Below are 138,191 nucleotides of genomic sequence, written 5' to 3' on the forward strand. Positions count from 1 at the left end.
CAGTTGGACAGGCCGAGGCTAATTACGAAGACCCTAATGAAAAATCCAACACTCATGGCCAACAAACTTTGCCTTTTGCATGCGTGCTGCATGGGGCATGAGGCATGCGGCAAGTTTTTAATTAAATAAAGTCGCTTTCAATTTTTATGGGATGTTCCCTTGTCAGTTCCAGAAGTTGGGCTCGGCAGCGCGTTTGCGTTTGTGCAACCGAAAACTTCAACGGCAACTTCAAATCAAGTTTGGGCTGAACTTTAAGTTCCATGCTGCTGCTGCACTCTGCTGCGCATCCACTCTCATGGAACGATTCGAAATGTCCTTTAGCTGGATCTGGATTAACTTTGTCTTACTTCATCAGAATGCACACATTCCTAGGCCAGGAATGTAGTGGAGTAGAGCGGGAGGAGGAGGTGGAGGGGCCAACTAATAACAAAATATAAACAATTTGCGGCCACATGAAAACTTCCTTTTTGGCGTGGGAGGAAAGTGGAACTCGGAATATGAAGAGCTGCAGGTGGAGGGAGCATGGAGCCTCAGCCGGCCACGCAGTTGGGACCATGAAAAGATAGGTAAACAAAATCACGTTGGGCAAATATTATTCCGTTTGCACGACTCATGAGTCCTGACTCTCCTGGCGTTCGCCTTTCCCGGCTTTTCTGGCTTTTCCGCCTTTTCTGCCTAGGGGGGATTTACTCGGGTTTTCCGTTTTCGTTTTTGTATTAGAAAACAAATTTAAATTTTGATATTTCCAGTTTGCATCTGTTTGCTGACGCCATTGTCAGACAGATAATGATGAAAAACACCGAAAACCTGTGGGTTTGTATACCAAAAACCAGGGTTTTGGTGTTGCCAGGTTTGCTTCACCCGAAAGTGAAAAACAATTAAAAGCCGAGGGAAGCACTCACAAGCCCATAGAGAGTGTAGATATTTGTACATATTCTCGAGTCTCAAAAAGGAACCAAAGGAGCTCTGTGTAGATTTTTGGATTTCTGCCACTCTTTTGGCCTTTTTCCATGATTTTAGAGATAATATCTAATATTTATGCATTTTAGTTCCCCATCTGGTAGTGAGTACTTTATGGTGGAAATATCAAAATAGAAAGCGTTTCGTTTCAGCTGGTTTAAAATTGGAAATTTGCTCGTCAAATTGGACAAATTATTGGGAATTTCAGCAATCGGATTCCGTGTGCATAAGTCACAAATCATACAAGAGCATTTTTATGCCATGTCAATAACTTACTCGAGCACGTTCCACCAACACCCGGCTCACTCTTTTTCTCTCTCCTTCTCGCGACCCACCAACACAACCTCTCCAACAATTGACAATGCGTTCAACGTACAATATTTTGTCGTATTGTCGATTTTTGTACACAGTGCTCCGTGCTCGCACAAATATGTTTCTCTGTGGATGTTTGTGCATGTGCAGGAAGGACGGATCTTACGGTCCGGCCATGAGTTATATTTTGGGTATGCCAACTCGAAAATCCTGTCAAGCAGCTGTCAGAACGGGTTGGCATTGGCTGCTCAAGCTGCTGCTGCCGCTGCTGCAGGTCCTGCCTTGATGCTGTCCCTTCTCGAAGTTATACTTTTGTGCTGCATTCAACTGTCACTTGGATTTGCAGGCAGAGGCACACGTGTGCACTGCTCGTTTCATCTTCAGTTTTATCATGCAGCAGAGCCATAAAGCAGAGGCAAATACGTTCAAATATGGCAAAAGAGAATAGGGCAGAGCTCGTTGTCCCGTTGGCCAAGACAGATGACAGATTGCTACAGCTTTAAGCGCCATCTCGTGATGCATTGAGTTCGGAAATGTCCGGCGTGGATGATTATCAACTGCTGTCAGGCACAATGCAAACAAAACAACAACATTTTTGTGTGTGCTACAAATTTTACGTGTAAAGGATTCCTGTATTCCCATTACCCGCAATGGGTAATGCTTTTCCTCCTATTTCAGTTTAATTTTCTCACAATCTAATATCAATATTCCACAGAGAGTGCGAAGAGGTAAACTTGCCGATAGGTAAGCAAAGCATTTGGCCACCCAGTGGTCTTCTCTTCCTTCTCCTACGCATTGAAAAGAGCATTGATACTCGTACTGCTCAAAACACACATTCTTTTCAATTGCTTTCTATATATTTCTCTCTCAAACATTCACTTAAATGGGGTTTTACTCCCCAAAGTACTGTCATACAGACCTAATGCCATGTAAAATGGTTTGAAACTGTACATTTCCTTGCAGCTGCAACAACATGCAAGGGTCTGTGGTGGTTGTTCGCCAAGAGAAAGGACCAATGCCAGTGGCAGTGTCAGAAGCGTCTTCTACTTGTAAGCTGTGGAAAATCCTTGGTGCTTTATTTTCATTTTGATTGCCGTTCAAAATGCCGTTCGCCGAATGGAGTGCAAAAGTGTGAAAGCGCAACCCAAAATGTTCCTTCAATTAAGAAAGCCAGACAAATAGAGAGAGAGAGGAGAGAGAGTCGGAGAAAGCGTTAGAGATAGAGTTTGTGAAAAGAGGAAGAGGGGAAAGAACAGGCTATTGGTTAGCTTTCGGTTTGTAAGCTGCATTTAGCCCTATTCGAAGTCTCTTCCCTGCCTTTTACTTTTGGTTTGAGTAATTTAAAACTCCATGGCAGTTGACTGTTAATTTTAGTTTTCCCTGAAGTTTTTCCTTAAATATTTTATATCCTTGGTCTACCACGGTGGCAGTCTGAAGGTTGGTGGGAGAGAGGAGGCGGCCCGCCGGCGGCCGTCATAAATCAGCCGCTGTCTGTCTGTCTAGCAGACACGATGTTGTAGTACACGATGGGCAACAAATTGTCGGTTTCTGCGGCAAGTTGATAAATATGCTCGACAAACTGCAGGGAGATCCTCACCCGTCTTGGCCACGACCACTGGTACATCAGCCGCCTTAATTATGGCCAACTTTCCGGCATTTGTAAACTCAACTCCATTGTGGTTTTTCCAAGAATTGTCTTAGACGCATGGAGAACATCTCTAGACTTGCACCTGAGAGAAGGCCATCTAAAGTCGCGAGCATAGCCCACAGTCGAGCGGAATTGATACTCTTTTTCGCTCACCCATCTGCAAGCTAATACTAATGCCAGCGGAAGTGAGCAAGACAGACGGAAACATAAATTCGGTCAGGTTCGCCATGAAAAAGCACTCCAAAAGGCGGACAGAAACTTTGAATTAGTGCGAAAATTGTTGAGGGGCATTTCGAGCGCAGTCCGGCAGCACGGGAAATAAGGAAAGTGGAAAGCAGACTCCAAGTGCCACAGTGGCATTAAAAATTATGCAGTAAAGATGAACGAAAAAATGCATTTTTTTTATCATTTTGTGGCGATGGAGCTGTTGGGTAGCAAAAGCCAGGGGGGGGGGGGGGAAGGTTTTGGTTGGGAATGAGAGAAGTGATCTTCTTGTGCCCTCTCGATTCGAGTGCTAATTGCCGGAAATAAAAATGAAAATCGCATCCTGTGCTTCAGCTGGCGGAAACGACGACAGCCGCCGCGCCATCCACATCATCATTATCCTCGTCCTCATCGCTGTCGGAGCAGTCCTTTCTGCGAATGAATTTTCAATGCGTTGCGAATGAATTTTCCTTTCTTTTTCCATTTGTTCTTGTTGCTGGCTTGCTGGGTGCAGGCTTCCATCCATTTGTTGTGCAGTTTTCCGCTACGTTTGCGACGGCATTCGCAGTGCATAATACAAATAAAAATAATAATAATAATAGTCGGTCTGCCGCAATGGGGTTGAGTGGTCGGGTAAAGCCCTTTAGTTATGTATTTCTCGTTCTCGCATTTGTGACTGCTGCCTCTCATTGCTGTCGCCTAATTTATTTCGCTTGTGCTGACTGCCATCTGCCCATAGCCAAGTGCTTTTCGTCTATCCTGCAGGATTTCGTTCCATTTTCCAATGTAAAAGCAAAGCCTGCCACTCTCATTTGCCTATGCATGGCATACAATATTTTCAGCCATTATTGCCGCACGCATAAATGAATCCCGAAAAGCAGTGAAGTAAAGAAGTTTTGCTCGTAGATCGAAGCATGAAATACCTTAGGATGAATGAATTCTGAAAGTTTTACAAGTGTTGAAAGCTAATTGTAATCAAAAATAAGTGTTGGGTTCTACGTTATTTATTTTATTCAATGATTTCTAATTTGTTCTATCGAGTTTCAAATTATTCCAAATTGGTTTAAGTCTAAAATGAGTTATCGAATGAGCGTAGTTTTATGACCGAATAAACTTCTTGCTACCCTGTCTTCGTTACATCCACAGCTCCAACCCAACCCCACACCTAGCTCAAAATTGCGTACACGCCGTGTTGCCCGATCCATTTGGCAATCGACTCTTCATTTGCGATTGCCGGCTGGGTTCTGTTTTGTGTTTACTCATTGCCTAATTGCATGAATATTTTTGTGCATGGGCGCCATTCGTGTATTATTATTATTATTATTATTTGTGGCGTTGCTGTTGTTGTTGACTTTTGTCCAAAAATACTATTCACAGACCGAATACCAACATATAAATTGTGCGTCAATTTGAAATTGCAATTCAGTTAAATATTTACACTTCATTTGGCCCACTGTTTGTTGTTAATTAAATACACATAGCGCCATCAGCCGTTAGCCGTCTGCCGGCTAATGATGAGAATGATAAAATTGTGCCACTGGTTCCGAGATCTTAAATTGTAAGTTGATGGCATGTCCCTTTGTGCCTATCTGGGCCAATCATTTTAATACCAGCTCCTGTTATTACGGCAGAGTAGGAGTAGAAAGAGACACTGGGTAAAGATGAACCCCGGCTTGTTGACAGCCTTTGAGCTCAAGTAGAGCGGACACCTAAGTGGCCTTTGCCTCTGCCTCCCTCTGTTAGTTACCAGCTCTGCCATCGACAGCTGGAGAGTGTCACTCTCGACCGCCGGCTGTGCATTCCCCTGTCCATCTCCCTTTACGATTCCATCTATTTTATATTTCCTTGTGGACTGGAAAGTGCACTTTCCTCATAGAAACACTGAACCGCATGGACTTTGCTTAACTCACTCGTGGCTCCTGTTGGCTGGGGGCAACAAATTACTTCTGATTTCTTATTTGGCTCCTCTTTCACTTGTATTTTGTATTTTAATGCGGACAACAATCTTCTGGCTGTCAGTAGGTGCGTCTGTATGTGTGTGTGGCATTTTATTTAAATTAATGCCATTATAGTGTTAAAAGCATTTGAAAATTGTTGGCACGTGCACTGGCTAAAATTTGTTATAGAATTAACAGTGCATGAGATGATTTCTGCTTCCCAGCCAAAAAGTAAAAAAATAAATAAAATGCCTCACGTATTTAAGCTAATTTATAATCGTTTTTGTGGCATATAACCTCATTAGAGCGTGCATGTGTTCCATAAAATTCAGTTTTCGGGTCGGGTCGGCACTTTTAATGACCTTTTTTTGTGTGCGTGTGCGCGTGTGTGAGCAAATAACAGAAAAAATTAAATGATGATGCTGGAAATGAGGCTGAAAAGTGATGTTCCCAGTCCTTGGCTCAGTTCCAGCCCCAGCCTCAGGGTCCATGGCAATGTCATTTAATTGTTTTTTTATACTTTTCTTTTTCATTCCGCATCTGATCAGCATTCTCACTTAATTTAACCTCGAGTTGAACATTTTTATGGCATACTTTTCAGGGCGAATTTAAGCAGCAATGAAAAGACAGAGTATAAAGAATTTCTTTGTGCAAATGTGTGCGTATGTGTGTGGCAACATGATGTGCAGCTGTCTCCGTGGCAAGAAACGTGTCAGCTATTATGTATATATGTATACTTTTATGTGTACGTGCATACATACATTTTTATATATAGTCTGCTCGAAGACGTCCTCGTGTCTGTGTCAAGACAAAGCCATGCATAAAATAAATACTGTAGAAAAAAACTTCCAACGGGATGGACTGCTTGGACGCTTAAAATACCCTTTAAAACAGAGGATACATGAAATGATTTTCGAAGCATATGCTCAGAAATGTATAGAGATGAGATGAAGAGAAAGAGGGATCATAAAAATTGCTTCGTATTAATTGTCAGCAAAGGATGGTGGAGCCCTCCAAGGAGATCGAGTGGGTCCCTACATTTCGAAACCGATATGCATCAAGTTTCAGATATATTTTCAGTGGATAAAAATATATAAATCAACACACTGACAGAGTTCGATTTACTCGTTATATTTTCAACTTTTTCGTGTTCTGCAAGCCACTAGCTAAATTTAGAATACACCCCAAATGGGCCACGATATGTAAATATGTACATACATGCATGCCTGGGAAAATTTCAAGTACTTGTCTACATAAGTACTCATATAATTCATTACCTGATGCTTTTGTCTACGAAGCATTTTCCCTCGCGCTTTCACTCTCCAAATTCTCCTCTGAGTGGCTTCATATTATATATATGCATATCATATTATTTCATATTATAACTCCCACACATTTAGATGGTATGTGATTTTTACCTCTTCAAAATTTGCTTCTACTCGTCCTTCTTCATTTGTAGCTGTTTAATCTGAAAAATATTAAATGGTTGACTGTTTACCTTTCCTTTTTATTTTTTGTGTTTGTTTTTCTTTTTTTTGCAACATTTCACGGCCCAGTGTTGAGTTGAGGCTTTAAGTCCGGGAGCAAACAAAAAAGCAAGTCGAAAAAGTTTCTCGCTGCTCAATGTCAGGGACTAATTGGGCATCTTACGAGTGGGTTGGGTTCCTGTTTACGAGTTGGCTACATTTGTTGGACTCATTACGAACGTTAATTCAACAGCAGTGACTACATTCTGTTCCGCCCAAAACCGACGCTGCCTGTCGACTAATTAAGCTTCGATTAACTTTGCCACGAGAACAATAGAGCACTCTGACACCAGAATGGTTCCCATTCCTCGTCACAATCCTTGCTCCAGCAGATCCCACTCATTCCCAGGCAGCTGTTATGACCTAAGGAACATTTCTAGCCAGGCAGAGTACGTAAGGAATCCCAATTGGAATCGCTTTGTATACATCTAATATAATCGAAATAAGTATGAGAAACATTTCAAGTGCTTTTGGCCAGAAGTTTCCCCTCAACATCAGCCACACGATGCGGTATCATTTCAGTTGAAACTATGGATCTATGGAGTAATGGTTATAGCCCCGAGTGTTCAAAAGTTCAAGATTGTGCACAATTGCAACAATGGAATACAAGTTTTCATGTTGAATGGGAATTAGAGTAGCGTAGAAGCCTCAACAATGTTTACGCCGTGGGCCAAGTCAATGAAAACTTCAGTATAGATCAAATATTGAAGCAAGGTATTTGTATGGCTGAAACCAAATAAGTGTAGGGTACGGTACAGTTGGCTTCATTTAGGGTGGGGCGGAGATGGGTATTAAATTGCATGCATTTTCACTTAAATTATTTGGGAAATTATTCTATAAGTTTCTCAAAACCACAAAAATCTCGATAAAGTTTCAACGAAAATTAAAGGCATTCACCAATATCGAGTGCTGACTGTACCATATCAGTTTGTTTAAAAAATCATGACCCATTTATATGTTGTTGGTTGAGGCAGGATGAGGCAGACGAGGCATCGCTGCGGGGGATTTCCGATCGTTTTGTCAGCGACACCGATGCCAATTTCAATCAATTCAATTAATGCCTCAATTCATGGTTTTATCCCCAGCTCTCTGTCTGTGTAGTGCCAGAGAAACCAACAAAAAAAATATAAAGCAGAGCAGAGCAAAAGAATACTGAACGGAAATCCCGAAACAAACCGCACTGGCCGTCAGCAGACAATGCAAATTGTTTGAGTGCTGCTCTGCCCCTCTCCTTCACTCTCACTCTCACTCTTCGGCATCCGTATCTGTTTTGTAGCTGGTATATCTGTGCTATATCTGTGTATCTGTGTTGTATCTGTAACTGCGGTTTTCGTTTTGGCCTTCTTTTTGTGTTTGCGATTTTATTTGCATGTGAAGTATTTGGAGTATTTGCGTACTACGCTCGAGTGTATTCATTCTCTTTGGGTCGGTTTTTGGGTCGAAGTGCACAAAAGAGGGGAAGGTGAATTTAATGTACTTGCAGTTCATTCCGTATTCATGCACTTTACAATTTCTTGTTTCCGGAGCAACGGCTGGCCACACTGGGCGACCAGGGGATGCAGAAGGACGTCCCTCATTCATTCGGTGTCGTGTGGGGCAATCATCTGCTCTTGAGTGCCTGAGTATTCTTTAAGCTATCCTGCATGCAGTTGATGGAGTGAGCCTTGAGTGGGTGGAGGGAAGACTCCCTCCTCGGGTAGCTGCAGCTGTAAGCTTGATTTATGTGCGCATCTTCTCATGTGGCCAACGAAGCAAAGAATTGGTTTTCGTCTGATCCAAATTTAAGCACAGCTTTAAGCGAAAGTATACGCAAGCTCAACACCCACCCGATGTATATGGAACAATGCATCCACCCATCGAAGCGGAAACACGTGCAGCCTGGCGACAATCATTACAAGGACGATGAGCATAGGCGACACAACAGAAACATCATGGCGGACGGAAGCGCAAGCACAGCACACAGCAATGAACTGTCATCGGTGTTGTGTCTCTCTGTGTGTGTGTGTGTGTGTGTGTGTGTGCGTTATTTGCATACCACAGTACGTGTCACGTGTATATGTGCCACAATTTATGAAGAGGTCGGACACATACGACAGAAAAGTCTCTCCCATTATGTCAAACATTTTGTTTATCTTTTATGGAACATGTTCCCCCCCGCCGAATGACTACTCACTGCTGCAACTACGAGGACATACGTGCCTGTTGAATTGCCAGCGCCACGACTCCGATTTAGTTCACATTTTTACGGGGCAATCGAGCACAAATTAAACCCGGATCAAAGGCTTGAGAGTTCCACAAAGCCACTCCACTCCATTCCCCAAGCACTTTGGTCGATTTTTTTCCTCTCGAACTTCATTCTTTTTCTCTCTCTCTCTGGCTGAACTTGCAGCCAAAGTTTTTGCTTTGTCCGTCCGGAGAGTAGTGGGAGCCAAGTAAGTAAAAGAAGTGAGCACAATTAGGTCAATACTCTGCCAAATTGTTTGTGCACGAGCAGGGTCGATGGTGCTGGAACCAAAAGGCAGCCAGCTAATCCGAGTCAGCTCGGAGCTCTTAAAGCTGTTCAACTTGAACATTAAGTCTTGTCTTTGTCTTGGGCCATAATTAATACACGGAAAATAGTTATTGGTCATCCATAGAGCTGGTCCACACTCGCCATCGCGGCCGCTCCATTGTTCGGGAGTGTAATAAGCCTATTATTATGGGAAGCCCCTCTGCGCTGCCATCAATTATACTCGAACTAATAATGTTATCTCAATAGTACTCATACGCAGTGTTTGCTGCAGCAAATCGGACTATACAGGCGTACCACGGGGTTGCAAATATCTGCAGAAGCGGATTGGGGTCTCCTTTAAATAGTAAAGACATCCAAGCGAAGTCTTCAAAACAGAGCTTGTTCCTCTTAGGCCCTTTTGTACAAGCGACAAATATATTTTTAAGCGAATTTTTAAGGCCACAAACTTCTGCCAGACAGACCTGTCCCCGAAGCAGCAGCCCTGTTGATGGCAATAAATCCTGAAGTTCATTAAAAAGTCTATTTAGACTTTCACCTGCTGCGCGGCAAGTGTTATGAAAATGAGAGCTCAGGATTGCGGACATATCTTTGTTTGGCTTGACCTTGACGTATGACAGCTCATAAGAAGGCAATTGGAGAAAGTTCTCCCTAAGGAAGGTTAACGTTTCGGCAGAGTGGAACTTGCCTTGCAGCTTCAAGATAAGATAATTGAGCAGGAAAACAGCAGACGAGAGGTCGATTGGGTGGAGAGATTTGTGCGAGTAGCCAACATTATCATGCAGCTGTTGGCAAACAACCTTCGATGAAATCTCCTGAAAAACAAACTCCAGGCAAAGGTACACAGCTTCTGCACTTGGTTAATTAATACAGGAATAAGAGAGGACAACAACAAAACAACATCGAGAGCGTCAACTGTGACCAAATATGTAGGAAAATGTACACACATATCCATCCATTCACTGACTTCATCCAACTAAAAAGTGTATCCCCATTGAAGAGTCAGCCAGAGCGACATCAAAAGGAAGCGCTCCAATAAATGTGAATAGCGTCACGATGAACAAGAACCATACCCAGCACATACCCATGTATGTAGGTGTGTGTGTGTGTGTGTTTTCTTTATTGTATATTTTATTTGCATGTATAGCCACCCGACTGTGCCTGTGTTAAACTTTTAGCCACAACATGCTGCAGTCAGCTCGGGCTTTGATTGATGTTCTGCAGGAACATGAGAGTGCAAATTGACTGATAACAACATAAAAATGCAAATGGTTAAAGCCTCAATGGTAATGGTCCCCAATGGTCAATTGCAAAATGATAATTTAATGAAAATATTTTCTTGTTGTCAAGCAATTCATCGCAGCTCATGCATGCCTCATTCATGCCCCACTCATGCCTCACTCGTGCAGCTGAGAGGCACAGAAGACTCGAGTCAATTAAACATCAATGGACAAGTATCTGGGCACTCACCCAATACTGATTGGCTCCATTAGCTCTGTAGATTATGTAGAGAACCATCAAGGAACTATAGATGATGAGAATGAGCAGCAGCAGAATGATATAAACGATTTTCCAGCGTTGATCGATCTTGTGGCGCTCCAAGCTGATATTGCGGCGCGGAAACATCAGAACTGCATTCGAGTTGACACACAATATATACACTCTAAGTATAGGAAACTTCTTTAGCTGATGGATATTAATCTTTGGCTTCCCCTTGAACTTTGTGGCCAAAATCTTGCTTTGGAATCTGTTCTTTAATTGATTAGATTGTCTCGGCCAACCCGGACGAACAGGCAAAACAACAGAATGTTAACATTTTATTGAAATTACTAAACCATTCTTCGTTTCGCAGCCAGATTCAACTCAACGGCAAAAGTTTTGGCTAATTATTTAAGTTAATTGGCCTTTGTCCGCAAAGAGCCGCCAGCTGGGGTTGGAATTTGGAGTTGGGGGTCAGGCCTAAAATATTTGCTAAGAGCCCACAAAATGTCTCGCAAATTTGTTCAAATTACTTCAAACACACAACAAGAGTTGCCACAACTCAACGACATCCTTACGGGCGGGCCAGGAGTCGGCAGCAAGCCGGCAGCAGCAGCATCAGAATTCCATGCATAAATAAAGACATCTCCATGGCCCACTCGGAGAGTGATGATGGCAGAGGAGATTGCTGTGGAGTGTGAAGTGAAGTCCATAGAATGGACTTTTGTTTGCGGTTAAGAGATGAAAAGTCATTTCTCTCCATTATTTGGCAACTAATTGGTTGTAGGAGTGTTCTGAAATGGACAGCCTGCCCAAAGAATCCGGTATTTCCTGGAGGTGCTAAATTGGTCGGCACTCTTGTCTGTGGTCTGGCTATCCTGCTGCTCCTGCCGCTGCGTCAATTATATGCAAATGGTCGAAATGAAGAATGCAACTTATTAAGGCAGCTGCCAGTGACTGCCACATTAAGTGATACTCGAAGTTCACAACACAACTGACTGGCTGACTGGCTGCCTCTTTCCGTGGAGTGGGTGGAATTTTGATTGAACGAAAGATTGGGGTTTTGGGGCTTGTATGTATCCCTTGTGGCTTGGCGCTTCTCTTTCTGTTGCCGCTTCAATTTCAGTTTCTGTTTGATGTTAATGAAAGTTTCCGTCATGCAAATAAGGCCAAAAGCATGGAAATCAGTGAAACAAATTGCAATCTGCTTTTTATCGCCTTTCGCTGCATGACAAGGAGCGAAAGGCTGCCGCCTACCGACTGCCGCCAGCCGACTGCTTCCTTGGGCCATCATCGATTGCCCTTACTCTGGAACTCTGGCACGAGTTTTTTGTATCCTGCGTTCATTGCTTCCTTTCGCTGGGCAGGCTATTGACTTGCTCATTATGGCCCAGGCCTGATGCTGACTGCTCTTCCTCCAGCTCCTGACTGCCTGTCCTGCGTCTCGCTGCCTCTCTGTTCGGTTCGCCTCGCTTCGGTTCGCTTCACATAGCTTCGTTTCATTTTCAATTTGCTGTAAAGCATAGCACTATCCACTCCGCATACGTATCGTGGCAATCAGAATCAGAGACCATAAATTGTTAAAATATCTTAACGGATATTCAATTTCCCGTGGCTCGGCGTAGTGGCCCAAAATGCATTAAAATCATAACAAAAGCTAAGCCGATCCCACTAAAGATGCCAGAGAACTGCTCAGCTCGAGCATTCTATTATTAAAAATTCAAAGTCGTTATAGAATGGCAAACTTTTTCAGACGATGGCCCTCCGCACATAATAATAATACAGTAAAGGCCAAAAAAAGAAGAAATAATAGAGCGAGAAAAGTCAAGGCAGGGACAGCAAGGAGACAGCTTCTGCACAACTATCTCCTCGTACTATGAGCCATAGCTATGAAGGACTGAAGAAGAGCTGGCAGCAGAGCTCGGGAACTCATGGGGAAACTAAGAAACTGCAAAACTGAGAAGTTGAGCGACTGCGAGAGAGAGAGAGAGACTCAACTATGCCCAAGTTGGCTGTCCAACTGTTTATTTTCTGTAGAGTTCGCCTTCCACTGGCTTCAGACCTATTACGCTTGGTGGCGCAACCCATTATCTGCATGGCTAGCGGGTGGATGGGTGGATGGATGGGCTCGGGGGCACCCGTAGGAGGCAAGTTGTCAACCAACTTTGCAACAATAATCGCCAACGCCAGAGAGGCAGCAACAGTGGCAGAAGGAGCAGCTGAAGGAGCATCACAGCAATGACAGAACTGAAAAAGCAAGTCCATAGATAAAAACAATAGCTCTACCAATCTACATTCACGACCAGAGAATACCCTGGTATAACCTGTATACCCTGTACCCTATTCTCGTTCAGTAAATTATAATTTATATGGAAATTGTCACATCTGCTAAACGCACACGCACACCAAGTGCAGTGGCTATTGAGATTAGATCTGAGCCCACGAAAATAATATACACCTGTTGTACCCTATGTGTAAAGTGGGCATGGCCAGGAAACAATAGGACTTTAGGCTGAAATTCATTCTGGCCTAGACTGCGACTTTTAGCATCGTTGCACCAAAATAAAAAATAAAACAAAAAAACAAAAGCAGAAAGGTCCTCCTGAAAGGAGCAAAAGGCTGAGCATATTGGCTGAGCCGAAGCCAAGGATCTCTTCAGAATTTCAAGTGGGCCTGCACAAAGGCGTGTGATTACTTTCCTTTGTGTTTGGCCAGAGAGAAAGCCAAGTGGTGGCAAAGGAGGGGATGTGCAGACGGGCAGGCTGAGTGCATATGACATAGTTGGGATACCAGGAAAAGAGAGCGCAGGAACCAAGTTCCGGGATGAGATTACTTATGAAACTTAATCGTATTTGAAGATTATTATCAACCGACAACTTTTAGGTTTAATGAACTCTTCGATTGGCACTTCAAATGTCAGCCTTTGTCTTTGTGTTTGCCCTTTCCCCACCACCTCCACGACACATATGTAAGTTTCATGCTAATTAAAATTAGCATATTTCCCCTACGTATTTTCCCTAACTGTGCACAGCCAGATCAGGGTCTGGTGTGGTTGGGTTGTGCTCCACAGTCACATTATCTGGCTCCAGCCACACGAAGACGGGGCAAAACTACGCGCCGAAAGCTGATTAAAAGAGAAGGCTAACAAGCGTTCCACTGCCACAATCCCCATATGTCGCCTGGTTCCATTTGTTCGGGTTAGCTGCTGTGCCATTCTGGGCACTGCCTTAAAGCCGTAAAAAATTATTAGACCTTTTTTGTTGCTGAACTGGAGAGCTCAAAAGGCATTATGCCTTTTAATTAAATCGTTGAGACGTGTGTCAGACATTAAATAAAATGGAATAAGCTATGTATGTATTTAAATATATATTTAAATTGAACATATCTGCCCTGAAGGGGAAGGTTTGATTACATGATTTTATATTAAACATGATAATTATGTGCCAGCCTTTGCAGCTGACGCTGCAATTGATCTTACGACGCGCTGCGCATTTATTATGAAAAATGGAAGGGACGTGTGAGACGCTTCCTACGCGTCACATCTTTTATACCCGGCACTCGGTACTACATCTGCTTCTAAGCAATGTTTTGTCAAATTTTTAATTTTTTTTCATCTGTCATCTACATCTACAACACTTCTCACACCAACACGCTCCTTTAGCTCTCTCCCCTTCCCTAGACCCACACACTGCAGACTCGCGGCAGAGGCAGAGGCAGCACCCGCACACAAAAAAATCAAATACATGCTGCGGGACGGGGTGGGTTAAAAGTCGGCAGAAGCAGAGGGACGGCAGAGGCAGAGGCCGAGTAAAGCAGAGTTTGAATGAGAGAATGTAAAAAAAACAACAAAAGCTGCGGGACAGGGTGGGTTTAGCCACTGCAAATTAATTTCTTCATTTTGGCCATAATAATGATCCAATCGGATCCCAATTCGGCAATCTGATAGATATAGTTAATCCCTACAGAATGGCAGAATTTTAAGTTTTCTTGACGATCTGATAGATATGGCCATTTCCTACGGAATGGCGTTTTTAGTTTTCTTTTATCTTCAAAATTGTAGATTTGGGAGTCTTTCGCGGTTTTGAGGGGGCGGATGGGGGCGTGGGCCATTTTTGAAATACACTTGTAACAGTGTGAGCATACAGAAGTCTGGATGCCAAGTTTGGTGGCTCTAGCTTTTATGGTCTCTGAGATCCAGGCGCTCAACAAGACGGACGGACGGACGGACAGACAGACATGGCTCAATCGACTCGGCTATTTATGCTGGTCAAGAATATATATACTTTATGGGGTCGGAAACGTTTCCTTCTGTGTGTTACATACTTTGTGCACAAATACAATATACCCTCTATTTACTCTTCGAGTCCAGGGTATAAAAAACAATTAAATATTATACAAGTTACAATAAAAGCGCAAACCTTTTCCATTAAGAATCAGCCAGGGTTTACATCATTTCGGAGCTTCCATTCCGCTTGGCTTGTTTTTGGAGGATGCATTGTCCTTGACCAAGTCAAGGGGAGTCCGAGTCCGAATCAGAGTCCAAGTACTGCCTCGAGCCCTTTCTTAATTGCCGGAAATGCAAATGGTAGTGGTGGGGCAGCCATTTCGACCATAAATGATTTCCATTTTAAATGCGTGGGAAACGCTTTTCCTTTCTCCATTTATTTACTTTTGGAGGTGAGCGGTCTTCTTTTTTGGTCCCACTTTGTACGCAATTTCCTTTCCATTCTCTTTGCCACTTTTCACCTCCTTAAAGAGGGTATTATGATTTCGAGCAGATGTTTGTAACGATTTAAATTTTGAATTTCAGATTATTACCTGGCTGTTTCTGCATTATAGGTATTATAAAAATTAGCTGCCATGGCATCAATCGGATGAGAAATTGCTGAAGCAACTATAAGATAGAGAGGATGGAGAGAATGTCTCTGGAAATGATCCAATAAATTAAAGAGATAATGGCTCTGCAAGTGTATCTAGAGCTTCGGTACTTAGGACAGCTTTAGATTATTTTTCTGTGGGTTCGTGGTGGAGAGTTCTCACTCCAAATTGGATTTTATTTGCAAGACGCTCTTAGGTTAAATGGACCAGAGACTGTCTTAAAACCCGCCGACCCCAAGTGAGATCTCGAAATGAATTTAAAAGCCACTTCTCGGGGCACCACTCACCCAAGGAGCAGACCCAGAGACTCATTCGTTTGTTGTCTGTCTATAAATAAATGTCGCAAATCTAACATTTCAATTCAAATGCCCAACGTACACTGCGTATCCTGTCAATTTGTGAGCTCTCTGGCACATTTGCATAACAAAATTGCCATGCACTTTTCTTCCGGCTACGATTTTTTCGAATATATACGCTTTGAACTTTACCGGATTCCGGAGTCGAAAGCCTAGATGGAGTCGCCATCACAGTCACAGTTATCCATTTGCAGATTTTGCGAGTTTTGACTGCAGAGTGTCAACAAAATAAATGCATAAATAAGATCAGCGTGTCAGGCCATGGCCCCAGGCTCCATGTTCCCTCAAAGCGGATTCAATATAACGAGAAGATGAAAAATGTCAGAGCTTTGCATTATTAAAGTTCAGCTTGGCTGGTGAAAGTTGGCTGGCAACTTTTCCCGTGCTGATAAATGGCCCAAAGCTGTACTAAAGAAAACTATTCCATCTTACTCCTTGCGTGAACATCCTTCAATTGAAATATATCTTTCACTTTACGTATATACATACATAATGGGGATGTGTATGTGTGCGAGTGCATGACTAGGCGAAGCTCTCCAGCGTAGTATAAGAATAGTGATTGAAAGTCGATGGTCGGGGGAAATGGAATGCCATGCCTCAGAGTCGATTACTTAGACTCTGCTCGGGTTGAGTTCCTTCTGCCAGTTTAATTAATTACATGCTCACGAAGTCTCTCCATCCGCTTGCTCCCCGCTCTACTCTTAAATTAAAACTCCCAAAATATTTATTCTGTTCTTTTTTTGTGTGTTTTTTTTCTGCGAGTTTTTTTTGTTCACATCAATTCATTTATTTGTAAAATAGGTCCGTGCCTTGAGTGTGTTTTTGTTTCGAATTTAAGTTTCCTAATGTACACGACATAAAGTTAAGGTATACAATTATTGTATTCATACATACATATATGTATATGTATACATAATATAGTTCATAACTTATAATCTAAATGCATGTTTTTAGCTCGTATGTTTCGCCCTTCCATCCATCCTTCCTTCCTTCCGTTCACTTCATTTGTTCTGTTTTTGGTATATGCAAAACTGCAGAAAATAGTGTTTATTTTTTACGTTTTCGTTCTTTTGTTTTTTGTTTTGTTTTGTGTGTATAAATTTGCATACTTTTGTAGGTGTTTTCGGTAACTATTTCTGACTTGATCTCTTTGGCATGCGACTCCGTTGGTTGGTTGGTTTGCTTAGGGGCGGGAGCTTGGTTTGGTTGTTCGATTGGGGGGGATTACAACTCTGAAGCAGACACTTAGTAAGCATTAATGGGGGGACCCAACATTATACATATGTTACAACAATTACAATTACAATTACAATTACAATTACCAACGTTATATCTAGATATCTTTACTGTTTATGACTGATATGGGGGGGCCCTAAGCTAGATCCTTAAACTGACGCTGAAAGTACATGTTTTCCATGTCCATTTCCAGTATATTTCAGTATATTTATTATTTGTCTGAGATGAGCCTTAGCCTAGAATAGGTCGATAGCTGCTGCTCTTAAAGGTAAGAACTAAGTTACGTGGGATGGGGCAGGGGAGGATTATGTCTAGACATTCACTCCACTCGGCTTCTTCTCATATGATATTCCCACTCTCATTCTCTCTCGAGAGCTGTGTGGGACTTAAGCCTCTATGAGATCTGCTTGAAAGACCAAAGAATTGAATATTTATACGATTTGCTTGGGTTTACGGCGACACAACTGATGGATCGACTTTTGACTACGCGCACACACGTCTCTAGGGTAAGCTCCATTTGACAGATTAATGCTACAACTTAGGGCTGTTTAGACTATGTACAAGGACTATTCGTCCACTTTACACTAACATAATTAGGATTAGGATTGGGGATCTTTTAGAGCTCCACTTCCATTTCCGCCAGCACTCCCACAAACGATCAGTGCACTCCCAACTATAGTAGGCCTGGCTCTGGTGGTTCACTGTAGCCGTTCCCTGTGCCCGTTACCCGCTTCACGGGTCTGGGGGTGGGTGTTTACAGCTCACTTACGCCTGTCCGGCGGCAATGAACTGCACCACAGTACTGGGCGTACTGGTGGATGCCGCCAATGCCACCGACACCGCCTCTGGGTTTGTGGTTGAGGTTGCACTTGTCGCAAACGGCGCAGCGCCCGCAGCGCTTGTGGCTGCCGCCTGACACTCGGCGGCAGGTACGCGCTTCACCAGCATCCGACTGGACTTGACCGCTATCCATTCGTTGCGAGCGGCATCGAACCAAGTCAGCCCCAGGTTGTAGCGCCCATTCAGATTGGCGTGCTGGCAATGAGAGAACCACCAGCCCCCCTCATAATTGGCAGCGCAGTGCGTCTGTGAGATGTCGCGGTCGTCGTCGATGGCCGAGAACTGCATACCCTGCTGGTAGTTAAGTGCATCGGATGCATTCCCGCTATACTCCCCGATCTGCAGGCGGAAGCCATCGGCACGCGACGAGATGTAGAATCGGGCATACTCGGCCACCCACACGTTGTCGTAGATGTCCTGCATCTGCACCCTCAGGCGGCTGCAATTGTCCAGCGTGAGGTGATGCAGCTGCTCGTTGCCGATCCAGAATTCGCCGCCGGGCTTGCCGAAGCCATGGGCATAGTCCGCCCAAGTGCGATTGAAGTCGGCACTGCCGTCGAAACGTCGCTGCACCGTGGTCCATCCATCCGCGGTGCAGTGCGACATCAGGGGGTGGTGCTGGCCGGCGGGCGCAATCAGATGCAGGCCATCCGCCTGTGTGTGCACCTCGCTGCAGTCGTGTGGCAGCTTGTTGATGATGGCCTCGTACTGTGCCTCGACATTCTCCAGTTCGCTCACGAGGGTCTCCGCCAGGGCCGAGTCGATGCTGGCCTCCTGTTGCAGCTGCTGGTGTTGCTGCTGCAGCTGGTGGTGCGGACGCTTGTGGGGCTTGTTCAGGTGGGAGAGCTGCAGGAGAGGAAAGAACAGAAAGAACAGAGAAAGAAATATATAGAATGTGTGCAAGGAATTTCGATCAATCTGCATCGAAGAGATCAGTAGGAGGAGCAGGACCTACCTTGTTCTTCAGTTCATCGTTCACCAACGACTGCAGCCTGTCCACGTTCGTCTGCAGGCTCTCCACTGTGCTCACGAGCTTCCGGATGCCATTGCGCTCGTCCTGCAGCACGCTCACGCTGACGGCCATGGCCTGGAGAGAGCGAGCCGCGTTCTTGCCCTCCTCCCGCACCAGGCTCTGCTCCGAGGTGATCTGGGCGTTGGCAAACTCCAGCTTGGAGATCTCATGCCGCAGCTCCGGTATGCTCTTGTCCATCTTCGTCTGCAGCCCCTCCACGTCCTCGAGCAGCTCCAGCATGGACGTGTGCAGCTTGTCCAGCGACGCGATTTGGCTGCTCAGATTGAAGTTGGCATTGGCAATGCGATGCTGCTCCACCTCCAGGCCGCGTACCCGCTCATCAATGTGATGGAATCGTAGCTCATTCACCTGCCGCCGAAGTCCACGATGGGCCTGCTGCAGTGCGTGGATCTGTTGGCTCTGGAAGCGGCAGTGACGGCGTTTGTGGTCGGCCAGCGCGACGTTGGAGCTGGAACTGGAGCCAGAGAGCTGTAAAGAAAGGAGAAAAGGGGTTACATATGGATAATAGGAGGAGCTTGCAAGAACCAAATGCTTTTTAGAGTATCTAAAGAGTACTCCAAAGCTCCACGAGATTCTTTTGTTGTATGTGTCGTGCGCTGGGATTATGTGCTGGGAATTGAATGCTAAATCCATTTATTATAAATGCATTTCATAACCAGGCAAAAGCCGCGGCAGTGTGACATGAGGTTTGTGTAGGTGTGGATAGGAGGTTGCAAGATGGAGACTGAAAAGCTTGCAACAATAATGTCAGCACCAGCCACAGCCACGCCAAAAGCGTGTAAGTCCCCGAAGCTTCAGCTGCTGCTGCTGCTGCTCTCAACCCTCTGCGGGAAAAAAGAAGCTGCATACATTTCCACACACCCACAATATGCCTAGAAATAATTTCGCAGAGTGACAGCCGCGCAAGCAGCTGTAAGCTAAAGGTAATGCCATTTGGGTCACATTCATCTACCGTCTCCGAGCAACTATCTGCGGAGTGCAGTGAATGGATTTGCATGGCCGTGATATCTATGTGTGTACGAGTATCTACGCCCTCTCACTCGTTTCGTTATATTTTCCTTTCATTAGATGGTTACTTCTGCTCCGCTCAATGGGCTGCCATCATTCATAGAAAAGTCTCTCGTAATTGACTAATAAAGGACGACGCTGCTGGGGACAAAACTCGACTGAAAATGTGCTGCTAATGAATGCAATGAATGTGTCAACCCAGAAGGAGGTCCTGCCTGTGGCAAAATTATGATATACTTGTCTTGGAGTATCTGCTTTAAGAAGGGTCGAAATAAAAAGAAAAACGAACATCATTTCGTGTTCCATTTAAGGATTTTCTCTGCTTTCACTTTGATGATTATTTCTCTGCATTGGCAACTTTTTTATGTTATTCAAGGGGGTTATCTCTGGGACACCAATACGTACAGAAAATAAATATAATTTCCCTCGTCTTTACATTTCATACGCAAAAAATGTGAAAGCCAAAAAAGATGAGTTTTTTCTGACTCCATTGAAAGCTTTTATTCAACCAGAGAACAGAGATTTGCACTTTGGAAATCACTAAAATACATATAATTCAAATAAAATACAGAAAGTTCTTTATGCGAAGTCCCTTTGCATCGAAGAATATAACTGGAGATCATTTTACCTTCTCTTTTTATTAAATTATTCCAAACAAAATACGAAAACATATTGGTCCACTGGCTTCATAGTTTTCTTGTTTTAAATAACAATAAATCTGTGCAAAAACATTCAGTAAATATTGGGCCTTCCCTTTAAATTAACAAAAAGTGTTTGACTTTTTCCCGAAAGATATACAAAGTCGGACTTTTAACAATTAATTTATTTTCCGTCATTTGAAGGAATTTCTCTCCTCGAATTCAATTAGTCGCCGGGAAGTAAAAACAAACAGAAAGCCAACTGTAAAAAAAATATGGAAAATATGTACGAATTCATGAATATTTATGCCAAAGTTGCGTTTGTGCCTCATTGAGGTTCGAATAATACGGAGCGGGCCCATTGCTGCCACTCTGGGGCTCCCTTCCTCTCTCTCCCGCGCGCTCTTGCGCTGTTTGCTTTGCCCTCACGCACGTGCCGCAGTGTGGTGCGGCAGTGGTGCTGCACTCGCTGCTGTGAGTTGTGGGTGGCATCGACGTTGTTTTATGCGAAAGGTCACGAACGCGGCTAATACGACACGTTCGCGTTTTATATGAACTCTGGACGAGACGGGGAAGCGCCCATCAAAAAAGGAGAATTTCCTCAATATTTATTTGTCCGTGTCGGGGAGGGAGTTGGCATATAAATTCCGGCCATCAGCGCAATAATTAAATGTGATTTATGCAGCTAAAATATCTCGCAGGACGACAGGTTGTCTGTCCCGAAATGACAATTATTTCTTTACGGGGATGGCTTGTCGATGGTCGCGTTAATTGAAATCGAAATTAAAGCATAAATATTTGAAATGGATAGCGGATCCCGGGAAGAGTGGCAGAGCAGGGGGAGTCAACTAATTAATTTCCAGACATACACAGACACCGCGCAGGGTGAGTAGAGCGAGAGGCTGCACCATTCCATATCCCCAGCTTCTTTCGTGGGTTTGTTCAAGGATTAAAAGTGAACATTTTACATGCTGTACTTAAGTGAAAGCTAACAAGGATTTGCTATTAGCGTGACAGCTATTCTAGAGAGACAGGGGGGTGAGCATTGTTGCATTGCAATAGGAAAAAGAGCAAAAGTCTGCTCCTGCTGCCACTCCATCAGGACCTGCTTCAGCTTGTGCTTTTGCTCTACAGCGAATTGTCGTAAAAATTTAATAGGACTTTTGTGCGATGCTTGAAAAAGTTACGCTCAGTGGGGGCGGAACAACAGTCGGAGGGGGAGGCGGATTGGTGGAAGACTCCTAGGGAAGCGGGCGCCACAAAATGCCATTAACTTAATGCGCATTTGGGGGCCCGGCCCGGTGCTGGGGCGACCTCAACCTCCAGCCTGTACCCAAGCGGAGAGCCCGACCTCAAAGGCTACGTCAACGTCAACCTTATCCTTGGCGAACAAAATATATAAAACTGGCAGACGTGTGCATAATTTCCTACTAGAATTATTCCCACAAATATTTCGCCGAAAAGCACATTTAATTTTCTTGTGTATGGCACAAAGAGCAAAGCTACGGCATTTTCAATGCATAAAAACTCTTTTCGAAATTGAAAAGCAATTCGAGTCATGCAGATCCGCTCTCCCCCACTCCCCCAGCTGGTATCATATATCCATTCAAGCAGAACCGATTCCGATCCCAGCCCCAGCCCCAATCGTGTCTCAAGTGCACGCCAAAAGTTTCAATAAAGATAATTCGACTCATGAAATAAATATCAAGTATGTACACTTGTAGGTATTACTCTTACAAACATACACATAAATATGTACAGGAGTAGGAGGTGGTGTGGGGCACCTTAGGAGCAGCAGCAGCCGTAACAACAACCTCTAGAACAATCAAACAAATTGCCAGCAACAACAGCAGCAGCAGCAGCAGAAGAAACAACAGCAGAAACAGAAACAATAGGGGGCCAAGCAGTGAGAGGACGGCTACACTGAGAGAAACCAGCGATAAAAGTTTCCGTGCCATAAGAGAGACCGTAAAATATTAGTGGATATTATTGGGATTAAATTGGATTGGAAGATTTCAGTATTCTCAGATTGAAGAGTGGATTGGAACACTTTACTGTAGAATAGTGAATATTTGCTCGCAGTGTAGCGACCAGGGAGCGAATGGAACGTAACATGAAACAAAAGCAAAACAAATATCAACATAAATGAGGTAAAAATGCCTGAGAACGGAGTGTGGTGTATGTGTGGGGAGCCGGGGGAGCAAACGCCGAAATGCCTGCCGTGTCTCAGGCCTGCTCATGGGGCTCGTTCCTTTCGTCTCGTTCTGCTCCTTCCTGTTTCTGCTTTAGGATGATGCTGCTGCTGCTGCCTCTATATATACACACACACTTGTACATATGTATGTATATCTGCCTATCTGTCGTGTTTGTCTGTTAGTCTGTCTGTCTGACGGCCGCGCATTTGTTTGCTTTGCTAATTTAACAGCAAGTCCCTCATATGAGCCTGAGCATGTCCCAGATTCTATTCTTTCCCACTCCTTGTGGCAGTTATGGTAGCATCAATAACCAATGATAAACATTTGCCTTTTCCTTTCTTTTTTTGTGTCTTCTTTTGGGCACACGCTCTCTCTCTCTCTCTCTCTCTCTCTCTCTCTCTCTCTCGACAACTGTTGCCAGTGACAGCTTTCATCAACGCGTTTTCTTGTATAACATATGTACATACACATGTACATATGCATATGCATTTGGGCATGTTCTGGTGCCTGTGTTTAGACATATCTTTGGCAGAAATTTGCAATTAGAGTTGTCAGATTATAGCCAATGCCATGCTGTCACAGGCAGATGTGTCCTTTGTTCGGAACACAACGACCCCTGACCAGGGGAATCGATTAGAGCTCAAACGACATCACCTCTGATGGGTAAGTGGGTATACGGTTACGAGAACGAGAACGAAAGCGAGAACGAGAACGAGGTCAAGGAGTAGTATGTATGTACAAAGTCTTAGGATTAGGGTCAATAAGGGTACCTATGCCCTGGTACATACCCATCAAAGGAGTTGACTGCCATCGAAAGAGCAACCACAACCAATTTAAGAGGAAATTTATTTAATTAATTATTTACCCGAACGGAACGAACCCTTGGGTTAAGAGTTTAGGTTCGCTTTAATCTGCAGAGCTTTAGCTTTTATCTTTTGATATGCTAAGTACACAGTTCCTGTAAATAATTTTCACATATTTATGTTATTTATTGCGCATTTCTGTTTATGGATTTTCTTCTTAGCATTTGACTCTGTCCTTGACCAACATTTTTGCTACAATTTGCCTTCCAATCCAAAAAGGTTCTCTCCGGTTATTTTTCTGCATATTTTTTTGTATTTTCCTAATTTTTTCTACTTTTTTCCCACACATTTCCCTTAATTTCTCTCTCTTTCTTTGCCACATTTTCCATTTAATCAAATAAAGAAAAGTTGATTAAATTTATCCAGACACACAACGAATTTTGAGCTTTTTTTTCAGCCACCTTTACAATTTTATTGTTGTTGTTTTATATTATTTTTATTTATTTTGCTGGTGGTTCTACTTGAGCTGCTTTCGGTTCCCAAGCTGCCATCCCATCCCATCCCATCCTCTTCTCTGTTCTCCCTGTGTGCTGTTGCCTGCTCTTTGTTCTAATTTAACCTAATTTCTGCTTTGTTGCGCTTTTATAATAACAGTTTCCAAAAAATTGCTCGTGGTTCTTGTCTGTGTCTTATGGGAAAGTTCCAGGAACAGGTTTCGATGTTCGTGTCCGTCCTGCTCACCTCCAACGATTCCCCGTCTGTCTGTCAGTCGGTGGGAAGCAGATAATGTTGGCAAACATCGCAAGCCGAAGCTATTGATACACTTCATTCATTATTCATTATTTTAAAGGCAGATCAATAAAGTGCAATCGAGCTCTAGCTTGTGTTCTAGCTTTATATAAATCGGAACGTAATATTCCTCATAGGTGCTGCGTGGTTGTCTCAAGCATTTCTTCTTAATCAAAGAACCCTTTGCTGTGCATTAGTGTAATTTCGTCATAATGGAAAGGATCAAATCAACAGAGAATGAAAGGGAGTGGGCACAAAAGGAAGCCAGGCAGCAAGGGAGAGAACTGATTATCGAGACACTTGAGAGCATCTGCCGCTCCTGCTAGCCCTCCTCTCTCTCTCTCTCTCTCTCTTTCAGCTGTCTGACTCTTTTTTTTTTGCTACTCCCTGTCCCTCTCCCACTCCATCGGTTGACTCTGCCAAAAGTTGGTAAGACAAAAGGCGGCAACGACAAGAGTCCGTCCCTCAGAAGCCAGTTTCTGAAGCAGCTGGCCGCTGGACCACTTGCCACTGACCAGCAGGAGGGGAGAGAACCTTCGACTCTGTGTTCCCCCTCTGTGTTGCTCCCTGCCCATCCCCATTGAAGGCGATTAAAAGGTGATTTCCTGCTTTTTGTTTTGCAATTTTCAGCAATTTCGTTATATATTTTTGGCAAAGAGCACCCCTGCTCCCATCCCATTAATAATATGGACACACACACACACATGCACACACATAACATTAACACACACACACACACACACACACTTAGATGGAGGCCTCATTGATGCTTGCGTGTGCGTTGAAGGTCCGGCGAAAGCCGCTTAAGCTGCCTGGCTGAACATTTAATCCCCCATTTGATATACCCCGTGCACGAGGAGATCCAGGGTATATGGGCTTATGAAACGATGTGAAAGGATAGACGAATATGACTTGCCGTGCCTTCTTTTGTACCAGACGATCATCCTTCATCAATTTATCTAGGGTTCTTGCTAGCTTCGGATCCAGTTTCCATTGGATATGGATTATTTTCATTGGAGTTAACGTTTGGGAGTGCACCAAAAGTATTCCATTTTGTTGTTTCCTTATTATTTAGCTTACAAATTCTATTTCGCCTTTCATTCACGGGTAATTGCTTTGGCTCAATGAAATTTCTTGGCTTTTGTGTGTGGCGGACACAAAGCAAGACAAAGTATTCGTCTAAGCAAACAAATTTCGTTCAAGCTAAACTTCAAAGTGGGGCAGGCTAAGAGCAAGGGAATGGTTGGGGCCAGCACCAGCAACAGCAGCAGCAGCAGCGATGGCTACAGAACAGGTGGTGGCAGATAAACCAGTTTTAAGCTTGCCCCCCCAAGGGAAAAGGGCCCCACTGACATATTTTGCTGACGGTCGTTTGACGCAGCGGCATCCTCATATTGGGGCAGACCGACGCGCATAATCCTTTTAATGAAGCAACTTGGGGAGCTTGTTGCCCCGTTGCCCCGCAACCGGTGCACACCAACAGCAACAGCAACAGCAGCCGTGCAGCCCTGCTTTTCGGTTGCCTCTTTACCTGTTAGCAGCTGCTTTTGTTTTTTGCCATTATTGTTGCCTCCTTCACTGTCCGGTCTGTGGGCGATGCTACTGCTGCTCCTGATGTTGCCCCTTTGTTGACATTAATTATAATTAACAAGGTGCAAGGAAATCGACTGTTTGAAAACTCCAGCTTCATGGAGCCTAGATTTTCAGTTGCAACGAATCCCCCCATATAGCGATCCCAACTGAAAGATCTTCAATTTCAGTCATCTCTTCAAATGATTCACATGGCCAATAAGGGCTTCATTGGCTTAGAGGGGCCGCTGAGTGCCACGCATTAAATATTAAATACGACTTCATACGTCCTGCGTATGAGTAATTTGGGCAACGCATGTGGCACTGCCACACTGCCACAGCCAGGCCATTAAAACAAGAGGCAGAGGGCTGGGCCTCGGCTCTCGACCCGTCTCAACGCGACTCGTTAGCACATCGTGCCGCATGATGATGGGACACGCCACAGGCCACCCGCTGCACCCCATCCGAGCTGGCTTCGAGTATAAAATAAGGCATAAAACGGCCAGATAATGCCCCACCAGGTTGGTGGCTGCTTTATGGGGCCCGCACTTAAAGCGAGGCCCTAAACCAGGGTCCTCCACCTGGACGGGCCCTGCGTGCTTATCTGATCATTAGCATAAAGTGTACACCCACCTCCTGGCTGCTGGTGCTGCTGCTGCTGCTACTCTCCTCCTCGATGCTGGCTGAGTTCGGCTGGGGGTTTAACTTCTGGTGGCGGGAAAGGGCGTGCTGGTAGTCCTCTTCCTGCTGGAGCATCTCCTCGCGCAGCTCTTGGACGAGCACCTCCGTCTGTTGCTGTCGCTCGTGCTGGGCGGCCAGCTCTAGCTTGATCTGCTGGAAATCGTTGCGGATGGTGGCCAGATCCTCGTAGCCGGCGCTGCGCTGCTGCACGTCCTTGGCCACGTTGCCGGCAGTATGCTGCAGCTCTGCCAGCTGCTTGCGTATCTCGGATATGGCCTGCTGCAGCCACTCGACGGTGAGGCGCTCCTTGTTGCTGCCCTGGGAGCCGCGCAGGCTAGCCACCTCTTCTCTGTGGAGTGCACAAAATCGAAAATCAAGTATTAAAAGTAGTTTAATTAGCAGCGTAGGGAGCGGCAGGAGCAGGATGCCTGTGCGTAACATTATAATTGCGGCTCTGTCTGGCCCCACACCCGGGAATCTAATTTAAATTGACAATTTCAAGCGGACAGGCGACCTAATTGCCTGTGGTCCGCTAATGGGATTTTAGCCGCCATAGAATGAAGCTCCACCGCCCCGCTAAAACCACTCCGAACTCCCCCCGATCATTGCGCATTTTCTATTTTCAATTTTCGGAATAAATCCAGTCATAGCCAGACGGCGCCCGACATCCGTTGCAAATGGAAATCACAGAAGTCATATAACAGAAAAAATTGCTAGCAAACACAAAACAAAACAAAACAAAACAAACTTTAACCAAAAATCCAAAACACGAGATGAGAGTGGCAGCCACAAACAGCAGCAATTTGGTGGGTAAAACGATGTTTAAATGTTGAAAGCGAAAATGTTGTAGCACTTGTGGCAGCTATTGGCAAAGAAAGAAGAGCTTGAGCGCATTTTTGTGGCATTTCAGACAATTAAAGAAGTCAGCTGGAAGGAAGCGGAAGTGGAAGTGGAGGCAGAAGCAGAAGCAGCAGCAGCACCAGGAGTCGCCACAAAACAAGGGAGCGGCAGGAACAGAACAATTCTAGAGTGTAGGTAAAAAGTTTTGTTTTTGGTGGCTTTGCTGCAGCTGCCTTTCCGGCCTGTTCTGTCTTTCCCGCTGCTATTGCTCCTTCTCCTTTTCCTGTTCCTGGTTTCCTCTGTCAAAGGAGCAAACCACATGAAATTTTCATCAAGAAAGTCACGACACAAAAAGAAAATTTGGGTAGCACTGCTCTTCGCTTCTTTTCTCTGGCTTGTGCATACATTAAATGTGGTTCAGTTTTTATTTCCGCCTGCGTATACGCAATATTTAAAATTGTTTCCAAGCGTGTGTGTGTGTGTGACTTTTTTTTGTTGTTATTTTTATAACTTTGAAAACTTTTGCTGCCCATGTGGTAAAAGTTCTGCTGCCACCGCTGTTGCTGCTGGCGACGCTTTGACAATACAATTTTTATCATAATTATTTAAATATTTAATTAAAAAAGCGGGGGAGGGCTGTTGCTGAGCATAGTCGAGTATTGGGTGTCCGAAAGTTTTTTAGGAGTTTTCCAATGGATTTCCCAATGTTTATCAAAGTAAACCAGAAAAAAAGAATTGCTTTTTAGTCCTCTCAGTATTTGAAAACAAAGGATGGAAGGGTGGAGGGGCGGAAGCACCCTTACAACTGGAAACTGTTGTAATGTCAAACAAATTGGAACATGAATTGGGTTTTTCGGTTGACTGCCACACGGATTTTCCATCAGCCATGAGACGATGTAGAAAAAAACACAGCCAAACAGGGCACGCCATTCAGGTGAAAATTGAAAATGCTGTCAACGACAAGCGAGAAAATTGAAAACGCAACATGCACTGCTTGGCTGACTGCAGCTGCAGTTGGGAATGATTTGACGATGGCTGATGGTATCGACCGCCACATCCACAGCCACACTGGATTTCGCATCAGCGAAATTACTGGTCACAATTTAATTACCAAAATTGGGGGCCCAACTCCGCTGCAGGTCTCCAATCGGGCAACTGCGAAAGCTATCAAATGTAACCAAATCTACTCCTCAGAAGAGCACAGGACAGGGCACAGGGCGCACAGCATAAAGGACGCACCACACAGTCTCATCAGATAATGATGTGGGGCTGTGGCACTGGACAACAGCTACTGGGAACTGGCTTAGTGTGTGGCCAGTGTATCACATAAACCACAGTTGACATGACGTTTGACTGGCGGTTGTCCAGGGAGCTCCTTCCCTGCCTCTACGTGGCACATACGAGTGCGTTCCGTGTGTGTGCGCGTGTCCTGAATTATTTACGGTGTCACTGACAAAGTTTACGATGTCCACGACAGCAACAACCACGGACTAACCTTGGCTATTTGTACAGTAAATTAAGAGTGTGCCATCTTTCGTATTTTTTACTCCGGATACGGACACGGATACGGTACGGCCAAGGGAACAGAGGCAGCCCAAGGAGAGATGGGGCACTGATGTATGTGTGTTCTGCTCGATGAGACAATCATTATTAGTCAGCCTCAGTCCCCGGACAACAAAACAAATCACGAATACTACGCAAACTTGGGCAGGGCAGGGCAGCGCTGACCTGGGCTGGGCTGGGCTCATGGACAGAGGAATGGACTCCTGGCTCGTTGTGGCTCAGCTCTGATTAGATTTCTCAGCTCCTTCCTCCCTGCCAAGATTTGTTTGCATTAGAAGGAGACATTCCTGGCATTCCTTTCGCATTTTGCACACAAAAACTTGGGCAACTGGAAAAATTTTAAGTCAGCGTAACGTGAAAACTGTTGCCTACTTTGGAGGGTACTAATTTCCCAACTAGACTAGGTAAAAGTTGCACGACAAAGTTATACGTGACTCGGGGCAAGTTTGTTTAGAGTTCTCCCTGTGGGGCCACAAATTAACGGCAAATACATTGAGCAACTGCACGGACTACTAATTAAAAATTCAAATGCAACTCGGAGTTATCCTGATTAATGGCTTGGCTAGACATAATGATATTGTATGTACCTGAGTTTGTTCAGTTCAGTCCGCATATCGGCATCAGCGCTGGCCGCATCCGTTGTGAGCCTTAGGGACTTGCGTAGATTGTGCTCGAGCATCTCGTAATCCTCGCGGCGGCGCATTATCAGGGCATTCAGCTGCTTGGAGAGCAGGCGCACCTGATCGTCCAGCTTGAAGGAGGCGGTGGTGTGCTGGGCAGTCTGGGGCAGGGTCTGTCCGCTCGAGAGCATTTCCAGGGAGCTGAGGCTCTCGTCCTCGCTTTCTACGCCCTCCTCGGCATCCTCCACAAAGCGCAGCAGTTCCACACTGGAGGGCACTGTCTGCTCCTTCCTGTCCTTTGCTTTCTGCGGGTTCTCCGAAGTGGTACGGGCGGCATCACGCAACATGTTGTTCACATCGCTGAGCACCACGCCGGCAGTGGCAGCTGCAACAACGGGACGGCTCAATGCCGCCGCCAATAGAATTAGCCGCAAAATGTTGGTGGCAGGCATTGTTGCAGGGGCAATTTAAATGCTTATTTATGCGAAACTTTCTCTTGCTTTTTTCCTGGTTTCTGAAATGTCTGGCAATTTCTCATTCACACCGCGGAAAAAAACTCGAAGTCAGACGTGGAATTTATGCAAATGGCTCTCACGCATGCCGACACAAACGACTTTCGGTTGGGGTAGGAGGGTAGAAGGCGATGGGGGAAGGGCGTGAAAGTTAAACACCCTATAAAGGCGCTGGCAAACAATGTTACAATTATTTCTGCCGCCAAACACCGCACTTGTTTCCTTCTGTTTCCCTCTTTTTCGCTCTGCTGTGCACTGTTTGGCCACCCGAATCGAGGCACAACGAAGTCCACTAAAAACCAAATAAATGTACTCTTCACTCGCTTCACTCTTAATACGTTTGGTTTATGGTATGTGGAGTCGATTAGCTCCAAGGCAAACGAACTAGTCAGCGCGGCGGTCGTCGAAGGACTTGAACGCCGCGTCGTTGGATCTTCCTTTTATACGCGGCTGGTTCGTGCCCGAAGCCAGGCTTCGGCTGGTGTGCTAAGAGAGCCGCACACGAGAGAGAAGCTATGGCTGAAGAGCATGCAACAAGCAGCAGCAGCAGCAGCCGTTCGTTTCGTGCCAAGGTGTATTTAATCAAGGGCTGGCCTTTGCAGAGAGCTCTCATCGCAGCTCATTGACAATGGGCGATTGGAAGAGCGGAAATACACCTTTTAGGCTTGCGTTCCTGGGCAAGCGTGGGCGAAAAGAGCCAGCTGCTGGCACACTTAAGAGAGCGAGCCCAACAAAACAAAAAGAGCAAAGCAATCCAACTGCGAAATAAAGGCTAGAGCTCGCCTCCTCAACTCTATGAAGATCTGTAGAGTATGTTTCGTTCCGAATTTAGCTTGAAGACTTTCCTTCAGTCAGAGACCCAGCGAAAGTAAGCAAAAATGGCGTATGCATATGGTCGTGACTGGTCGTCCTGCTGCTGCTGCTGCTGCTCCTGCTTCTGACACATGGCGCGCTTGCGGTGAATCAACATTCAGACAGGACAACAACTCCAGCCGCAGCAACGAACGGCAGATGTTAGGCCACGGCTGCTGCCCTATAGGCAGACGTAAAAGTGCGAAAACATGTTGAAGTGCTGCGTTGGAGTACGAGGGGGACACAGGGGAAGCAGGAATGCTCTGGCTGGAAATACAATGTGAAATGATGCCAAGTTGTGGCTGGAATGGAATTAAGATTTGCTTGGATGGAGGAAGAACATTTAGAACAGAGCATCCTGGATGTGTCTATGGTTCCTCTACCTGAATCTAGTTTTCTCTGTTGGTGCTGTTAAAGAATCTACTTATACTTTAGAAGTTTTTTCATTGCAACCCCGGAATCGAAAGGTATCTCAATAATCCTCTATTAATTTCCATCCCACAACTTTTTCTTCAGTTTGGACAGGGAACACTTCGGATATGCCCCAGGTTATCTTTCATTCTTTCTGTTTTTTTTTTTTTTAGTTTTCAGAATGCATTTCTATCCTCGCAAGGATTATTTGATGGCCAGATGTTCCCTTTTCGTAGCCAATAGTCTAATATTTTGTAGCCGTAAAAGCCGGAAAAGCTTTAAAGAGGAAAATGGGAGTGCAGCTGAAGTCATTCGAAAAAAACACCAAAATGATAGGCCCGTGGCTGCAGAATTTTGGTTGCAATGGAGCTGTATTGGAGTGGAATGTGGAGTGGAATGTGGAGTTTGGAGTTTGGATTGTTGCAAAAACTATGACAGAAATGGCGCCTTACGCACTGTAAAAACGTTGCAGGCTATGCATTCTTTTAATGCTCGTACCTATGCATAAATGTTGCAGGAATTGTGGTGTGGTGTGGTGTGGGGTGGGGTCAGATGAATGGAATCCGCGCATCGCTGAGCACAGATAGGAGTCGACTGGCCATTGTTGCCACTTGCATGAGCTGCAATGCAATTTGCAATATTTTTTCGTTTTCGTTTTTACTTTTTAATGTACTTGTATGGGTCATGGAATAGGGTAGAGTAGGGTTATGGGGTACGTGCTCTTAGAGAATACAAACCCCTTTTTGTGGTGGCCATCATCAATGGATGCATAATCAACCGCTGGCCACATGGCTATATGGCTATCTGGCTATCTGGCTATCTGGTTTCCCCCCTTCGTGTACTGCGGAGTTGTTTGTACATATATTTTGAGTGGACCCAGTTTAGTTTTTAATTTGATGCCTTTGTTTACTGTCATTCTGTTCTAGCTTGTTGCACACTGCCGCTGGCAAAGGGCAAGTTGCAACAGGGTGGTTCACCTGGGAGTGGTGGTTGCGCGCCATTTGCATGGCTCCCTCCCCTCGTTGGCCATTCCCCTACCCCTTTCACATTTGTTTCATTGTCGCCCGTTAGTGCTGGCTCTTATGCTCTCATTCCCTACAGCTCTCGCCTGTCTGGGAATGGCTCGCTTTATGGTCAGCACATTAAGGTAATGGCCTGGAAAGTCAGACTGGTCAGTTGGCGTCCCCAGTCGCGTCCCTAGAATGGAGTTCAAATTTCGTTTGTATTCATATTCAACGGGAGACTCAATGCAACCTCATCCCAATGGCATGGCACAGGGCACATTTTATGCCTGTTCCACAATCAATGCCGACTCAATGTCGAAGCGACAGTGGGGACAGCAGGTGTCTGTGGCCGCTGACCAATCCATTCCATTCCACTTCACTTTTCTTTCGCTCTCTGATGATGAGGGCTCATCAGGCGGCCCAGAGGCATTGTCAGTCAAGCTGCACACACGAGCCGAGCTGAGCTGAGGACAGGTTCCGGTTCTGTGGCATGCAAGCAAAACTCAAAATCGAGCACGCGATATTACTTAGTCCAGCGACAGTTTTGTTAAACCAAAAATATATGTATGTGTGCACTGAGAAAAACTTTTGTTGAAATCAAAGAGTTTTAATCTGGTTTTAATCTGTTATCTTAACCCCATCCTTACCTCTCTAAGTGGGTCGCACTACCGTAATGGATGTAGTTTTAGTTATAGATCAATTTGTGTGGTTTTTTTTCTGTCAGTGCACCAAAAAAAAAACACACGCACAGAAATTCGTGCATGTCTCGCATAAAGGAGTCTCGAGAACGCTGCGCAGGCGCAGTTCCAGGCTGCGCACTAATCATCTGGCTGACAACTGCAACAACAACAGCATCAGTCTTAAGGCAAGCAACAGCTGAGGATGAGGCAAAGGCAAACCGGCTGCCGCTGCCGCTGCTGCTGCTGCTGCTGCTGCTGCTGCTGTCGCTGACGGCAGCAGACTAACGGCAGGTGCAAAACGTTTACCACTCGAACGAAAATTTCCTACCTGATTTAATCTGCTGTTGTTGCCGCTTCTCGCCTTGCCTTAGTCTTCTCCTTGGCTTCTTCTTGTTCATCCTTTGCGTTCATTTTACTGTTCCAGGCTGTTGCTGTTCCTTGCATTTGCTGTTGTGGCTGTTGTCTGCGTTGGCAGGGCTTCGTTACGTGCTGTTTCAACTAGCACTCGGGGCATAGCGTGGCTTGTTGCTCCATGCTCCACTGATCACACACATTCACTCACACACACACACGCACACAAGCATCAGAACAAGCACGGACACGTTGCCATCACTCAAGGCTGTTGCTGTTGATGCATTGCACGGCTGCCTTCACTTTACGCCGTTTCTCTCCCACTTTGGCTTCTCTTTACGCTTGCGTTTGACTTTACCCAACAGCAACAAACAAAATAGCGAAGAGCGGCATAGATGGAATTCCAACTCTAACTGTACGCCCTAGCTTAGCACTGCATGCGGGTACATTTAGAGCCAGTCGTCTTTCACTCCATGCGGTATACTCTTTTAGTTAAGGAGTACGGGGTACAAGAACGCAGCAGAGGCAGGAGAAGCGCAGTCTGTGGTCTCTTTGGTTTTACTTTCTGCGCTCTTTTTTTGCGAGGAGAGAGAAAGGGATAGCGACATGCAGCGGACACGCATCGACGTGCAATAAAAACAATCCCCTAGGAGCAGTCATCGAACAGTGGGAGGGGAGCTAATGCTGACCAACAAAACAACACAAAAAAACCATTGAAGTAAAAACAGAAGAAGGAGGAGTACAATTGGAAGAAGCGACATCTGCAACGACAACCGTGTACATCTGCATCCCACAAGCAGAGCAGCAGAGCAGAGCAGTGCAGCGCGTTACGGAACGAAACGGAACGAAACGGGATAGACAGAGCGTCAGGCAAGCATGTTTTGTGTCGTCGCAGCTGTCTTTCCCCCCTCCTAACCAACACTCTTGTGACGATTCAACAGATTTTCGGTTTTCGGATTGCGTATCTCAGCCGGTGCAGCATCTACTGCTGCTTTGCAATGCTTTCAAATTGGTTAATAGACAGGCCGAAGGACAGCAGAGCGCTCAGCACGAGACTGTGCCGTGCCGTGCCTTGCCCTTCTCCTCTCCACCACCTACGGCAGGACAAACAATGTAGGAGGCATATGAGTGAGTGTGCGTGGTACCATATAAGGTGTCAGAACGTGCAGCTGTCAATTCCTGCACCCCTCAAGGTTTCGGTTCTCCTACTCATTTGGAGCTACGACAGACACTAATATCGAATTCTGAGGTGTGTCAGATTTGTAAATGATGGCGCGCTCAAAGGCAGCCAGGGCTCAGTCCATTCGGGCAGGGCCTAGTTTTGTCTATAGTTCAGAGGTAGAGCTTGCAGTCAAATAGGAACAATGGAATTTATTTAAACTTTTCCAGTAGCCTGCTGTATTTATTGTATTTTATTTTTTCACCGAATAGATACCATGATAAGTCTCACAAAATTCGTAATATATTTATAGAGAGAAAATCCCATTACTTATATTCGCTATGCGTTCCCTTTGTTGTCGCCGATAATTTAAAGATTTTACTGCATATTTCAAATTTATTTTAGCATTTTTTGTTAAAGCGTTTCACATTTCCCCTGTGCATTCTTAAAGGTACGGGACCTTCATCTATAACCTTCAATTAGAGTCAAATCGGGTCCAGTGATACAGCGTTTAAAGCCTCCAGCTATTCTGGTTCACATTCTGTAACAACAGAAGCAGCGAGGGGCTCATTGAGGGTAAAGGGAGGTCAGATTCCGGGCATTTAAGCAATTAGCACTTTTACAGCTCTTTCCATTTAAATCACGAACCTCGCTGCTACATCTGCCGTCAGCCGAAAACGAAAAACATTTCGAAAGAGTTAATAACAAGCTGTAAACAATGCCAAGTCCCTCGGCCCCCCAGCGCACCACTTCAAAATCCCTGCAATCGTCGTCGAAATATTGAAAAAAAGAGGAAAGAAAAACAAACAAAAATCGTCCCTGTTGCTGCTCCTGATGCTGTGTGCAATGCACAGATGTCGCTCAGATTACGAACTTAATTGCCCCAGTGCAGGATATGAAAGCCCCAGCGCCAGCGCCAACCCCAACCCCAACACCAGTCCACGTCCCAATCCCAGTCCCGTTCCCGTTCCCAGTCCCTGAAACAGAGAAAACCCATTGCAAAAACAGGGCAGCCAGAAGAGAACAAAAAAACAGCGCTTGGCTAGCCCAAAGCTGCAGGCCAGACCAACAACAATCTGTCCAAAATGTCAGGGGCCAACCTTTGAATGCGAAACATTTCAGTTCGAAGAGAAATAGTGAAGGCCTGCGTTAGGAGTTCCCTTAAAAAATCCAATGTATGTATGTACTTATGAGCGTGTTTGTGCGGAAAACGGCTTTTGCATTTTTTATGGAGCAGCTTAAAGTTATTTAGATCGGGTCAATACATTTCATTCTATATAGGCAGCACTTAACTGACTGTTCATCCAAATATGTATGTATGTGGTTAAAGCTAGAAAATAAACATGTTAAATTATTTAAATTCAATTTTGATTCAATATTTTACTCCATTCTTTAATCTCCTTTAGAGCAAACCTAATTTCATGGTCTCTAAGAACATATTCCTCGAACGCCTAAAAAGGAAGCCTACAAAATCTCCATTAGAAAACTGAAACCCACTCACTGTGATTTTCCAGAACAATGTCACATATTTACAAACATATGTAAATATGTACGTATGTACATTTCTGGCATATTCACGGGCCGTGAATGTCCTCTATCGTTATTGACTTCAGTTCACAAAAAAATACACAAATGCCATGTATGCCATGCTTGAAGCTACTTGTACATTTAAAGTCCTTTATTTTGTGGGGGTCTTATCGGCATTTGAGTCAAGTGGTTGAGTGGTTGAATGGATCCTTTGCAATTGAGCCAAGCGTGCATTTATCCTTTGTTTCGCCTGCCATTCGGTGCACGTAAATCTTTTCAATTTGAATCAGCCGAAGCGTTTGTCATTTTGACTAATGGCTTATCAAACAAACACAAACAAACGGGCCCGAAGCCGAGAAGATGTTTGACAAAATTTATTGTATCGTAAATTACGTACAAGAAAAAGAAGCGGGCCAAAAGTGAGGCAGAACAAACGGAAAGTGAAAACTTTTCTGGCTTACAGCTCGTAAATTCTTTTGGAAAATGTATGCAAACTTTTCTGTTACGGCTGGTTTTCCTTTGGCGGCTGCCCAGGACGATTGTTGGACCCTTTCTGGCTTACGCTCTGCTTCTTCAGGTGACTCCCTGGATGTGCCTCGACATGCAAGAATGCTTCAACTCCAGTCGTCTGCAATCTAATGACCGGCAGCAGGACTCGGAGCAGGCCCTGGAGTATCACTTGGTGCTGGACAGGTCATGCCCCCCGCCCCAGGAGATTGTATTTGGAACCTTTTTCGGTTGTCATTATAAATTAACAATGGGTCTGAGACCAGAGCAGCGCAAATATTTCAGCGTGCAACGACTCCAGACACGCTCCGTTCAACATTCTCCCCACCAAATGGTGGAGCATTCACCATTTACCGCTGCAGGAACAATAAAAGTCGCAGGAGACGAAGACTAAGGAGATGCTGGCCTAAGGATGACAAAAGTTTCCGTAGTTGTTTGTTCGTTCATTCATTCGTTTGGCGGCATCTACTACACTGCTCGAAAATGTGTACCTACACAAAATGCAACTCCAAGCAGGAAATCGTTTATCCTATTCCATATGTACATACATCATATACATATTTACAGTGAAAACTCTCTTGTTGCGCTGCAACTCCTTGCGCACTTGTAGTTCCTATTAATTTATAATGAGCAGTATTTAAGCTCCCTTCGACAGACATGCCGCTTGTGAATATTGAGAACCTAATAGGATGAGGAATTAACTAATGGAAAGAAGTTGCCATGTTCAGATTTGATAGAATTACAAATGATTCGTTCAATTGAACAGCAAACCCTTACTTTATTCTCTCCTAAATGCAATAATTCTCTGTTAATAGAATGTCTTTTATGGAACTTCCTTGAAACTTACTGCAATTTTTTCTTTGAGTGTACCCTCGTCCACCTTGTTGCTGCATTGTGTCAACTGGTCTCTCCACTTAGTCCCGCGCCGCAGCCCTGCCCCTGCTGTGCCTTCCACCCCTACCTCGTGGGCATATGAAACATTTTCTTTGGGACAAGGAAATATGAATTGCGTGCCGAAGAACAAAAAGCAGCTAAGGAGGAAAGAAAAGTTTCTCTCTTGTTTTGTTCGTTTCAGTTCTGTTTTCTGCTGCCTTCTTTTTCTCTCTTTTTTTTGTTTGCTCTCTTTATTTTCTTTTTGTGCGGGATACCCGGTAATCTTACAGGACAAGGGTATCCTTTGTTGGCGGAAATCGTAAAGGAAGCGATCTGCCACTCGGAGACTAAATGAGTGAATGAATTCATATCCAAATGAATTGGATGGTGTCCCACTAGAGAGTATCCTTCTGTCGGAATGTCTACTGTCCCGCGTTGTTATTTTTGGTTTCCTTTTTCGCTCTTGTTGCTGCTGCCGCTTTTTTTTCGTGTGCTATTTTTGTGTGTTTTCTGCTGGCGCTGCTTGTTGTTTGTGATTTATTTATTTTGTTGTTTGCCGCTTTGTTGTCACTTTACGCTTTTATTGTGCCACCACCCCTCAGTCCAAGAACCACTCTTCCACCCCCCATCCGGAGGGGGTCCTCCATCACCCAACCGCACACCCACCAGTAGGATCCACAGCCGCAGCGAGTATACGCCTCGTTGTGCTTTGCTCTAAGCCAGAAATCATAAAGTTAAACTTTGCTGATTACCCCTGCCCCCGCCCCAGCCATCTAAGCCGTATGTATAATGGGTTGTTGCCGGGACACCGGGCTCAAGCTCGGTGCCGTGCCGCTGGATAAGCGGGTAACCAGATAACCCCAACCCCATCCCCGGTCGCAGGCCATGCCCAGAAGCAAAAGGCAGAAGCAGGCATCAATTGAAAGTCAAATCATAAGCCGGAAATCGTTATACATATCACCTGCTGCTGCTGCTGCTGCTGCTGCTGCTACCACAAAAGAGAGGGAAACAAATGCCAGGATCAGAGCGAAATGTGTTTTTGCTTGGGGTTTCCTGCACATCCGTTCGATTTTGCTTAAAAGAAATGCGGTCGGGGCATAACGACTCTCGACTGTCAGCTGCCGCTGCCGAGCATCTAGTTTCCGTTTGCAAATAAAACATATGCTTGTTCCTGGCTCAATGATTCCGATTCCTGGCTCTCTCCCCCCAATTTTAAATGTAAATAAAATTTCAGGTAAGGCCACTCACAATCTCAACACTCAGCCTTTACTTAGTTGTACGTACTGGCGTCGTTTCATCTGAATGCCCCTTCTGCCCCCTTGTGTGCAGGAGTTCCTCAATCATTTCGATTCTGCATATTTTCCGTATTTGTTTCAATAGCTTAAAGGCTTGGCATCGATGAGCATCCCGGCCACCTGAGTTCCGTCCAAGTGGCTTGATTTTTATTTATTTTTAATTATGCAACATTTTAAGGAAAATATTGCCGTGTTCAAAATAAACAGAGAAGCGAATGGAGGGGCAGAGAGAGAGAGACAGTGAGAGATGGAGAGAAAATGACACAGAAATCACATATTTGTTGACTCTGAACTTTTGATTTATGCGCTCGAGGCAGAGCCTGTCGGGGGGGGGGGGGGGGGGTTGTGTTGGGTAGTGGCAACTTCATCAGTTGGCATCCGAGTGTGGCAGCCACTCCACACACCCTCCCCCCATCGCCATCCAGCCACCGCATGCACTGCTGAGCATGCAAAGTATGCAGTCAGGAGGCAGACGGGCACTCGCTTACCGCATTGTCCTGTCAGCGTCATTGAGAATGAAATATGAACAGGAGCTGGAGCATTGGTTAGAGGAGGGGCTGAAGGCAGAGCCGATGCCGCAGCCGGAGCCGGAGCCATGTGAAAAGTGCAGACATTGAACGGCAGTCTCTGTTGTTGTTAATTTTCAGGATTGCCACAAACACAGTGGCCATTCCTCTCTATTTCCCCACTCGTTTTTTGGCCAGTATTCACTGTGTCTGTGTGCCTGGCCAGAAGGTAGCACTGCAAGCGGCAAATTGCATGCGGTGCCAGGCATGGAAATCATTTCAAATGTTGCATCCGGAATGAATGGAGCCCACCGCACGCCCACCAGTCCGTCTCCGACCCGCTGCCACCCACTCATTTGTTTTCTCCACCGCAATTTAAACGTTGACAGCGGACAGAGCACTCGGAGCACGAAGCCAGGAGTCAGGAGCAAGGAAAAACCAGGAAATTATGGTATGAGCGAACATTGTAAATCGCCATTTAGTCCTGGCTTCAATTAAGCAGCTGAAAATCCCGGCGAGAGATGATGCTCCAGGCAGGGGTGGAGTAAGCTGCGGCGTGGTTTCGCTTTCAGGTCGGTGGACACATGTATACTATTTTTTTGTTCGCTTATTATATTTCATTTTTTTGCTTTCCTTTACATTTTATTGCCGGCCACACGCAAAAGTTCCACTTCGTTAAGCAAAAAAACGGCCAAGCGAATATTTTATTGGGGTGCCAAAAGGACTCTTGACTCGACTTGTCATGTCCGCTCGCGTAGAAGCGGACAAGCGGAGAAGCAGAGAGACTCACTCATGGACACGCTCAGGCACGCAGACAGCGTAACTTTGGCATTGGCATTGGTCTAGCTACCAGTACAGTCAATTTCTTGTTTGGCCTTCTGCCACCACTCCCACACTGTGCCCCTCCTCTGTTGTGCCAGTCATCTTTTGGCGTTATGTTTGCTCTAAGAAAAGGAAAAGAATGAAGCGAATTGGTGGAGGCGGCCGGGATTGGAGAGGATGGGATACTCTCCCATATAAATTCCATAAAATTGCAACAAAATAAAATCAATATAATGGGGCAGTAATGCCCATCAAATTTAAAGAGCTTGTTATTCAATTTGTTTCATTCTGCCGCTGAATGATGGATTGAAATTAATTTGGAATTGGATAAATGTAAATATTTGGGGAGTAGCTTGTACTCATGATTGAAAAATTCAATCTGATTTTGTCAATCCACCTCCCTTTTGCTGTAATGAATGATTTCTACTTCTACTTTCTACTTCTACTCTCAAATGATACAAGGGTAAACCACACTCCAATCCGACTTTCTGCTTTGTTGTTTTCTCTAACTCTTTGGATCCAATTATAGTGATAATCCTCCGCCCTTTTGCTTCTGTCTTTCCATCTGCTTTAAATTGTGTTTCAGCTGGCTGCAAAATCATTCCCGATCATCTTTTTTGGAGGCATGCTCTCAGATGTCTATCGCAGACAACACACATTTTGCCGTATTCAGCGGGTATTCAATTAAAATGGAAGAAAAAAGTAGCCCTTGACTGGCAGATCGCATAACCAGAGGAGCACAGGAGCCCAGCAGCAGCGGAGCAACCCCTAAGCGAGAAAAGGGAGAGCAGCTGCTCCCTGTGGCATTGCTTTGGCCCTGCTTGAATCCGTACAACAGTTTGGTGGGGACTGTCGACTCTACATGGCAGATGCGGCAGGAGCTTCATTAAAATTAACAAAACTTAATTGCAGCTTTCGTGGCACGTAGCATGTTGCAAATGCGTGTTCCAATCTATTGGATGGGCTGCCCCGTCGAGGGAACCCAGCACCTGCTGTCCTGCTGACGATCGGTGCGGCCAAGCTGACGAAGAATTTTGATATATTGCTATTGGGGTTGATCCTTAGTACTGGGATCCTGGCTGATTGCAGCTGCAATCGCTTGGGGCGGCATTAGTCGGGCCTCGACAGTCCTCAGCCTGTCACTGCTTGTACCTCTGAAATGGAAATTTGTGAACTTTTGGCATGTCATTTGACATTTGCATGCCACACAGACCTCCAACACTGGTGGCCCTGGCAACCGTGGTAATCCGAACCGCCCCCAAACAATTACCCAAAAGTGTACCAAAAGTTCATTGTGCCTTCGGCGTTTATTCAATTCCTTTCAGCTCTGACATTTGTCTGGCTTTTTTGCGCCTGCCCCTCGAACAACTTTCCACAAACTGCCATCAATTTCTGTGTCCAGGCTGGTAATTAATTGAATGCCCCATGTCCAGCGCTGCAGTGCCCTGAATAGCCAGCCGCCTGCTGTTGTGCCTCGGCCTCGGCCTCCTCTTGTGAAATCATATCCATAAATTGCCGGCTCACACTTGTGGCCAACTATTTAACATAGCTGGCCGCATATGGCGGAGTGAGCCGCCACCAACGCGGCCAACGTCGCCCTGTGTGTGTGTGTGGTCGGTGGTCTGTGGTATCGATGTCCTGGCAGCAGCTCTAACATCAGCAGCAACAGCAACAGCAGGAGAGCGGCAGTTGTGGCTGGTGTGGCAGTTGTTTAAAGTGTGCCTCGATAAGCGGCCAGTTGGTCAGCAGCACAATCGAGCGATCCGGTTTCAAAACAAAAGTTTATGGTTACACCCAAAGCGCACCCATGTGGATGATGATTAAATGTTGGAGGGAGCCAGAGATACAAGAGACATAGGGAAAGAAGGCCACACTGCCGCGCTGCCACACCCCATTGTCTTACGACTCGTATAATTCCCGCATTAATGACGTCGATTTCAATAAAAACAGCCAACATTTTATGCCTGAGCGAGCGCGTTTTAATGCGAAAGTCAAACAGACACCAGATAAAATAAATATAACTCATACGCCCCGTCTGCAGCAGGGGCTACCATGCATAAGCCATGCGGCACCAGGAGCCAGGGCCAGGGCCAGGGGCCAAAGCAGCCGCAGAAAGAGCAACAGAAAGAGCAGCTGCCCAGCTACATATGCATATTTCCGGTCCCAAACGGAGCTGTGCGTGACCAATGTGCAAGGGCCTGGCCACATTTGCTGACCAACTCCCAGGGCACTGCAGCAACTACAGCAAAAAAGCCAGGGGAATGCACTTGCAGAAATTGTTAAGCTGCAGACAGGTAAATAACTTTATTCGATTTGCAGTGTGCTGATTGTCCATCAGTTCAAAGAGCACACAATACCAGCTACCTCTTGATGTCCAAAAATATTTTAATTGTTTCTACATCCAATCGCACTTTGAACTACTTCCCCGTACAGTGATAAACTATTTCACAGTGCAGCAAAAGGATAGGGGGCAAGGATTGTGAAAAAGTCCGTTGAGTCCATTACAATAAAAGCGGTAAACTATGTTGCATACACTCTCTCTCTCTCTCTCTCTCACACACACTCTCACTCTGTCGCTTCCCATGCGCTGGGAACAGGGAAGACCGTTGAATACTTGCGAGTAGCGTTTTTGCATGGAGCATAATTTACAGGAGCTACAGGGGGTAGCTATATGTAATTTAGATCGGCAGATAAGCAGAACTATGGTAAACTAATTAAGGATTAAATGCTGCCCTGGTATTCGTTCGAATACATACTCGTAGTTCGTGTATGTACTGACGGATGAATATTAATGGGCATTTTTCTGCTGCTCTGGATGCTCCTCAGACAACAACCCATCCATCAATCAATCAATCAATCGGATTCGATCAATTAATGGCCATTAAATGAGCATTAATCATGAGCGCACAAACCCAAGCTCTCCAAATGCAGCGCCCTCTAACCTTATTGTTCCGTTAATTAAAATTCAACGGAGTCGACAGCAAAGAACTCCGTGCTGAGGCAAGCTGCGCATAAATGTTGCAGCACTCCTGGTCTATACATGGTGGTCTATACCCTGGCCTAGAGTCCGAGTTATACAATTTTTAGCAGGTATTTTCAGACCTTTCATCCTTTCCTTTCTATGTATGTAGATTGGTTCCGTGTTTAACGTATATTTTGTTACAATCATTTTATTGCTGCTAAAGATAATGATAGAGTACCTATTACCCAATTATAGATCTAAAAAAGATGCTATGCCTACTGCCAAATACATAAATATGATATCCATTGTTCCGTGCACTGTGCATGGTGCGGCCTCTCCTCCGTGGGTAGCTGTAAATCAAACAGTTTCCACCCAATGCCCACACACCGTCAACCCAACCAGCGCGTGTGTCCCTTCGGTCTCGTCTGGTGTGGCCTTTTGCATAAGCAAATACGCGCAATTCACAAACACGTGACGCCTCTCTGCCTGCCACTCTTTTTCCATCTCTCTCTTTGTCAACCGACTGGCAGTCGACTGGCTGCATGCAAGAGTAGTAGTCGGATGGTTGGGTGTGTGGATGAGTGGATGAGTGAGTGACTGAGCGATGGCGATGGTGACCAGTTCATGGTTCAATGACAAGCAACTTTTCGTTGGTGCTGGTTCTGGCTCTGGCCATTCCTCTCCCGTGTCCCGCTTTTCACTCTTTTACTCTGTTTTGTGCTAACTGGCGGAGCCCTCCACTTCCACTCCGTCTGTGTGTACTGCCATCGGCTATTTGCCTGCGGTTTGACACTACCCATACTGTCACACCCACCTGCATACACCCGACGGCCTCTTGTTACATTTCTTTCTGTCTTTCTTTCTCTATTTGTTTTTTTTTGTTGCTTGCGGCTTTTGTCTGGACAATTGTTTAATTATGTACAACATTTGGGCGGCTTGGGGGCTGGACAGGTGCGGATTATATGCATAAGTATGGGTATCGTTGGGCAGGAGAGCACTTTAAGTACAGTACTGATATAATTTAAGTGGAAATATGAGCCAAGAATGTGTTCTCTCATAATTGTTTGCCTCACTTTGTGGTTGTCTTGTTAAATACCGTTATTATCCGACAGATTTACTGACCAAAAAACAGTGCTGCCTAACGCCAGGTGGCGTTATTTAATTGTACTTGAATATAATTTACATTAAATTGAGTGTCTACAGCCCATAACTAGACATAACATCACATGAGAGCCACTTGCACATGAGTCAGCCCTCAATGGACATTAAAATCTAATCTGAATTAAGGGGTGTGGCTGGGGGGAAGCAAGGATCAAATAATATCAGTAATATTTTTGGTATGAAATCAGTGTTCGCTGAGCTTAAATACCGACTGAATATAAAAATATCGCGCCAGTCAATTACACAACTTTCGATTGCATTTGAATCACCCATTCAATCTAATCTGAAGAGCATTTATAACCAATATTGACCCGCAATTAGGCGCAAAGTAGTTTCCTACTGCCAATCCTCCTCATATCTCCAACACCACCACCACCACCACCGACACCGACATTTCCAATTACGATTTTGATATGAGTTGAACACGGCAAGTTTCCAACTTCAACATTGATTTGTGCCCCGTGGGACTGGACAGGACAGAACGGGATATGGGGAGGTGGCGCACAGAATATTATTGGAATTGGATCATAGCATAAACAAAACACTACCGATTCATGGTCGAAGGTCGAGGCTTTTGCACTGCGCCCCTGCCAGAATAAACATTTGCATAACGAGCCGGCCATTTTATGAGCCATATAACCCCCAAACGATTTCCCGCTTTTCCGGCCATTCCGCTTGCCACGTGACAGCAAAGCGTTAAGGCCATAAAGGACTATGAGTGCTGTGGGGCAAAGGGGTGCCTGCCAGGCGAGAGTTAATTGAAAATTGCGGAGGAAAACAGCAAATGGAAGAAGCTGTTTAGCTGCGTTAAAGCTTAAGCTGCAGCACCTTTGGAATTTTATTTGCTTGGCATATTTGATTACAGGCTCCGCTCTCACACATACACGGAGTAAGTACTCCCACGGACACGCCTGGGAATATCGGGTGTCAAAGCTATTTCCTGGCGCACATTTTTGCAGCATTTCCATGTCAAAGCATTCAAGCAGTGAGTGGAGCCATTGAAAAATACATCGTTTGCTGATGCTGCATCAGTTTTCTCAGAGAAATGCATCTTCCAGCCTTAGTGTCTGCCGTGGAATGGGAGTGGAGGTCCCGGCAGGTCGCGTTTCTGCGGCGGACACGTGAAGCCATCATCAATCTAGGAGCACTGGCAACGACACTTTTAACGACTTCTTGTGGATTACTTCAAACAAAATAACCACTTTGTAGTAGGAAATTTTATGTTGCCCCGGTTGGTGTCGATGGCTTTCGGCTTTCGGCTTTCGGCATCAGCCACGTCTACGGCCACGGCTTTGGCTTTGGCTTGGGCTCTGGATATTTCACTGCATTTTGGCCAAAGTTTTGCTGCGTGCCCCGAAAGTTTACCCTTTACCCCACCTCCCCCCACATATTGCACACACTCGTATATCCGTGTCAGTCGGCAGCCGCAGTGCAAATTGTTGGACTCTGCCGCCTGGCTTAAAGGAGCAACAGCCGCAGAAGGCGGTGGAGATAAATATTTATTGATACTGCAGCAACGTGGCGTAATTTGCGTGCAGTAAACGTCCACTTAGATGCAGTAATTTTGGACTGCTGTCTTCTTCCGACAACTGCAACGAGCAGCGCAGTTGTTTTATGTGCAGAAAGTTTGTGTGTCCAAGAAGGTGCAGTGCATAAGAATTACATATAAATCCGTACAAAATTCTGCCAAGTGTGTCTGTAACTTCTTGCCTAAATCATTAATTTTTTAATCATCAATTTTCGCACATTATTACTTGTGGCAGGTGCTAAGGAACAGTGCAAGAAATCTACATGGTTGCTTCATCCATTTTTGCAACCCGCAAAGCTCTACCGCAGGAGCTTTCTGCTTTTTAGGTTAAGGAGCTTTCGAAACCCGTTACCCGTTGAAAGGGATCGATTGAAGCATTTCAGGCATCGTTTGGAATGTTCATCGGAATGAATATAAATGGATATATTTATTATTTTCTATAGAAGCCTATAAATCCGTATAATCCCAGAGGTTTTCCATCGCCATTACTGAACTGTTTAGTCGAAGATACCCTCCTCGGCTGCCTTGTTGACGAGTGCCTTCAGACCGGCCGTAACCTCGACGCCGACCTCTGTGATCTGGTTGGAGGGCAGGAAGAAGCCGAAGGTGCCCTTGTCGCGCAGCTCCACGGTGCAGGTGAAGGGAATTTTCTTCACACCGTAAGCCCAATCCTTGGCAGCGCCAGAGACGACATCTGAAGGTGAGTGAAGCGATGCGATTAGTTGGGAAATCAGTGGGGAAATGACTCGAAATACTCACAGTTGAGCAGACCGCTGGCACCGTAGGTAAATGCAGAGCCGTAGGGCTCGGAAGCAGCATCGGAGAAGGCAGCGGCGATACGCTTCATCTGCTCATAGTTGGGGGGGAACTCGGTGTTGCTGTGGCCATAGGGCAGGAGCACATACTGGCCATAGGCGTGGAAGGCCATGTAGGAACGGATGTAGCCATCGTCGAAGGAGCTGACGAAGGACTGCAGGGCGAGGATCTCGCTTTCGGTATTGGGCTCGTCACCGCCGAACCAGTGGTCGCAGGGCTCATCGATGTTCCAGCCAGCTCCGCCCCAGTGGTAGTCGAAGTTGCGGTTCATGTCGATGCCATAGCAGAGGCCGGAGGAGTTGGAGGCGCCATTGGGGCGGCGGTTCTTGCGCCACAGCCGCTCCACCTCGTGGGTGTAGACGAAGCCATCGGGGTTGACCATGGGCACCACAATCCAGTCGTATTCCTCGCTGAGGCGCTGCATCTCGGGGTCCTCGGAGTTGATCAGCTGGTTGAGCAGGAAGGTGACGGTGGCCGAGGAGATCCACTCCATGGCGTGGATATTGCCCTCAAGGAGGATGGCCTTGTTGCCCTCGCGCTTCGACAGCCTGATGCTCTTGATGTCGCGACCCTCGTACGACTGGCCAATCACCTTGCACTCCAGATAGTCGTGGGCGGCGCACTCCTTGTCCACCCAGTCGTAGATCGTGTCCAGGGTGTGATACGACTCCCACTCCATCTCTGTGTCCTTGTCCACAGCTGACTTATCCAGCAATCTGAGTAATGGAATTTTTAGATGCGATCTATTGATCTGTTCCGTGCCACTTACTTTTGCAGATCATCGACAATCACTTTGTAGACAATCTCCAAGTACTCCAACTTACTCTCCACGTACTTATGCAGCAGAGGACCCACAATGACGTTGTAACTGTTACCAGGACCAGCCAGTTCGTTGAGGAAGTGCACCTGAAACGAGTTACAGATTGCACTGGCCTGTTGCCCTACAGCAGAGTTTTGTGTCTCTTACGGATATTTCCTGGCTGATCTTCTTTAGTTCCTCCATCTGGCCTCCGTTATCGATGAACAAACTGTAGATCCTGAAGTTGTCGTAGCGAACGGCATAACGGGCCACGGCCGACTTGGGCGCGGCCAAGGCCAGCGGCAGGATGGCAAGGAGGAGGAAGAGCAGTCTCATTTTGGTGTCTTGAACGATCTAACGTTCACTGTGTCGCCAGTGGATACGGACAGGGCTTTTATTTGTCTCAGGAGTGGCCACTCCAGATGGTGTTGTTATCTAATGCAACGCTGATAGTGCCTATTGCATGTCGGAATAGAGGAAACAATTGATCAGTCATCTGGCGTGTGTCTTTCCCTTGCTTATCGGTACCTAACCAGCCTACCACAAAGTAAAGAGCGAAGTGAACTTTGCTACTCCCGGATGGACACTTCGAAAATTGCGTGCTCCGCTCCGATGACGATATGGTTGTATCGACAAAGTCAAGTTTAGGAAAATAATGAAATTAATGCACTAAGCGTGAAGGCAGCCACTCTTGTTATCAGGAAGTGCCACTCATCGTGAAATATGTCAATTTAATTGGGAACCGTCTGCGCGTGAAAGAGCACTTCTCAGGGAATGCACTCGGCACCTAGGGAATGCGAGAGTTTATTTATTAATTTAATCATCATTGCAATTTTTTATGAAATATTTAAGTGCATCTTATCACTAGCTAGTTAATCAATGCTGGTGATTTTCTTCATTTGAAATTGTCTTTTCAACGCGCCAAGTGCGGCAAATGCGGCCACACTTAATGGTGATGCACAAAGAGTTGGCGCACCCCAAAACGAATTCATTTTCGCAACTTACCGTTTGCCATTACAACAAAACTAACAAACTTCAAGTTATGTTTTAAGTTGAGCAGTATTCCATTAAATTTCGCTATATTACGAGAATCAGAAGGGACATTTGCGCTGGCCGGAAGTGTATATTTGATCGTCGAATCCGCGGTCACACTGAAACGAGCGTGTAGGTAATAAGTAGTTGACATGTAGCAAGAACAAAAGTAAACATTTTTTTTGAGCAGTTTCGATTAAGCTTCATTTTCTTAATAATCCATTAAAAATGTGTCCTCAAAATGAGCTAATGTGGTAATAATTGTATATATTAAATGAATAAAATAACATTTTTAGTGTTAAAAAACCTAACAAGCTGATAATCTTAAAAATAATATCAAAATTAAGGAATATAATTTCCGTCAGTATTGTTCGGTATATTTTTTACATGTTCTGGTATATTTCCGATGGCCAGGTGGTATATCTTATCGATAACTTAACCTTCACAACAGCTGTTCGTTCATGTGTATTGATAGGCCGCCCATACAATTTCGTTTTCTCGAACAGCTCGCGCGCTAGAAAAGTCTTTAATAGCTAATCGCTCCCGCACGTGCCCAGCTATAGTTTGCAGTAAGATAATACATTACTTAAGCTTGGCAGAGTCTACAAGAGAACGGCACAATCTCCGGAAGATAGATATGCATTTGACATTACATAAGAAGCGATGAGCGAATATAATTGGGAATCGAAAGAAAATTGAAAGCAGCGCCAGCGAACGCTGCCCGAACACACAATTGAAGATATTTCATCAGCCAATAAGGAGCGCAGCCACAGCAAGAGTTTCAAAGTGAAGAAAAGTCTTGTGCAATTGGAAACAAAGCAAGAAAAAATATGTGCTGGGCAACAATAAAGCAAAGGCAGGAGTGTATCAACTGTAGCAGCAGTGACGCCGCCAGCAACAGCAACAGTAACAACAACAAGAGCAGCAACCAGAACCGCAGAGAATTTGCGCCTAGCAACAAGATCGATTTGGCGAGCGAATTTCTTTGATTTGCGCCCATTAGTTCGACATTTTCAAGCCAAAGAGTGTAAATAGTAGTACATAGTACATAGTAGTTATAGCACAATTCACACGCACAGTGAACGCCGTGGAAAGAAGAACTTACGATTATAGCAGTAATACAAAGATACAATAGAGATCGATCCCAAAATGAATACCAGCGCAGTAGCAGCCAAGGGCAGTCCCAAGAAATTCAATGTGTTCTCCCACTTCAAGTACGAGCATCTGGTGGCCGGAATATCCGGAGGTGTAGCGTCCACAATTATACTCCATCCACTGGACCTCATCAAGATTCGATTTGCTGGTGAGTAGCATTTAATTCACTTTACGCTTATTCGTTTCCACTGTGCCTGGGCCCGCCAGCTGTTGATAGTGGACGCCACGGCACGTGCAGACGCTTCTACAGCGTCGCCAGCTTGGCTGGAGATTGCAATGTGCATCGTGCCTCCCCTCCCACCCCCACCTCCCCTTTCGCTTGTGGTTGCGCAGTGCAATTGGAAAATTTCCATGGAAAATTTGAGGCGGCTGCAGAAAAGCTTCGTGCCTCCGTAAAGTGAGACGATGACGGCCTGGGATGGTTCTCATTTTGAGTGTGGTTTTTTTTTTGCTGACTCGTCCGATAGCTGGTCGAAATTTATTGATTTGTTGACAATTCTGTGTGACTGATTATGCTCCACTCCGTTTCTGGCTAAATGTACTCTAATCTAGAATTCTCGAGAAAGAAATAAAAACACGCCCTCAAATGGGTTTCGCTTTCCGTACAAAGATCGATATTAACAGTTAACCTGCCAACAACAGTTACAATTGCAGAGGAAAAGAACAGCTGATTGTGATTCTGAACCAGCTGATATTCGCTGTTTTCTGTTTGTTTTGTGTAAAAGCATTCAATGAATCATATCCCAACATACAAGTATAAATGTAGTTGGCCTCGTTCGCGCTGCATGCGCAAAATATGTCTACACGAGTAATATTTCCGTATAGTCGGGTTCAAAATAACAACAACAGGAGCGGGTTTATTAAATATTATTGTTGTGTTTCTGCTTGCTGCTTGAGATCAGCGCTAAAAGGCGACCAGCGTAAGAGTCAATATGTAAATTCAGCAGAAAAAATGTTGAGTAAACAACAACAACAATGGGAGTCCCAGCAAATTAGGTTGTTTATGCGAATAAAAATCACACCATGCAAAATTTCGTTAACTGATAAAGCAGCTCAAAGACCTAGACGGTCGAGGGTACGGGTAGATAGCAGCCCAGCTTTCAACTCTCAGTTCTTCTATTTCTATGTGCTTTGTATCTCCGAGTAATATAATTCCAGTACGTAAATCTTATCCAGTTTTCAACAGCTGTTTTCTATTGACTTGCGCAAGGCCTTCCACTTTTCTGCGGTGACGCATTTGCCTCAGAGACACACACAAAACTTGTTTGCTTTTGCTCTTTTGCTCACGTGACCACGCTGCTACTGCTCTTTCTGCTGACTGTACATTCGCTTTGTTAACGGCAACTTTCGGGCGCTGACAGACGAGCTTTGGGCAGTGTCCGGTTTATGTGGCACAAGCAGCCGCAAAACGAGTTCCAGCCTGTTGCCAAGCGGGAAGCTCGCTGAATCAGCACCACCACTTGTTGTGACCTTATCGGGTGCGCTGCCATCGAGTGCACCATCAAAAACTCATTACTTTGGCCCTAAACTCGATTGGGTCAGTAGATATGTGGATGTGTGATTTATAGATCATCATCCGAACATGCTGCAGAGCAGCAGTAGCCAGTTAGTGTCATCGCTCAAGGTCACTGGTGGGGCAACTAAGAATAGCCAAGAAATACAAAAATTGAGAATACTGAAAATTCTGACGACAGACGAGCCCCCTTTCTGGCTTGTGGCGCTGTTGTCAGGCCAGCTTTGCCCCCACTGTAGTCGTCCATACATATTTTCATATAAATAGATGCTAATGGACGCGTAAACATGTAGAGCTCATTTCGACTCTCCCTTCTTATCGCATCCGCTAGCAATTAACGCTATCTGTTTGGCGAAAACAACTTTGGCCAGGGCCCGTTGGAGTCAACAACTGATTTGCCGTCCGTTCCGGGCCGTGCGGTACCGAGCCGAGGGCCGTACAGTTGCCTACGGTAAAGAAAAACACAACCCCAGGAATGACGTATCCTCGCCATACCCTTCTGCCGAATTATTCAACTATATGACACACGATTTCTATTGCACTGTCTAGACGTATTTATCACTAACGGTTTGGTTTGTCTACTTTCAGTTAACGATGGACGGACTGCAGCGGTTCCCCAGTATCGGGGACTGGGCAGTGCCTTTACCACCATTTTTCGGCAAGAGGGCTTCCGAGGCCTTTACAAGGGGGTCACACCCAATATCTGGGGATCGGGCTCCTCCTGGGGGCTTTACTTCATGTTGTAAGTGGCTCTAAGCTCCCAATTGGCTCGAAGAACGATTAAACGATTAACACTTCCCATGTCTTTTGCAGCTACAACACCATCAAGACATTCATCCAGGGCGGCAACACAACGATGCCCCTAGGTCCCGCCATGCACATGCTGGCAGCCGCCGAGTCTGGAGCCCTCACTCTGCTCTTAACCAACCCCATTTGGGTGGTGAAGACGCGCCTTTGTCTGCAGTATGACTCCTCGGCCAGTGCCGAGTATCGGGGAATGGTGAATGCCCTGAGCCAGATCTACAAGGAGGAGGGTATCCGGGGATTGTACCGAGGGTTCGTGCCCGGCATGCTGGGCGTCTCGCACGGAGCCATTCAGTTTATGACCTACGAGGAGTTGAAGAATGCATACAACGAATACCGCAAGCTGCCCATCGATACGAAATTGGTGTGTATACAAATCAATGGGGAACAGCATCACATGACCAGGTTGTTCGTGCCGTTGCCATCTCATTTAATATATATACAGATATAGGCACATCCATATCTGTATATATCCGGCTGCGGCCGGTTTTTGGTGACGTCTGAGTGATTTGGCAGATGTTCAAGAAAATTCGTTCGCATTGCTAACCGTTGCTCGCTTTCCATCCACAGGCCACCACCGAGTACTTGGCCTTTGCGGCCGTCTCCAAGCTGATTGCGGCAGCAGCCACATACCCGTACCAGGTGGTGCGTGCCCGCCTGCAGGATCACCACCACCGCTACAACGGCACCTGGGACTGCATCAAACAGACTTGGAGGTACGAACGCATGCGCGGTTTCTATAAGGGACTTGTGCCGTACCTCGTCCACGTCACCCCCAACATCTGCATGGTCATGCTGATTTGGGAGAAGCTGACCAGCTAGATAGAGTATTAGCCAGAACCTAAAATCTAGCATCTAGAATCTGGAACAGAATTTAAGCACCTAGAATACACGAATCTTTCTAGTTTCCTCCAATGTGCAACAATTAGCAATGAGCAGCAAAAAAAATGACAACATGTTTTGTATTATTGTTATAATTCGATTAAGTATTAGCCCTAAGTTAATTCCATAATTAGTTTATTTCACATACTTGCGCCTCTTCACTTTTAAAGTAATTGTTGTGATGGTCTGCAAATTGATTGGTATGGTGCATTTCTTGCACACTTCACCGAAGCAACACACATTCTTACACCCCATTTAGTTGGTAGTTTAGTTAAATTATTTATTTTGTAATGGATTGGAATTGTTGTTGAGACAAAATTTCGTTTTGGCAAAAAGATTCTTCATAGTTTCGCAAATGGTTTATAATCTTAAGGATGAAATGAACCTTGACACTTATGTAAATAATCATAAAACGCATTGTGAACCACCAACTAAGCTGCTGAAGCAGAACAATCCCAATCAAATCATACAACCAAGAGAAGAAAATACAAAATTAGTTACTTACCTACCTACATTAAAATGCCATGATGGGCAATCCAGAAGGAACAAGAACAACTAAAAAAAAACAGAAAACACTATAAACCAGAATGTCTCGGGTCCAACCAGAGTCTTTTAATTTGAACAAGGGCTATGGGCTTCGGCTTCAGCTTCAGCCGTACGCTGTGTTGTAAGTAGTCCGTGCACCTTCCTCTCTTTTCACATTTTCGTAACTTGTGGAGAATCTCTTTGCTAAACTGAAACAGCCAACTCGTTGTACTGTAAGTAATTGTAGCCACCTCATCACAGTCACTAACCCCCCTATCCATGCTTTGTTTCATTGCAGATTCGAGGGCGGAAGCGGCTTCTACAAGGGACTGCAGGCCAATCTTACGCGTGTGATACCCGCTTGCATGATCACGTTCCTGGTGTACGAGAACGTTTCGCATTACATGCTGGCCAATCGGAAAAGGGCCGAGGCTGAGGCTGACAAGGACGACAATTAAACCAAGCTTGCAGATACTTACGATTCAGGATTCCTCTAGTAAATAGTTTAAGAAGTGTACCTCTATATCGCATTACATTGTATCAGGAGTCGCAGGACAGCTGCGCACGTGTTGAGCACGGGAAAATGTTCCTTGTTCTGAGGCTGTTGAACGATGCTTTAGTCTATAAGTGGCTGGTTTTACAACGCAAAACATCAAATGCCATTAAATGTTGAACTAAGTTAAAAATACTTGTGAAAACAGCCTCCATCAGGCATCGTACATTGTCAGGGGAAGCTTATAAAAAGCATTAGTGGTTGGGTGAATAACTAAATCGTTAACAATGGTACATTTCAGATAAAATATTGCCCGTTTTCGAGCTTCAATCGATAGCTTGTTGGAATCAATAAAGACCCCAAATTAATCGCTAATTGCGATTGCCAATCGCTGTCAAATTGGAGGCTGTTCAACGGTTGTTTGGGCAGTGCTTACGAAAGCTTTCGGCGAAAGCTTTGCCTCTGCTTTCGTTTTCATTGCTTTGCCTTGCTTAACCGTTCGCCCGGTTCATTTTTACCGTAAAACTCGTCAAAGGCGGACGTTGACACGCTGCACCGCTTTTGTTGTTATGTTCGTCGCTGTTTGTTTGCGTATTTCGTTCATGTGTGAGTTCCATTACATTTCGTGATATAGAATTAGCGCCAAGAGCCCCATCCCATAGCACAATCCGAACAAAATCGAAGCCGTTTAAGCTTATGCAATAAACTCGGTGGTGACCACCAAAACCAAAGTGATCCACTTCTTCTTTTTGCATCGTAAACGAAACCAGTTTCGGCTGCACTCACGCCAAATACACAAGTAAATTGTCCAAAAAGTGCACAGTCGAGTTCAATAAACCTCCCCCTGCAGCGATAACGACAACCTCTGGACCCCGAAATTGCAGTGAATTCGAGTATAAATACTTGATAATTCTGATAAGTTCAAGTGCAGACATAGAACTTTGTTTACCGTTGGCACAGAAGCGAAGCTTGCGAACAAAGCGCGTGCGAGCAGGAGGCGAAGAGCAATTAGAGCTGGGAGAACAGAACCACATGTTGCCGACAGCTACGTGATACGTGTGTGAGTGCGCGACAAACAAACCACCGAAAATCCACTGAAGGCAGACAAAGACCAAGCATATATAGAACGTGTGTGTGTGCAGAGCGACCTTGACTGCAGAGGGAGTTCGATAAAAGAGCAAAAGAGTCAGCCCGCGCGTTTTACAAAGTCTAAAGAGCATTTATCCGCATCTGGAGTTGCATGGCAACCAGCGTCATACGGAGCAGCGTTGTCTCAACATCCGCCGGACGCCGCAACATCTGCGACTGCCTGGCCAAAGAGTCCTCCGGTCTTGTGAGTCTTGAACCCAAGTCCCAATCGTACAGTGGGTGTGTCTGTCTGCGGTGCCACTATCTGGCCAGAAAGGTAATCGTGACCACAACCTCTTCTGACGACACGTTGCCCGTGGAGCATAAACATCATCCCCTCAGTGTCATTTCCTTGGGCACCCTGAGCGCCAAGGAGTCGCCCATCTTTGTGCGCCGCCAGCACTTAATCTTGCCACAGGAGGAGCAGCAGCCACCGCCGCCTGTACTCTACTCCCCGCCGTTCTCTTTGCGCAGTGCGTCCCCCTCGTACATAGAGCGCCAGCCGGAGATCGATCGCTGCGCCGTCGAGGCTCTTCCCCTCGCACCGGACATGCCCGCAGCCACACGTACCAGCATGGACATCAACCGAAACAACGGCTACCTGCACAACGGAGTGAGTATCTCGATCAGTAGTACACAACAGTAGTCATGCGAACACACATGTAAAACGCAAGCTTAAGCCAGGTGTTGTGGAATAGGGGGATTGCCCAAAAATAAGTAAACCAAGTTTAGCAATGATTTGCGTTTTGTTTGGTCAGGCCGTTTGTTGGCTACGCAACTGATGGCTTGTAGATTACTCTCATTTGGCACTTAGTAGTCATGGATAACTCGGTAAACTCGTTAGCTGCCCCCCTGCCGGGTTTTGTAACTGAAACAGATGCCTAGAATAGGAGGGCGTCATCATGGAATTTCCCGCAGCTTACAGTACGACAAGTGTAGCAAATATCTGATATCTTATAGCTGAAATTCTAGACTACAGACTGTGCAAAATGATGCCAAAATATTCACCCGCTCGGCTCTAATTTAGCCTCCTCGTTTTCGCAAATACTCTATGTCTTATCTTGGCCAATATAAATGCCGTTTGCCCCAGCCATTAACCGACCAATTAAATGGAAATGAAATTAAATTGAATTCGTTGCCACATTTGGCAACCGAACTCGGTATATATGTATGTACACATATATGTACATAAGCAAAGCGATGAAATCAAAACAATAGCAAAGCTGAAATTTGTCGCCAGTACTAAACGGCGACCGACCACAAAAGGGAGCACCACAAAAATTTCACTCTCGTCACGGCAAGCCCCCCATACGCAACATCGACGGACAAGCTGTCACAGTGACAGACTCGAAGACAGAGAGACTCGGATGGAAAAGTCGGGGGCACACCATGTGGGTGTGCTCTGCTACTTAAGTGATTGCTGGTTATAGCTAGACATAGACATCGATATAGATATCCGCTGGCTGCTGATGGGAAATCGGAATGAGAATGGGAAATGGGAATGGGAAGGGCCATGTAATGTCTATGGGAATGAGTTGCTACCGTTTTGCATATTGTCACGTTTTAAGGTCAATTAATTATTGAACGAAGCAAGCGAAAGTGTGGAGGCGGAATCGCACGTGGAAGCAGCCAGTATCAGTGGGGGAGAGTCTTAATTAATGCAAGACATTCAAATAGCTTCAATTATGAATAACATCCAGTGTAGTGTATCCTAAAGTCAATGAATCACAAGGTTGCAATGCATTTTTGGTACAATCTTATCAAACGTTGCTCATATTTTTTCTGGTGACTCCTCCTCCGCCTGCCAGTGATAAGATATGAGCTGGCTGGCACACCACTCCAACTGCGATGGGAGCGGTGGAGCGGGGGCTCTACTCTGAGTGAGCAGAGTCCATTGAGGAATGGGGTGCACGCGTGGTGTCCGGAGAGATATCATCTCCCTTATGTAATCTCTCTCGCTCTGGCCCGCTGGCTAAGCCAATGCACTTTCTGTTGTGATGCGCTGCTGTTGTTGCGGGCTGATTTTATTTACATGACAATTGCCAGAGCAATCGCGCCTGATAAGCAGCCTCGTATAAAATCCATAATGGTGGAGAGTCACATAAATATGTGTGCTCTGAAATCACGCAAGGTGAAGTGCTCATTTGAAGCTATCTTTATATCATTGGGTAATGCCATACAGCACTTGTGAGATGCAGTTCAACACCTCTAGGGTGTGTTAAGCCAGCAACAAACTAAAGTGGCCAAATTGTGGTCTATATCGCATTCAAAAAACTTAAAACAAATAAGGCTTTGCATAGGTACTCTCTACTTTTGCTTAAGATTATTCCAAAAACATGGTAACTTTTCCAGTTAGTGTGCTATTACAAGATCATGACGCGCATGTCGAGGGAGAATTTTAGTATTATAATAATCGCATTAGCCTCACTCGAACTACATGACAAAAATATCATAGCATAAATTCAGGGTACAAATCTGTGTTGAATTCATGTAGAATACATGTACTTTTTCCAATGCTTAGGTTAGTTAGGGCTTTATAATTACCTCATTTTATTTGAAAACACACAATAAATATTTATTGATCTTTATATTACGTGAAGGCAACACATTTTTTGTCTGATTTGTAATTATTTACTGTTTACAAACTATTTAAATAGTTACTACCGGAATGCAGAGTTCATTTTGAAATGTAGGAACATTTAAAACTAAACTCTAAACCAGTTCACGTGCCGTGTGGCATGCAACTGCCACCCCATCAGAGACTTGTCCACGTGCTTAGTGTTCCTGTTTTATAACACAAAACGCAAAACATTTGATGGCTGAAGCCTAGGGGCGGAAACTTCTTGCATGGTCTTTATTTCTCAACGTTTAGCAGAGCTCCACGCCCATGCATCGCCTCTGGCATCCGTGTGGCTTTTATGCGGAATGGGGTCGTTGGGGTAATTGCAGACTCCTCACATGCCTGTGCCCAGCTCCTGGTGCGGCTGTCGATTGCGTGCAAACATTTGCATGAACACAAAGGGGATTGCATGCCGATCCCTTCTCGTCCTTCCACATTTATGTGGAAAGTGAATTTCTAATGCTTCTGCTTTTGCTTTCCATGGCCTGAAAAGCCGTAAAGAGGTGCCTCCCTCGACTTGAGGTTTTCTGTAATCTCCCATAAATTATGTAAGCTGTGTGCGAGATTCCAGTGTTGAAATAGTTGTCCGCGATTTCAATATGTGCATATCGAGAACCTAATGTAACCGCAGAGGTTTGCCAATATGCGACAGAAGTCTCCTCCTGCAATATAAGGAAATGTAAACCAAGTCCCAAGTTCCGTATGTCTGTCGTGGATCTATCCGATATGTGCCATTTAGTGTTCGCCTATGAGTTTATACTTATGTAATCTTATATACTTACGCCGCCTCTCTGCCTCTGTCTCTGGCTGCTCCTTGCATTGCGGCTAACCACGTTTTGTAATAAGCGTAATTCTATATACTCACGTACCAGCAACAGCAATCATTCAAAGACACCATCAGCACCCACTTCATTGATGTGTCTCGCACTTAAGTTAATGCTGAGCGACTCTTTTGGGGCAAGTTGATGCGGCAAATCCTCAGCTTAAAGGAAGCCACCAAAGTGCGTAAATGAACACCTCTCATACGTGGTGCTGGGGCTGGGGCTAGGTCAGGAACGTCCACTTCAGAGCAGACCATTCCATTTCGGCCCAGATATGGACAGTACGCTTGATCAACTGTGTCGAGTTATCAGACAGTTGCACAACCAACGATAGAGTCGATTGATTCGGGAGCAGGGCCAGCCGGTGGACAGACAGGCTACTCCATTCAGTCGGCCATTTGGGCGAGACGGACACAGACCCGGCTTTGTCCGAGGATTGCTAGATAAGCGGCAGCCCCCGACCCAATCGCGGCATTCAAAAGCCGCCGCTCTTCTCACGATCATTTCGCAATATTTCGACTGTGCCGGACTAGTGTTGGTAAGCGCAACAAGTGTTGGCTGCACTTTTTTGTGTAACTGTAATGTAAAACCGACCACAAAAAGAGTGGGTGCTGCCGGGGGAACGGGGGACAAGGGACAGACAGACGACTGGGCTCGATGTAAATTTATAAAAGGCTAGACGTCAACAAATTTGATTTCAGTGCGCGATTGTTTTGGCTGCATTGCAGTTGCTCAATTCGCTCAGGGGATCGAGTTGAGAGTCCTTGCAGGATAGCAGGATAGACAGTACCCGACACGACCCCATGGAAGCCGTTTAGCCTCGAACTGGTACCAGGTTTAGCGCTAGGTGAAAATATGCAAAACGTTGAAAAGCAGCGGGGAAAAGTCAAACAAAAAGTGGAACCAGAACCCGAAACAGAAACAGAACGATTGCCAGCGGAGAGGGAGAATTTGGCGTTAGGAAAGGACAGGGAGGAGGCAAAGGAGCAGAAGGAGGAGGAGGACACCAGCTCCAAAATCAAGACCCGTTCACGCTTCTCGGCCGCCTTTCGCAGTCTCTCCAAGCCAAAGGCCAAGAAGGAGAAGGAGCAAGAAGCCAAGAGCGAGGAGGAACCCACCGCCACGCAGCTGGAGGACGTGGACAGTACTGATAGTGGAGCCGCTGGGAAGACGCTCAAGAAGAAGAGTCTGACTCGTCGCCTGCTGCTGGGCGGTCTGAAGAAGACCCCAAAGGCTCGACCGCACAGCCTGGCCACCAGCGATGAGATCAGCGTGCTAGACAGCAGCCTCGAGCGGGTGGAGACAGCCCCAGACCCAGATCTGGACACCCCAGACACCAATGCACCATCCGCCAGCAGCAGCGGCACCCTCCTCCAGATAACCATAAGCGGGAAGAAAGTCGAGCCGGCCAAAGGCAAGAGCCGCAGCAGCAAGAGTCGAACCAAGAGCTCAGCCAGCGAGACGGATTACCTGACACCAGCGGCAGGGGCGTCGACGGGGAGGGGGCCTACAGCGGGTGGGAAGAAGAAGGCGACCACGACCACAACGGTGACGACCAAAGACACGAGCAGCACTCGGATGACAAAGCTGATTGTGGCCAAGAAGAAGCAACAGTCGACCCCCAAGCCAGCAGAAGCAGCGACACCCAAAGCGACAGAACGAGTCGCGACGGCCGCAGAGACTGGAGGGAAAATCGCTATCACCGAGAGCACACGAGATACGCCGCCCAGAGAGCGGGCCCCGGCCAAGCCGAGTCGCGTTCAGGTTCAGTCTGCCAGCAGCACCGGAGCCGTTCGCAAGTCATCCTCCAGCAAGAAGTTGGAATTGCTGCAGCAACAGCAGCAGCGCGGACACCGCCTTTCCCGACAAGTCGCCAGCAACGCCACAACGGTGGCCACCCCAGAGAGCAACCAAGTGCCGGCCCTAGAGGCGCCACCCAGTCCAGAGCCGGAGCCCAGTCCGCCTACGTGTCCGCCCCCACCCCCGCCAGTCGAGGACGAGCAGGCTGCCGACGACGCCGTGTCCTCAGCGGAGAGTGCCCAGAGAGAGAGTGTCAGTCCATCGCCCGTTGTGCGTTTCGCCGTTGGCAGCGCCGTGCGCAGTCCGCTCAGTGCCTACGAGGCTGCCCTGGCAGCGTTAGCCAATCAGCCGCCCAGTTCCAGCGAGGAGCCCAGCGACTCCAGCCTCCGGCGACTCAGCTTTGCCCAGCAGCAGCTCGTTCTGAGCGACCACGACAGCATCGAGGGCAGGCGGGAGACCCTGCACTATCACTCCGTGGCCAGCGAGTACTCGAACGAGGAAGAGGGCGGGGGCGAGGGCGAGGGCGAGTGCTCCGTGTCCGAGGACAGCGAGGACCAGTCCGTGAAAGATCCAGCCACTGCGAACCCCATGCCGGCCTTTGGTGACCTGACCATGGATCAGGAAATGGAACCGGTAAGGTGTCGCCCAACTGTTTACCTCGCTGATTTACCACCGAAGCCGCACAAGTGTCGTGTTGCTTCTGTGTGCCTGCATTGTGGCCTGCCCTCGACGGCTGTTCATGTTCATCGGCCGTCCCCCAGCCCCCCTTTACGTGGGAGGCTCTCTCTGTGTGTGTGTTTGTGTGTTTGTGTGCGTGTGCGTGTCATTCAACCGCTGCGGATGAGGGCTCTAGACAATCGACTATTCAATCACAGTCTTCATTTGAACGATAGACAATCCGCACAGCATAGCCAAGAGGTTCGGATTGAAGTGCAAAAATGTACACCGGACATAGATTAATTACTGAGATTCCCTTAATTAAAGTGAATTTAATTTCAATCTTTGCAGGCCATCATGACGTCAACCAGTGAGAAACGGGAACATCTGTACAAAATTCTAGTCATCGGTGAGCTAGGCACAGGGAAGACGTCCTTCATCAAGCGCTACGTGCACCAGTTCTTCAGCCAAAACTATCGGGCCACCATTGGCGTGGACTTTGCCCTGAAGGTGCTCCAGTGGGACGGCAACACGATAGTGCGCCTGCAGCTGTGGGACATTGCCGGCCAGGAGCGGTTCGGCAATATGACGCGAGTCTACTACAAGGAAGCGGTTGGAGCGTTCATCGTGTTCGACGTCACACGCAGTGGAACCTTCGACTGTGTGAGCAAGTGGAAGGAGGATTTAGACTCGAAGGTGCAGCTGCCAGACGGGAGTCCTATACCCTGCATACTGCTGGCCAATAAGGTGAGTGAGGAGTGAGGCTCAACTTGCTCAAGAGAGTTTCCCGGTTGATACCTTTTGTTTGCTGCTTTTGTAGTGTGATCAGGAGAAGCAGGGCATCGTCACGAATCCCGAGAAAATGGATGAGTATGTGAGAGAGAACGGGTTCGCCGGCTGGTTCGAGACATCCGCCAAGGAGAATATCAACATCGATGAAGCCTCCCGCGCTCTTGTGAATAAGGTAAGAGAGACCCCAGCTAATGGATAACTATCTCTTGACTAATGTATTCGTATGTCTGGTACAGATACTCATCAACGATAAGCTGATAAGTGGCGACCTGGCCGATGGTGACAAGTTCAACCTGAACAACACCAGCGATGCAACTGGCACGGAAACCAAGAACAAGTGCTCCTGCTGAAAGCAGAGGCCCGGACAGCCATCTGTTATATTCCAACAATCATTCCACCACTTTCCTCTCCCAGTCTGAGCAGCAGTCCTAAAGCTAATCGGGAATATGTTTATGTTCATTCCATTACGACGATAACTATGCTTAGGGTTTTAACTTAACATTTGTCTAAGACTTAGCATCCTCATCGTAGCATCCATCAGTCACCCGATCCTCGTGTTTGTTTTCACCGACACCGACCGACCCTGGCTGGAAGACTTGTGCCCGTAAATTCTGGATAAGACCTCAGATCGGGGTCACTGCGTGAATTTATATGGCAGCACCTTCGTCCAGACATACATATAAAGCATTATCATAAACATTATCTAAGCTAGTTGGCAGCATCCATGCTGCCCATGCCGTACCCACCCCATTGTAGGGTCTACATTTGTGTAAAATACGAATCGTTTTCTCGTTGTCTCGTTATTTTGTTTGCCTTATTTACTTTTGTTGGCGTGATTGTTTTATCTTGGAATTCTTATACACATACATACACACACACTTTGCCATCTTTATTTGCATTTAATTTAGATAAATATACGTACCGTACGCTCTATGCAATACGAAATGAAAAATAAAGTTTTAATTGTAGTTAAGCCAAGTGAGGAAGTGTTTTATTGTGATCATAGAACGGACCGACAGTGCTCACTCTCCTTATCGTGATAACGCATAACGATTGGGTTTGAATTTCCCGCAATGCAATTGTATGTAGATACTGTAAAGTGTTGTGATCTGGTTTGTTTGTTCTCTGGAACCACAGCTGAACAGAACAATCTGAACAGAACTATGTTATTACGCTGTTAAGTGTGGCTACGGAATTTTAAAATAGTGTGATTTTAATGGAAAGAAATGTCTTCTAATATAAGGAGAAGAAAGAAAAGAAATGATTTCAAGATGTCCCAGCTCAGATTTCAAAGGGTGTTATACTCGCCCTTTGAACGGATTCAACAAGAGTGTGTTGCTTCTTGTATTGAGGCCTGAAGAACAATACTGTTTTACACAACAATCCTCAATTATGTTGAGAAGATAGAAGAACTGCCACCCAAACGCCTCCGAGCTTATTATAATATTTACATTTTTTCATATTAAATTTGCATATCAGTTAACATACATTTGTCTCTACATGTTACATACAGTTAAATTAATTTTTTTGATGTATTTCTTACTTACTATTGTCTTTATTTCTTTCTTAATTGTTGGAATATTAAGATCTTTGTGGATATTTGAATTAGATACGTAAAAAGGATCATTGACAATGTGTCGCAAAGATTTTGATTGGTAACGCTGAAGTATTTCAATATTTGTGTCCTCCAGGGCTGTATAGCGTAGGTCCAAACAGGCTTCAGTTGGGATTTGTAGAGGTGAATTTTGTTTTCCAAAGTGGTTTCTAATTTTCGACTTATCAACCAGGACATTTATAGTGTTTTAAGTCTGAGTTGTTGACATGTTGCTTTAATGTGGTTTTTCCATGTTAATCTGCGGTCGAGATTCAAGCCGAGATACCTTCACACAGGTACTTTGTGGAATTGGTGAGCCGTTAAGTGTAACATTTAGACAGTTACCTGGTCTACAGTTACATAATGAACACAAATGATATTCAAATACAAATTTGAAAAATATTAGGTCATCAGGTCTAAACTCCAATAAAAAGGAGTACTTTTAATCAGAAAAATTGATTATTCAAACGGATTAAATGATTGTTTCAGTGTTTAAAGTCTTTGCAGGCTGGTAAATTAAAATAGCAGATCAAAATCGAGAAATATGATTTAATACTGCGGTATATTTTTAAAATGAGAAAATTTTTTAAATGACTTGATATACTTTATCGATAGTTCCGCTGGAAACTCGGTTTGGGAAAACATCGATAGTGGCCACCGTCGATGGTGGAAATAGTATAGGTTCCAAAAGTTATGGTTGAAAATTAAAATAGTTCCTCACCTGTATTATTAAAGCAGTATTAATGGTAGTAAAGATATCCAATATAAAAAGACACAGTTAAACGGTAATACTCTGTTATAGTCAAGACGCCTTAAAGGCTCTGAAAGGCAATGAATCAAATTCATACTTAACAGACGAAATCCTGGACAATTCCTTCATGAGCAACTTTATTGTGCATTGGAAACCCGGCCACAAGAACATTGCCATTAATGAAAAGCCTGACAACTTAACCAAATCAGCCACGAGTGTAGGCAAAATATTTAATTTACCTCTAAAATTCGATAATTATAATATAATTTAAAATTATAATATATTATTTTTTATATATTTTTTAATTTTATAACTCTTAACGAAGCATCATTTTGTTTAAATTATAACAACCTTTCCAAAGCAACACCCTGCATGCACTCATCAACAATCATCGATAGCAACACTCATGAAAAAATATCGACAGCAACACCGAACATACCCATCGAACTGAAGAACCGATAAATTGTTTATTGCAAAAATCCGAAAAAAAAACTGCTGAAGGAGAGATAGTTCAACATTAAATTGGTTTTTGCAGACAGGGGAAATGTGCTAGATGTTTAAGGTGAGCTGCAAAACATCCGGTCGCAGTCCAGAGCGCATGCCTCACTGGCTGGGATCCATTTTCGTGGGGCATCTCGTGTTACTCGTCACGTTAACTCCCCCTTTTCGGGTCTTTGTTGTGTGCTACGCGGCGTTGGCACTTCTGCTGGCTGATAAGTGGCAGGCCGAGACGCAGGCCACTTAATTAATCAGTGCCCCAGCAGTGGGCAAGTCAATTGGATATTTTGGACGCCGACCCGACCCGAGAATCAGCTGAGCGTCGCCGCGCACCGACCGTCTGCAAGAAATTCCAATTAAGTCAATTTTCCCACACTCTCTCTATCTCTCTGTCGCAGTTGTTGCATAGTTGGAATTTAGTTGGATTCACTGGCGAGACTGCTACAAGACAGACACGATGTTGTCGCAGCGGGAAAACGTCGACCTGGAGTGCTTCCTGGTGACCAAGCACTCCTGGAAGGGCAAGTACAAGCGGATCCTCTCCATCGGCACAGCCGGCATCTCCACCTACAATCCAGATAGATTCGATCTCACGAATCGCTGGACCTACTCGGATATTGTGGCGGCAGCCCCCACCAAAACATCAAATGTAAGCGCTGATTGGCTTTTCTGGAAATTTTGATAATTAAATTCGATCTTTTTCAGATACCCAATGAGTTTGTGCTGACCATCAAGAAAGATAAGAAACTGGATACGATCAAATTGTCTTCCGAATACCGCAATGATATTCTCAGTTCTATACTCAAGTACTACAAAGAGTTTGCCGATAAGCCGAAAAACACTCAGGTTTGCCCCAAAATCCGTTGATGAGTCATGGAATCGTATGGTAAATGTTTGTTTGCAGCGCTTCAGTGCGTACAAGTACCACTGGTCGGGCATCAGCCTGCCCACTGTGCTGGAGGTGACGCCGTGTTCTCTCGACCAGCTGGACCCCACCACCAACGATGTGCTCGCCAGCTACATGTACAAGGACATTGAGGGAATAATAGGTAGCTATAAAGACTCGGCTCGCTTGCATCAGATGTTGTGCACTGTTCGTTATGTCGCCATGTTTCACAATTTTAATTCAATGTGTACGCTTTATTTTCGTCTGCTCTGGCACTCATCTTTATGGTCTTTGTTTACGTTTGCGCACGTTTTAAGCAGGCATCTCGGACTATGAGGGCGGCATTGTGATGGCCTACGGTGGCTTCAGTCGCCTACACTTGTTCAAAGCCTTGAATCACCACGAGATCGTGCAGAACATTGCCCAGAGGTCGGCCCAGTTCCTGGGAATCGAAACCAAAATACTCAAGAGCCAGATAACACTCGAGCAGTTCGAGAGGCAACGATTTGGCAAGTTCAGGTTAGACACAGCGAATGGATAGAGTGTTTGTTCTTTGCAGTAAAGAAAGACTCTTCTGTTTCTTCCGCAGCGACGATCAATTTCAAACCTCGATGACCGAGTTCACTGTGCAAAAGATAACGCACCGCCATCCGGATCCAGTGAAGCGCATACTCTGCCTTACCGAAGTGACGCTGCTGGAGAGGGATCCCCAGACGTACAGTGTCTGCACTCTGCGCCCACTAACCGATGTGTTTGCTCTGGTTCGCGACAAGGACAGTCTGCAGCGTTTCAGCATCGAGTACAAGAACGGAGTCGTGCGCAGTTATAGTACCAACGACAGGGACTCCCTGTTGGCCACTCTGCTGGATGCGGTGCGCTCCAGCGGCAATCAGGATGTGCACATACGCATCGGCAACACCCCCAGAGGCAAGAGATACGTACCCCTGAGCAGCTCCGTGGACGAGGAGACGGAGGCCAACTTGTTGCGCTTGGTAATCAACAATTTCCAGAATCCCTCCAAGCGTTACGAGATCCTGGAGCGCTTTAATGCCAATGTGCCGCACAGTGGACTCAACTACAGTGTGACGCAGGACGTGGGTAGCCCCAAAAGAATCGTTTGATCACCCTTCGTTACAGCCATTTAATTGCCCATTTCAGAGTCTGTTTGCTGAGAACAAGGAGAAACTCATATTGAGTGCGCTGCAGGCATTGGCACAAAAGGAGCTGGACAGCCCCACAGCACAGCTGAGCAACTTGGAGCTAGAGGCTATATTCCACGCCCTGACTCGGCTCCTGGCCAGCAAAGTGGGCTATGCTGCCTTCACCAATCTCACGGGGTAAGCATTCCACCTGGAAACGTTTTATTGTCCATCATTAATTTTATTTCCCTTGGATAACGCAGATTTCGTGAGATTATTGGTACCAAGGTTGTGGCTGCTTTGCGGCGCAAGGATCTGGCTGTTACATACTCTGCCATTGACATGATCAACTCGCTGATGCATTCGGTGAACACTGACCATGACCTGAAGCAGGAACAGCTGAATAAATCCTCCATACTATCATCGAAATCGTTTCTGGAAACCCTGCTCAATATGTGGACAACGCATGTGGTAATTGCAGCAAAACGATTCGAAACTTAAAGGAATTTGCCATTAAATCGTTTGCTTTGCAGAGCCATGGCAGTGGTGCCCTTGTTCTGTCGGCCATGCTAGACTTCATGACATTTGCCTTATGCGTGCCTTACAGCGAGACCACCGACGGCAAGCAGTTCGATACACTCCTGGAGCTGGTCGCCGATCGTGGTCGCTACTTGTACAAATTGTTTCAGCACCCCTCGCTGGCGATCGTTAAGGGAGCCGGTCTGGTCTTGCGAGCCATCATCGAGGAAGGGGAGCTGCCGGTGGCTCAGCAGATGCAGGCCCTAGCCCTGGATGAGGCGGCCTTGTGCAGGCACTTGCTGGTGGCGCTGTACACGCCATCCAATGATCCCACTCTGACGACTCATCGCCAGCTGTCACGCCATCTGATTGGCCTGTGGCTGACGGACAGCGAAGAGGCCCTGGAGCTGTTCAAGCGCATTTTCGTGAGTTGCGCTCTGGGAGGGTTCTGCCAGAAAGATTTACATTTAACTTTATTTGCCTAGCCCGCTGGCCTCTTGACCTTCCTGGAGTCCGAGGACGGCGTACCGGAGACAGATATGGAGGAGGATAAGCTCAATTTCCGCGATAACCTCAAGTTTGCAATACAACATTCCAACAAAACCCGCAAAAATGTGATAGAGAAGCATTTGCAAGGCATCAAGCATTGGGGCATGAACCTGATCGAGCAGCAGGATGGTGCAGCGCAGGCACTAAAGAATCGTCCAGTGGTTCTGCGCAATCGCCGGCAGAAGAAAAAGACATCCGATGCCATTGTGAATTTACCGTACTTCTTCTACAGCTTTGCCAAAGATCACAGTCTGCCAAATCTCATCTGGAACCACAAGGTGAGAACAACATCAACCTCCTATATTCCTCAAGCACACTTTTACACATCTGTATCTTTTTTCAGACGCGAGAGGAGCTGCGCATGTGCTTGGAAAATGAGCTAAGGCAGTTCCTTAATGATCGGGACTTGGCTGGCCAGATGATTGTGGCCTGGAACTACCAGGAATTCGAGGTAGCCTATCAATGTCTGGCAGATGAAATCAAAATTGGCGACTACTACATACGTCTGATACTGGAGAAGGACGACTGGCCGCAGAATTTGGTGAAGGATCCGTGAGTACACATCAATCAGGGATCAGGAATGGCTTCTGACTCTCATTTCTCTTCTTGTAGGATTGAGCTGTTCAATGCTTTATATCGGCGTGTTCTGTGTCGGCAGCGAGTGAACGACGATCAGATGACCGTGTTCTCTCTGCAGGCTCTGGCTAAGGTCTACAGGCGCTACCACCAAGATATTGGCAAGTTCAATGACATGTCATACATTCTGCAACTCAGCGACAGGGTGAGTAATTTGAATATTCAATTGGCTAGAGTCTCTCTCACTGGTTACCTCTACTTTAGTGCCTTTCCCCGTCAATGCGCGATGCACTGATAAACCTGATTTCCTGCCTGGTGCTGGAGAAATCGAATTGCCGGGCCCTCATCGATCACGTACAGTGCCTGGTGGATCTCATCACCCTCGCCCACCTGCATAAGGGACGAGCCCAGCTGAATACGAAAACAAATGTCATTGAGGCCGGTCCAAATATGGCGGCGTACGAAGAGAAGGATTGGTATTACAACATTGAGAAGGATGGACAGAAGCCGGAGCGCCAGGGACCCATCACGTACTCGGAGCTGAAAGAGCTCTGGCACAAGGGACTGATCACACCGAAAACCCGTTGCTGGGCCATTGGCATGGATGGCTGGCGGTCTCTACAGCAAATCCCGCAGCTCAAGTGGTGCCTTATAGCCAAGGGCACGCCGCTCTACGACGAAACGGAGCTATCCTCCAAGATACTCGACATACTGATCAAGTGCACCAGCTTCTTCCCAAGCCGCACCCAGAACGGTGTGGCTGTGCTCATTCCAGGACCAAAGCTGTCGCGAAAGCTTTCGGAGTTCATTTGCCTACCTCACGTGGTCCAAGTTTGTCTCACCCATGACCCCGGACTGCTGGAGCGTGTGGCCACGTTGCTGTGCCAGATAATGGAGGACAATCCCGAGATGCCCAAGGTTTATTTGACCGGCGTATTTTACTTTATGCTCATGTACACTGGCAGCAACATTCTGCCCATCACGAGATTCCTCAAGATGACGCACATGAAGCAAGGATTCCGCAGCGAGGAGGTAAGAACAGAGCTGCAGACTTTAGTTCGAACCAAGTTACATAAAATTCTGATTTGCAGACTTCGCAGTCGGGAATTATGCATCGCAGCATTCTGGGGCAGCTGTTGCCCGAAGCTATGGTCTGTTTCCTGGAAAACTACAGCGCCGAAAAGTTTGCCGAAATCTTCCTCGGGGAGTTCGACACCCCCGAGGTGATCTGGAGTTCAGAGATGCGTCGGCTGCTCATTGAGAAGATTGCAGCACACATTGCAGATTTTACACCGCGTCTGCGGGGCCATACGATGGCCAGATATCCCTACCTGGCCATACCAGTCATCAGCTATCCGCAGCTGGAGAACGAGCTCTTCTGCCACATCTACTATCTGCGGCACCTGTGCGACACCCGCAAGTTTCCCAATTGGCCCATCTCGGACCCTGTGCAGCTTTTGAAGCACACTCTCGACGCTTGGCGCAAAGAAGTGGAGAAGAAGCCTCCCCAGATGACAATCCAGCAGGCGTACCAGGATCTTGGCATTGACCTCACCAAGACTGAAAAGCCTGACGAGAGCATGATACGAAAGAGTTACTACAAGCTGGCCCAGATGTACCATCCGGACAAGAATCCGAATGGCCGCGAGATATTCGAGAAAGTCAATCAGGTAAGACTCGAGGGAATCTAAATGAAATCTTAATACTAATTGCTTTGCATCCCCCACAGGCCTATGAATTCCTTTGCTCGAGAAACGTGTGGAGTTCGGGCGGACCGGATCCCAATAACATTGTGCTGATCCTGCGCACACAAAGCATTCTCTTCGAACGTTATCCCGATGGTAAGTGCTCCCAGGTGCCCAGGCTTTCAGGGATACATTATCTCTACATCTGATCATCTCTTTCAGTTCTGAGGCCGTACAAGTATGCTGGCTATCCGCAGCTCATCAAGACGATCCGGATGGAGACGCGCGACGATGAGCTCTTCTCCAAAGAGGCCCAGCTGCTGACCGCTGCCTCAGAGTTGTGCTACCACACGGTCCACTGCTCCGCCCTGAATGCCGAGGAGCTGCGACGGGAGGAGGGCATTGAGGCTCTGCTGGAAGCCTACACGCGCTGCGTGTCCATACTGGGAGTCGACTCAAAGCCGGAATCGTTGCACTACCAGGTCATATCGAACGTGACGCGCTGCTTCGAGGTGGCGTGCAACTTTGAAAAGTGCAAACAGAAGATCATTCAGCTGCCGCAGCTGCTGTCCGACGTGTGCCGCGTGGTGTACTTCAAGCACACGCTGTCGGTGAGCCTGGTGACCAGTCTGGCGGCCAATAACTACGACCTGCAGTGCAATCTGTCGCGGAACGGCGTCCTCTGGTCGCTGCTGCTCTTCATCTTCGAGTATGACTTCACGCTGGACGAGAGTGGCGTGGAGGTGAGCGACAAGTCCAATCAACAGCAGTTGGCCAACAATCTGGCCAAGATGGCTGTCCTGGGATGCATCTCCTTGGCCGGATACAGCATGGAGCTGCGCCAGAAACCCATCACAGGCAGTGAGTCAAACTCGCCAGCTGCCAAGCCCCCACCAGCCATCAAGCCCAAGCCAGTTGGTGGCGCCAGTGCAACCAACTCGGCCTACACCCAGAACGCGCATAATCCGCTACAGAGCAAGCAGCTGGCTATCACAGGCGGCAAGGAGAAGGAGTCGGACAGCTCATCCGGCAGCAGCGACACCTCCAGTTCCACGCCCACCGACAGCGAACAGCAGAACCCGGCCAAGAGCGGCGCCAGTGCCATTCAGCAGAAGTACATTGTGACGGGCGAGGCCAAGAATTCATTGGTTAAGCAGGTCCTGGACCGCCTACTCACCCGCTACATTGCCAACCAGCTTGCCACTGCTCGGGACAGTGACGTGCTCAAGCTGCTCACGGCGAACACGCGGAATCCCTACCTTATCTGGGACAATGGAACTCGAGCTCAGCTCAAAGACTTTCTCGAGCAGCAGCGCACATCCTCCGCCCGAGAGACCCACGAGGACATTGCCCAGGTCTACGAGCTCGTTTCAAGCTTCGAGTTCGATGCCCACAAGTGAGTACCAGCACCACCAACTGGAGGAAAGAAGCTTTCCCTTAACCATTTTTGTATTTCTTGTTTAGGGAGGAACTGCAGATTGGCGGAATATTCATACGTATCTACAACGACATGCCCACCCACCCGATTGCGCAGCCCAAGCTGTTCATTATGGATCTGCTTGAGTACTTAAAACACGCGTATCAGTTTCTGCAATGCAAGAGGAATCCGACAGCGGCCGCCGCCACTGTTGCTCCTGCTGCCGCACCCAAAATGGGCAGCGATGGCATTCTAACCCCAACCCTAGCGCCTAATCATCCGCAGCTGCAGCAACAGCAGCAGGCGACGGCCAATCCGGGCAGTACCTTTGACGATGTTCTGAATGCTTATAATCGATCGAAGAGCCGGAAGAAGCTCGAAACCGATGCCCAGACGGAGCAAAAGCTCGCTCTCCAGCAGAGCAAATATGACTTTGCCAGTGATGGGAAACTGGAGATGCACATAACAATGGTGCTCAGGGCATTGATAGCAGTAATCAAGGCGAATGCCGAGGTGGAGATCCAGTGCATTGGCAACTTCGATATGATCTTCGGCTTCCTGGCCAACAACATATTCTCCGATGTAAGTGCACCGCTTGGATATCCCCAAAGCAAATGTAAATCTTAATATTACCTTGCAGAGCTCCACGGTGAAGTCGGTTGCCCTCGAGGTCGTCGCCTTGGTCTCTCGTAACAAGGAGTGTGTTTCAGAAGTGGCCTCCTGCGAGATTTTGGGCAACTATCTGGTGGCTCTCAAGGATCCAGAGCTGCGGGCTAGCCAGGTGAAGGTGCTGGAAACACTCTCGGGTCTGATGAATGTCCAGGAGATGATCAAGGAGGCCCAGGCCAAGGGCGCAGCCATATATCTCCTGGACATGTTCTGCAACTCGAGAAATCCGCAAATCCGGGAGATGTGCGCCGAGATTCTGGCCAAGATGACTGCAGATCGTTTGAGTGGTCCGAAAGTACGCATTACCATATCGAAATTCCTCCCCACATTGTTCATTGATGCCATGGTGGAATCACCGGCCACATCCGTGCAGCTCTTTGAGTCCATACACGAGCATCCCGAGCTCATTTGGAACGACAACACTCGATCAATTGTGTGCGATGCGGTCGCGGAAGCCTGCGACAGGTGAGTGGCAATGGAAAGCCTTAGCTTTCGAGTTGTTCTTATTTCCCCATGTGCTTGCAGATTTTACAAGCTGCAAAAAGCAAATCCTAGGCATGTGTGGAAGGACCCTGAAATACTTAAGGACATCGTCTCCAATGAAATTGTCGTGGCAGGCGTTTACTTGCGCCTGTTTGTCAGCAATCCCGCTTGGACGCTGCGCAAGCCGAAGCAGTTCCTGTCCGATCTCCTGGACTTTGTTGTCGAGCAGATAAGTAAGAGCTCCTCCGAGCAAGATGTACTCGATCTGTCCACCACCGCGCTCGTGGAATTGTTGCGCTCGCAGCCCAATCTGGCAGACGACATACCAGTGCTTGGCCACATACCAAAGCTGTTCAATCTACTCTCGGTTCAGCCAAAGAACACGCTATCAGTATTACATCAGCTCTCGCTGTCTGAGGTTAGTTCGGGGATGCAATACATCACCCATGCTTATCTGATCACCCATTCCATTGCAGTTCTGTGTAAGTGCCATCTCGCAGACAGAGTGCGTAGCGCCGTTGAAAAAGTGCATGGAACACAATCGGGATTGCATTGAGAAGGCCTGTGAGGCGCTAAGTCGTCTTTTCAAACATCAGCACGTAAGTATTTGAGTCACCATTAATCATTTCACCAGATTCTAATATTCATTCACTGTATGTATTTCCAGGACTCATTGATCAGTCAGTCCTTGGAGGTGGGACTGATACCGTTTTTGCTTGGTCTGCTTGACAGTCGACTGGAATTTGTTGACAATCCATCTGCGGTAAAAGCACAAATCGTTGCGGCCCTCAAAGGGATGACGCACAATCTCAACTATGGCGACCGGGTCACGCAAATCCTGCTCAAGCATCCTGTTTGGGCAGAGTTCAAGGATCAGCGCCACGATCTTTTCATTGCCGACACCAACATACGGGGCTATCTGACGGGTAAGTAGAGTGTCTCAACATACGAATCGCAGATCTCAAGTGACTTTTAATTCCAGGCATCAATCCAACGGCTGGCTACCTGACGGCAGGACCTGCGCAAAGCGTGGAAGTGCTCACCTCGCCGCCGCCCATTGATCGGGACGATCCTTCGGCTCGTCCTCCCATAGACTAGCGAGCTCTTGGCATTTTTTTGCTTAGCCCAGCTTTCTTTTGGCAAGTGGGCACGGATGACCATGCACGGGGAACTCCCCAATTATTGTATTAAACTTTTGCATATTTTGTACACACTCAGCAGGGCGCGTCCTGGCTGTCCCCAGCCGAAATATTAACGAACTGTAACAAAGTTTCATTTTTTTATATTTATAAAAACTGTATAAATAATTAGTAAATAGTTTATATACATACATATATACACAACCAACACCCAACCTAACTAGAGCATGCATAAAGTGATTACAAATATATTATGGAATGAAGCATTAAAGATTCATTAAAAATGAAAAATCAGTCTTGAATATTAGTTTGTTTACTTGGTAGTAAGCTCATTCCGAAACCCTACCTAATTTGTTGTTCCTTGCTTTCGATACATATTTATCGATAGATATGTGTTCAAAAAAATCATAAACATTCAGTGGAACCTTTGACAAACCCAATAAAAGCGATTCTGTAAAGCTATCCAATCTTCAAAAAAATTGATTCTTCTATCCTATTAAATTATATAATCCAAACAGAATTAAACAGAATCGAGGAATTTGACTTCCGATCATCGATAGTATATTTCCGATATATCACTTTTGTTTGCATGTATGTCGTGTATATCGATATATATTAAACAAAAAACATAAACAATGTCGCTTGTGGCGGATTATAGCGATTCCTCCGAGTCAGATGATAGCAGCAAAGAATCCGAAAACGAAGAGATAAATGGGTAAGTAAGCACATTTGATAATCCATGTATGAAAAGAAATACATAAGGCCTCGTTCACAGGCCGCCGCCACCCGAAAAGGTGACACCAAAACTGCCGAGCGCGAGCCAGGCGCTGGGGAATGCTGGAGCTAAGAAAACGGGCGAGGTCTTCTCCAATCCATTTCTAGAGGCGGAGCTGCATAAGACGGCGTCTTTGGAGCGGCATGTTAAAATGGTCAACAACGACACGCATTTGCAGCTAAAAAATGGCCGCAAGATCTGCTGGAACTTTAGAAAAGGACGCTGTCGTTTTGGAACCAGCTGCCAATATGCTCACGACTCGGATTTGGCGCTGACCGAAACGTCTGCCCCTAAGAATAGTTTTGAGCCGCCAGTTCAAGCTGTGCAGGTGGTGAAAGATTCTGGAAATTCCAACTCGCGGAAGAGGCCCGGTTTGGGCGATGGCTTGGAGCCGGGAAAACGGGTAATGAAGTCGTACCAGCAGCAAAATGCAACTAGCCGTCGTTAAACCATCCCAGCATCTGTGATCTGCAGCAAGCAAGTGTCTCCGTCGGGACCATAGCTGTTCGTCAGTACATTCACCATTCGGAGCCCGTCGTCCTGGCTTTCATTGTATACAATGCCATCGTCGCTGTCACCGCAATCTGTACTCTCTGGTATCTCCAGCGACAATCTCAGCGTGCACACTGAACTCCAATAGGCGCCTAGCATTGGTTCAATCTGTTGCCGGGTACACTGCTCATCACTGTTGCCATCCTCGACGCCGTCATCGTCAGAATAATCTAAAAGTAGAACAAACGAAGTAAATAGAATTATGTACATAAATAGTCCTTTAATATAAATTATACCTGCATCCTGGTCAGCGAACGATATATTGCCGATGACAAAAGCTACGCCCCTCACAGCTAACTTCCTCACTCTGCATGCGACCTCTGTCAGCAGGCAATCCCTCATCATTCGCATATCGCTGCTCCCGCGTAGATCAACAAAGCAAGCGGCCAGAGAGTCGACCACAACGACTCTTGTCTGCAGTGCAGCTTGGACGCCATCGGCCATTTGCCAATCAAATTCTTTTAGTACGTCAATAAGGTTTTTAGCAGTGAGAGCTTCTACCACCTGAATGTTCGCCATTGCCTTCTCACTTGTCTCCTGATCCATTTTACGCTCCAGCAGCATGTCTTGTATCCTTTTGGTGGAGAAGTCGTGCTTGCTATCGATGAAAAGCACTTGCCGTTTGTGTTTCCACGCAAAATTGAGAGCCAAAGTGTACAGTAGTTGGGTCTTCCCCGCGCCAGTCTCGCCACAAATTTCCCAGACTCTTCCTCTCCTGAACGGCTGTCCAATACCGTTCAAGAACTTATCCAATCTGAAACAAGTCAGTCAGTATTTACAACTCTGTATATTTGGCATTTGAGCTACTCTTCTATGCCTGTTCCAAAGTCCGACTCGTAAACTGTTTCCACAAGTCTCTCCGAATCCCTGTGCAGCAGCGCCAGCTCATTCTTTATCTTTACTACTGATTCCAGTTTGATGGCCAGCAGCTTGTGCAGTTGCTGGTCCTCCGCATTGTGAAAGTCGAGCATTGTCTCAATATTGTGTTTGGTCAGTAAATTCAACTGATACTCGGACAACAATTCTTTTCCCGTCGAAGTCTGCAAAATTTTCTTAAGATCCATGTAGTTGATGGGAAGAACACAAGCCGGCGGTGAAAATCAACACTATATATTTACGTATGTATGTATTTGAATGTACAATTTAAATTTGTGCCCGATATTTTTTAAGGTTCGCTTGCAAACAAAAGCAGAAGCGGCCGTCGACGAACAACCCGGCCAGCTGTCTGGTCTGCGTCTGAGAGTGTGTGAGTGTGTGAAGAAGTGATATTCTTCGATTTTAGTCTTCGGTTTAATAGTAACAGCAAGCCAAGACTTTTTGCACCGTAAATATAATTTTATCAGATATGTATATATTTGCTAGAAGATGGGCTAGTTTTAAGGACTCCCTTTAATTGGATTTGTTAGAAAATAAGGTTTAGACAGGAACATCATAAGACATAATTGGGAACGGAATGTAACGTTGGTGGGAATGAAATGCGCGCGTTCGCCAGTACGAGAAAAAAGTACGATCCATTGTTGTTTGACCACTTTTTAATTAATTTTTAATTAACATTTAATTGTATACCCTATTTCCTTTAATTCAAAAAAAAACATCTACGCCTACTGGCTGCAGAGTTATCTGAGCACGTTCTGCAAGGATGCAATGGTTGCGTAGGGAGAGTCTGACCATGTATTGAAGATCCTCATAGATACCGGTGGCGAGCGGGACTTCTTACGCTTCTGGGCTACGATTACCATGAGTTCAAGCAGCGGAGGCTGAACCGCCAGATAATACTCTACTACACCATTCAGACAGACAGTGAACGCCAGGAAACAATAATAATAGTCATGTTATGAGACATTTTATGAAGTATCTTTTGAGGACTGCTTTTGTTCAAATAAGCATGGCATACTTTCAGGCGGAATCAGTATCTATTAAAAAATAACGTACAAGAGCCAGATCTTGCACTCCTGTCCTTGTCCTTGCATCCGAAGTGATTGCAAGCGATCCGGAACATTGTTCCGATCACGAGAAGGTATCCCACGTCCTGATCGGCATACAAATTAAGTAGACAACAATAACACAAATCAGTCCTGTTGTTATTGTCAATTTATGTTGTAGTTGTTGTACAACAAAGGTTGTTTTTGTTATTGTTTGAATCCATCAAGGACCTCAAGGACTGCATGATTTGGGTGCTATACTCAATTTTGTAGTAGAGATCTCTTCCGCCTTGGCATTTATTTGGCATAAAATGGGAGCCATAGGGAGCCAATTACATCGGTGTTTCCGCTTATATACTTACATTAATTCTGCTGGAAATGTTTGGGAGTGGTTTTCATTGCGTTTATGGCATTGCTGCCAAGATGTGATCCCTTTAAAGGGTGTACCAGCAATCGTTAATCTGTTACCGAGCGCCACAGTTCATGCGAACTTTCGACTGGTCCCTCACCTACATACATATGTGCCATCCAACTTGCCAAGAGGAAGACTTCATCTATTTTAGCCTACTCATTCACACAAACATATATCAGAGGAAGGGGTGCCGCTCAATGTCTGTTTCGGATCGCCCTAGAGCCCAATTGTAGATAGCGTTTAGAGTAGATAGAGGTTGTTTCTTTTCTACCCTGAACTTTATAGAAATTTCCATTTTGAAAGTAAGAGACACAGCTCTGATTATTTTCCACAATTTGGTCATATATTTATCAATTTCACTTTTGATTACAAAGATTTACGTTCAATACATGACAAATTTCACAATTTTAAAATGTTTTCCTTGTGCATTTTACATTTTTTGTTTCGTAGTTTTGGTTTTGTTGCATATATTTTCTTTCCTTTTGTCAATTGTGCCGTTAAATTTCCAATGAGATTATAGTTTGAATTGAAATGTTGAATACAATTTAGTGAACAATAAATAAAACACGCACATAACTCTTTAGGAAATACGCATTTTGAACATATCAAAATCTCCTAAAAGACAGTGTGTTGTACATATATTATTACTATTAATAGTACAGTTGAAATCGTAAATGCTTTACTGGCTTACAGTTTAAAATCTATGTATGTAGATCTTAACTTTATAGCTTAAGTAGTTTTGTGTAGGCAGAGGCGACAAATCAATTAATGGCACGTTTCCAACTTTATGCAAAAGTTGAAGCAAAGAGGATAAAATACAGAAGACACTTTAAGATACAAATTGATTTCGAATGTTTTGATTGTTTTTGTGAGTGTAATACATATGTACGAATATTAGCATAAAAGTTACGTTCTTAGGGTACGCATTAGTAGTATGAAAATTAGCTTAGACGTATGTATGTATGTATATAGATGCAGATGCATATGTATATAGAATATGTAGCATATGTACTATACGTATGTATGTATATGTAGACTTAAGGATTAAACCGAATCTGCATGCGTATGAAATGAAGATGCTGCAGTGTGATAAATATGTTATGTCATATGATAAGTGGGCTATAGGGTCAGTGTCAGTCAATCCTGTCACACAATAAACGCACTTCTGTTCTGGCTTTTCCTTTTGCTTTTTACACAGTTGCTGTTGTTGCTTAATGGCTAATTAACTATGCTAGAATGCTATTTATAGTTATGAATGTGTGTATCTAGACTTAAACGTATATATGGCGGCGTCGTTCGTATTTACAGTTTTCATCATTCGATAATTTCATTAGGTTGTATCGCACATGGTTTGTAACTAAAACTAAATGCAGACCTGGCCAATGCTTAAACCAGCTCGATTGCTGCCAGCGGATGTGTGGTTTGAGGTTGTTTGTTAATCGATAATAAAACAGAAACTAAAAAACAAGTAACTTAAACTGTTTTGTCGACTAATACTTGTTCAGTGGGCGGGGTGGGGCGGGAATTGCATTAGTAGCTTCTCTGTTAACACTCAAATTCGTTGGCCGTGATGGCGCTCAGATCCTTCATGAGACCCTCCAGATTGGCCATCTCCTGGTTGAGCTCCTCGGTGGATGTGCTCGGTGCCAGTCTCTGGATTTCATCGGTTGAGTGTGCCACCGATCCACCGCCCTGCAAGCGATTGGGCGTGGCGGCCGAGAACGATGGCTTCTTGTAGGGTGACTGATTCTGTGGACGAATTGTTACGGCAGGAGCTGAAATCGAGAAAGGTGCACAAGCGTCAGTCCTGACACAAGATGCAATTACACATCGAATACTCACTGTGCTTATTAATCGGCGTGGCTACCCCGGTGGGCGGTGGCCCTGGCACACTGAAACTCTTGAGCGGATGCCCGCGTTTGGCACTCTCGATGGTGGACACACAGCCATTGCCAGCAGCTCCATTGCCGGCATTGCTGCACAATTTTGTTGGAGAGGGAGAAAGCAAAGACAAAGATTTAGATCTAGTTAAAATCAAGTAATTTTTTTATATTTCTAACAAATTCATAAAATCATTCGAACGTTTGCTCAGTTTTGAGCCAGGGCCCTGCTGGGGACTATTCGACAAGTGCTGTTGCCCTGAAAGTAGAGTTTGCGAGCATTTTGAATCTCCCGGGCTTTCATGGCCAGACGAGTGTAGGGCAGACGATCGCTGGCCGACATGATTTTCCACGTGTAGCAGGCCAGCTCCGTAACGGTGGCCGAGTCGCGCATGCTGAACACCCCACGGGCCTGACGATTAATCAGAATCTCGTCCAGGCGGAACTTGTTCATGAAGTTGACAAACGGCACTGGGGAAGACATCAGCATCAGCTGATGATCCACGCGTCGCTCCAGTGTCCGTCGATTCAGCTTCATGACACCCATCGATGGCTCTCGCACCAGATTGACCGTCACACGGGCATCAATCCGTCCCCATCGCGATCTTGAGCCCATGCCTGTGCTTCACTTATTATTATTTCCCAAACCGGAGACGCAAAAACTGTTTCGAATTTAGCTGAGAATTTTGTGGTGCTAATCTGAACAAACTCGGATTGAAGGGCAGTCATGGATATGAATACTAGATCTAGCCAGGAACTAAACATACCAGAAGTTGGCATCGTAGCCCCCATAGGGGTGCTCGGGCGTCTGGGCCAGCGAGCCATTCTGATTCGGCTGCGAGAGACTCTGCTGCGAGAGGCCCGTCTCCATGGTCATGTGCGAGCGGTTCTGGTGGTTGTACTGGGTCCTCGGATACTGCGGACGCTCCATCGTAGAGTTCATCGAAGTGGCTGCTGGGGGGGGGAACGGCATTTGATGAGTCTAACCAAGGACAAAGGGTTGAGCTACTCACTCATATAGCCGGGCACATAGGAGCGCTTGTCCAGCGAGTTGGTCACATGTCCCGGTACTCCGCCAGGCGTCTCCACCTCGTACTCGCTGTGGACCACCGAACGGGGCAGGGTCAGTGCACCGCTACTGGAGGCAGCATCGCTGCAGACGGGCGTAACTGTGTGTAGACCCTTGTCAATGTTCTTCAGCTCCATTTGGTCGTGATGTATCCATAGATCTGGAGGCTTTGGCACTCCCAAGTTGTTCTTTTGATAGCTGAAGAAAAAACACAATTCAAAAGTGGTAAACGAACACGAGACACTAAGACTTTACCTCTTCTTTGTGTGCTCTGGTGAGGATTGGGGCTTGCGGCGACACAGAAGCAGTATTCCAAAGAGGACAACCAGCAGCACCACGGACGTGACTCCGATAATGATGTACAGCAGCTTCTCGTTGTCGATGCCCTTGGCAATGGTGTCCGCCTCCTGCATGATCACAGCGGCGGTTGTTGTGTAGGACACCAAGGCGGAGAAGGGCGCATTGTTGTTGCCCTGCTGCTTGGTGGTGCGTGCCTGCACCTTGAAGTAGTACGTGGTGTAGGGCTTCAGGTTGGACAGCATCAGCATGGTCTCCTCGCCGGCAAAGGCCTCAATGGACCAGTCCCGATCCCGCTTCGTAGTGTCCGTTGTGTAGTAAATGTTGTAGCCAGTGATCTGGCCCACTGTGTGCTTCGGCGGCATCCACTGGATGATCACCGTGGGCGGGTTCTCCTCATCAAGGCGTACGGTGACCTCGCGTGGCGGCGTCACTGGCACATTCTGATAGGTGCTGTTCAGCACGGACATGGACCAGGCGGACTCGCGGCGTCCCTTCACCACTTTGACGGCGAACTCGTACTGGGTGTTCGGACGCAGGTCGTTGATCATGCAGTTGAGATCGGTGGTGTTGTGGTAGCGATAGCGACTCGATCCCGTGATGCCATAGCTGATCGTGTAGTGGCGGTTGTCGGTCACGTGCTGGTTCTTGTTCAGCATCGTGTCGATCCAGTAGACAACGATGGAGGAGCTCGACATGGTGATGGCCCGCAGGCCCACGGGCACCTCCAGCGGCACGGGCACATCGATGGGCTCCTCGTCGCGCGTCTTGATGTTGTCGTAGATCGGCGGTCCGTCGCCCTTCACATTGCGCGCCCTCAAGGACACGACGTACTCCGTGTTGGACTCGAGATTCTTGAGCACGTGATAGCGTTCGGTCTCCTTCAGCTCGATGGTGTTCTCATCGGGTATGCCCCGACCCCAGCCCAGAACATAGTTGCGTATCTTGATCTCCGGCTGCTGCGGCGGACCCCAGTGCAGACCAATGTTCTCCGCTCCGGGCTGTATATTGATCCAAATCGGTTTACCCGGCACCTGCGTCTCGTCCAGATCGTTCTCGAGCGTATTGACGCGATACCACTCCGTGAACGGTCCCGATCCATTCACCGTCATGGCCGCAATCTTCACCTGATACTCGGCACTACGATCCAGTCCGCTCAGCTCGAAGTAGCGAATATTTGCCGGCGTGCTCTTCACCTGCGGTGCATCCTTGAACTTTCGGTACCGTATCTTGTAGCCAGTTATCTGGCCATTGCGATCCTCCTCTGCGGGTGGCTCCCAGTGCACGGTAATGGACTGCAATCCCAAGTATACAATTGTTAAAGCGCTCTTCATACACTCTAAATCTAAGGGGGATACTTACACTGGAACTGGTCACCTCAAGGGTCACATTATTGGGCGGCTCTGACGGCGTTGAGGAGTATGTCTTCACCTTGATCTCGGCCGAGGGATCACCCATGCCGTTCCGATTGAAGGGCACCACACTGATCACGTAGTCCGTGTAGGCACGCAGTTCGGTGAGCAGAGCATCCATGGTGGTGCTATCGTGGTACAAATCGGCTCCGCTTTCGTTCTGGAATTGAATTATGGGATTGCTTTATCTGTGATTTAAGAGCTCTGGGTTCGTGTCCTACCTCCGAGTAGTAGACGCGATACTTGAGTATCTCCCCATTGGTCACTGCTGGCTCTTCCCAGCGCACATAGATCTCGCTGTGACTGCGCGCATGTCCCTCAAAGTTACGCGGGGGTCCGGCTATGTTCACCTCCGGCTGGGTACTGACCTCCAGCGGGGCAGAGGACTCGCCGCTGCCAAAGTTCGTGCTGGCCACCACGCGGAACAGGTAGGTCCTGCCCGGCAGCAGCGATTGAATGTTCACCTGTAGATCGTCATGTGACTTCGTCACCATTTTCTGCTCTCTAAAGCGGTAAAGAGCAAACGTTAAGGTGCGCCACAGGATGCCAGGCAGACACACACGAATTCATTTCCGCTTGTCAGAGGCAGGAAGCAATCAGAGCATCAATCACTTACCTCTCGCTGTTGTTCATCTTGTAGTAGACCGTGTAGTAGACCACTTCCCCGGCATTCTGGAGTGGCTCCACCCAACTGAGGGTGACAAAGCGCGGCTTGACTATCTGTGCCGCCAGGTCCCGTGGCTGGCTGGGCAATCTGGCTAGGAGTCCGCTGCCCAGACTCTTTACATTTCCACTACCGGCGGCGGCTGCCGCGTTGTCTTCCTGCTCGCTTAAATCTGGGGGGGACGCAAAATTGAAGGATGGGGGCAATGGCAGTTGCAATTTCTGCTGCTGTTGCTGCTGGGATTTCTTGTGTTTGTTACTCTGCCATGTGGACAGTATTTTCTGTGGATCATCGCCATGCTTGTAGGCAGCTATCAGTGCCTCCTTCGTCTCGTCATCGTCATACTCATCATCGTCATCGTCGTCATCGTCATTGTCATTGTTGGCGTTTGCCTTGTCCCCAGTGCCGCTTTCCCGCCGCAAGGCGCTGGCCTCGTTCCGCTCAAAGTTGCGATCGTTGAGCGGCTGCTCGGGACGATGCAGTTTACCCGTGTGCTGCAGACTGTCCAAAAGGGTCTTGGAGAGCAGCATGAGCGAATTATTGGGATCTATGTCGCCTTCGTCTTCGTCCTCGTCCACGTCCTCAGTCGAGCGCAGGCTGGCCCCCGATTTGGTGCGCAGCTGCTGCTGCTCCCCCGAGCTGTACAGTCGGCGTCGCTTTACTGGATTGTCGGAGGTTTGTAGGGACTTGATGGACTGGCCTTGGGATTTGCGTTGTTTGATTTTCACTATTGGGACGGGATTGGGTTCGGATGTGCGGATGATATGTCGAGGAAATGATAAAGTAAGGAAAAGGAAGAAGGAAAACAACGAAAGGAACAAATAAAACAAAACAAAAGTTAATAAATTATATTGATAAATTACTTGTACATCAGATTTCAATTGATATATACTCGTATATTGATTATAATAATAATTATTAAATGTTATTGGTGAGATATTTTGCAATTCAATGGGTGGAACTTGCATTTGCATTTGGTTAAACTTTTGGTGGGAAGGACATGCGCCTCCCGGGAGTTATTTCTTACTGGGTATTTCTTCCATCATTGAATCGCAAAATAAACTACACAAACAATAGATGCAAATATACAAATACAATTACACAACACACACACAGACACATAAAATCAATTTACAAAAGCAGGAAAACACGATGAAAGGATGAAGGGAAAATGTTTGTACAAACTGAAAGGTCTTCCAGGTAAGTAGTAAGAGAGGTAAGTGGGTAAGTGGGCTAGTGGAACTAGGCGTTTAATTTCGTAGAGTCATTTTACAGGCCGAATCGAGGCGCCAAAGCGGCTACAGCTGCACAAATACTGGACACCAAGGCTAGGACTACATACAGAGAGGAGGAATTGTTAGAGGAGAGTCACTTACCTCCTGGTGGGACGACACGTAGACGGGCTGCTGCCTGGACACTGCCAGCGGCATTGGTGCCTACGCACTGGAACATACCCGCATCGGAGTGGAGCAGGCCGAGGATGCGCAGATTGTGATCGGCCACCAGCTGCATGTAGTCGTTGGGGGTGATGAGATCGCCGTTCTTTAGCCACCTGATGATGGGCTTGGGCTTGCCCCGGATGGCGCACTCCAGCTCCAGTTCCTCCTTCTCGTGGGCGGTCTTGTCGCGCGGCGCCTGGATGAATTTGGGCGGCACCTGGACCTGCACCGTTGCCTGGGCATCCAGAGAGTCGACGGTGTTGCTGGCGCGGCACTGATAGTTGCCCGAATCGATGTCCTCGGCACTGGAGATCTGCAGCGATCCGGTCCCGATGATGGAGAAGCGCGAGTCGAGATCGTTGAGGTCTAACTCCTCGCCGTTGCGCAGCCACTTGATCTGCGGCTTGGGCACTCCATTGGCCACACAGTCCAGGGTGACGGTGTCCCCCTCGCGCACGGTCTTGGGCGATGGTCCCACCAGGAAGGAGGGGGCCACCGCATGGTCACTGCCCGGCACCTCGGAGGCTTTCTTGATGTTCAGGTTGGTCTTGCTGCTCAAGCGGGAAACGCTGCCCGAGGTGACGTTGCACTGGTAGGCTCCGCGATCCGAGGCACCCACCTCATCGATCTCCAGCGCCCCGTTGGGCAGAACCACCATCCGCAGCTTGTCCAGGGGCAGGGGCATGTCGTCCCGGAACCACTGCACCGAGTGCCTCACGCCCTCCTGCCAACTGGCTTCGCCCACCATGCACCGAAAGTAGGCCGTCTGGCCGGGCAGCAGGTACGTCTCGATGAAGTCCTGGTTGAGATCCGGCTGGCGGGCAATCGCCACCAGCGCCGGGCGGCTGAGCACGCTGCCCACTCCGTCGGCGGTAAGGAGGCACTGATAGGCGCCGGTCAGGCCGCGGTTCTCCTCCACCGAACTGATGTACAACGATCCATTCTTCAGCTGCGTGCGGAACGTGTCCCCCACGATGCCCAGATCCTGGCCATCGGGTCCCCGCCATCGTACGGCTGCAGGAGTGGGCATAGCCTTGCCCTTGCCACGTCCAGGGGCACTGCCGGAGCACTGCAGCAGCACCGAATGGCCCTCGGGCACAACAGCATCCTGCGGCTCCAGGGTGAACGAGAGAGCTGCAACAAAGAGACATTAATGGGGGTTGGCTCATCAGAAAAATGGGGCGACTAGGGTAGGTCTCTGGGGCCGGCACTTCAGGCTAGGCATACTGCAATCTGTCAACTTGTAAACATGACTGAATAATTGATGCTGCAAAAGCCAACTCACTCCGACTACCAACATGACGAACAGAGATGAGAATGGACAGGGCAGGGCATGCCCGGGGATGCCACGAGGGCATGCAAATATTTGCATTTCCACTTTGGCCCCGACTCGACTACGTGGGTGGTGGGTGGGTGGTTGTGTGGGTGGGTGTCAGCCATAGGTAAGAAGGGGCAAGGCCTGCCAATGAATAAGCTTCTAACATGCTTCAGTGTTGGCTGAAGGAAAAAGTCGAGCCCCAAGCACCGAGAAGCCATGACCAAGAGCGGAATGAGATGAATAAGTGCTGACACTTTTAGTCAGTAAGAAGCTAAAAAATTAGCCATACTCGAAGGCAGCTATTTTCAGCGCAAGAGTATCTAAAGATGTGTAATGTTAATTAATAAATATAATTAAATTGGAGCAAGATTCCAGACGGGAGTTTCCCTCTTTTGCTATGTTATTGTTTTACCCATCAAAATAACTCGGTACTCGAAGAGTAAATAGGGTATATTGTATTTGTGCACAAAGATTGTAACTCACATAGGGAATCGTTACTGACCCCATAAAGTATATATATTCTTGATCAGCATCAATAGCCGAGTCGATTGATCGATGTCTGTCTGTCCGTCTGTACGTCTGTCCGTCCGTCTTGTTGAGCGCCTGGATTTCAGAGACTATAAGAGCTAGAGCCACACAATATTGCATCCAGACTTCTGTATGCTCTCACTGTTACAAGTGTATTTAAAAAATGAGCCCAGCCCCTTGCGGCCCCGCAAAAAGCCGAAAACCTCCCAAAATTACAATTTTGAAGATAAAAGAAAACTAAAAACGCCATTCCGTAGGGAATGATCATATTTATCAGATCGCCAAATTGGGATCTGATTGGACCATTAGTATAGCCACAATAAAGAAATACATCAGTGGCTAAACCCACCCTGTCCCGCAGCTTTTGTTGTTTTTTCACATTCTCTCATTCACACTCTGCTTCTGCTGTGCGCGGCCACTGCCTCTGCCGCGAGTCTGCAGTGTGTAGGTCTAGGGAAGGGGGGGGGGGGGGGGGGGGGGGGGGGGGGGGGGGGGGGGGGGGGGGGGGGGGGGGGGGGGGGGGGGGGGGGGGGGGGGGGGGGGGGGGGGGGGGGAGCTAAGGGAGCGTGTTGGTGTGAGAAGTGTTGTAGATGTAGATGACAGATGAAGAAAAAATGTTAAATTTGACAAAACACCGCTAAGGTGCAGATGTAGTACTGAGAGCCGGGTATAAAAGATGTGACACGTAAGAATCGTCTCACACGTTCCTTATCGTTAGCTGTTTATTTTTGTCATCTCTGACACAGTTGGTGCTCCCAATACAATTCCTGTAAACAACAGGAACTCTATATATATATTTGAGCAACCCTAATTAGGCATCGAATCCCAGCATACAGCACCTGACTGACAGTATTAACAGCCAGAATGTTGATGACTTAATTTTCAAGATTTATCCAGCTGTGCAAATGATTTTCGTATCATGAATTACGCATCACCTTTGCGTTCAATTCAATTCAGTCTCGGTTGCTGTTTCGAAATGCTTTTAAGGAGTGTATCCTCTGCACCTGCATGTTGTTTTGTTTCCTTTTGCCGAGCCGCTTCCTATTCCTACCACAAACGGAGTGAATTTTCTGCATATTGACCGCACGTGAACTCGAAAGGAACCTCCGACCGACCAGGGTATAAGGCTAATACTCAAAGAGTAGAGTCAAGAAGTATGCCTGCAATTTATTCGCATTGTTTTCCATTCCCCCCCGCAGTCTGCAGTTTACCCAAAGTTATGCGAACCGTGTGCAGTGATGGGTGCAGGGGGTTGGGTTCCTGGTGTTGGTTTTATATGAACTCTCCACTCTCCGAAGCGGGAGTTTATTAGGCTCTGCTGCGAATGAGTGAGCGGAGAGGAGAGTGAGTGGTTGAGTGAGAGATTGAAGTATAAGCTCCACTTTGCGAACTCCCCTCGGTGAATGGAAAACAACAGCCGCAGAGGCCATTGATTAATGCTGCTTCGTTCTGTTGTTTTGGAGAAATGTTACCTTAAGTACGTCCTACAATAGCATCTGCATTTGGTTCATAGTTTCAGTAGTGTATTCCCCTATTTGCTCTCAGTGTATGCGTAGTAGTATTTCAAGTTTTATTCGAACATTTGAGCCTCGAGACGTGTGGTTTTATGGTTATTGCTTTCGGCTCCTGTGCTCCGATGGAGCCGAACCCAAAGAACTCTTTCTCCCCACCCCATGGTCGTACGGATGTGTGGGTGGATGAGGATGGTTGGTTGGTTGGTTGAGTGCCACACACATTCCACTTGATGAAATTGTATTTTTATAAACATATTCCTCTCATTTCTCTTTTTACAGTCGAGTTTTAGGATCTGTTAAGGCAAGAAAATGCCTGTAATTGATCCATATATAAGTAGGTGTACTTTTTTATCCATGCATCCTACCATCGCTGGACTATGGTACTTCACTTATATTGCCATTTAACATTTGATTGGTAAGGTAAGATGCTAAATCTACTTAAATTTCAGCTGGATTTCCCTGTGTCCTGCCGCTGCAGCTGCAGTGGAGTGTGCACGAGTATAAGGAAGAGAAGTACCTGCATTGTTACACATACATCTCAATTCAAGAGACTGACCCGCATTTGCAGCTTCATTTTTTAGTTTCGGGGTTGGTTTTTTTTTTACATATTCCATAATTATTCTAAAGAGAGAGAGTGAAAAATTTCTGGCCATTAAGACTGGCATTTGGCTCTAAATCAAATGGAGACATCTCTTGCAGCCATTTCAATTTCAAATTTTATGGCCCGGCCTCGGCAAAGAGCCAGCAGGGAGCTGGATCCAATTAAAAACTTTATTGCTCGAATTGATTTTTATTGTGCACTTCTTTGGCATCTGCCCGCGAGCAGTAGAGTGAGAGATACGAACGAGGGAGTGGGTGTGGGGCGAGAGGCAGAGATAGATCCGATTTCGAAAGTCCAAAAGGGAAAAGAGCCAGAGCGTCGAGAGGAGATAGTGCATACAATGAGGTTATCTGTACTCCCAAACAGCACAGAAATGTTGTCAATTGATTTTATTTCTCTCTTTCTTTATCCACTTTTGGGTCTTCTCTTTCTTCTCTGATTATCTATCGAATGGTTTTAATTATGACACCCGCTCACGCGCTGCAATATGATTGACTCCAATAAATAAAACCAATAATTAATTAATAATTATTAAAAACTGTTCAAAATGGAATTGTATTCAAGTGGTAATTGTGCATGGAAATTTAATCAGCTTTTCGCTTTATGAAAGCAGCCACAATTATAGCTGTCATTTCATCCATCCTTTCTGATTCATCCCTCTCATATATCAAAATTTAATTTGAGGGCTATTATTCGTTAATGGAGGGATTTCTCAATTATGGGAACAATGCTAATGGTAATGAACAAATGACAAATCGAATTTGCAAAATTGTTATTACCTTTTCTGGTTCTAATAATGATCCGATCTTGATGCTGATCTTAGCTGTTACCAACATCTGCACGAATATAATATACCCCATCAGAGGGAACGACCGCTCTCTTGGCCTACAGGTTGTCCGTCTGCAGGGAAACATTTTAACACTGTGTTGCTGTACATTCTGCATTCTACCCCCATGTATTTTTGTCCAAACTGTCGTTCGCTTTCCTTTCTTTTGTTTCCTGCGGCTGTACGTGCAGCAAAAACAACATCAACGTTGGCAAAAAAGTTGCACAAAAGTAAAATAAAAATATAAAAAACCCTTTTTGCATTATGCACGTCTCTGCCAACACCCCCACCTTCCCCCATCCAATGCAGCGGCTGAATGTTAAGCCTGAAAACACTTTTTGTTCAACAAAAACCACTCGGGGGGAACATGAAAAATTTAAAGTAAACGTATTTAAAGAGCAAAAGAAAAGAAGACTTGAACGAATATTTATATGAATTAAGTTAATTATTAAACTGTTTGTGTGTGTTTTTGGGCTTCAATTGAGTTTGCCATTTGGCTTAATTACTCCCGAATGGGCTCGTTCATTGAATCAAATTAAACAATTATAATTTAGTCAGATTTGAGCGTTCGCTTTTCCTAGAAATTCCAACTTTTAAATGGAAGAAAAAATCAGCGGATGGGGCCAGACGCAGCGAAAGAAATGGCTTAATTGAGTTTAATTGTTGCAACAACGGACCTACAACCAGATATCGGTCGAGTCACGCAACATCCATTTACATAAGATTAACAAATTCAAAAATTTAAACAACAAAAATGTAAGCCATGGAAAGATGCTGGAGTTGGGGCATACAAAAAAGAAAAGAGTGTAGGAGATACTTGTAGAGATATGTTTGTGCGAGTAGATACATGAATATTTATGATATTCCAATGAATTTGCATATTTTACGATTTTTAAGGCAGCCAAGAAGGAGGAGGAGGAGCACCAATGGCGACGGTTTGGTGTCTAGTATGCAAATGTTGTGTCTCTGCTGTTGTGCTGCTGCTGCTACATGCAACAAGGAGTCGATAAAAAATTAGCAGTTGGCCAGAGTAAAAAGAGACATTGTAAACATTGCGCACATCTCGTAAATTGTCTTTGCAACTGGATCAACTTGCTCCACCCGAAAAGCCTGGGAGGGAAAGCCTGTACGCATACTTCCATGCCATAATTTACCAGTGAAAGAGCTAATTGCACTCACCTTTCGATGCGATGCCGGGAAAGCCAATCAAATTACCATATGGCCAAAAAAAACACACAGAAAACTCCCTAAATGGAGGGAGGCCAGCAGCAGCACGCAAAAGACGCGCACAATTAGGCAGAAATTTCCAATTTCCACGTTTCCTTTGAAACCAGCCTGCTAGTCAGCCAGAAAATATCTTAAACGAGAGGAAAAGCCACAGAAATTTCGCATATCATTGGGCCACGATCGAAGGAGAGGAGCGCAGCGGAGTTTGAGTAGGAGTAGCAGTTGGCCATTAGAGGCAGCTAATGCTAGCACCTTTTAAGGTTAAATTGGGCAAGCGGCCAGGCCAGAAGAGCCTCCTCCTCCTGCACTCTCCGGCCGACTTTCGACTGCCTAGTGCTTATCGCCTGACTAAATTTATGCACAGCAAGCAGACTAAGGGTTAAATGTGCCAATAAGCCAAATGCAAGTAGCAGCGAAGGAGACGGAAAGAGAGGCGTCTAGACCGGGAAACACCCTGCACTGTTTGCACGGCTTTCACTGCTTGTTTCAAGGCTTATGCAGTTCTTATACTCTGAAATGGGTTACTTACAGTCATGGAAAAAATAATAGAAACGGTATGCGCTATACAAATTCTTAGAGCAAACGAAAATACTGTGCTTCATTTCAGCATAACGGTGCATTATGTTGGATTCGCTTTGGCGTATCATTCGCAGTATTTTGAGATTAACTTCAAACTGTAATCCGGTCAACTTTGATTTACATAGGAGGATAGATAAATAAATAAACAGATCACTCTGCCATGGTATAACCCTTGGCAGCCATGAATCCAGGGTATATATATTTAAGCGAAAATCGCCATGGAAAAATCTAAAGACTTTGCAGCATTTTGTGGCAGCATTTGCATTTGCATTTCGGCGAGGAGACTTTAGCGACTATCAAAATGTTGCATCGCGCGCTCACGCCACCGCGATGCGGTGCTGGGGCCCCAGAGGAGCCGAATGGCTGCTGCGGTCCCCCATCCACTCGCCATCGATTGGCTTGCCAATGTTGATTTTCCGTTTGGTTAGCCACCACCAAAAGCTCACTGCTACTCCTCCCTGGTCACCCTTTGCGTGGCTGTGCAACCAAAGGAAATACCCACAAAATAAGAAGGGAAAACGCAAATGTATGCAAAGAGAAAAGAAAAATAAATAAAATTTTGCAACGCGAACGGAAACTGCATCGAAAACGACTCCAGCAGCGTGACCTCTTTTTTCCCTTTTCGCCCGCAATTGCAATTCCACCCCCCACACCACACTCCCACTCCCACTCCCATTCTCTTGTGCGTGCGAATTCGCAGTCGCGTTCGACCTCAGTCCCAGTCCCCCATACAAAACCTCTTCGTTGCTGGCGGAATATCCGCAAAGGCAAACTCTGAAGATAAAAGAAGGAAGCGAAAATCGAATGAATATTTAATTGGAGACTGACTTACGACTTACGGGATATAGAAAAGCTCTAAACAGCAGAGAGAGTGCAACTCAAACACTAGAAATCGTTGAAGTAAATATACACATTGCTTTGTTCACTCATTTATATATATCCTGCTCACGCTGGAGTTTCTGAATGCCTCGATATCCCCAGTTATCCCAGAGGCATTCCCGAACTGAAATGTTCGCAGAAACTCAAAGATTTACACACACATTTGTGTACACATATTTTCCCTTGAATACAAATAATTGTGTAATCAAATATTTACGATTTGAAAACTCCATCATAATGCAATGCTCAGCTACGAAATTCGAGCCAATTTAATTTACCTGCCCCTCAATGCTTATCCATTATACGATTTTGGCCTGTCATTCAGCGTTTCCCCCTTGTCGATCGATTGTCACTTTCGTTGCCTTGATTAACACCTTGTGCGACGCGACACTTTTTCTTTTGCCGCTAACGAAGCCGCAAAATGGCCAGACGAGTCGAGAGCGGATGCAGAGAGCAGAGAGAAAGAGGGAGACGAAACTGCTGCCCTGGGCGTGAAAATCTTTTATGTTGAGTGGCGGGAGGTGCAGACATGCAGGGGACTGGATGGATACGGATTTAAATTCAAAAAGCACCAGAATAAAGCCAAAGCCGCAATCTCGCCAATCCCTCGTCCTGGAAACGCACACACAAACACACACACACAAACACACACACACACACACGCGCGCGGACAGAGATAGAGATAGGACAGAATGCTGCACAAATATAATTATAAACGTCTGCCTGGCCATTAGGTGCCAGAAGCCCCAGACCATGACCACTCTCTGCTCCACCCACAGCTTCCTGGAAGTGGCTGCGAGCCCACACCACACCACCGCACTCCACCGCCTGGGTGCTGGCTATATATAGCCTCTCTCTGCTCTGCCTATCTGTCTGGCATTTTCATGGAAATTGTCGCATTCAAGTGAAAACATCAATGGGCATTGAGGCAGCGGATGGCGGCTGGAACTTGGGGCGGGAGTGAGCTTTGATTTTGATTCTATTTTTTCTCCACTTTATAGCATTTCGATTGGCATTTGGCTCCACCCAAAAGGCAATCACTTTGATGACTTTTCTGCCCTTTGCACCCCACCTAGCACTCCACTTCTGTGGCTACATTTCAATTATGCTAATTACGAGCAGCCATCAAAACACCTAATGGCCATGGGCGAGGATTTATGCATGTCCTACTCGTCCTGCCCCCTAAAAACCCACCAGGATAACTCCATTTGCTTGCCATTACACGTTCCACAAGCTGCCACCTTTACACTGACACTTCTGAGTGCTTGTTTGTCCGTCTATCTGCCTGTCTGTTTTCTTTGTTTTGTCATTGAAGTATTGCGGTTCGGCTGTTAATTTATGGGTTCTGGTTGGAAGCCCACCTCCCAATCCCAATCCCAATCCCAATCCCAGGAAAGTACATACTTATTCTCTTCCCCCATTCTGAGAGGTTGTAAAGATGTCCAAACAAAAGGTTCCTTTTCTTGGAGTTTTTGCTTGTGAAATTTCAGGCAAAAAACGATGCGCAAAAAGCAGTCACTACGGAGTACAATACTACTGATGTCCTGCCCTTCCATTGTCCTGACAATGAAGTGCTCAAATTACAGGAGGATACCAGATACAGTGCACCAGTATGTCCCAGTGTGCCATGAAGCTGTCTACACCAAACCGATAATCATCTAAGGAAACAAAAAAAATGTATTATGCAGAAACGAGAGTGAGATTTCTTTTCCCTTTTTTTTAGAGAATAGTTTGCCGCAAAATGTCATAGAGTATAGGATATGTAGATGTCTTGTCTAGATATAACGACAATAAAATAAATCATTTCTTATTGTTCCTGGCTGCCAGAAGATGATGCTTCAAGGCCTCCGTCGGGGATAAAGACTCTGTTTGTTCTGCATACAAAATGAGTGTGAAGTCAACTCTGTGCAGACAAAACGTAGCAAGATGTTCGCTTTCCAGACTAAAGCTGCAGTCTTTTCAGTCGCCTCTGTCCATAATAATGGTTAAACCATGTAATAAACGCAGACTTTTGTGCTGCAGTTTTTTGGGTAAGCAAAATCTCAAGGAGTCAACTAACAAAAGCCGCAGCAGAGTGGCTTAGAAGTGAGCTCCTTAGAGGCCATGGATACGCGCTCCTCAACTTAATTAAAGTTTTATCAAGGCACGCAGACATCTGGCTCCAAGAAAGCGAAAAAGTGAGTGAAGGTTTTTCCCGGAATGCAGCTGCCTTGCCTGTTGCCTGAACAAACTTCATCTTTTATTCAATTTGCAGCCGCTGTTGTTATTCTTTGCGTAACTGCGTAACTAACTTAGCGTCTGTCCCAAGTATGAATTCCCATCCTCAGGAGTCCCTGGAAGTGCATTTCTCTGCTGTAATTACAAATGCAGCCCATGGTGGACCCGTTCTACGCTCATTTATGTATGTATCATCTCTATTAGCATCGTTATTCATCATCATTCAACACAAGTTATGTCATTCTGCTCCACTCCGTTTATCGGGGCTTCGTCTTCGATTTCAATCAATGTGCAGCAGCTTATTGAACAGCAATAGCTCCTATTATTTTGCCTTCTCTTTATCTTTGCCAGCCACCTTTTCTCTTTTTCCTTTCTATCGAGTCCTGGCTTTTGTTTTCTACTCGTATGTATGTATGTATTTTTTTTCACTGGAAAACCATTGAATAAAGAGCTTTTAAGCCTTCACCAGTTTATGACGCGTCGGTTTCAATGAGTTCGTGCCTCAATAGAAGCAGCTTTTGCTGCCACTGTCACTGCCACTGCCACTGTCTCCTACTGATGATGATGATGATGCTGCAGCTGCTGTTGAGTGCAGATTAAATGGAAAATTGCTTGGAAAATACAAGAAAGGATCAAGTTTGCTCGACTCGCAGATTACACAAGCGATGCCATTGGAGAAGAGAAGAAAAATTCAATCAATGAATAATGAGGGGCCTTGATTAGGCCTTAAACCTTCGTTTATGCGAAATTCCGGGAAACAGGACTCCAGGAAAATGATGGTACATTTACCTGGAAATAAAATAAACATAAACAAGGCATGAGTGAAAGGTAAAAACTAAGAATTTACTTAACTAGGCGTACAAAATATCAACTAAATTTGCCCTGGATGAGTATAAATCACTTCTGAAAGAAACTTCTGAGTACCGTACCGAGTGCACCCACAGATGTATTCAAGAAGTTAACCCTCACCACATAAGGTATGTACTAATGGTATGTAACCTCGATTGGTTTCCGTTTAAAAATGAGTGCATAACATAACCTCAATTACTCCCTTACCCCAATCACTGAAGAACATTCATTTTGTTACATGGAAATCGATAAAGAGTGTTCGATTACATGCCTGATAAGATATGATTTTGGTTGATACATGTTTGGGTGTTTGTACGAAGCTATAGCCAAAGCCACACACATGTACATATGTATATGAACAAATGTATGTACATCTGTATGCATTAACCATTTGGGGCGGTACAAAAGCTGCAACTGTCGACGATGATGATGATAACTGGTATCAAACTGTGTCAAAGCGCAGCTGCCAATGAAAAAGGAAAATTATAAATCAATTTTCAGGCCTTCGAGGCGCTCTCTGATCACGATAAGCGGCGATAAGATTGCCGGGGCAGGCAAAAGAGTTGACCAGTCAGGCAGGGCTTTAGCATAATTACACGGACACACGGATCGGAGGGGAAGGGAAAATGAAATCATGGAAAGGGCAATTTAAGCGGCTTACCATAGACTACATGGAGAGAGAGACCCTGTAGTTTGCCGCCGACGACTATGCGTGTGTATGCCTGTGTCTGTGTGCGTTCCTACGTGATGTTTTAATTAAATCGACAAAGCCACAGACGACGACTGTCCGGCCAAAGTGTCGCCAGGCAGCACAGGCCCCCCAACTATCGGTTAGGTTAACTTGCCTCGGGGCACGCGCTATACTCTACAGTTGAGCCTGCCTAAACAAAATCAACCGGGGAGGAGCATAACTACTTATAAACCAGCGTGCTCAAGAATTTTTGTATTAGAGGTAGCTGGAGGTTAGACTGTACATAAATGTCCAGCTAGGTACATACACAATTCTGCATCAAGTTGATGTTCCTTGGCAACAGGTCGGGGCATAAAACAGTTTGATTGCTGGACAAACTGAGCGCAAATTGAATTTTATTCGCCATAGTATATTGTACACACATACATTTGTGCATATATCTAACCCAAAAGACCATTCAATTTAACGAAGACAAACGAGTAGTTTGCATGACCAGAACACGACGAAGGCACAACGAAATGGGGCATCCGTTATCCTGGGAGTGGTACCGCAACCGCAACTGAAGCCCCACGTTCCGTATTTAATTGCGGCAATCAAATGGGGTTTTCGGGGCGTGGCCACCTGGGAAATTTTCGCGCTGCCTCGCCATACATACATCATTTCATTTGGCCTTTAATTTGACACATGATGTGGCAGAGGCAATTCCTTGCACCCCTCCCCTTCCCCTCGCAGTCCATATTCATTTTCTTATTTGCAAAATGGCCGACAACGTCGCCGCTTCTAACTGTTGTCTAACAAAATGGCCGCACGGTCGCTTCCGCCTCGCCATCCTGCTCACACTCCACCCACAAAGTTCATTGGTATCTGAGCGGCATTTTTCACTTGTCCTGGCAAATGACTTTGGCCACATGCTGGGACTCCTTAACAGCTCCCGACCGACTGGGAGAAGTCACTAAGCTGGGGCTAAGTTGGTCGCTTTTCCGCTGCCAGCGTTGCCTTTGCTTTGTCCTTTGGCATCCTGCGACGACAACGGGCTCCCTGCTTGTTGCTCTGCAAAAATTTTGCATTATGAAATTGTAAATGTACCCACCAAGCACCCACTAACCCAGCACCCTGCCAGCCACCAGCCAGGCCAGAGGGAGAACAAGAAATGTATGTACACTGTGCAGCCGGGTAGGGCATTATCTCCACATATGTTGAGTAGTTTTGTGTAGTCTCGTTTTTTACTGTTCCCAAAGATATCGTCCCAAAGTCTTGCACATTGTAGATGACTTGCGCTCTTCAAAATTCGCACTACTTGTTGGCTAGTGTTATTACGCATCACTCCTGCAGGATAGCACTGTCCAAGCGGTGGAAAGGAAAAACGTTTTAGAAAAATCGCTTTGCAGTTGGGAAAGGAAACAGCAAACTTTTCACCCCCTTTCAACGAATTTTCTCAATTTTTTGCTTTCTGCTTGTTTATCTGTGTATGTGTGCATGTGTGTGGAATAAGGTATTAAAATCAATTCTTTTGTTCAATGGTTTTGCGCATTATGTATCGAAGGAACTTCGAACGGAACTGCGATCTGTTCGGAGTAGTTGGAGTAGAAGTACTCCAAAATTGGCAGGTTATATTACCCCAGTCTCATGAAGATATGTTTATTGTTTTTGTGTACCCCGTTGTTTAATGACTGAAACTATCTAACACGATATCGGATGATATGTAAACTTTTGAATCGAAACAGACCGGTCAAGCGCATTATAATAATCGTTAATAGTCGCCTCCGATACTAGTCACTAGGCCAATGTGGAGTGGCCACAGAGAGGAGCTTTATCGAGACAATGTGAACAATATTCTATCCAGACCACCAATGGCCCTTTTTTAATGGCCTATTTTAAAGGCCAATTATATTTAAATAAGGCTTAATCGGTTACTTCTTTCCGAATGCACTCAACTGTCACTAATAATTCCCAAAAATGTATTTATTTCCCCAGCTTAAACTGTCTATCCAATGCGAAATGGGACCTGACCTTTGGCAAGGGTGGCCCTCCAATGGATATGTTTGTTGGCCTTTCGGTCTCAAACCCCCTAAATGTGAGGATTTTATGGATTCTATTGAGTTTGTTACTGATCTTAATGAGATTTTATTATATTTTTAGAAGGGAAAGGTGCAATGCAACCCTCAAACCTCAGACTCAATCACTGAACCAACACAATATATTCCACCCCCAAATATGCGCGAGGGTGGGTGCAGCATCCAGCTGTGATGGAAAAAACAAGAGAGAGCCGAGAGTTTCATGGTTGGAAAAGTAAAGTTCTAGCCCAACTTCAGACTGGAACTATCATCTACATTGATATCCACGTAGGAGTAAATTGTCCCTCTCCACACATCCTCTGTTAATATTTTGATCATGAACATGTAGCTTCCTATGGGCATGGGAACTTTGGAGAACATTTGTTCATTCAAAACGAAATTCTTCAGAATTATATCGTGCTACAAGGTGCAAAAGGAGGAGAGTCAATCGCATATGTATGATGGGAGATGTGTACTCACATTGACGGGGCAAGTGTGATTCAAATTAATGTAGGGCAAGAAGGAAGCGTAGAAGTAGTAGAAGACGGTCAACGGATTCGGGTGCTTCATGTGGTGGCAAAGGTCCACGGTGACGTTAAACAGGAACGGATGGTAGCCGGATAGTTTCTTCCAAACACTGAAGTTTATTTTTACCTTCCGAACTGGTAGTTTGAGAAGTTTAATGTGGATATTGGCTCCGATAATGCCACGTCCCAGCACATTCAGGCGACAGACAGGCGCCTCAGCATACAGATTATCAAAGACTTCGCATTTTATGTTTGTATGTCGTGTCTTGAGGGGACATCAAGGAACATCGAGGAACGACATAACAGCACATGCAAGGAGCACCGAAACCACTGACAACTTCATGGGAGAAGTGTTATTCCCAAAATGAATTACTATTCTCCGATCGCAGTTAGGACTTCATTTTCTGGTAATAATATCATTAGCACCGAATAATTAAGTTTTGAAAAAAAGAAATCATAAATCGATCAGTTATTTGAATTTATTTTCTACACTTTTCAGACTACATTTGTGTGCAGTTTACCCCATTTTAAAGGGATGATTCGCATACGATTATTTGTGTTGTTTCTTTTCTTTTTATACACACAGCAAAGCTTATGCCACGCTGCGCTTTGACAACACAATAATCCACAGACTGTAAAAATATGGATTTCATTTAATTTTCCATATTTTATGGGCCCTCCAAAAGGGAAATGAGAAATAGTTCTCCACAGTGCTAATGGCCAGTTGTTAAACTTTCAAATTGATCTATGAATTTCACAGTCGAATGCCATGCCATGCCCCATGCCTCTCCCTTGCTTCAGTTTCCACCATGCCAAGTTCGTTTGTAGTTTCGCTTTTGAGAATGGAATGGAAAGGAACGGAACGTTCCCTCGAGCCGTGTGGAAAAACGCAGTGTCAAAGAGCGCTGGAGAATTTATATTTATGATTTATCGAAAGCATATGATGTGTACGCGTTACCTTCTCTACAGGAAGTTCCCCCTCGAATTCCACTCAAATGGGGATTTTTTTCCAATTATTATTAGCATTTTACTATCGCTGGAGCATGTTTTGAATAGTTCTTTAGCGTTTGTGTTCATCTTGTGTTCATAAAGAGATCAGATGCCATCCCCCGCTTGCAACAGATGAGAACGAATCAGAGAACGAACCCTGACAGATGTTCCCGAGAACAGCTGTCCGTAGTCCTGTGGGATGTGCCTGCAGTCAGGTTTAATTTATTGCCATTTGTGACTGCTGTCAGATTCAAGGATTCGAGTTGGAAACTCGGGAAACGTTAACTTTAATAATATTTGTTATAATTAAACAGATATTAGGTGGGAGACCAAGTCGGAAGTTCAACAGCTGTGCCTTAGGTGTCTCAAGAGCACAGCGCACAGCGCAAAGTGCAGAGAGAGTGAGAGCGAACTCTGAAAATAAAAGCAAATTGAAAATTAATGTCTGCCCGCCTGACACTCCGACGCTGACTTATGTGTGGGTTAAGTGCTGCTGACAGATTTTGACACATTAAGCCAATGACAGAAAGGGACAGGGCACACATCCATTATGCATTTAGAAAGAAGCAGAAATTGAAAACATTCGCTGTTCAATAATTACACTATCCAACACACAATAGGCGCGTTCATTAAGCGCTCTCTAAGTTATTATTTATACGTATCTAGCATATTATGGATATATTTTAAACGAGATATAATTATTATTAACAAATTATTTTAGAACCCCAAAGAAAAATATTTCGATTTTGTTGCATGGTGTGTGTTGGTGACTTTTGTTGCTCTCCAAGTAAAGAGAGAGAGAGAATAGCTGTACTTTAATTAACATGTGCTGTTTCTTATTGCATTTGTTGTTCTTGTTGTTGCTGTTCTTTCAGCCACTGTTCACAATCGACAAACAGAAAGAGAGCTCGGGAGTTGGGCAGAGTAACAGCTGCTGTGGCCTGCCAACTTTTCCCAAACAATATATTCCTTGTTTTTGTTTGTGTATGTCTGTTGCTGCCTTTGGTGGTTGCCTAACAAATTAATTTCATATTATGTTGGCTGCTTCCTCCACCTCCTCCACACCTATTATCACTCTCCGCGTCCCTTGTATGATGTAGTCCTGCATTACAGTTAATTTGGCTCCGGTTACATGTGAGAGTGTACGCATATGTCCGTCAGTCAGACCTCCTCCCAACATCGCTTTGGCAACAAATTTCCAATTGAAATTAATGTTTTATGGTTTCAACAGAGACCGACCACACACACACACAAACAGACAGACCGACTGTCGTACCATAGCCAGCGATAGTTAGATACGTACACAGATAGTCGAGGAAAGAGCTGGTTAGATGGAGAGAAGGAGAACGGAGAACGGACCTTGAACACCAGCTGTAGGAAACGTTTTGTGCCTTCTTCTAATGCCAATTTGCTATTGAGTTTCCTGAAAGTGACAAAAGAAAATACCAATCCTCCTCTTTCGTTCTCTCTGTATCTCCTTCTCTGGCTCTTTGTCTCGCCTTTGGCCATGGCAAATTGGACATTCTTCTTCAAATTTCCTGTTTATGCTCCATAAAATCCATTGATGCGTTTAATATTGGCAACTTGGCCGTTCTGTCGGTCGCTCACTCCGTCCCTCTGTCTGTCTGTCTGTTGGTCTGCCTCTTTGATGGGGCGCTGCGCAAAGGAAGTAGCCAAGGAAGGAACAACGTTCCATGTACGTGGTCTGGGATTCAAATTGATTGTTGGGGTATGCACAGAGTAGAGGAAACGTCTGGCATGTGGATGGCTTCTCTTCTCCAGCAGTTTTTTCTCCTCATCAGATTTTCCCCTGCTTGAGTCATCGTCAATGGCACACAGCTGTTGAATAATCGTATTTGTTCTTCCTCAAAATCTTTTGACATCCAAGGAGGGCAAAGCAAAGTAAGTATCTTTAGAGCACTCATGACACCAGCAGTATAATGTTTTATGTTGAATGCTGCTCCTTAATTCCCTTTAACACCCACTATCTACCGCTGCTTCCGAGTATTTATTTTGACCAGACTTTGCCACAGAAACGGCAGCTCCAAGTGTAAATCTTGGAATTTTTCTATCCACAATCCACTAATTTGATGCACTTTTTTCTTTTAAATTATGCAATCAAAGTCATACTCTTTGCAGTTCAAGGAAAGAGAGAGGGAGATTTGCAAATGCAACATCATAATTATTTATTTTTAATTTGTTTCGCATATCAGTTCAAGTGGGCTCCGGCCTGCTCCGGGTCTGTGATTATGCAACTTGTTTCTGTGTGGCAGACACCTGGAAAATATTGCAGCAGCAGTAGTGACATCCCACGCATGCTGCATGCCGCAGGCCCCCGGCCGACTGGCGCCTGCCCACCACATTTGATGCTGGATGGTGGCGGGTAAGGGGCTGTTAATTGAATTTTTCGCCTAACTATGTGAATAAACTTTGTGAATATAAAATAATAACGAGAAGGAACGTGTGAGACGATTCTTACGTGTCACAACTTTTATACCCGGCACTCAGTACTACATCTGCACCTTAGCGGTTATTTGTCAAATTGTAAATTTTTTCTTCATCTGTCATCTGCATCAACAACACTACTCACGCCAACACGCTCCTTTAGCTCACCACCCTCCCCTAGAGCCACACACTGCAGAGTCAGGGCAGAGACGCGGCAGAGGCAGAGACGTGTCTGCGCGAATCAGAGTGCGAATGGGAGAATGTGCAAAAAACAAATACAGGCTGCGGGACGGGGAGGGTTTAGCGACTGGAAATTATTTTCTTCATTGTGGTGGCTCTAGCTCTTATAGTCTCTGAGAACTAGCCGACAAAGAAGACGGACGATCGGACGGACGGACAGACGGACGGACAGACATGGCTCTATCGACTCGGCTTTTAATGCTGATCAAGAATATATATACTTTATGGGGTCGGAAACGTTTCCTTCTGTGCGTTACATACAACGCACTAAAACAATATACCCTATTTTCTCTTCGAGTACCGGGTATAACAACAGATATCACGGCAGACATTCCCAAAACTGTGCTGGCAATCAGGTTCGGTTCTCTTTCGATTTGATCTGATCTGAAATTTATGTCAATTTCCGAAAGTGTTAATTGCTTTTGACGTGGATTTATTTTCGGCATTACTTGTGATCTGCTCTGTGGATAATGGACAGCCGTCTATCGCTGCCACAAGTGCATACTTAGTGGGGCACAACGGGGCTAAAACACAGACATACCACATAACACAGTACATTTTTACATTTGTGGGGAAAAACACTCTAAAAAGCTTAGCTAACTGTAAATGCACATTTCCATTTGCATTTTTAGAAGGGGATGCATAGATGGGATGACCCACAGGACCCCTGGGCTTGTTTGCTGAACAGAATTACATTCGTCTGATTTATGCTGGAATGAATATTCAAACTATTTATTATGACATTAAGTGGATGGAAATAGAAAATAGAATTCGAAATGGTAATAAAAATTAAAATGGGGAAAGTTTTCCCCAATTCATGATTTCGTTGAAAATAATTTCAAATGATTTTGATAGCATTTTAATGCGTTTTTTTTATATTCCAGTCTTACAAATGGCTAAAGGGGAGACGAAAACAATTAGAAAGAAAAAAATGTGATTGCCAAAGATAATAGGAAGAAACATTTCTGTAATGTGATGCAGTGTAGTATAAAATTATGATATTCTAATTGGGCTGACAATTAAAAAATAATCCTTTAATATCCATAAATTCCCACTAGAGCCACTGAATGTTTTTCATTTAAGTTAACTCACTTTTTCACATAATCAAATCCCACTTTGAGGCAACTTTTCATTCACTCACCTGCAAATGGGAGAAGAGAAAAATCGAATTAAATAATATCAAAAGTCATTCGGTTTTTTTCCACCAAAAACTTAATAAGTTTTAAGGATGAGGACCATAATATTCACAACAGACAAAGAAAAACTTGATTTTATGGCCATTCTTTTTCAGCTGGAACACCCACACACTTCTGTTGGGTGTGCCAAGGTGGAGTAAGAGGGCCAAAGGGGGAAAATTCTGATAAGACTGAGCCCCAAATTTGTGCACTTCGCTTGGCAACAAATTATGAAAATGAAAAATGCCATCAGAGCAGCGTAAATCATCTGATTTTGACACGCATTATTATTTATCGCCTGGGTCGCTCTCGAAAACAAAAATGGGGGGAAAACAGACATAACTTTCTACTGTCAAGAGCATATCAGGTGGCAATAAAGGGCTAGATACTTACGGAAGAAAGATTATGGGGACAGTTAAGCCTGATAAATGAATAAACCCTGGAAAAGAGTATTGGAATATTTCCCCTAAGCTCTCACAACTTAGAAAATATTCAAAAATAATTTAGATCGTAAAGAACAAAAGTTGTAGCACTTTTCATCTTTTTTTCATATTTAATATTATAATTGTTATTTTAATTTAGTGAGTATATTACAGCTATAAGAAAATTGCAACTGCCAGGGTATCCTCGTCGCTAAATAATAGTACAATAAGTACGGGAGAGAGAAAGGGAAAGCCTTAATGTTCTGTGGCGCACCGTATGGCAGATATGTATGTTTCAAGCACTCATCGTTCTCCCATTATGAATCATCCAAAGTGTAGAAATGCCATCATAGAAGTAGAAGTTGGAGCTGGAGCAGGAGCCAGAACCACAGCAGGAACAGGAACAGGAGCTGGGAAAAAAACTCTGAAAGCATTTTCCATGCCATCTGACTTTTGCCCCGAGTTCCCTTTCTCTGAGTTTTATGGCATTCTATTTTAGCTCTAGTACTCCCTACAGATCACCCATCCCGCAACCAAACCCATACTCCCAGAAAGCCCTCGACGTCTCGACGTTTGGCCCCGTCAAAACAACATTTCTGTGTTGGGCAAACCGCAAAGAGTCAAACAACCAGCGACAACGACAAACAGCCACTATGTATATCTATGGATATACATATATGTATATATATATATATATGTGTGTATATACATATAATAAAGTGAAGCTGTTGAAAGCCGCGTTAGATGGGGGAGGATGAGGATGAGAACGAGAATGAAAGAGAGGGTGCTGTGCTCTGCGGTGCGGCAGCAGGGGAGGCTGATGAGGAAAATTCTCTGTGTGGCAAGCGTCTGTTGCCAAATCGAAAAAATATTGTGCGTCCAGGGGGCAGGGAGTTGGAATAATGGACTGGGCCAACACAACAGTCAGCTGAGCGAGCGAAAAGCCAGCCGTTTGAAGGGTGGATGGCAGGGGGGAGGACGACAAAATCGATAAATGCTTCGAATGTATGAATTATGTGTCTGTGTCTCTGTTCCTCCCTTCCGCATCCCTGCCTGCCTGCTGCCATGGATGTGTATCTTTGAGATTCAACTTCGACTGTTTGCCTACCGCCTACCGCCTGCTGACTGCTGCCTGCAACGGGTTAAGTTCAAGTGGCAGCTCATTGCACTCCCAGCACGAGATAGTGAGAGGAGCATTTTCGCATTTAATTTTGCACAGCAGTCCGGGGCGTTCGGGCGCCCACACGCAGTCCGCTTGGATTAATCCGTTGTCCAGAGTGACTGTGGCACTGCCCACACAGCCTTGGACAGGCGTGGACCACCACTGGCCGCATTAGATACCAAGAGCCCAGAGACGGCGACCAGACCAGACATCCCCCACTAAAGTGCTGGAATGTTTTTGGCAAAACAACTCATATGCAAATATGTTACGAGCAACTCGTCTATCCGTCACCGCAGGGCAGAAAAAGGGGGGAAATAGCGAGGTCTCTCTAGGAGAGTGAGCGTTTGGAAGGTAGTAAATCAATGAATGAATGTTGTTGGACTATTCTGTGCCACAGACACTGTGCCCTCTGTCTCTGCGTGTTTCCCATTTTGTCATCAAAATACCCAAAACAACATTTGCGGGGCATCCCCCATGTGTTGTACAAGTATTTACCACAAACCCCAATCTCAGTTGTGGGAATTCACCCGACATACACGCACACAGAACAAACGCAATATTTTTGCGAACTTTCAAAAGGGGAATATACCAATTTAGTCTGCGGGTTAGCTAGAATTCAGCCATAAAATGTTCTAAAGGAGTTTTTTAAATGAAATATTTCCATAAATAATCCCTGTACGCACAAGAAAAGACAATTTGATTCATTAAATTAAATCATTTTAAACTATTTGGGATTTTTTTGAACATTCCAAACATCTCTTTTCTTTGTCAGCGTTAAATTTGGAATTCAATACCATTCGCCCACGAAATTATTATTCCGAATATTTGAATTAAAATTGAATTGTCAAAGGAAAATGCGAATCTTTGGGGGCATTTATCTCGTTTACGGAGCCGCAGGGTGAGGAATACAGACAGAGAGAGAGAACTGTTGGACCTATAACCTCCCCCCAGAGAGCTGCCACAGAAAACTAAGCAACAAGAGGCAACTTTCATAAATAGAAAGTGCTTTTTGGATTCATTGCATATCCCAATTGGTGGACGGACAAGCGGAGATATGCCTGAAATACACAGTACTTACTCATATTGGGGAGAAGCAATAAATTCGTTATGCACACACAGATGCACGCACACACACACACACACACACACATATGTACACCCATATATTCATACATATTTATGACAGCACGCACAGAGCTCAAACTGCAGGTCGAGCCCCAAGCTGGATTCCAAAATTGACCCCCGAAAAAGTTATCTATAGATCGTCGACGTCTGTTGTTTTCCCCCTCTACTCCCATTGTCTCCCTCTTTCCTTCTCTGTTGATAAATGAAAATTGAGTGCAACGTAAAAGCGACGTTCGATCCGATCCGATTCGATTCGATCCGTTTCGAAGTTTGAGTTGGTGATAAGGCAATCAATAAAGCAAACAACTCGAGTAGGTTTATTGAACCACTGCCCTGCTCCCGCTCCTACCACCTCATCATGGGGCAAGCCCCCCCCCCCCCCCCCCACCGTTTGATCGAAATGCAATTAAGTGCATTTTTTTTCATTTATTTATTTTTTTGGTGGAGTCCGCTTAGATTTTTGTTTATTTCTTACTTAATGGTGATTTATGTTGCAGCGCGGCACAGTCAGGCTTTTGGTAAATTGCCAGTCGAATGATTGGAATAAGTTTACTTATGAATCAGTTACAATCATATTTTGGATATGATAATGCGGTAAATATTTGCAAGCGACTAACGGAGAACCGTTTGAATCAGAGACCCAAAGAGAGAGGGGTGGGCGGCCACAAAAACATAAAGTTACCGGAGAGCAGGAGAATTGAGTGGATGGATATATGTATGTATATATGTATATGTATACGTATGTGTATGTATGCATACCTGCACACACACGCGCGCACACATCAGATTGGGTGTCAAGTTAAATATTTGTAAGAAAATATTTACACAAGACTAATGCCTCAAAGGGCGAGAGCGAGAGAGCGAGAAAGTAGGGACAGATGGGAGACGAGATTTCAAAGCGAATACTTGTGCGTGTAAACAAATGACAAATGTATGACGATAATGATGTTAACGATGATGATAGTTGATGGCTGTCCCTGAACTTGTTTTCCTCTTCTACTATAACTGATTAAAATTGAAATTCATTCGACATACGAACGACCCAACGATTCTGATCTCTATAAATGATTTGATTGACATCAATAATTGCGTGTGTACATACTCGTGCATGCGCACACTTACATACATACTTACAGACATTTCCATGTACATATCCCATAGATATATTCTACGGCTACCGTAGGGCTAGCGGGTGAGGGGGAGCTGAGTCTATAGCGGGCAGAGGGTGGACAACGACATTGCTTGCATAAAAAATAAACAGAGCTTTCCTGATTGACGTTGAACCGTCCCTATACGAAGCATAATTAAATGCATTTGCTTCGTCCCAAAATACCCTGTAGTCTAAAGGAATGGTAAAAAATATTTCATCCATTCGAAGGAACATTTATGAAGTTCGAATGTATTCTACACAAAATTCTCACAATTCTCTTCAACACAGTTTTAAGTGATTTAGAACAAGACTTTCGCTCTCCTTTCGGGGTTTTACATCAACTATATTTTTCTCATGGCTGGGTACTCCACAATTCGTTTCAACTTTTTTTATTGGTTTCGTTTTTTCCGCCTCTCTGCTATTCTCTTTCCAGATCTCGTCTCCATCAATCACGTTTTGGCAGGTCCACATGCTTTCTTTCAGTCTCACTCTTCCTCTCTCTCTTGCACTCTATCCCTATTGCTGTCTACGTGACTTCCGTCTTCTAGCTTGCCCATCAGCTTCGACATTCACTCACCATCTCTCCACTCTTCTCTCTGTGGGGGACAATGGTTCAACTCTTCCTTTCAGTCTGCCTCCCCACTGTTGTCATGTCAAACACTTTCTGCAAAAGTTCAAGTGGTAGAGGGTTTGCTCCCTCCACGGTGTGCCTCTCTTCGGGCAATTTCACGCTTGTCAGGATACTCAAAAACACCAACAACAACCTCTACCAAAAGAAGAAAAGCGTCGTCTCCCAGTCGTTATGTTCTTACCACTATCTTTACTTAACTTTTACCGCTGCTATCGGCGACAGACGACGTGCGAAATTTATGAACATCAGCAGCAGCAGCAGAAAGGTTCATTTCGTTGAGAGTGAAATTTAACTTAGAGGACGGACGCACAACACATTGCAGCCAAACAGAACATCCCCAGTCTTCCCTCCCTGTCATCCATCATATCGGACATAACAGCACAATTGGATGAATGTGTCGGAGTGCCCGACAGTTTTCCCTAGTTATTTTTCTAATTGTAAAATGATCTAACCGCCCACATACTCCCTCGAAACTATCATCATCAACATCATTGTCATAAGAGTTTTCCTCCCTCTCTATGTCCCCACCACTCTCACAGCTGACATAATTTTATGCTCGACATTCAATTAAGAGAGCAGGTTCCGCCCACCCTCGTCTCCACCACCGTAGTAAATCGCTCACTTGTTCCCTGTCTGTATCTCTCTCTCTCTCTTTCTCGGTGTTTCTGTCCTCCGCTTACTCTGGCAAATGCAAATTGTGAGCAGGCAGACAACAGCAATTTGTGTCATTGCCAGCAGGCAGAAGTGGGAGCTCAGAGAGAGGCAGAGGCTCTGTGCATTGTGATGTACTGTGCAAAAGAGAGATGAAGAGGAAGAGAGATGTCGATTTTACCACATAATTACAAGATTTGCATATTTGTCTCTCAGAGTACTTGGATAGCACCAAGCTCTGGGGCTGCATTGTCTGACGATGGAGAGAAACAAAGAAAGGCAGACAGGCAACGCACGTCAACAATGACAACTCGACTCAAGGATAAAACTAGACCTGAATATGGAAAACCCCTGAAAGCACTAAAGCAGCATCCAACCAACTGTAGTCCTAAACCATGACTTCCTGTTCCCGAGGTGGACGTAGGAGCCTTTCTTCAGAGTCATGTGTTTGGCCACTTTCAAGCTGAATCTGCAAAGCGTCGGATGATTTGGTTGCCCCATAAAGTTGCGAGCCTAATGGCTGGTCGCATTTTAAGATACTTTATGGCAAATGTCATTTGGCTCCTCACCCCAGATTCCCCCCACAAGACAGACAGCTCAATTTGAAGACGCCACCCAGCTGTGGGTGCTTCGGTTGCCCCGACGGATAATTGCCATTAATCAGGCAACTCCACACATGGACACGGCGCGTCATAAGCCGCCACATCTTATCCAGCCATTGCCATTGCTATTGCAATAATTTCCCGAAACACAACTGCGAACAGCAGCAAATGTTTGCCGCGCTTTGAGGAATGCGGGATGGGGTATGGGGCTGGGCAGAGGGCCTGCCTGCACAAGTCTATGATATATGCAGCACTTAGTACCTACTTAGGTTGCGCGGACGCGGACAACAGTTGAGATAAGATCTGCTGCTGCTGCTGGAATACAGAGAAGAGCTGCCAGAGCCGTTTGCGGTCGGGTCGGTCTGGGCCATGGCTTAAAGCTTGCATGGTGGGGCAGGAGCTACAGCTCAATGAAGAAAAATTAAACATTTTCACAACCCCACTTCTGAGTTTCACACTTTTCTTAGAAAACTTATAAATTCCCTTTTAAGATTCTTACAATTTAAATGCTAAAGTCATTAGGTAAAGAGCATCCCCGAAATACTGAGAAACTGGGAAGTTCTCATATGGGGAACTGGTTCCTATATTTGCAGCAGCATTACGCCTCAGCGATCCCACTGTGCAGTAACCACAACCACAGACTGCAACCACACGACAAACCGACTACTGTGGCTGCAGCCGCCTTGCTTCGCGTCTCGGCTCGTAAGTGGTAAAAAGTACGTGCATTTTGTAGATAATAATAAAATAATAACAACGGACGGGCTGCTTGCTCATTCAGCTGGAGCCAAGACTCTTGGCGCTTGGATCAGATCGAATCCGATCGAATTGGATCGCATCGAGAGACGGAACGAAACGAAACGAAACGGAACAGAATGGATCGGAACAAAACGAAACTCGCGTCTGCAACTCTGTCTCTGCGTTTGCCCCTCGTGACCGTCGCGTCGTTAGTCTTGTGGCCTGTTGTAACAAATTACTTTTGGCTGGGCCCCCGATCACCTCTGCCCCTGCCACTACTATTCAGCGATCTTGCAGACATTGTCGTCGCCATCAGGCAGTGGCTGGTCTGGTCGAAGCTTGGCTCGTTTTTCATGTTCTATTTTTTCTGTGGCAATTGCAGGCTGAGGCTAGATTAGCTCCGAAGATATGTAAGTGGATGAGGGGAGGGGAAGGGGACGGGCGGTCGCTTTTCCGTCGCCAATCAAACGATCGATCTACTTTAAGGCAGTCATGGCCGCAGTTTATCTCGGGCACACTGCCCAGCATTTTGTTGACCGATAAGCCCCAACATAATGGAAGGGGACCGCGGGCAATGGCACGTTGGGGACTTGAGTTTGGATGGGGAGTCCAGTGTCCAGTGGAGTTGGGAACTGCTTCTATTAGTACACAGGCCTGGCCAAAGCCAAGACCAACTTCATTTGCTTGCTAACCAAAGTTAAACGAGCGACATTTTTTCAATTAATGTAGCCCATGGGCACACGGGGTAACATGAAACCCGAAGAGCAACTTAGCTGCGAAAACAGCTGCGAGAATAACTAAACGAAAGAGTTAAAGATAGTTATAGTGGAAGTTTCGACTAGCTGGTATCCCTTAACCAGTTAAGAATTCAATCGAAACTGATAAGTAAACATAAACCCATCATACCCCAAGTACCTCTAGTACCAGGTAGTACAATAATGCAAAAACTTTTGTTTACTTTGTTGCCTTGTTGTCTCTTGTCTCGCGCCTTGAGAGGAGGCGCTGAGGAGCACCCGGGACCCGACGTTGGCTTATCGCTTGCTCCACTGGGCTCAAAATAATTATGAAGCTCGTTTTCCTGGGGAATTTTCGTTGCTTGTTTTGTAATTGAGTTCTTTTTTCCAGCAAAGGCGTGGCACTGGTGGCACAGCTAAGATCTTCATGCATAGAGCCTCCTGGCTGGCACTTTAACTAAATGACTGCATTTAAAAAACTGTTGCCGACTTCCGTTTCACTCTCTCTCTCTGTCTCTCCCCTATGTGCTTGCCTCTCTCGCTGTTTGGCACTCTCATTGCCCACTCCCTGACAGTGCGAGAGGTGATTAAGTGCGATTCGAGGCGTGGAGGCAGATAATTTCTGATATTTTATAGCTCCAGTCTGACGACAGAGGAGCTGGAAGAGCCGGAGCTACGGCTGTGGGTCCGGCCCCGGCCCCTAAGAGGTGTGATATTTACGAACTGGAGTGGGAACAGGAGGACAGGGAAGGAAACATTGCATTGGCATGTTTTAACGGAACTTTGAGCCACTAAAGCACTATCCAATAACAGAAGAGCTACAACGGGTAAATAAAGTACAGATAGCGAGAGGTAGAGTCGGTTTGGAACTGGGACTACTTCATTGAAATGGTGCATGGGGGTTAACAACGTCCAGAGTCCTTCGTTTCGCCTGTTAAACCTCAAGTAGATCACACCCACGCATATACACACACACCCACACACACGCATGCACTACGCCCCCACAAAAGAGTAGAATGCAAGTTTAAACGTATTTCTGGATATTTCCAGAACTTCCAGACTTCCTTCTTTTCTGCAATTCCTTGAGAACAAGGACCCGGTCTCAGCTCTGCTTTGGCTTTTGCAAGGTGTATTAATGTTGGGTGAGGCATTCCTAAGGATCACAAGACGCCCCTCTCTCTAAAACTACAGCTTGAGTATTTCCTCTGACTGGCTCTCTTCCTCCTTTGCTTTAGTAAGATCACCTGGCTCTCTTTTGGCCTTTTCGCTTTTCGCTCTCCTTGAAGTTTGTTGAACTTTGAGGCTTTTTGGGCTTGCAGCCTCAGTTTTGGCCTGCTTGCTGTTGTTTTTTTCTTGCGGCAGTGGCAGTTGTGGCGGGTTCAAGTGAATTATTCATGTTGTCATGTCGAATTGGCAGAAGGAAGAGGCTTCGAACGAAATTCGAAATTGCATGCTGCCAGCACCGCAGCAGCAGCAGTCAGCAGGCAGCATCACCAGCAACGCACGCATCCAAAAGAGGTGGGAGAGAGATGACACTCGAAGGGGTGGGGTGAGAGCTTGCGGGAGTTTTTACTGTTCTTCTGATGTTCTCTTTTCTTTTATTTTGTTGGTTCCTGCATTTCCCATACCACTGCTCCGCAAATTCCCGCAACATGACTTGCCCAAAAATACAAACATGGTTCTCTCAGTTTCTGTTTCTGTGGCTGGTTCTTTGCAAAATAAATTAAAATAAAACAGAATTGATTGCAATTAAAACCAAACAGAACACACACCAACAGTACAGATGGCTGGACTAACAAGACCCAACTTTTGTTTGTAGAACTTTTGCGGCACAAAAGTTTCCATTGTGTTGACCAGCCTTGAAAGAACTCAAGGCAAGGCCTGGTCTTATGTTCATATTTTTGTACATCTGAGAGAGGAAACGGATGACGAATGCATCCATCGACAAGTGCCAGTCAGAGTGAGACATTTCGAAAGTATTCGAAATCCTTTTGGATTGCATTAGCATGTTGTTCATGTTTCCGTGGCGATCAGATCAGATCAACAGGGAACACAACCCAAGGGACGAACCATTTCCGCTTGCACTGTCAACACTTCTGCGCTCCGTTCCAGTTCCTGCTAATGCCTTTCCCTCCCTATGTCTTTATTCCTGTGCCCTGTGCCCTGTCTTATTCCCACACAGCTCAGCTCATAATTGAAAGACTTTGCTTCGGACCGTAATTAGTCTGCATTCAACAGTGAAGAAGAGTGACCTCATTTCGAGTACCGTCCCTCAAAGCACTCTTGCTCTCTGGCCCTCCCTTTGTGGCACATTGCGACACATCGCCCCTGGGCCCGGGGGCTAGAGCCACGGCCATATGGAAATGTTTATTTTGACAAGCGCACCCTCGGAGGAATAAGAAAAGCGAACTGGGAGAACATGGGAAATGACAAAGGGGTGCGAAATTAGAATAACATGTCGCTCATGCTCTTGTTCATATATTGTGTCACGTAATGCGGAGTAAAAGCCACGGCAGGACACGAAACAATTGCCACAGTTGTTCCCACATTCCAAAGAAGACCAAAAGCGAACGAAATATGACCTGAGAAGTGAAAATAAAGCATAAGAAATGGGAGCAGGACCTCAGCACGTGAGCTCATAGATTCCGCGCGTAGTTATAGCTCCCGGGTATGCTGAGATTCTTGAGATAAAAAATGTTTCCGACTCTTACATACATATACTAGTGTTATTCAGTTCGGGAAGCAACTCCATTCAGAGAGTAACTCCCAGTCGAGTTTTCTGATCATTTTTGTGGCATTGTGTCACCTGTACTCACTCTTTTTTGTATGTCCTGCTGGCTCACACACCCATGTGAAAGTGTGCATATGTGAATAATTTTTAATTACCGCGCGACCGAATAAACTTGGGTGGAAAAGCTTTTAATTAAATCTAGGGGAAAGGGTCTCGACTTATGACATGACATGACCCAAATTGGTTCAAAGATTCCTGTTTTTTTATTTCGTTTCCCTGACATTTTCATGGGACATGCCCCACCATCTAATTTTGGTGGGTTCCTGGGGCTCCCTTGGAGCTTCTGGCATTGATAAATGCCAGTCCTGATAAGAGAGTGCTGCTCTGCTCCCCCTCTTCTAAACAGTCAAGCTTCGGCTTTAGGGGTGGCTTTTTTTCGGGCTTCACAGGAGGTCGGTGGTAAGCAAAAGAACATAAAATTTGTTTGCATTATTTGCGCATTTTGTGGGGATTTCCCGTTTCCCTCCCTTATTACCGTTTTGTTTGCTCTTCACCCAACTGAAATGCATAAAATTCATAAAAGAAATTTGAAATATGATGATAAGCCCCTAAGCCAGAGCACAACCTTTCTTCAATCACTAAGTTGTGCATTGTGCAGCTGCCAATGAGTTCTGCTTTTATAATCCCTGCCTGGACCCTATATCTGGCCTGAAACTGTGTGCAGGTCCTAATTCTAATTGATTTTTCGTTTACCTGTACCTGCTCCTGTACCTAGGCCTGGGCCCAGACACTTGTTGGTCCGGGGGAACTATTCCACTCTTTGGCTAATGATAATGACTTCTCTTGCCTGTTTGGAGTTTGTGGTAAATACTCCATTTTGTGTGTTCTCTAATCTAAAATTTAAACTACTTTTTACTCGAACTTTTAGCAGCAGCAAACCGATTAGTTTTCATTTTTTATTGCTCTAATATAACCTTTTTACAGTATATTTCCTAGATCTGCCTGTCTGTCAATCTATTTTATTGCAGGTGGGTTTTCAGCCACTTTATAAACACGTTAAATTATAAGTGCAACTACCAAATTCGAAAAATCGTCGTAAAATACTGCAGCTGTGGTACTTCTGGGCCTTTCTTTTAAGTAAAATCGAATGCCCGCTATTCCATTCTTATGCAAAATGCAATGCAATACGCTTCTGCTGTTGGATTACCATGAAACCATCCAAGCTGACTGCTCTGATATGTTAATTTGATAGCCTTCTGCTTATGTTTGTTACATAGCAATTAGGTATGCCAGCAAGCATCCCGTTTCATGTTTCTTGAAGTGCAGTGCCAACGCCAACATTTGATAATTATTTTATTTTTTTATGTCGAGGCTTGGCAATTCTTGTAGTGAAGTGTCAAGGCAGTTTATCGCTTTCAAGAGAAGCTCATTAGGAATGTTTGAAATTCAAGAACTGTCGAGCAGATAACTGCCTGACTGCCAGGCCCTCTTGTTGGTGGGCCTTATCTATCGAAGAGCAATTATGGTAAATTACCCAAATGATTTCCAAAGGCTGTTCCGCGTGTGGCTCGATCTGGGCCTGGCCAACTAGCTCACATGGCCATATGTTTACTCCCATGAACATAATACCTACATGCGTCAACTGGGTGAGTGCGAAAAAAATAAATATTGCGGAGTCTTATCAGGTTGCTGACACAACCCATCGAACTATGAGTAGTTTTTTCCACATCAATACATGGTTTCGGGCACGTCGGCCAGACTTTCCGTCACCTCTATAAAGAGTGCATGGACTGGGGTACGAGTAATACTTGTGGTAATAGAAAAAAAACATGTGACATTTTCCTACCTTGACTGCCAATTGAAGGTTGCAACAGCTGCAGCTGGATCAGGCATATATCCAGAAGCCACATTGATATCGTCGTGTGGCGCATTTTAAGGGTAGAGTTTCGACTGGTGCTTTGACGTGAGAGTTACTTTTTCGCGGTAATTTGACAGCCAGGGAACTTCGTTTACGATCCGGCGGCGTTTCGCTGTCGATGCATTTTTCTGGCCTTACTTGGGGCTTTATTTGATTCTCTTCTAACTTCTCTTCTCCTTCAATCGCCACACACACACAGAAGAACACTCACAGGAGCACACACGCACAACTCACTCCACTTTTGTTGTGTATTCTTTGGCGATTCTTTCGCTTTACTAGCGTTTATTTTCTTTCTTTTCCTCAATCAAATTTGTGTTTTACGTTTGTTTTGCCGGCGTTTTTGCATCACGCAACAACAAATTTCAGTTATTTTTGTTGTTCCCCCGCATTTCTGCACAACAACACCAAATACTACATCAACAAATTGCACGCAACACACACAGAAAGAGTAGCGTTGTCTCGCTCCAACCAGCACTTGAAGAGCGCGTCGCCAATTGCAGCTGCAGTTTTCCAATTACATTTTTCGCGCTTTTCTGTATTAAATTTGCCGTACTTCCGAACTCATGGCTAACAGTTTCGATTAATTTATTTTATAATTACCACTCCCGCTGTTTACTCATTATCATTTTGTGGCAAAATCGACGAAAACTTCGAAAATCACAAAAAAATTCGACACGGAGGCGTTGTTTACGGGCTCGCGCAATATGTTTAGTGTGACCATACATTTAGTGTGACTGCTGACTTATCGGTAAAATATACTGCAAGGCCTTCAAAAATATACCAAAATATAACATCTTACTAATAAAATATTCCATAAATATACCGATGAAAATCATATTCCTCAATTTTGATATTCCATTTAATATTACAAGCTAGTTGTGACTCTAATCACAAAACTTATCATTTTAGCCGACTAGTGAATTAATTAACATACGTTTAAACACAAATTTAAATGTTTGAACCGGTGAAAATTGTCAAAATAATCGCGCGGGACTCATTTTTGCGTCTCAAATATGAGCACAGAAATACCCCAGAAATATTCTCTAAACAATACACGTTCGCATTTTTAAAATATACCATAATCTATATTCTAGAAGTATGCTAAAAATACCAGAAATGTGTTAACAGAGAGTAAATTCAAAATGTGACAGTTTTCAGCTGTTAAGCTTAACATGTTTCATAATTGCTTTTATTTGTTAACTTTTAAATTTTAAAGTTGTTTGGCTTTGATCTGTAAGGAACTTTTTCATAAGCAAATGCTGTTGAATTAGGGATTAATCACATTTCCTTGCTAGCCACACACCAGACGGTTTGTTTTCATTATAGATTATTCCCCCCCCGCTCCATCCCCATCAAAATATCTCAAATTAATGTGAAGAAATTATAATTTCACTCACCGAAATGTTAAACTTTAAAGCAATAAAATATCATAACTGAGTCGACAAATTGAGGATGCGATGACTATGGGTAGGTGTGAGGGGACTGGAGGTGTGGCAGTGAAATGATAAATTTCACTTTAAATGCCAGCCGCTTAAAGGAAAAGGCCATAAAAATAAACGATATGGTGGGGCAATCAGCGGAACCCCAAGAGAATGAACGGGGGGATGTAGGAGTAAAATAAAATAAAATTCCCTCCCGGCGATTCGAAGGGAATGGACTTCATTAGCATTCATCCTGGAAGTGGGTCAAGTTTCTCGTGGACTTATCAAATTACATTACCCAAGTGCCAGACCAGAGATTTTCGTTGGTTTGTCTTGCTAATTGCAGGTTTTTCGAAATGACTCTCGGCAGCAGAGGGAGACGGCGGAGACCCCATGAAGAAGGGTGAATAGGATATTTCCCTGCCAAAACGAAACTGCAAATTTTCAGTTTTAATTAATACCAGTTCGCTTGTCAGTCTCTGTCTGTCTCTCTCTCTCTCTCTCTCTCTCTCTCTCTGGATTTGTTTCGTTAGTTTGAGACGACAGAAGGAGCAACTTCCGTGCGGCTTAAAACGCCCACAAACCGCCAGCCCCGTGGAATGGTCGATGGGGGGGAGGGTGGCGTGTGAGGAAGTTTGTTGCGCTGACGTGAAACTCGAATTAAAATTGTGATAAATGAGATTTATTATGTGCTTCGAGTTACATTTTTTTAAATGTTTAAACTAAATAAATTGGTCTCTACATTTACGGCCTTCTGGAAGCGAAATACCTAAAAAATTATTGCTAACCAATAAACTTATAAAATTCATTATGTGAAGGCATATTAAATACTTGAGCACAAACTTTCTTTCACTTGTAAATCAATCCAAAGCCGCACCACACCACTTCCATGCGCCTAGGCTTAATTGGAAACGACAGGAACCGCAGAGCTGGCGCAGCCAACAGATTGAGTTGCAAGTTGCAACAAAAACAACAACAAGTACACGCTCATTGACAGCGACAACCACTGCAACAGCAGAAGCAGCGAGATTTCAATTGAGTTAGCGGCGGCTCTACCAGACGCCAAGGCAAGGCAAGGAAAGGCAAGGCAAGGCCGATGCAAAGGCGGCAATATCTACATACATATATTCATATGCAGACGTATGCATACATATGTATTTATGTATGTGTGTATGTATGTATTTCTCTTGTTGCACATAAATCAAAATCAACATGTAAATTTAATATGTCGCCGTGTTTTTTTTCTTATTCTCTCTCTTATTTTTCTGTGGCGCTTGCCAGAGAAGAGATCCGCTCTGCCAATGATTTATGTTTATTTATTATGAGCGCCCACAAATACGAATTGGCGACAAAAACAAAAGAGAAAACGAATGCAGGCGACTGCAGAAGCGCAAGTGACTCTCTCGACAATACGATACCCGTTACTGCAGCGATAGATCTAATCAATAAAATCTACTAAATCTTACACTACCAACGAGGAAGATGGCAAATAAAAATAGTTCGAGGAAGAGCAGTTTGTACTTAATTTCGTCTGAATTATACTGCCAACGACTACCGATGTTATGGTTTCGATTTTTTTTTGTTTTTAGCTACCGATTTATGCTGCGGAAATAAAATGAGAAAATTAAGCGAAACTGTGTGCAGAATTTTTCTAATTTGCTTGCGTCACGTTGGATCATGTCGAAAAAAAACACTATCGTATGGTAATTAATAGCAAAATGGGCAATCCATTGAAACGGTCTAGCAGTTTGTTTATTTCCTTCATATTCGGCCGTACGATATCCAAAATCGATTCAAGTTCAACTCCTCATTTAAGGGTCCTCCACAAGGGTGAAGTAAACATTTGTTGCAAACTGCGGCTTTCTATCAAATATCCAATTCAACAGGAGAAGATATTCCCCAGATGGCATTGGAACGGGAATTTCAGGCCGGTGGAAATCGTTTAAACTCTGTAATCCCTTTAGAACCATTCATCAGAGACTGAAGCGTAAGAATAAGCCTAAACACATACCACATAAGGACAGGTGTGATTCACTGTGGACACATCCTTGATCATATTCCAGAATATCTTGGCAACCGGCTGATTTCGTTTCCTCATGAACTCGCAGGCATCAACGGTGTAGTCCCAGAGAAACGGCTTGTACCCATTGGCCCTTTTCATCAATTTGAGTCGTAGGTGGATGTTATTTGCCGTTTCTAGAACTGTTAAATTCACATTCAAACTAGTCTTGTTCCGGGAGTAGGCCTTCAGGCGGCAATAGTGAATCTCAACCCACGATTTGTTGTACGACTGGCACTTGGCATTTGTCATTTTTATAAAAGGTGCCTCCTGAAACCGTCTACTGATTAGTAAATAACTTATTTACATTACGATCCATTGAATCTTACACTACCAACGAGGAAGATCGCAAATAAAAATACTCCAAGGGAGAGCAGTTTGTAGTTCATTGTGTCCAAGCCGTACTGCTGCTGCTACTAACGACTGCCGATGGAATTGTATCGATGCTCACCAATTTGGATGAAATAAAGCGAAACGATCTGTTCTTCTAGCCAAATGAGCACCATATTTGTTTTTTTAACCTGTTCATGCTGACAGAGCCCAAAAACAACTGAAATATAAACAGTTCGAGCTTGCAACTCATCTCAGCAACATCACCATTTGTGGTGCTCCTTTATTCTTCATCTGTGGAATATAAGTCGCATGAAGCGTGACTCGAATGAAGCATACCTCTCATTTAAGGGGTATTTAAATCCAATTGGAAATGCAGAAAGCCACAGCAACAAAAGTTTGAACAGAACCAGAGAGTTGAGCTGCATTGATGTGGGCAAATCGTGACTGTGGGATGGATGACATGGGCCTGGGGGCTGGCTGCGAATGACAAACTAATTGATAGAGAGTGAGATGCCCGGCTGGAAAACACCAAATTTAATTTTCACACATTAAAATTAGTTGGAAAACCGGCCCCAGTCCCCTAGTGCCATCCAGTCCCCCCCTTTATGGAGAGCGACCTGCAAATGAGGCAATAGACACTGAGTAATGACAATTTCAGGCCCTGGCGACAGTTTGACAGCTCTTGTGTATGTGGATCTAGGTCTCGGTCTCGGTCTTAGTCTTGGGGAAAGGGCGGCGTACCAACATTTTCCTTGTGCCGTTTGCTGGAGAACAGCGAACATTTTGCGCCTGACTTAACACTCTGCTGACAGCAAACGGATGTGGTTGCAGTTGCATGTGTGTGGAAACGAAAGCAAAATTAGGCTGCACTTGGGGAGGAAGTGAGAGAGAGAGAGTGAGAGGCGCACGGAGCAGGAGCAGCCCCCGACCGCGTGTAAGTATGATGTATGTGGGCATGTCTGGGTTTTGAGTGCATCGAGCTAAATAAATGAGTTTGTCAGCCGGCAGCGACATGATTTGATAATTGGTTTTAAATGAAATTCGAAAGCTCATGCGCTGCAGTTGAACGTTGCAGGCCAGAGCAGGATATGGTAATGGAAATTGTAATGGAAATGACTTTCTGGCTTACTAGTTTTGACAGTCAACGCCAATTTGCATGTCCTAATATACCATAATTGGTTCATTTGTGGGAAAATAGCTATAGGGAGAATTATAATGACTCAAGTTTGACTAATTTTCATAAGCCTCAAACATTTACGCTGATGTACTTATGACCTTGCTGAGGACACAAAACTGTTGGCCATTGACATTCGGAGTTGGGACTTTCATCAGATATCAGCGGAGAGCATGACTCATTGATAGCGGATCCGTGGTTGGAGCTGGGTGGGGTACCAGTCACTCACACACTCCCTCCCTCCAAAGGCGACTCATTTTCGCGGCCTGCCAAAACTTTGCTCTTTGCTCAAGATATGTCTGTATGACGGGCATGACGCATGGCCAGAACATGAAAAAAGAAATCCCGATCCAAGCCACAAACAAAATCCGACACTTTGGCAACTTTTATGAGAGCACAAACAAACGGTAAAGCCGCCTATAAAGCGGTGGAATTAGTAAGCGGAAGGAATTTTAATGAAACGCTCCCCATCTAGGGATTTTAGGTGCCCCATAATGGACTCATTACCGCAGCTGGCAGCGCCTAGGGGGCTCCGCTTAAATGCAATCTGGCTGCAGGCAGCTGTTGCACATGGCACTCCACACTCCACACTGCATCTCAACTCATCTTGTTATTGGCGGCGAACCGTGCAGTGTGCACTTGTCGTTGCACATAAATTAAAGATCTTCCCTGCACCCTTTTGTATCAGTCTGTGCGAAATATTTGTCGCATGCCAAAAACTTTTACAAGCGACAGCATTTTTCACATGTTGGCGGACGGATGAAATTGCATTTATCCATGGGGTAGGAGATGGAATGGAGACTGAACCGAACTGAGCTGAGAGTTCTGTCGTGATTTCATTGTGGGAGCGCGTTCTGACAGCTGTAAGAGAAGCGTAAAAGGATGTCGGAGGGGCGGAGATGCAGTCCCAAGTCGACACTAAGGACAGAAAGCCGAAAGCTGACGCCGTCTAAGCAGCTCCAGTGGCGCGTGGCCCAGCAGCAGCTGGAGAGTGGAAAGTGCCAAAGAAATAGAAGGAGTTTGTCACAGCAGCAACACAATTTCGGGTAATGGCATAAAACAACAATCCTTTGATTATGGGAATATTAACAAACTTCGACTCTATTGACATAACCCGGACTGTACCATTTTCTACTTCCCATTTGCCAGCCACCACATGTATCGTCGTTAGCAGCCTGCCTTCCCGTCTTCTGGCTGCTTCGGGTTTGGCTTTGACAGCTCTTTTTTTGGTATCTTTGCGCAACAAAATTAATTAAGAAGATCCTTGCACTTGTTAGGCAATTGTTAGGCAGCAACGAGGAGCCAATAAATTCTTACTGCCTGTCACGGCTACGCAGGCATCACACGAAACTCCTTCAAGGAAGGGTGAGGAGTCTGTCTTTTGACAGAACGTACCTAAAAGGTACCCGATAAGCTAAAGAGGAATGGGAGCCGAGTCGGGGACTAGAGCTGAGTCTCCAACCAACGTAGACAAATTACTAAAGCCAGGCAATTAGCCAGCGACTAACTTCATTATGAGCTGATTACTGCAGATTTTAATAGACAGTCGGCAGATAGGAAAGTCACTCTAGCCAGTTCGGTTTCTTGCCAAGTTAAAATCCACAAAAACGGAAGCCCAAAATCAATGTTGACTTTCGCAGAACATTTGTAATTAGAACTTGCATTTGTCTGAATTTTCCTTTGGCAAATTTCATAAATGTTTTGCTTCAAACATTTAAAGAAAATATTTGATGCATTTTTAATTATAAGTGAAATGTGAGCAAGTCTGAATGTTTGGATTTAACTCAATTAAGTATCGAAAATGTATCCCAAAAATGATTTACAATTTCACTGTGCGAATGTGCATTAAAGTAAGCCAAAGATAAATACAGTGTATATCCTTAATGACCGTATTCCCCACATGAAGTGGTTACTCCGTCTCCCGGTGCGTGTGCCTATCTTTATCCATACATTGTATGTACAGATGTATGTACATATGTATGTATGTATGTACCAGCATAGCTCATCAATCATCCACTCCTGGGCTGTGTGAAACTTTTAGCGAAAACGTTTAAACGTGACTTCCGACTCTCTGGGGGCAGAGTCTCGGACTCTGACGGAGAGTTGAACCTGACACTAAGCATTATTCGTGTGTTGTGTGCCACCTAAGTGAAATATTTCTTACAGCGATATGTCTCTATCTAAGACCAGACCTGCCGACACCTTGCTTGCGCTGGACGAGGTGTGAACTCTTTTAGCTTGTACTCTATCCCCATAACTGCTGCGCTTCTGCCCATTTAGAGCGGTAACTGTAATCGTAGCCCGAAAATCGTTGCTTCAACGCAACATAAATCAATTATTTTTGTGTTCGAGGCATGCCACAGCGCTTAACGGGCCTGCATTGCATTCATAATCGATTTCCACTCTCCACTCTCCCACATCGATTGCGTTCACATGGTTGCCTGCACTCGTAAATTACATGAAATGAACCCTTTACACGCTTTGGCCATTCAAGCTGACCTTTGGCTGAACTTTTTGCATGCTGTCTGCCTTCTGGGGGCAAACACGTTTTCGAGTCTAATTTGGCTAAAATAACAATTACATTAGACTGCATTTTGAAATTTAACGCAAAATGCCCTCGAAACGTGTGGTGGTAGCGAGGGGGGCAGCAAACAGGCATTTAATATTAGTCCAAATAAGACAAGTTTTCAGTTTAAAGTGGCGCTGCCACTTCGGCTGGTGGTGAAACTAAATATGTTGCTCCCAGCCCACAGGTGGTGCTGATTAGAGATTTTTCAAGTAGAATGTAGCGTTGCCGTATACATACACTTGCAATTTTACTGTAAAATGTTAAGTGGCAGCACTACGGCAACTCCGACTTGGAGCTGCCAACCATCACTCTAATTGAATGAGAATCTGGTGATAACATTGAGCAAGGAAAGGCTTCAACGAGAAGAAACCTGCCAAGGCACAGAAATCTATTGCATTTAGGAGAAGGTTCACCTTGATTTCTGCAACCACTAATCAATTTCTATCCTCGCAGTCCCTTTCAATGTTGTCAACTAGAAAACTACCGCATCCTATTATAGGATATACACTGATAACAACGTGTTCATATAGAGAATTTTCACCACATATATTTTCATAAGTAGAGTGTTTATTGGGGATGTGTTCCCCAAGCCACTTAGACCAGAGAGCAGTTCTACAATTGAGAACGTTACATGTATGGCCTGGCCTAAGGACTTTACTGGATAAGTTTCATTTTGTACTATGCAAATGGTATAAATACTAGGATTAGTTTACTTAGGAACTGAATGGGCTTCAAAATGCCTCAATGTTTCCAATTAAATTAGATTGTTAACTTCACTTGGCAGACTCCTCGAGAGCCTTACACATTTACACTTCAGTTACGAACATAAATAATAAATAAAAATACAGATTCCACAGGAAATACAAAAGAAATAAAGTTACATCTAATACTGTTGAAAATTGATTTTCTGATTGGAAGGAGGAGAGGGCTTTGCTCTGATATTAATCATAAAGATCAAAGTACATAAAGATCGTCACCAGCAATCCAGAGAATAGGGCGCACAGATAGCCCAAGTGCAGTGACGCACTCTTTTGCTGCCGGAAACTACAAATGTAAAGACAAGCAATGTCAATGTAAATACCCCTCAAAAGGTCGTGTCTCCACAATTGAGCTTACCGCTGTTTCGAACGTGGCGAGAAGGGCGAGGGTGGCGTCACGCCAGGCACTACGCTGTCCAAGTAGACCATCCCGTAGGCGAATGTGGCCACAATTAGGCCACACAACAGTGGGCTCAGCTTGGAGACCAGTTGGTGGCTCTCAGTCCATTCCAAGGCCTCGCTCCATTGACCCTGCACATAGCCCGTCAACTGTTGAACGCTACCTGAGTTGATGTACGGCACTGAAATTCGTTGAAAGTATCAATAAATTGTTTTCGGTGTTATCAGCTATCAGCGTCTATTAATAACATCGTACTGCGGCAATTCAAGTTAAAGTTTCCACAGAAGAGCGAAAAAGAGTTATTGGCGGATTCTCAGCGATATTTAGGTGGTTTGCATGTAACGGGACATGGGCAGGAATATGCATGAATGTGTGTGTGTCGACCCGCGACCCGTTAAGAGTCATCCATCAAAGTAAGCATACAACAAAGGCCGAAGAAGGCAAACAATTAAGAAAACTAATCACTCTGCCTGACTGGCTGGCTGGCTTATTTATGCAAATGGGACTCTAAGGCCAAAAGGCAAATGCGGTCTTTATTTAGATGCTTAGAGTATTGCAGGGGAGTGCAAAGGGGAGCTGTGGTCAAAGCAAATGGAATGAAAATGGCTATGAGATCACAAAAACACACACACACATTTGTTGGCTATTTATATATTGTACGGCAAACACAAACAAATGAGCTAAGACAGCGGACGTCACCGACAATTTCAGCCTTGAAAATGCCCCTCCCCCTTCTGCTGCTCCTTCAACTTGACACACTTACTTACTGCTTAGAATGACGCTCTTGTATCCAATGATGAGTATGCCCAGAAGAAGGGCCGCTTTCTTCAGCCGTGGGTCGAAGGTTGCCAGTGTCACGCCCACGCCACCGCCCTTGTCAGCCGCCTCGACTGCACCTACGCTGTTATGGAAAAGTGGCGAAGTAATTTCCGTGCGCTGACGACTATTTGTTGGGGTTGATGTGAATATTCGAGTGCTCTGCTGCGCGTTGGTTGTTCGAATGGCGTAGCCAGCAGCGGCGTTTGTTTTCATTTTGCTTTTGTTTACCGGGAGCAGGTTTAGTTCACCTCTATGTATGTATGTATGTGTAATATGTACGTGCAGGGGGCTTGCAAATACGAAAGCAAACCACTTTTTACTCAGTAATTGATTTACAAACACAAATTCAAATTAAACAACGCAACAACAACACGACACCCACCCAGCATTGCCAATTTAGCTATTTTCCCACTAAATTTAGCTTTTTTTCACTGCCAAATTCGGGATAAATTGTAAAATAACGGGTTGCGAGAATAAAAGCAATTTTCCGAGATATTTTTTCGTTATTTTTTAAAACATCTGCCAACTTTAGGTTTTTTTATGCTTTACGATACCAAACTTAAGTACTTTGCAAGATTGTTTCCAACGGCAACAAGAAGTACTATAATTGGCGCAGTATATCACAAGATATCGTACACCACACATTTAAGATGTTTTTCTACGTGGGGAAAATAACCTCTACGCCAGGTAAGTATTGGAGCAAAGCTGTAACAAGTTACATATTACGACGTGGCGATTTCCCCCTTGTAAAGGCGGGTGGCCAAATAATTCCCCTCTACCTAAGGGTAGTGCGGTAACTTAAAACCTAAAAAAAAAAAAAAAAAAAAATAAGATGTTTTTCTATGAGTTGAGTGAAACTCTTTATATTGTTAAGTTAAATGAATGAAATATTTATATACCAAATTTGTTTTGCGTTAAAATATGGCAGGCGCGACTATTTTTATTGGTTTATTTAGCATATAGTATGAAAAAACAATGACCAGATATTAGAATCCCCCAGGAAAAACATGATTTTAATTTCGAGATTCTGCGGCATAGTAAATCCAGCATTAATACAAAACATAAACACCAAATTTGACTTAGTTAAGTTCAGCTGGAAAAACGATATCATTATATCAATTAAAATAACGTTTCCATACTCCATCGTTTCTTTTAGCTGCCATCAAAATTGTCTGGCTATTTATAGCTTTTTAAAAGGCTAGTTTAGCAATTTTTTGACCCGAAGTGACCACCCAGTGTGACCGCGGAATTATCGATGAAATATTCTTTCAGATCCTCAAAAATATACCAAAATAAACCATCTCATTTGAAAAATATACCGTAGTCTTAAATCATATTCCTCGATTTGTATGTTATATTTGATTTTACTAGCTAGTTCAGAGTCTCCGCGCTAAAACTATGATCTTATCAGATTTATCAATAAATTTTCCACAAGATTAGCCAGTTTTCACGACTTCCTTTTGTTGGAATGATTACAAATTAAGCTTAAAACTAAAAAGATCAACCAACAAAAATCGCATAAAACGTAAGATAAACCACCCCTTTCTTTTTAGCATTTTTTTATCATGATGACTGAAAGAACTTATCCCCCATCTATTATAACAAATGAACGACTTTAGTTCATGCTCGGAGAAAAATAATGTTCTTGATTCTCATTGAAGATTCAAGATTCCTTTGTATGTACAAACAAAAATGACAACGATATAATTCACTTAAACGCCTTTAAAAGTGTTTTAAGTGTCATTATGTTCGTGGGTAACTTGAAATACCCATCTAGTCGACAAAGGGTTAAACGTTTTCTGCCTATGAACGGAAGTCATATTCCCAAATTTTGATATTCAATTTGAAATTACATGCTAGTTAAAACTCTAATTACTTAACATACAATTATGTATATCCGATGGATAAATTCATTTCTAAAAGTTTTTGGGACTTCCATTCAATGGATTGTTTATACAAAAAAAAGATTTAAACGCAAGTGTTTTTCCCATTCGTATTTAGTGTCATCCGATGGCGGGCCAATATAAAAGCAATCGGGCCAAACAAATAGCAGTAACACCGATTTCTTATTTAAATAATATTTAATTTGTATGTTTAATTTGTTTGAAAAACAGTTAATAGATAAATTTACATTTTTTTATGTTAAATTATCTGTTTTGTATCTTTGTTATGCTTTCAATATACTTACAACATATTCTTCTCATTGTTTTATGCATTTTTAATGCATTCTCGTCTGATAAAGGTATGAAACTGTATGTATTTATAACTAAATTTTAACTGCGATCATAGAAAAGTTAATTTTAATTTCTTAATAAGGCTCTTTTTACGTTTTCATTACTTTACTTTCGCACTTCACTCTAATTTTCAATACACTCGTCGTCATTTATTCGATAGGGGGCCTACGACTAAAGGTTAAAGTAAACCAAAATGATTTGCAATACAAAACACGAAACAGTTTAAAAACGTGAAATAATAAAATAGCATAAAAGGTTACAGATAACGTTAACAGAATAATCGACACATAATCGTACATTTTGGGCTTTGCATTGGTCTGTGATGGTCTTCTTCCACAACTTCAATATTTTACAGCAGCGGAGCGGGTTCGAAACACAATCATATGATGGTGGAAAGGAGAGGGGATGGTGGTCCATTCTCTGCAGGTTTTTTGGGTTTGGTTTGAGTGCGTGTGTTCTTTGTTGGTGTTGTGATTTGTAGGTAGTGTCGGTTTAACAACTATCGTAGTTCCCATCCTACGTTACGTCTTACATATTTAGTTAACTTAGGCGCCTAGTCTAACAGTAACTAAACTAACAAGTACGCGCTTGTTCCTTTCTCCGTTCTCTACGATTTGGCTGCGCCGGCTCCTCCACGCGTTCGCTTCGCCGTTGGCTCCGTTGTGTCTGCTGCTCGGATGTTATCAAAAAGATTGTTCTCCTGGAAACCAAACATTTCATTTCTGTTAATATTTCACAATCCGTCAGTCTCTCTGGTCTTTCTCTCACCTGTGGATCCTCATCATCTGAGAGGGACGGCTCCGCTGGCCTTTTCGGTGCAGCAACCGCTCGAGACGCCATCGCTGTGGTGGTGGCTTTATTTGCTTTGGCGCCCAACGTATACACGTCCAGCGGTATATATACCTCGTTGTTCTGGAAGTTTGCAGCGGCAGGCTGCTTATAATACATTTCTGGCAGCGCCAGTGGCATGGAGAATGTGTTCGAGTTGCTTTCACTGATGTGACCCATTTTCGAGTCGATAATGTACATGGCGAGATCGCAGAGTGCCCACATTTTCTGATAATTTAAAAGAGAGGATGGTTTTGGTTATTAAAGAGGCACGGACCATAAGAGGATTTGCATACATAGTTATCGCGCTTGTCTGAGCCTTGGCTGAACTCGCGGTGCTTTATCAGGTGGAGCAGTTGTTTGTAGAAGCCATAGACAAACGATTCACGCTTGGCCATCAGCGGTTCGAGTATGAAGCGCAGACATTTCTCCATTTTGCGCAGTTGAACATAGTCCTCGTGATTCGTATATCCAGGATCGTGAACCAGCACGGGAATGGCAAAAGCCAGCATGTAGTCAGGTAGAATGTGCAGCGATTGTGATTCCGTTGAGCTGTCGGGAGCTGGTTGATGGAGATGATTTTATCGTATGCAATTAGAAACCATTTTGGATCGCCAATAAACTACTCAAATAGACTTACATGTCATGGCTACAGTCTTGAGATATTCCCGACGTTTGTTAACATCCGTGTCCACATAGTGACGCACCAAGTCTTGCAATCTGTTGAAAATTGAATTTAGTTTAATGTTGTTATAATTTAAGGAATAGGAAAAGATATCTCACTTTCTATCGGTTTCCAGACCAGCCAGCACGTACAAGCCCATAAAGTCCAAGGGTAGGCAATTCCTTGGCAGGCTTCTGCCCAGTCCTTTGTGCAGCTTGCGAGCAAAGATTTCCCGTACTTGTGGCACTGGATCAGTCTGAGAGACAAAAGGATTAACAGCGACAGTTATTTGATTATATGTAGCAACACTTACCATAAGCTGAGAGAGCTGCAAATACTGCTCGGCACTGTACTGATCACCCACGCCCTTCTGTTCGCAAACCTTGAGCATCGCACAAGCAGCACCCAGGCGTAGCCAGGACTTCTCAGCTCCACACAGACGATTCTGGGCGAGGAGATCGCCCCGCTGATTGACAAAGGCGGCCAACATGCGGAACGTCTTCTGGGCAGCGTGCTCATCCGTGCGCAGGCCGAGCAGCCAGCGGGCCATGGCCTTGAGGGCATCCAGCTTACAGAGAGTGTCTGGTGGGAGATCTTCTTCGGCACACCAATCGCCATCGTCGGGCAGATCGTAGTCCCGCTGCACTGGCACCTCCTGAATGAGCAGCTCCTTGACAATGCGGCGGGCAATCATGTTCTTGATGGGCGTGAGGAATGCCTGAGGCATGTTGTAGGCAATGTGGCCCAGCGCCACTATTTTCGTGCGCTGGTGCTCACAATTTGGTGTCAGCTTCAGACGCAGCGCCTCAATGATTTCGTTAAAAATGGGATGCACAGTCTGTGTTGTGGTCGATGCACTGGCTCCACCCCCAGCTCCATCTGTGGGCGCCGTGGATTGACTATTGACAAAAATACAGCGCACCGCATGCTTGGCCTGCTTGGGGGTGCCAATTAAAGCAAAGTCTCTGCAGATTGGCGCCAATTCATTGAGAATCGCGGGTGTGGCGTCAATCAACGGCTGATAGCGTCCCAAATGCGTCAGGGTCTTCAGTACCAGTGGCGCCACATAATCATGCTCATAGCTGAGCAAAGCGATCAAATGACGTAGCGAGGTATCGGTGAAAAAATGAGCCGAGAACACATAGGAGAGCATCTGAAAGGTAATCGAGAGGATCAAGTTGTGAATGCGCAACAACATTTTATATTTCAGCTTACACTCAAAAGCTTGAGCCCGCGCTCGCCGGCCTCCTCGGGCGATATGCCTATTTCCTCACATATCGAACCACCCTGAATGCATTGATCGATCAGTCTGCCAGAGAATAGAGAAGGATTAGGTGTCCTATTAGAGAATCAATATTGACTTTGGCTTACCCTATCAGCACACCAATTGACTCTTTATCCACCATCACGGAGGCCACGCGCTCAATCAGCATCTTGACCGTGTTGTAGTACAGATTTGATTGGATGTGGGCGCCCAGCTTTTTGAGTAATGTGCCCATGGTGTCTGCACACTCCCGACAGCTGACGTCCCGTTTCAGGACAATGTTGATGCAGCGCAACAGTTGGGCATCTTTGCGTAAATTGTTACTGAATTGTGTAAGATATTCGGCAGCTTTCAAAGGATCAGGAAGCAATCTACAATCGACAACACACAATTAGTCACAATCAATTATTTGATTGCATTCTTTTACTTACTTGGCAATGGTGGCCTGCTTAAGAGCCAGTTGATTAATCACCCGTGGAGTAAACTCCTTGGAGTGATGCAGTTTGATCCAATCGCTCACCGTGTTGCGTGTCTTCATTTGATTCTTTTGCAGTTCAACAAAGGCCTTGGTGGCATTCGCATCCAGATCGCCCAGCAGATGGTAGAGCTTCTTCATACGATCCTCGGGCGCCAATTTGTAAGGCACCAGCGAAGTGATGAGCAAACGCTCCACCAGCAGGCGATCCTCTAGCCCCACCTTGTAGTAGCCGTGCAGGATCTTGTTCTTCACCCAATCAACTCTCTGCTTGAGCTCAGCGCTCAAGTCATTTGGTTCGCAGATCGCCCGCTTGTAGATGTAGGCCAGGCCATTCATGGCGTCCCGTCGAATCTTGTACTTCTTGTCCAGCGTCCGCTCGCGCACAATCTCGAGCAGAGCGGGCGCCTCTAGCACTACGCTGAACTCCCGCTTGGCCGTCGCCACAATGGCCATGACCACTTCGTGGCGCACAGTTTCATCCAAGTCGTGATTACGCAGGCGCAGCTTTTCCGTTATATCAGGTTGCAAGTGTGGATGATTGAGAAGGAAATGCATGGATGATTGCACGCACTTGACACGAACTGCCTCTGAGATATCGCAGAAGCGGCCCAAGAAGGTGCGTAACAGATTTTGATATTTCTGCGACAGCTGCGAGTCCTTCTCGGAGAACATGCGCGACAGCAACGTGGTGGCTTCTGTCGAGTCAGGAATAAGGTTAAACACATTTATATTACGGCTGCATTGTGGCATCACTTACTCAGCCTTTCAGCAATATCATTGGACAGCAGCTTGTTCTCCAATTGGGGCAGCACGGAATACAGAAGATCGGGATTGATGCGATTAAGCTCATAGATGATATCATAGATCTTGTTTGTAATCGACAGTTTGTTATTCGGCTTATCCATGACCAAAGCGCGGTTAAAGAACTAGCAGTACCGGTAGAAAGAAAGGGCTTTAGTTGGTATACAATATGGAACCAACAACACAATTTTCATACCATTTTGATTGTAGACTCTAAAGCGTCACCGGTCTTGGTGAGCAATTGCTCGGTTAGCTGGCCGGCGCATCTGTTGTTTGATTTACTTGGTTCCACTATGTTGATCAGTATTAGGTCCAGCAGTTCCACGGACAAATTGTCAGCCTCGGTTATCAGGGGACTCAGCACATCTAGGAAAAAGTTTGTGACCTTGGCACTGTGCTGATCACTGCAAGGGAATTTCGATCAAATGAATTGCTTGTCTAAACACGAATTTGGGACTCACTTCACAATCTTAAATATGGTACTGAAGAGGTCTTGGAAGATTTCCTGGCAGTCCTCTAGCTCGAAGCACATGTTGAAAGACTTGACAAAGGCCAAGTTCTCCAAGAGATAAAAGTACCGCTTGAAGGACGGATCGCGGGGATCCTTTAGGCCGTGCAGTTGTTTGATAAAAAACTTGAAAATGCTTTTGATTTGCTCTTGCTCTTTGTAGGGTGCCTCAGGGGCATATACGCGCAACACATCCGCTATGCAGCACGCAATCAGCAGTTGGACATCGCGGGATGGGTGCTGCATAAAGAAGTCATCCAGCAAGTGGAGCGCCAATGGTATATACTGCTGGTAGAGATTGTCATCCTGGTCCATGGTCTGCAGCACATTGGCGAGAGTCTGTCGGCGAGTATAATTAACCTTTAAATCGTGTCCAATCGTGATCCAGTACAACTCACCTTAAGGCGGCGTATGAGCTCGTCTGTGCCCAGATCTTCCACCAACGGCCGACAGCCATTGGGATAAACAATGTCCGTCATCCTCACCTACTGGAGCCGGACGGGACGGAACGCGGCAGGCGCTGATCTGAAATTAAAAGCGTTTAATCGTATGTAGAAGAATTTCCACATCAAGACACATTTTCCAACAACAAATTCAGGCGACCCTCAACTCAATGTAGAAATAGCAGTGCCAAATCGCAGGGTGGCATTGCCAGCCTCACACACGAACACACGCACACGCTCTCACGTACACGTACTCCACTCACACTCGCCCGCTTAACAGTGTTTCCCCGTTTCTACAAACAAAAAAACATTTAAATTGCATGTTCACTGCGCGTTTTCATAATGCTCGCAGTGCAAATCATGGTTCGAGCAACATGGCCGAGAGGAAAATTTGTGATGTGCAATCTTACTTTTCTTCACAACGGCAGGCGGGCAGGCGGCGGCGGTACAATTCCTTGCCAATTTTCAGGCCGCTTCTTTTGGGTGCACACAAACTGATGCACTAAAACACTGCACACCACAAGAACTTTGGAATGGACGTTTATTTACACATGTTCCACCGTCCTGTCTTGGTTCTCTTTTTACGGAGCGTATGTTGTTAAAAAAGAAAAACTTTTGCAGCGCATTTATGCGGAGTGGCACGCCATTTCCAGAGTGACCCTTGTGTATAGGATATACCGCCCGAAACTCTGAAATATACCGAAATATGCCATCTCGATTTCAAAATATACCCAATTAACCCCATAAATTCAGGCAAGTGAACACCAATTTTAAATTATTTTTGAAGATCTCTCTGACTAAAAAAAAAAACTCCAGCAGGATATCTGAACTGTTTTTAAATTAGTTAATTTTCTAGGTATTTGTGAGTAACTTGAAATGCCCACTAACTCGACAATGGCTTAAATCGTTTTCCGACAATGATAGGGTTTCATATTACTCGATATTGACATTGGGTCTAACATTGGTAGCTGGATAGAACCCTCAGAACTGAGCACATATTTATATTCCATTGTAGAATAAATTTTCTACAAGATTGGTTAATTTTAAGTACTCCATTCATAGCAGTTTTCATAAAAGAAGGATTATAAAAAAGTTCCACAACACTGTTAAGTTTTTTACATGGCAACTACATGTAAACAGCACATTTGTTACATATTAACCGAAGGACACAGAATGAGGATCTCAGGCTCATTGAGATTGAAGTTTTAAAGCTATCTCAACGAGAGAGCACAGATAAATCTTGATCTTGAACCTCGGTACCTGTACTTAGAAAGGAAATGAAAAGGTTAAAACCTTATATTCTTTGATTAAATCAAAGAAAAACATAAGCAATAATTCAAGGAAATAGGGTATAAAATGTTCATACCCCACATGACAAGCAACAAGTTTTCAAATGATGTAATAAATGATCCCTCTTAATTTACGCCACTTTCCATTCTAACTTACGTATTAAGATTTTAGAATCCTATATACTCTCTTAGTTTGGGCCTTATTTTGCAAACAATCGAACAAAAATAAGTCCTGAAAACTACCCAATATTATTAAAAATTTACGTGTCTATCTGATACAATCCTATGTTCAGTTCTACAAGGCCCAGCTATCTGGTAATTTTAAAACGAACACCAAAATCGAGTAATATGTTGCCGGATGTTAGCTCATTGCAGACCAGGGAGATTTTAATTACACACACGAACATTATAAAACTGGAAGAATTTTAGCGCAGTTCAGGTGAAAGTTATTGCGGTGATGTTGTTTTAAGTAAACAGATAAGATGGATCTAGAAGATTAATTTAGAAAATGGTATCATTTCCCGCCGTTTAATCAAGATGTTCACATTATTAAATAAAGGGGGGCTTATTGGGTTAAGTTCGTTTGTTTCCTCGCCCCATTCACAGCATGCAGTTCAAAACAACAACAAACACTTTAGAGAACACCATTTTAAATCCATTCTTCCACAAATTCCATTGAACATTGAACATCCAGGACATTGGAAAACTTTCTAGTGACTACAGATTGAAATAGATCCACAGCTGCGTAAAATCGAATGGACCAGAGACACCTGGTGCAGCTTGCAATCTTCTGCGACACATCAGCAGCTGCTATGTCCCATGGCACGCAGGAGAACATCAGCGTTGAAACTGGATACAGAAGCTTCCTGCTCATGGATCGGAGGCGATAGTCTGTATCTTATTGTAATACGCTATAATTAAGGAAATTGTCAGCGCTGTGCCGGTCCCTGCAACCTCTGTGCATTTGTGCATTTAAATTCGAATGAGTCAATGGCGCGCACAGCCACACCAATCGGTGCAGGTAGGTTTACTCTTTTCCAAGTCGCTTCTGTCACATTCTGTCAATTTGTAATCCAATTAGTGAGCACAGTGCAATGTATGCCGAGGCATCGGATGCAAAGTAGTTGACTGCTGCCCGCGGCGCTGTCGAAAAGGGAACGCCCAGATAGTCACAGCTTTACATTCACATAATTATGAGCAGACTTACGTAAATATTGCATATGCAACACGTTTAATTATAGACGCCACGCCGCAAACGCAATGCCACGCATTTGGAAGAAGGAGGAAACACAAAGTATTAATTGAATCGATGTAGAAGAGCGCACAGCTCGGCTGGATTATGGCTTCTTTGCGCGTAGTAAATAGGTATGCATCTCATCTTAAAATTTGAGGAGAGTAACTTTCATTTATTAAAGCCATCGCTTCATTTTCATCGTCTTCAGACTAGTGTGCCGCGGCTTTGTAGTGCTAACTCTGCTGTTGATATTCTTCAATGAGTTTCTCATCTACTACACGGCCCAGTCCAGCTGGCACCAAATCGATTGCAAACTGGGTAAGCTTCTTAGCCCAGTTCCGGATGAGATCGCACATAATTTACACCCACACACACTACCTCTTCTACCATAGATAATTGCACGCGCTTGCTGCTCATCGCTGACCCGCAGATCTTGGGCACCTCCTACGATCGCTCATCCCACAGCCCGCTGGCACGCTACGATTCGGACAGATATCTGCGAAAGAGCTTTGAACGCGCCGTATCCTTTACGCAGCCCCACATCATCGTCTTCCTGGGCGATTTGCTGGACGAGGGCAACATTGCCACTGCACAGGAGTATAAGCAATATGTAAAGCGCTTTCGGCGCATCTACCAGAACAAGAAATTCCGTAAAGTATGAACAAAATGCGCTCCTTCTTGTGTCTTGCTGGCAATACCTTAAAGTTCCGCATGATCTCTGCCTATTTTCAGAGAGTCCATGTGCCGGGGGATAATGACATTGGCGGCGAGAATGGCGACTACATATCCAACTCGAACCAGCGACGCTTCGAGAACGAGTTCATGAGCGAGGACCTCTTTGATTATGACCATCGCATCCGCTTCTTTAAGATCAATCGCATGCTATTGGACTTTACAAATCCCGACAGGGACAACAATGGCGATCGGCTCCGTATTGGGGTTTCGCACGCGCCACTGCTCATTGGCGGTGGACCGCTGCTGCGGGCCGTCATCAGCGACTTGGATCCACATATCATATTCTCGGGCCATTGGCACGAGTCCAGGATATTTATTTACCCCTCCACAAAGGTGATCAACTTCTATGAGAATGCAGTACGGCATTTCGACCTGAAGGCGCTGAAGGAGCAGGAGCACAGCTATTTGGAGATAATGGTGCCAACCTCATCGTACCGCATGGGCAAGTCCAAGATTGGTATGGGGTATGCTGTGCTGGGTGAGTACACATCCGAACTGGCCGCTGACTAATTATAAGCTGAAGCTGAGTCTACGTATATTTCCATTTTAGAGAACTACAACCTCAGCTATACGGTTCTTTGGCAGCCGAATCGTTTTATTCTGCTCTTCACTTACGTCTTCTGGGGCCTGTTTGTGCTCTGCGGGGCAGTTGTCTATAAAATGATGACACGCTGTCCATTCCGTGTGGCCAAACGACAGACGCACTATAGCCGCGTCTCCAATATACCTCAATTTTAGACTGTATCCCCCTCCCCCTACCGCCACCCCCCTTCTGGACAATAAACAGGAGATTCTCAACGATAGTAGCTCGAATAATTAATGAGATTGCATTGATATACACATAACGTTAAGTAGAATATTCCAATACTTACTTATACATCAATTGTTAACTTAAAGTGATTGTATCTGTTAATTTTTAATAATTTAGGTAGTAAAATGTATCGCTCTGCTTAGTTTTGGCTGCTCTTTCGATTTGGTAGTAGAAAGTGTAGTAGACACCAACAGGGTTGCATTCGCTTAGAGAATAGTGGGAAACACTGGGTGCAGTCGAGTGCGCATGCGAAAACATTGCCGATGCCTGCTGCCAGCCGCTTCCAGCTGAAAATAAGCCCGATGCCGCGTCATTTTAATTTTTAAACTAGAACCAAGAGGTCGCTCGGTCGGTCGGTCTGCGTCTGCGGCAGGATAGTTAAGCGTGACGCGTGTGCGTAACATAAAAATAACCATAAAACGAATACCAGCCAGTCAGTCAGACAGTGTTCAGAGTGTTTAGTGTGAAGGGAAATGAAGTGAAGTGTATCTGTTTCTGTATCTGAGTCGAGCGGAAAGGAAATACGAAACGAAGGTTAAGCTAAACCAAAATTCGAAATTCCTTTTAAAAATCGAGGGAAGAGCACGCACACCGGTTTTGTGCGAGAGAACCAAAAGACCAAAACGAATAAAAAGAAAAAGAACCGAGTGAGCCCCAAAGAAATTTAGACCCTCGCGAGATGAACGGAAGACGATTGTTTAGCAGCGGCCTGGCTCTGAGCCTGATCTTCTGTTGTTGCGGTGAGTTCACACACAATGCCAGCGCTGACTCATCCGAGCATCATGGAAATCATCTTCCCCACACAGCCTCCCCGGTGTCTTTGGGCGATGTGAGTATCGCAAAGGGTCCCCCAGCCACGCAGACCGTGAAGGAGCAGAGCGGCCTTCAGTTGCCCTGCAATTATCAGCTGCCCGTTGGGTATCGCCAGAGCAGTAGCGTCATTCTGCGCTGGCGCAAGGACAACAAGACCCTGCGACAGGCGGAGCTGGGCCAGGCAAGCAGCACCACCAGCGAGCCCCAGCTGGAGAGCATGCTGCGCGAGGATGCGAGACTCACGCTCAACAAGCAGAGCGGTGCTCTGCAGTTTGCCAGCGTTCTAGCCAGCGATGCTGGCAAATATCAGTGCCAGTTGCTGGTCGAGGGCGAGATGGCCGCCAGCTCCAGCAGCGGCCTTCTGGAGGTCATCGAGCAGCTGAAGTTTGTGCCGCAGCCCACCTCCAAGAACCTGGAGCTGGGCTCCTACAGCAAAGTGCATTGCAAGGCTCAGGGAACGCCGACGCCGCAAGTCAAATGGATGAGGGTAAGTCGTGGACGTCTTGCCGTTGCTCACTCCTTAGATTACTTATGGGCTGCTCGTTTCAGGAAACCCAACTGCCGCTGCCCACGAACGTGACCGATCAAAATGGAACGCTGATCTTCAGCCAGGTCAGCAATGACCAGCGCGGACAGTACACCTGCTTTGCCTCGAACAGCCAGGGCCAGATCAGTGCCACAGTGTCCATCGGTGTGGTGGTGGCACCCAAGTTCAGTGTGCCCCCGGAGGGACCCATTGAGACCACGGAGCAGGGCACTGTGGTGATGCACTGTCAGGCTATTGGGGAGCCCAAACCCACCATACAGTGGGACAAGGATCTGGCCTATCTCAATGAGAACAACACGGACGGAGAGCGCTTCACTCTGATGGAGAACGGCACCCTGGAGATACGGAATGTTCAGGCCGAGGATGAGGGACGCTATGGCTGCACCATCGGCAGCAGTGCTGGCCTGAAGCGCGCAGAGGTTCTGCTGGTGGTCAAGTCTGCCAAATCGGCCTCCAACTCCATTGTCACCCGCATCATCATTGTGATCATCTGCCTGGCCTTCCTCTACTTTGTGCTGGTGCTGGGCCTGAAGGTCTGGTATCGCTATCGCCGGCACCTGGGCAAGGTGCAGCTGGAGGATGCCACCCATGCGCCCACCTGCGACGGACATGAGCATGCCGAGCATGAGCCCTGCCTGACGGAGGCAAACAACTCCAGCAAGAATCTGAAGAGCAACAAGCTGCGGGAGAGCACCATCCTGGAGCATGAGTCTCAGGTGGCCGATGAAATTGTCTGAGTGCCATGCCCTGCCGCCCTTTGCTTCGACTTTCAATGATCTCGTCCCACCAAACCCTTTTCCCCCTAAAATGTTACTCCATTTTGTTGTTGAGTGTAAAATAGAAACAAAAAAAAGAAACAAAAAGAAAATATTGAAGAAATTTCCCTATAAATCCTATTTATATTTATATATTATATAGTATATATATTTATGCGTGTATGTCTCTGTGTATATATCCATGTACAGTTATTTTGTAGTAGAATAAATATTTTATAGCTCTCATAGAGCCACCATTTTATAGCGCAATCGTTTCAATATCTCTCCTTTCGGTTGCGGAGTGTGGGATTCGAATTTGGATTCAGATTCGGATTCGGTTTGGGGGAGTGGGTGGAGTTTGCCTCGTAAAATTCTCCTCTTTTTACCATCATAAATTGCGTTGCGTTGCGTTGCCCACTTGGCACTGCCGTAAACCTCACAGAATGCTCAACAGTTTTTTATGCGCTTTTTATGGCGAAAGCAGCCGTCGTTAGGCGACGAGGCGTCAGCCCCAACCCCCCACCCACATTAGAAAGAAAGTCGTAAAGTTTCTTGGGAGTGGAAGGGAGTATTTGTTGGTTAAATGAAAATGAAATCGTTGGGGTTTGTACATGACAGAAGTACAATATCATATTTTTTGGTTGCAAGAACAAATATGAACTTCGATGCTGAATATTCATTCTAATTAGACGGCTTGTGATATGGAAAATGGTTCCTGCAGTTGGTTGTTGTGATAACCCACCCCATTTATATCATCGCTTGTCATGTGCTCTTTCCATCAACATGAATTCCCTT

The 138,191-nt window shown here is 45.3% G+C and overlaps 15 protein-coding genes across 23 annotated transcripts; 6 read left to right on the plus strand and 9 right to left on the minus strand.

Annotated features, from left to right (window-relative positions):
* Window positions 1–16,860: 16,860 nt before the first annotated feature.
* On the minus strand, window positions 16,861–30,563 carry LOC117587927 (protein scabrous). The gene is made up of 4 exons (XM_034278917.1): window positions 29,592–30,563; window positions 26,554–26,950; window positions 18,841–19,386; window positions 16,861–18,731 (listed from the first exon to the last, which is right to left on the minus strand). The coding sequence occupies exons 1-4, from the start codon at window positions 30,074–30,076 to the stop codon at window positions 17,811–17,813; spliced, it is 2,349 nt and encodes a 782-aa protein (XP_034134808.1). The 5' UTR covers window positions 30,077–30,563; the 3' UTR covers window positions 16,861–17,810.
* A 15,705-nt stretch (window positions 30,564–46,268) lies between these two features.
* Window positions 46,269–47,765, minus strand: LOC117588959 (zinc carboxypeptidase). Its single transcript, XM_034280550.1, has 4 exons — window positions 47,558–47,765; window positions 47,360–47,496; window positions 46,534–47,306; window positions 46,269–46,468 (listed from the first exon to the last, which is right to left on the minus strand). Exons 1-4 carry the CDS (start codon window positions 47,723–47,725, stop codon window positions 46,272–46,274), a joined length of 1,275 nt encoding a protein of 424 aa, XP_034136441.1. The 5' UTR covers window positions 47,726–47,765; the 3' UTR covers window positions 46,269–46,271.
* Window positions 47,766–48,890: 1,125 nt separating this feature from the next.
* On the plus strand, window positions 48,891–53,986 carry LOC117584205 (mitochondrial folate transporter/carrier). Its single transcript, XM_034273015.1, has 5 exons — window positions 48,891–49,724; window positions 51,678–51,831; window positions 51,903–52,257; window positions 52,464–52,609; window positions 53,599–53,986. Exons 1-5 carry the CDS (start codon window positions 49,571–49,573, stop codon window positions 53,756–53,758), a joined length of 969 nt encoding a protein of 322 aa, XP_034128906.1. The 5' UTR covers window positions 48,891–49,570; the 3' UTR covers window positions 53,759–53,986.
* Window positions 53,987–54,301: 315 nt separating this feature from the next.
* Window positions 54,302–62,589, plus strand: LOC117584043 (ras-related protein Rab-32). 2 transcript variants are annotated; one of them, XM_034272820.1, is made up of 5 exons: window positions 59,124–60,662; window positions 60,693–60,795; window positions 61,171–61,566; window positions 61,640–61,783; window positions 61,848–62,589. In XM_034272820.1, the coding sequence occupies exons 1-5, from the start codon at window positions 59,218–59,220 to the stop codon at window positions 61,959–61,961; spliced, it is 2,202 nt and encodes a 733-aa protein (XP_034128711.1). In that variant the 5' UTR covers window positions 59,124–59,217; the 3' UTR covers window positions 61,962–62,589. The 2 variants fall into 2 exon arrangements, with proteins under 2 accessions (XP_034128788.1, XP_034128711.1); XM_034272897.1 differs by lacking the exons at window positions 59,124–60,662; window positions 60,693–60,795 and adding an exon at window positions 54,302–55,534.
* A 1,805-nt stretch (window positions 62,590–64,394) lies between these two features.
* Window positions 64,395–73,787, plus strand: LOC117578821 (dnaJ homolog subfamily C member 13). Of its 2 annotated transcripts, none has more exons than XM_034264575.1 (22): window positions 64,395–64,518; window positions 64,853–65,103; window positions 65,160–65,300; window positions 65,359–65,503; window positions 65,658–65,859; window positions 65,930–66,434; window positions 66,499–66,677; window positions 66,743–66,950; window positions 67,013–67,423; window positions 67,484–67,825; window positions 67,891–68,099; window positions 68,160–68,328; window positions 68,388–69,155; window positions 69,215–69,793; window positions 69,853–69,964; window positions 70,031–71,204; window positions 71,273–71,807; window positions 71,866–72,359; window positions 72,420–72,795; window positions 72,854–72,976; window positions 73,045–73,303; window positions 73,360–73,787. In XM_034264575.1, the coding sequence occupies exons 2-22, from the start codon at window positions 64,912–64,914 to the stop codon at window positions 73,473–73,475; spliced, it is 7,239 nt and encodes a 2,412-aa protein (XP_034120466.1). In that variant the 5' UTR covers window positions 64,395–64,518; window positions 64,853–64,911; the 3' UTR covers window positions 73,476–73,787. The 2 variants fall into 2 exon arrangements, with proteins under 2 accessions (XP_034120466.1, XP_034120467.1); XM_034264576.1 differs by having other exon boundaries at window positions 65,661–65,859.
* On the minus strand, window positions 72,634–75,966 carry LOC117578822 (DNA repair protein RAD51 homolog 4). 2 transcript variants are annotated; one of them, XM_034264579.1, is made up of 4 exons: window positions 75,651–75,966; window positions 75,080–75,597; window positions 74,917–75,013; window positions 72,634–72,762 (listed from the first exon to the last, which is right to left on the minus strand). In XM_034264579.1, exons 1-4 carry the CDS (start codon window positions 75,905–75,907, stop codon window positions 72,747–72,749), a joined length of 888 nt encoding a protein of 295 aa, XP_034120470.1. In that variant the 5' UTR covers window positions 75,908–75,966; the 3' UTR covers window positions 72,634–72,746. The 2 variants fall into 2 exon arrangements, with proteins under 2 accessions (XP_034120470.1, XP_034120469.1); XM_034264578.1 differs by lacking the exon at window positions 72,634–72,762 and having other exon boundaries at window positions 74,709–75,013; window positions 75,651–75,907.
* Window positions 74,105–74,768, plus strand: LOC117578823. The gene is made up of 2 exons (XM_034264580.1): window positions 74,105–74,231; window positions 74,292–74,768. Exons 1-2 carry the CDS (start codon window positions 74,152–74,154, stop codon window positions 74,737–74,739), a joined length of 528 nt encoding a protein of 175 aa, XP_034120471.1. The 5' UTR covers window positions 74,105–74,151; the 3' UTR covers window positions 74,740–74,768.
* Window positions 75,967–77,498: 1,532 nt separating the features above from the next.
* On the minus strand, window positions 77,499–115,177 carry LOC117578896 (neogenin). 4 transcript variants are annotated; one of them, XM_034264703.1, is made up of 10 exons: window positions 114,388–115,177; window positions 83,876–85,072; window positions 82,452–82,671; window positions 82,057–82,339; window positions 81,786–81,995; window positions 80,382–81,718; window positions 80,071–80,324; window positions 79,825–80,011; window positions 79,020–79,153; window positions 77,499–78,952 (listed from the first exon to the last, which is right to left on the minus strand). In XM_034264703.1, exons 1-10 carry the CDS (start codon window positions 114,470–114,472, stop codon window positions 78,723–78,725), a joined length of 4,137 nt encoding a protein of 1,378 aa, XP_034120594.1. In that variant the 5' UTR covers window positions 114,473–115,177; the 3' UTR covers window positions 77,499–78,722. The 4 variants fall into 4 exon arrangements, with proteins under 4 accessions (XP_034120594.1, XP_034120590.1, XP_034120595.1 ...); XM_034264699.1 differs by having other exon boundaries at window positions 82,452–83,226; XM_034264704.1 differs by having other exon boundaries at window positions 78,723–78,952; window positions 79,825–80,008.
* Window positions 79,201–79,789, minus strand: LOC117578942. The gene has a single exon (XM_034264705.1). The coding sequence runs from the start codon at window positions 79,671–79,673 to the stop codon at window positions 79,266–79,268; it is 408 nt and encodes a 135-aa protein (XP_034120596.1). The 5' UTR covers window positions 79,674–79,789; the 3' UTR covers window positions 79,201–79,265.
* On the minus strand, window positions 97,465–98,091 carry LOC117592188. Its single transcript, XM_034285789.1, is given in 2 exon segments — window positions 97,465–98,013; window positions 98,071–98,091. Coding segments are annotated over 2 exon segments (570 nt in total).
* Window positions 115,178–117,691: 2,514 nt separating the features above from the next.
* On the minus strand, window positions 117,692–118,299 carry LOC117592662. Its single transcript, XM_034286607.1, has 2 exons — window positions 117,892–118,299; window positions 117,692–117,838 (listed from the first exon to the last, which is right to left on the minus strand). The coding sequence occupies exons 1-2, from the start codon at window positions 118,189–118,191 to the stop codon at window positions 117,692–117,694; spliced, it is 447 nt and encodes a 148-aa protein (XP_034142498.1). The 5' UTR covers window positions 118,192–118,299.
* Window positions 118,300–122,787: 4,488 nt separating this feature from the next.
* On the minus strand, window positions 122,788–124,362 carry LOC117591829. Its single transcript, XM_034285165.1, has 3 exons — window positions 123,941–124,362; window positions 123,132–123,354; window positions 122,788–123,059 (listed from the first exon to the last, which is right to left on the minus strand). The coding sequence occupies exons 1-3, from the start codon at window positions 124,203–124,205 to the stop codon at window positions 122,957–122,959; spliced, it is 591 nt and encodes a 196-aa protein (XP_034141056.1). The 5' UTR covers window positions 124,206–124,362; the 3' UTR covers window positions 122,788–122,956.
* A 1,832-nt stretch (window positions 124,363–126,194) lies between these two features.
* Window positions 126,195–131,870, minus strand: LOC117582351 (sister chromatid cohesion protein PDS5 homolog B). Its single transcript, XM_034270007.1, has 14 exons — window positions 131,623–131,870; window positions 131,168–131,294; window positions 130,723–131,108; window positions 130,458–130,665; window positions 130,218–130,386; window positions 129,414–130,155; window positions 129,090–129,353; window positions 128,934–129,027; window positions 128,032–128,871; window positions 127,838–127,974; window positions 127,695–127,774; window positions 127,351–127,616; window positions 126,995–127,282; window positions 126,195–126,926 (listed from the first exon to the last, which is right to left on the minus strand). The coding sequence occupies exons 2-14, from the start codon at window positions 131,246–131,248 to the stop codon at window positions 126,834–126,836; spliced, it is 3,648 nt and encodes a 1,215-aa protein (XP_034125898.1). The 5' UTR covers window positions 131,249–131,294; window positions 131,623–131,870; the 3' UTR covers window positions 126,195–126,833.
* A 1,233-nt stretch (window positions 131,871–133,103) lies between these two features.
* On the plus strand, window positions 133,104–135,271 carry LOC117587651 (metallophosphoesterase 1). 3 transcript variants are annotated; one of them, XM_034278545.1, is made up of 6 exons: window positions 133,104–133,522; window positions 133,583–133,866; window positions 133,944–134,053; window positions 134,128–134,390; window positions 134,441–134,948; window positions 135,021–135,271. In XM_034278545.1, exons 2-6 carry the CDS (start codon window positions 133,841–133,843, stop codon window positions 135,206–135,208), a joined length of 1,095 nt encoding a protein of 364 aa, XP_034134436.1. In that variant the 5' UTR covers window positions 133,104–133,522; window positions 133,583–133,840; the 3' UTR covers window positions 135,209–135,271. The 3 variants fall into 3 exon arrangements, with proteins under 3 accessions (XP_034134436.1, XP_034134444.1, XP_034134452.1); XM_034278553.1 differs by having other exon boundaries at window positions 133,743–133,866; XM_034278561.1 differs by having other exon boundaries at window positions 133,107–133,522; window positions 134,468–134,948.
* Window positions 135,272–135,524: 253 nt separating this feature from the next.
* Window positions 135,525–137,488, plus strand: LOC117587644 (tyrosine-protein kinase-like otk). The gene is made up of 3 exons (XM_034278533.1): window positions 135,525–136,021; window positions 136,088–136,581; window positions 136,644–137,488. The coding sequence occupies exons 1-3, from the start codon at window positions 135,961–135,963 to the stop codon at window positions 137,376–137,378; spliced, it is 1,290 nt and encodes a 429-aa protein (XP_034134424.1). The 5' UTR covers window positions 135,525–135,960; the 3' UTR covers window positions 137,379–137,488.
* The last annotated feature ends 703 nt before the right edge of the window (window positions 137,489–138,191 follow it).

Source organism: Drosophila guanche, unplaced genomic scaffold (genome assembly GCF_900245975.1).
Source record: "Drosophila guanche unplaced genomic scaffold, DGUA_6, whole genome shotgun sequence".
NCBI classification, from domain to species: domain Eukaryota; kingdom Metazoa; phylum Arthropoda; class Insecta; order Diptera; family Drosophilidae; genus Drosophila; species Drosophila guanche.

Excerpts from the sequence above, each read along its gene's own strand:
- LOC117587927 (XM_034278917.1), bottom strand. The coding sequence starts at position 30,076 with ATGCCTGCCACCAACATTTTGCGGCTAATTCTATTGGCGGCGGCATTG. Across the intron at positions 26,951-29,591 it reads ACTGAACTGAACAAACTCAG|AGAAGAGGTGGCTAGCCTGC; the intron begins GTACATACAATA and ends TGCACTCCACAG. Across the intron at positions 18,732-18,840 it reads ACGATGAACTGAAGAACAAG|CTCTCCCACCTGAACAAGCC; the intron begins GTAGGTCCTGCT and ends CCTCTCCTGCAG.
- LOC117588959 (XM_034280550.1), bottom strand. The coding sequence starts at position 47,725 with ATGAGACTGCTCTTCCTCCTCCTTGCCATCCTGCCGCTGGCCTTGGCC. Across the intron at positions 47,497-47,557 it reads AGATCAGCCAGGAAATATCC|GTGCACTTCCTCAACGAACT; the intron begins GTAAGAGACACA and ends AACTCGTTTCAG. Across the intron at positions 46,469-46,533 it reads TGCCAGCGGTCTGCTCAACT|ATGTCGTCTCTGGCGCTGCC; the intron begins GTGAGTATTTCG and ends ACTCACCTTCAG.
- LOC117584205 (XM_034273015.1), top strand. The coding sequence starts at position 49,571 with ATGAATACCAGCGCAGTAGCAGCCAAGGGCAGTCCCAAGAAATTCAAT. Across the intron at positions 49,725-51,677 it reads CATCAAGATTCGATTTGCTG|TTAACGATGGACGGACTGCA; the intron begins GTGAGTAGCATT and ends GTCTACTTTCAG. Across the intron at positions 52,610-53,598 it reads TGCATCAAACAGACTTGGAG|ATTCGAGGGCGGAAGCGGCT; the intron begins GTACGAACGCAT and ends GTTTCATTGCAG.
- LOC117584043 (XM_034272820.1), top strand. The coding sequence starts at position 59,218 with ATGCAAAACGTTGAAAAGCAGCGGGGAAAAGTCAAACAAAAAGTGGAA. Across the intron at positions 60,796-61,170 it reads TGGATCAGGAAATGGAACCG|GCCATCATGACGTCAACCAG; the intron begins GTAAGGTGTCGC and ends CAATCTTTGCAG. Across the intron at positions 61,784-61,847 it reads CCCGCGCTCTTGTGAATAAG|ATACTCATCAACGATAAGCT; the intron begins GTAAGAGAGACC and ends TGTCTGGTACAG.
- LOC117578821 (XM_034264575.1), top strand. The coding sequence starts at position 64,912 with ATGTTGTCGCAGCGGGAAAACGTCGACCTGGAGTGCTTCCTGGTGACC. Across the intron at positions 66,435-66,498 it reads ACTACAGTGTGACGCAGGAC|AGTCTGTTTGCTGAGAACAA; the intron begins GTGGGTAGCCCC and ends TGCCCATTTCAG. Across the intron at positions 66,951-67,012 it reads ATATGTGGACAACGCATGTG|AGCCATGGCAGTGGTGCCCT; the intron begins GTAATTGCAGCA and ends TTTGCTTTGCAG.
- LOC117578823 (XM_034264580.1), top strand. The coding sequence starts at position 74,152 with ATGTCGCTTGTGGCGGATTATAGCGATTCCTCCGAGTCAGATGATAGC. Across the intron at positions 74,232-74,291 it reads GAAAACGAAGAGATAAATGG|GCCGCCGCCACCCGAAAAGG; the intron begins GTAAGTAAGCAC and ends CCTCGTTCACAG.
- LOC117578822 (XM_034264578.1), bottom strand. The coding sequence starts at position 75,907 with ATGGATCTTAAGAAAATTTTGCAGACTTCGACGGGAAAAGAATTGTTG. Across the intron at positions 75,598-75,650 it reads TTTGGAACAGGCATAGAAGA|ATTGGATAAGTTCTTGAACG; the intron begins GTAGCTCAAATG and ends GACTTGTTTCAG. Across the intron at positions 75,014-75,079 it reads GTTCGCTGACCAGGATGCAG|ATTATTCTGACGATGACGGC; the intron begins GTATAATTTATA and ends TTCTACTTTTAG.
- LOC117578942 (XM_034264705.1), bottom strand. The coding sequence starts at position 79,673 with ATGGGCTCAAGATCGCGATGGGGACGGATTGATGCCCGTGTGACGGTC.
- LOC117578896 (XM_034264699.1), bottom strand. The coding sequence starts at position 114,472 with ATGCGCCACACGACGATATCAATGTGGCTTCTGGATATATGCCTGATC. Across the intron at positions 82,340-82,451 it reads AAGATGAACAACAGCGAGAG|AGAGCAGAAAATGGTGACGA; the intron begins GTAAGTGATTGA and ends TTACCGCTTTAG. Across the intron at positions 80,012-80,070 it reads CTATGTGCCCGGCTATATGA|CAGCCACTTCGATGAACTCT; the intron begins GTGAGTAGCTCA and ends TCCCCCCCCCAG.
- LOC117592662 (XM_034286607.1), bottom strand. The coding sequence starts at position 118,191 with ATGACAAATGCCAAGTGCCAGTCGTACAACAAATCGTGGGTTGAGATT. Across the intron at positions 117,839-117,891 it reads ATCACACCTGTCCTTATGTG|GGATTACAGAGTTTAAACGA; the intron begins GTATGTGTTTAG and ends ATGGTTCTAAAG.
- LOC117591829 (XM_034285165.1), bottom strand. The coding sequence starts at position 124,205 with ATGAAAACAAACGCCGCTGCTGGCTACGCCATTCGAACAACCAACGCG. Across the intron at positions 123,355-123,940 it reads CAAGAGCGTCATTCTAAGCA|TGCCGTACATCAACTCAGGT; the intron begins GTAAGTAAGTGT and ends AACGAATTTCAG. Across the intron at positions 123,060-123,131 it reads TCGCCACGTTCGAAACAGCG|TTTCCGGCAGCAAAAGAGTG; the intron begins GTAAGCTCAATT and ends TTACATTTGTAG.
- LOC117582351 (XM_034270007.1), bottom strand. The coding sequence starts at position 131,248 with ATGACGGACATTGTTTATCCCAATGGCTGTCGGCCGTTGGTGGAAGAT. Across the intron at positions 130,666-130,722 it reads ACCATATTTAAGATTGTGAA|TGATCAGCACAGTGCCAAGG; the intron begins GTGAGTCCCAAA and ends ATTCCCTTGCAG. Across the intron at positions 127,617-127,694 it reads CAAGACTGTAGCCATGACAT|CTCCCGACAGCTCAACGGAA; the intron begins GTAAGTCTATTT and ends TCCATCAACCAG.
- LOC117587651 (XM_034278545.1), top strand. The coding sequence starts at position 133,841 with ATGGCTTCTTTGCGCGTAGTAAATAG. Across the intron at positions 133,867-133,943 it reads TCTTTGCGCGTAGTAAATAG|ACTAGTGTGCCGCGGCTTTG; the intron begins GTATGCATCTCA and ends CATCGTCTTCAG. Across the intron at positions 134,391-134,440 it reads AGAACAAGAAATTCCGTAAA|TTCCGCATGATCTCTGCCTA; the intron begins GTATGAACAAAA and ends AATACCTTAAAG.
- LOC117587644 (XM_034278533.1), top strand. The coding sequence starts at position 135,961 with ATGAACGGAAGACGATTGTTTAGCAGCGGCCTGGCTCTGAGCCTGATC. Across the intron at positions 136,022-136,087 it reads CCTGATCTTCTGTTGTTGCG|CCTCCCCGGTGTCTTTGGGC; the intron begins GTGAGTTCACAC and ends TTCCCCACACAG. Across the intron at positions 136,582-136,643 it reads CGCAAGTCAAATGGATGAGG|GAAACCCAACTGCCGCTGCC; the intron begins GTAAGTCGTGGA and ends TGCTCGTTTCAG.